Source organism: Rutidosis leptorrhynchoides, chromosome 11, assembly GCF_046630445.1.
Source record: "Rutidosis leptorrhynchoides isolate AG116_Rl617_1_P2 chromosome 11, CSIRO_AGI_Rlap_v1, whole genome shotgun sequence".
In the NCBI taxonomy this organism is placed as follows: Eukaryota; Viridiplantae; Streptophyta; class Magnoliopsida; order Asterales; family Asteraceae; genus Rutidosis; species Rutidosis leptorrhynchoides.
The window spans coordinates 367116273-367260451 of NC_092343.1; positions in this window are offsets into that span (position 1 = coordinate 367116273).

Sequence of the window (144179 nt, forward strand, 5' to 3'; positions counted from 1 at the left end):
TCTGCTTACGTTTTATTTGATTCGGGTGCGGATAGAAGCTATATGAGTAGAGATTTTTGTGCTAAATTAAGTTGTCCATTGACGCCTTTGGATAGTAAATTTTTACTCGAATTAGCAAATGGTAAATTAATTTCAGCAGATAATATATGTTGGAATCGAGAAATTAAACTGGTTAGCGAAACATTTAAGATAGACTTGATACCAGTAGAGTTAGGGAGTTTTGATGTGATAATCGGTATGGACTGGTTGAAAGAATTGAAAGCAGAGATCGTTTGTTACAAAAATGCAATTCGCATTATACGAGAAAAAGGAAAACCCTTAATGGTGTACGGAGAAAAGGGCAACACGAAGCTACATCTTATTAGTAATTTGAAGGCACAAAAACTAATTAGAAAAGGTTGCTATGCTGTTCTAGCACACGTCGAGAAAGTACAAACTGAAGAAAAGAGCATCAATGATGTTCCCATTGCAAAAGAATTTCCCGATGTATTTCCGAAAGAATTACCGGGATTACCCCCACATCGATCCGTTGAATTTCAAATAGATCTTGTACCAGGAGCTGCACCAATAGCTCGTGTTCCTTACAGACTCGCACCCAGCGAGATGAAAGAACTGCAAAGCCAATTACAAGAACTTTTAGAGCGTGGTTTCATTCGACCATGCACATCACCGTAGGGAGCTCCTGTTTTGTTTGTCAAGAAGAAAGATGGTACATTCAGGTTGTGTATCGACTACCGAGAGTTGAACAAACTTACCATCAAGAACCGCTACCCACTACCGAGAATCGACGACTTATTTGATCAACTACAAGGCTCGTCTGTTTATTCAAAGATTGACTTACGTTCCGGGTATCATCAAATGCGGGTGAAAGAAGATGATATTCCAAAGACTGCTTTCAGAACACGTTACGGTCATTACGAGTTTATGGTCATGCCGTTTGGTTTAACTAATGCACCAGCTGTGTTCATGGACCTTATGAACCGAGTGTGTGGACCATACCTTGACAAGTTTGTCATTGTTTTCATTGATGACATACTTATTTACTCAAAGAATGACCAAGAACACGGTGAACATTTGAGAAAGGTGTTAGAAGTATTGAGGAAGGAAGAATTGTACGCTAAGTTTTCAAAGTGTGCATTTTGGTTGGAAGAAGTTCAATTCCTCGGTCACATAGTGAACAAAGAAGGTATTAAGGTGGATCCGGCAAAGATAGAAACTGTTGAAAAGTGGGAAACCCCGAAAACTCCGAAACACATACGTCAGTTTTTAGGACTAGCTGGTTACTACAGAAGGTTCATCCAAGACTTTTCCAGAATAGCAAAAGCCTTGACTGCATTAACGCATAAAGGGAAGAAATTTGAATGGAATGATGAACAAGAGAAAGCGTTTCAGTTATTGAAGAAAAAGCTAACTACGGCACCTATATTGTCATTGCCTGAAGGGAATGATGATTTTGTGATTTATTGTGATGCATCAAAGCAAGGTCTCGGTTGTGTATTAATGCAACGAATGAAGGTGATTGCTTATACGTCTAGACAATTGAAGATTCACGAACAAAATTATACGACGCATGATTTGGAATTAGGCGCGGTTGTTTTTGCATTAAAGACTTGGAGGCACTACTTATATGGGGTCAAAAGTATTATATATACCGACCACAAAAGTCTTCAACACATATTTAATCAGAAACAACTGAATATGAGGCAGCGTAGGTGGATTGAAATATTGAATGATTACGACTTTGAGATTCGTTACCACCCGGGGAAGGCAAATGTGGTAGCCGATGCCTTGAGCAGGAAGGACAGAGAACCCATTCGAGTAAAATCTATGAATATAATGATTCATAATAACCTTACTACTCAAATAAAGGAGGCGCAACAAGGAGTTTTAAAAAAGGGAAATTTAAAGGATGAAATTCCCAAAGGATCGGAGAAACATCTTAATATTCGGGAAGACGGAACCCGGTATAGGGCTGAAAGGATTTGGGTACCAAAATTTGGAGATATGAGAGAAATGGTACTTAGAGAAGTTCATAAAACCAGATACTCAATACATCTTGGAACGGGGAAGATGTACAAGGATCTCAAGAAACATTTTTGGTGGCCGGGTATAAAAGCCGATGTTGCTAAATACGTAGGAGAATGTTTGACGTGTTCTAAGGTCAAAGCTGAGCATCAGAAACCTTCAGGTCTACTTCAACAACCCGAAATCCCGGAATGGAAATGGAAAAACATTACCATGGCTTTCATCACTAAATTGCCAAGGACTGCAAGTGGTTTTGATACTATTTGGGTAATAGTTGATCGTCTCACCAAATCAGCACACTTCCTGCCAATAAGAGAAGATGACAAGATGGAGAAGTTAGCACGACTGTATTTGAAGGAAGTCATCTCCAGACATGGAATACCAATCTCTATTATCTCTGATAGGGATGGTAGATTTATTTCAAGATTCTGGCAGACATTACAGCAAGCATTAGGAACTCGTCTAGACATGAGTACTGCCTATCATCCACAAACTGATGGGCAGAGCGAAAGGACGATACAAACGCTTGAAGACATGCTACGAGCATGTGTTATTGATTTCGGAAACAGTTGGGATCGACATCTACCATTAGCAGAATTTTCCTACAACAACAGCTACCATTCAAGCATTGAGATGGCGCCGTTTGAAGCACTTTATGGTAGAAAGTGCAGGTCTCCGATTTGTTGGAGTGAAGTGGGGGATAGACAAATTACGGGTCCGGAGATTATACAAGAAACTACCGAGAAGATCATCCAAATTCAACAACGGTTGAAAACCGCCCGAAGTCGACAAAAGAGCTACGCTGACATTAAAAGAAAAGATATAGAATTTGAAATTGGAGAGATGGTCATGCTTAAAGTTGCACCTTGGAAAGGCGTTGTTCGATTTGGTAAACGAGGGAAATTAAATCCAAGGTATATTGGACCATTCAAGATTATTGATCGTGTCGGACCAGTAGCTTACCGACTTGAGTTACCTCAACAACTCGCGGCTGTACATAACACTTTCCACATCTATAATTTGAAGAAATGTTTTGCTAAAGAAGATCTCACTATTCTGTTAGATGAAATCCAAATCAACGAAAAACTTCAATTCATCGAAGAACCCGTCGAAATAATGGATCGTGAGGTTAAAAGACTTAAGCAAAACAAGATACCAATTGTTAAGGTTTGATGGAATGCTCGTAGAGGACCCGAGTTCACCTGGGAGCGTGAAGATCAGATGAAGAAGAAATACCCGCATCTATTTCCAGAAGATTCGTCAACACCTTCAACAGCTTAAAATTTCGGGACGAAATTTATTTAACGGGTAGGTACTGTAGTGACCCGAACTTTTCCATGTTTATATATATTAATTGAGATTGATATTTACATGAGTAAATGTTTCCAACATGTTAAGCAATCAAACTTGTTAAGACTTGATTAATTGAAATATGTTTCATATAGACAATTGACCACCCAAGTTGACCGGCGATTCACGAACGTTAAAACTTGTAAAAACGACATGACGATATATATATGGATACACATATGGTTAACATGAGATTATGATAAGTAAGTATCTCCATAAGTATATTAACAATGAGTTATATACATATAAACAATACTACCAACTTAAGGATTTCGAAACGAGACATATATGTAACGATTATCGTTGTAACGACATTTAAATGTATATATATCATATTAAGATATATTAATATATCATAATATCATGATAATATAATAATTTAACATCTCATTAGATATAATAAACAATGGGTTAACAACATTAATTGAGATCGTTAACCTAAAGGTTTCAAAACAACACTTACATGTAACGACTAAAGATGACTTAACGACTCAGTTAAAATGTATATACATGTAGTGTTTTAATATGTATTTATACACTTTTGAAAGACTTCAATACACTTATCAAAATACTTCTACTTAACAAAAATGCTTACAATTACATCCTCGTTCAGTTTCATCAACAATTCTACTCGTATGCACCCGTATTCGTACTCGTACAATACACAGCTTTTAGATGTATGTATTATTGGTATATACACTCCAATGATCAGCTCTTAGCAGCCCATTTGAGTCACCTAACACATGTGGGAACCATCATTTGGCAACTAGCATGAAATATCTCATAAAATTACAAAAATATGAGTAATCATTCATGACTTATTTACATGAAAACAAAATTACATATCCTTTATATCTAATCCATACACCAACGACCAAAAACACCTACAAACACTTTCATTCTTCAATTTTCTTCATCTAATTGATCTCTCTCAAGTTCTATCTTCAAGTTCTAAGTGTTCTTCATATATTCTACAAGTTCTAGTTACATAAAATCAAGAATACTTTCAAGTTTGCTAGCTCACTTCCAATCTTGTAAGGTGATCATCCAACCTCAAGAAATCTTTGTTTCTTACAGTAGGTTATCATTCTAATACAAGGTAATAATCATATTCAAACTTTGGTTCAATTTCTATAACTATAACAATCTTATTTCAAGTGATGATCTTACTTGAACTTGTTTTCGTGTCATGATTCTGCTTCAAGAACTTCGAGCCATCCAAGGATTCGTTGAAGCTAGATCCATTTTTCTCTTTTCTAGTAGGTTTATCCAAGGAACTTAAGGTAGTAATGATGTTCATAACATCATTCGATTCATACATATAAAGCTATCTTATTCGAAGGTTTAAACTTGTAATCACTAGAACATAGTTTAGTTAATTCTAAACTTGTTCGCAAACAAAAGTTAATCCTTCTAACTTGACTTTTAAAATCAACTAAAAACATGTTCTATATCTATATGATATGCTAACTTAATGATTTAAAACCTGGAAACACGAAAAACACCGTAAAACCATATTTACGCCGTCGTAGTAACACCGCGGGCTGTTTTGGGTTAGTTAATTAAAAACTATGATAAACTTTGATTTAAAAGTTGTTATTCTGAGAAAATGATTTTTATTATGAACATGAAACTATATCCAAAAATTATGGTTAAACTCAAAGTGGAAGTATGTTTTCTAAAATGGTCATCTAGACGTCGTTCTTTCGACTGAAATGACTACCTTTACAAAAATGACTTGTAACTTATTTTTCTGACTATAAACCTATACTTTTTCTATTTAGATTCATAAAATAGAGTTCAATATGAAACCATAGCAATTTGATTCACTCAAAACGGATTTAAAATGAAGAAGTTATGGGTAAAACAAGATTGGATAATTTTTCTCATTTTAGCTACGTGAAAATTGGTAACAAATCTATTCCAACCATAACTTAATCAACTTGTATTGTATATTATGTAATCTTGAGATACCATAGACACGTATACAATGTTTCGACCTATCATGTCGACACATCTATATATATTTCGGAACAACCATAGACACTCTATATGTGAATGTTGGAGTTAGCTATACAGGGTTGAGGTTGATTCCAAAATATATATAGTTTGAGTTGTGATCAATACTGAGATACGTATACACTGGGTCGTGGATTGATTCAAGATAATATTTATTGATTTATTTCTGTACATCTAACTGTGGACAACTAGTTGTAGGTTACTAACGAGGACAGCTGACTTAATAAACTTAAAACATCAAAATATATTAAAAGTGTTGTAAATATATTTTAAACATACTTTGATATATATGTATATATTGTTATAGGTTCGTGAATCAACCAGTGGCCAAGTCTTACTTCCCGACGAAGTAAAAATCAGTGAAAGTGAGTTATAGTCTCACTTTTAAAATCTAATATTTTGGGATGAGAATACATGAAGGTTTTATAAATGATTTACAAAATAGACACAAGTACGTGAAACTACATTCTATGGTTGAATTATCGAAATCGAATATGCCCCTTTTTATTAAGTCTGGTAATCTAAGAATTAGGGAATAGACACCCTAATTGATGCGAATCCTAAAGATAGATCTATCGGGCCCAACAAGCCCCATCCAAAGTACCGGATGCTTTAGTACTTCGAAATTTATATCATATCCGAAGGGTGTCCCGGAATGATGGGGATATTCTTATATATGCATCTTGTTAATGTCGGTTACCAGGTGTTCACCATATGAATGATTTTTATCTCTATGTATGGGATGTGTATTGAAATATGAAATCTTGTGGTCTATTGTTACGATTTGATATATATAGGTTAAACCTATAACTCACCAACATTTTTGTTGACGTTTTAAGCATGTTTATTCTCAGGTGATTATTAAGAGCTTCCGCTGTCACATACTTAAATAAGGACGAGATTTGGAGTCCATGCTTGTATGATATTGTGTAAAAACTGCATTCAAGAAACTTATTTTGTTGTAACATATTTGTATTGTAAACCATTATGTAATGGTCGTGTGTAAACAGGATATTTTAGATTATCATTATTTGATAATCTACGTAAAGCTTTTTAAACCTTTATTGATGAAATAAAGGTTATGGTTTGTTTTAAAATGAATGCAGTCTTTGAAAAACGTCTCATATAGAGATCAAAACCTCGCAACAAAATCAATTAATATGGAATGTTTTTAATCAATAAGAACGGGACATTTCAGTAGGTACTACCCGAATTTAAACTTATAAAACGCTAATATGAAGAAAAAGCTTTTATAAATGAGTTCATATTATGCTACGAAATACTATTAACTACTCTTAATATTCTGTATGATTAACTTGTTCCATTTGACTATTTTGAAGGAAATGGCACCGACTACTCGACACACCGTGAATATGAATGAAGAGGAATTCCGTACTTTTCTAGCTTCAAACATAGCAGCAGTACAGGCTGCGCTACATACCAATAATAACCTTGGATCTAGCAGTACTGGAAATCGTGTAGGATGCACCTACAAAGAATTCACTGCCTGCAAACCTTTGGAATTTGATGGAACTGAAGGACCGATCGGATTGAAACGGTGGACTGAGAAGGTCGAATCGGTGTTTGCCATAAGTAAGTGTACTGAAGAGGACAAAGTAAAGTACGCTACGCATACCTTCACAGGTTCTGCGTTAACATGGTGGAATACCTATCTAGAGCAAGTGGGACAAGACGATGCGTACGCACTACCGTGGTCAGCATTCAAGCACTTGATGAACGAGAAGTACCGTCCCAGAACCGAGGTCAATAAGCTCAAGACAGAACTTAGAGGGTTACGAACCCAAGGATTTGATATTACCACGTACGAAAGACGATTCACAGAATTGTGCCTATTGTGTCCGGGCGCATTCGAAGATGAGGAAGAGAAGATCGACGCGTTTGTGAAAGGATTACCGGAAAGAATCCAAGAAGATATAAGTTCACACGAGCTCGCCTCCATACAACAGGCATGTAGAATGGCTCACAAACTAGTGAACTAGATTGAAGAAAGAATTAAAGAACAGACTGCTGAAGAGGCCAATGTGAAGCAAGTCAAAAGAAAGTGGGAGGAAAACGGTGATAAGAATCACCAATACAACAACAACAGCAATTACAACAATAATCGCAACAATTATCCCAACAATCGCAACATCAATCGCAACTATAACAAATGGCCCAACAACAACAACAACAACAACATCAACTACAACAATCATCCCAACAACAATAATAACCGCAACAACAACAACAATCAGAAGCAGCTATGCCAAAGGTGTGAAAAGTATCACTCGGGGTTCTGCACCAAATTTTGCAACAAGTGTAAAAGAAATGGTCATAGCGCGGTGAAGTGTGAGGTCTACGGACCAGGGGTTAATAGAACGAAAGGAACAAATGGTGTCGGAACGAGTAATGGCGGAGCAAGTAGTGTCGGAACAAGTTATGCCAATGTAGTTTGTTATAAATGTGGAAAACCGTCCACATTATTAGAAATTGCCCGAACCAGGAGAACACGAATGGACAAGGCCGCGGAAGAGTTTTCAATATTAATGCGGCAGAGGCACAGGAAGACCCGGAGCTTGTTACGGGTACGTTTCTTATTGACAATAAATCTGCTTACGTTTTATTTGATTCGGGTGCGGATAGAAGCTATATGAGTAGAGATTTTTGTGCTAAATTAAGTTGTCCATTGACGCCTTTGGATAGTAAATTTTTACTCGAATTAGCAAATGGTAAATTAATTTCAGCAGATAATATATGTCGGAATCGAGAAATTAAACTGGTTAGCGAAACATTTAAGATTGACTTGATACCAGTAGAGTTAGGGAGTTTTGATGTGATAATCGGTATGGAATGGTTGAAAGAAGTGAAAGCATAGATCGTTTGTTACAAAAATGCAATTCGCATTATACGATAAAAAGGAAAACCCTTAATGGTGTACGGAGAAAATGGCAACACGAAGCTACATCTTATTAGTAACTTGAAGGCACAAAAACTAATAAGAAAAGGTTGCTATGCTGTTCTAGCACACGTCAAGAAAGTACAAACTGAAGAAAAGAGCATCAATGATGTTCCCGTCGCAAAAGAATTTCCCGATGTATTTTCGAAAGAATTACCGGGATTACCCCCACATCGATCCGTTGAATTTCAAATAGATCTTGTACCAGGAGCTGCACCAATAGCTCGTGCTCCTTACAGACTCTCACCCAGTGAGATAAAAGAACTGCAAAGCCAATTACAAGAACTTTTAGAGCGTGGTTTCATTCGACCAAGCACATCACCGTGGGGAGCTCCTGTTTTGTTTGTCAAGAAGAAAGATGGTACATTCAGGTTGTATATCGACTACCGAGTGTTGAACAAACTTACCATCAAGAACCGCTACCCACTACCCAGAATCGACGACTTATTTGATCAACTACAAGGCTCGTCTATTTATTCAAAGATTGACTTACGTTCCGGGTATCATCAAATGCGGGTGAAAGAAGATGATATTCCAAAGACTGCTTTCAGAACACGTTACGGTCATTACGAGTTTATGGTCATGCCATTTGGTTTAACTAATGCACCAGCTGTGTTCATGGACCTTATGAACCGAGTGTGTGGACCATACCTTGACAAGTTTGTCATTGTTTTCATTGATGACATACTTATTTACTCAAAGAATGACCAAGAACACGGTGAACATTTGAGAAAGGTGTTAGAAGTATTGAGGAAGGAAGAATTGTACGCTAAGTTTTCAAAGTGTGCGTTTCGGTTGGAAGAAGTTCCATTCCTCGGTCACATAGTGAACAAAAAAGGTATTAAGGTGGATCCGGCAAAGATATAAACTGTTGAAAAGTGGGAAACCCCGAAAACTCCGAAACACATACACCAGTTTTTAGGACTAGCTGGTTACTACAGAAGGTTCATCCAAGACTTTTCCAGAATAGCAAAACCCTTGACTGCATTAATGCATAAAGGGAAGAAATTTGAATGGAAGGATGAACAAGAGAAAGCATTTCAGTTATTGAAGAAAAAGCTAACTACGGCACCTATATTGTCATTGCCTGAAGGGAATGATGATTTTGTGATTTATTGTGACGCATCAAAGCAAGGTCTCGGTTGTGTATTAATGCAACGAACGAAGGTGATTGCTTATGCGTCTAGACAATTGAAGATCCACGAACAAAATTATATGACGCATGATTTGGAATTAGGCGCGGTTGTTTTTGCATTAAAGACTTGGAGGCACTACTTATATGGGGTCAAAAGTATTATATATACCGACCACAAAAGTCTTCAACACATATTTAATCAGAAACAACTGAATATGAGGCAGCGTAGGTGGATTGAATTATTGAATGATTACGACTTTGAGATTCGTTACCACCCGAGGAAGGCAAATGTGGTAGCCGATGCCTTGAGCAGGAAGGACAGAGAACCCATTCGAGTAAAATCTATGAATATAATGATTCATAATAACCTTACTACTCAAATAAAGGAGGTGCAACAAGGAGTTTTAAAAGAGGGAAATTTAAAGGATGAAATACCCAAAGGATCGGAGAAGCATCTTAATATTCGGGAAGACGGAACCCGGTATAGGGCTGAAAGGATTTGGGTACCAAAATTTGGAGATATGAGAGAAATGGTACTTAGAGAAGCTCATAAAACCAGATACTCAATACATCCTGGAACGGGGAAGATGTACAAGGATCTCAAGAAACATTTTTGGTGGCCGGGTATGAAAACCGATGTTGCTAAATACGTAGGAGAATGTTTGATGTATTCTAAGGTCAAAGCTGAGCATCAGAAACCATCAGGTCTACTTCAACAACCCGAAATCCCAGAATGGAAATGAGAAAACATTACCATGGATTTCATCACTAAATTGCCAAGGACTGCAAGTGGTTTTGATACTATTTGGGTAATAGTTGATCTTCTCACCAAATCAGCACACTTCCTGTCAATAAGAGAAGATGACAAGATGGAGAAGTTGGCACGACTGTATTTGAAGGAAGTCGTCTCCATACATGGAATACCAATCTCTATTATCTCTGATAGGGATGGCAGATTTATTTCATGATTCTGGCAGACATTACAGCAAGCATTAGGAACTCGTCTAGACATGAGTACTGCCTATCATCCACAAACTGATGGGCAGAGCGAAAGGACGATACAAACGATTGAAGACATGCTACGAGCATGTGTTATTGATTTCGGAAACAGTTGGGATCGACATCTACCGTTAGCAGAATTTTCCTACAACAACAACTACCATTCAAGCATTGAGATGGCGCCGTTTGAAGCACTTTATGGTAGAAAGTGTAGGTCTCCGATTTGTTGGAGTGAAGTGGGGGATAGACAGATTACGGGTCCGGAGATTATACAAGAAACTACCGAGAAGATCATCCAAATTCAACAACGGTTGAAAACCGCCCAAAGTCGACAAAAGAGCTACGCTGACATTAAAAGAAAAGATATAGAATTTGAAATTGGAGAGATGGTCATGCTTAAAGTTACACCTTGGAAAGGCGTTGTTCGATTTGGTAAACGAGGGAAATTAAATCCAAGGTATATTGGACCATTCAAGATTATTGATCGTGTCGGACCAGTAGCTTACCGACTTGAGTTACCTCAACAACTCGCGGCTGTACATAACACTTTCCACGTATCGAATTTGAAGAAATATTTTGCTAAAGAAGATCTCACTATTCCGTTAGATGAAATCCAAATCAACGAAAAACTCCAATTCATCGAAGAACCCGTCGAAATAATGGATCGTGAGGTTAAAAGACTTAAGCAAAACAAGATACTAATTGTTAAAGTTCGATGGAATGCTTGTAGAGGACCCGAGTTCACCTGGGAGCGTGAAGATCAGATGAAGAAGAAATACCCGCATCTATTTCTAGAAGATTCGTCAACACCTTCAACAACTTAAAATTTCGGGACGAAATTTATTTAACGGGTAGGTACTGTAGTGACCAGAACTTTTCCATGTTTATATATATTAATTGAGATTGATATTTACATGATTAAATGTTTCCAACATGTTAAGCAATCAAACTTGTTAAGACTTGATTAATTGAAATATGTTTCATATAGACAATTGACCACCCAAGTTGACCGGCGATTCACGAACGTTAAAACTTGTAAAAACGACATGACGATATATATATGGATATACATATGGTTAACATGAGATTATGATAAGTAAGTATCTCCATAAGTATATTAACAATGAGTTATATACATATAAACAAGACTACTAACTTAAGGATTTCGAAACGAGACATATATGTAACGATTATCGTTGTAACGACATTTAAATGTATATATATCATATTAAGATATATTAATATATCATAATATCATGATAATATAATAATTTAACATCTCATTAGATATAATAAACAATGGGTTAACAACATTAATTGAGATCGTTAACTTAAAGGTTTCAAAACAACACTTACATGTAACGACTAACGATGACTTAACGACTCAGTTAAAATGTATATACATGTAGTGTATTTAGATGTATTAAAATACTTTTGGAAGACTTCAAGACATATATCAAAACACTCATACTTAACAAAAATGGTTACAGTTACTTTCCCATTCTTTTCTTTCATCAAGAATTCTAGTCGTATTCTTACCCGTATTATACACAGCTTCAAAACGTACTTACTATGGGTATATACCAATAGGAACTAGCATGGGACTCCACTCATGATTATGTCATGTATGACTAATCAATTTTAACTTCTACCATGAGCTAGTCAACTAACTAGAACTCCTTTTAACCCCACTCACCACTCACCAATTACCACTCATCATTCACTCCATTTCACTTCCAATTCTCTTTCTAATTCTCTCTCAACACACACACACACACACTATTATGAACGTATTTTTCCAGTAGTTAATCATCATCTTCATCAAAAATCACTTCAAGAATCAAGTTATAATCATCATAGGAAGAACACTTCAAGAACACTTCAAAAATCCCTTCAAGTTTACTAATTTACTTCTAAGCTTTCTAATCCATTCCAAGTAATCATCTAAGATCAAGAAACCTTTGTTATATATAGTAGGTTATCTTTCTTATTCAAGGTAATATTCATATTTAAACTTTGATTCAATTTCTATAACTATAAACTATCTTAATTCGAGTAAAAATCTTACTTGAACTTGTTTTTGTGTCATGATCCTACTTCAAGAACTTTCAAGCCATCCAAGATCCTTTGAAGCTAGATCATTTCTTGTCACTTCCAGTAGGTTTACCTACTAAACTTGAGGTAGTAATGATGTTCATAACATCATTCGATTCATATATATAAAACTATCTTTTTCGAAGGTTTAAACTCGTAATCACTAGAACATAGTTTAGTTAATTCTAAACTTGTTCGCAAACAAAAGTTAATCCTTATAACTTGACTTTTAAAATTAACTAAACACATGTTCTATATCTATATGATATGCTAACTTAATGATTTAAAACCTGGAAACACGAAAAACACCGTAAAACCGGATTTACGCCGTCGTAGTAACACCGCGGGCTGTTTTGGGTTAGTTAATTAAAAACTATGATAAACTTTGATTTAAAAGTTGTTATTCTGAGAAAATGATTTTTATTATGAACATGAAACTATATCCAAAAATTATGGTTAAACTCAAAGTGGAAGTATGTTTTCTAAAATGGTCATCTAGACGTCGTTCTTTCGACTGAAATGACTACCTTTACAAAAACGACTTGTAACTTATTTTTCTGACTATAAACCTATACTTTTTCTGTTTAGATTCATAAAATAGAGTTCAATATGAAACCATAGCAATTTTATTCACTCAAAACGGATTTAAAATGAAGAAGTTATGGGTAAAACAAGATTGGATAATTTTTCTCATTTTAGCTACGTGAAAATTGGTAACAAATCTATTCCAACCATAACTTAATCAACTTGTATTGTATATTATGTAATCTTGAGATACCATAGACACGTATAAAATGTTTCGACCTATCATGTCGACACATCTATATATATTTCGGAACAACCATAGACACTCTATATGTGAATGTTGGAGTTAGCTATACAGGGTTGAGGTTGATTCCAAAATATATATAGTTTGAGTTGTGATCAATACTGAGATACGTATACACTGGGTCTTGGATTGATTCAAAATAATATTTATCGATTTATTTCTGTACATCTAACTGTGGACAACTAGTTGTAGGTTACTAACGAGGACAACTGACTTAATAAACTTAAAACATCAAAATATATTAAAAGTGTTGTAAATATATTTTGAACATACTTTAATATATATGTATATATTGTTATAGGTTCGTGAATCAACAGTGGCCAAGTCTTACTTCTCGACGAAGTAAAAATATGTGAAAGTGAGTTATAGTCCCACTTTTAAAATCTAATATTTTTGGGATGAGAATACATGCAGGTTTTATAAATGATTTACAAAATAGACACAAGTACGTGAAACTACATTCTATGGTTGAATTATCAAAATCGAATATGCCCCTTTTTATTAAGTCTGGTAATCTAAGAATTAGGGAACAGACACCCTAATTGACGCGAATCCTAAAGATAGATCTATTGGGCCTAACAAACCCCATCCAAAGTACCGGATGTTTTAGTACTTCGAAATTTATATCATATCCGAAGAGTGTCCCGGAATGATGGGGATATTCTTATATATGCATCTTGTTAATGTCGGTTACCTGGTGTTCACCATATGAATGATTTTTATCTCTATGTATGGGATGTGTATTGAAATATGAAATCTTGTGGTCTATTATTATGATTTGATATATATAGGTTAAACCTATAACTCACCAACATTTTTGTTGACGTTTTAAGCATGTTTATTCTCAGGTGATTATTAAGAGCTTCCGCTGTCGCATACTTAAATAAGGACGAGATTTGGAGTCCATGCTTGTATGATATTGTGTAAAAACTGCATTCAAGAAACTTATTTTGTTGTAACATATTTGTATTGTAAACCATTATGTAATGGTCGTGTGTAAACAGGATATTTTAGATTATCATTTTTTGATAATCTACGTAAAGCTTTTTAAACCTTTATTGATGAAATAAAGGTTATGGTTTGTTTTAAAATGAATGCAGTCTTTGAAAAACGTCTCATATAGAGGTCAAAACCTCGCAACGAAATCAATTAATATGGAACGTTTTTAATCAATAAGAACGGGACATTTCAGCATTCACCAATTGTCTTATCAAAAAGACCTTTTTCAAAGCGGATGGCTTTTCATACATGTTAGATAAAGCCGCAAGCAATCTCTCCGTTGTGGTTTCACCCACGATGTTGTAAGCAATGTTCTTAACCAAAGAAAGTCGAACAACTCCTAGGGCTTGCCTATCCAACTCGCCTTGATCCATCTTTTCTGGTTTAACACCGGTTAACGGTTGGTAAAGCTTCTTTTGATAAGGTAGATCTTCAATTTGCATCTTCCAAAAGCTAAAATCTGTCCCATCAAACCGATCTATCTTCACATCACTTTTATCTGCCATTGTTCTCGAAAATACTCGTAACCCGAGCTCTTGATACCATTTGTTTGGAATTTTAGTGAGCCTCAACAAGAACTTGATAACCCTAAGTTATCAAACCCATGAACAATAAACAAATAATTCAAGTGAACAAAGAAAATAAATTGCAAGAACGTAAAAGAACACAAGAATATAATGTGGTTATATCTAATATTGCTATTGGTTAATCCACGGCCAACCAAAGCGTGTTCTTATTATTGAAATTTGTATGTTACATATGGGGATATTTATAGGAGAAAACAATAGCTTAGGAAGCAAGCTAGGATATTCTAGAACCATGAATCAAATCTTCTACGGAGTTCTAATTACAATATCCTTCCTAAAACAAATAATGTACTTGAAACTTGTAAAACAATTCGTTGCATGTGAAAGACCTCACATTTGGTGACATGTATGTCACCATACGTGACATGCATGTTTACGCTCCCAAATTGCCTCGATCCTAATTTTCACGTCTTGGAACATGCAATCACGTTTGAGCCAACTTTGATGTCACTAATGGTGGCATTATATGTCACCAAATGTGACTCCTCTTTGGTTCCACATTCCAAGCTTTTTAATTTCCTTCACACTCAACATAAAGAATGTAACGACCCAGAAATTTCTAACCAAATTTAAACTTGATCTTCATATGGTTTCGACACGATAAGCAAAGTCTATTAAACCGAGTTCCAAAAATGTTTGAACTATTATTCATGAATGCATTTGACCTTTGACCATTCCCGACAATTCATGAACAACTATTTGTAAATATATATATATAAATGATTTCGAGTTTAATCAGTTAACGGTGGTAATACCCGGTTGACGTTTTGTTAGTATTCCTATAGAGTTAATAACATTTATATATATATATATATATATATATATATATATATATATATATATATATATATATATATATATATATATATATATATAATTGTAGGTTAATATAAGTAATATATATAATTTAATTCACATAATTATATATATGAATATTTCAATATAAGTAATTTATGAATATTATGTATTTAGAAATTGTAATATTTCATTTTTGTGTACATAATTATGTACTAATATTAATAGGTTATATTAATATTATTTTTAATGTTAATAACATTATCATTATCAATAACTATTATTTATATTAATATTATTATTATTTGTAAAATTATGATTATCAAAATAAAGACTTATATATATATATATATATATATATATATATATATATATATATATATATATATATATATATATATATATATATATATATATATATATATATATATATATATATATATATATATATATTATTATAAGAACAATTAAATGTATAACTTAGTTATAATGTTATTAATTATTATTATTTTTACATTGTTGTTAATAATTATCATATTCCTTGTTATTAATATTATTTATTCATTATCATTATTTTCATAAGTATTATTATAAACACTATCATTTATATTGTTATTATTACAATCTTGATTATTAATATGATTAACATTATTATTGGTATTATTTTGATATTATTAATTTATATCCTTATTATTAGTTATCTTATTATTACTAATAAATTAACGGTATTATAATTATTAGGAATTAATTACTAAAATTAAATTAATTTATATAAAACCAGATATGGAACGAATCCAATAACCATCTCCATCGAACTGTAGGGGATATTTGTTTGGTCCCTAATCTGTTACCTGCACTCACTTTTCCTGCTGCACTAGTTCCTGTTTCCTCTCCAAATCCGCCACTACAAAACACCGCTATCATCATCGTAATATCACTCTCTCTCCCTCTTTTTTTATGAGACCACTAGACATCACAACCTTGTAAAACACCGCTATAACCGCTGCTACTAATTTCTATTTTAAACCCATTTAAAAATTATCATATCGAACCACCATCATAGACCACACCTGCTACGTTACTGTTCTTGTTTCTTTATCACTATCACCAGATCGTGATCATAAATTACTACTGCACGCTTCCTGTTTCTGTGATGATCTAAAGACAATAATGATGATGATTGAGTCGATGTTAAAAACAGAAAAGAGATTAGAATGATGATAAAAGTGATAGCAAGATCGATGATGATTTTGTGATTTTGATATTGATGATTGTTGTTACGAATTTGAAGATGATGATGATGTGTTTTATGTTGCGAGAATGATGATGATACTGTATGATGATATGATCTTCGATGGCTGCCCCAATTCTCAAACCCTATCTCGCTTTAATTTTTTTTAACCGAATCCTTTATATTTTATAAACCGACACCCCCATGATTTTATATTGGGTCGATTGCTGTTGGGCCAAGATTTGGGTGAGGGATTAAATTGGGCGGAATGAGTTCCTCATGGACTAGGCAACTTAGGCTGAAACCCAATTGTATATATTAAGGAAGCTGTTACAAAGGTTATATATGATTAAATCGTGAATTAAAACAAAAAGGGTATGGCATAGGAATAGTAATGAGTGTTATTGGGGTAGCGTGAGGTCATGGGTTCGAGTCCCTTTGCGGGCATTTATTTTTACAAGCTAGCTTTTATGGTAGATTTTATTTTCAAAGTTATTATTATTATTTTTATTATTATTATTACTATTATTATTAGGTATTAGTAATATCATGATCATTATTAGTATTACTATTATTATGATTATTAGTAGTATTATTATTAGTATTATTACTATTATTATTATTACTCTTATTGTTATTTTTATCATTATTATTTTTGTTATCATTATTATTATTTTAACATTAATATCAGTATTTATAACACTATTATTATTATTATTATTATTATTATCATTTTTGCTACTAGTATCATTATTATTTTATTAAAACTATATTATTATTATTGAAAGAATCATTTTTAGTAAAGTTATTATTTTATTTAAAGTTGTTTTAAAAATTATTATTAAAAATAATCATTAATATTATTATTAGAATTATCATAAATTTTATCATAATTAGTATTATTTTTATCATTATTATTATTAGTATTATTAATATATCAAATGAAGATTTTCTATATAAAAATATATTTAGGACATAAAACCTAACCATATTAGTACTTTTGTATTAAATGTTAATTATCTATATAAAAATAAATATATTAAATTATTAATAAAATCACTAATAATATATATATATATATATATATATATATATATATATATATATATATATATATATATATATATATATATATATATATATATATATATATTTGTTCGATTACCATTACATGTATTAATATACATAATGGAATATAGGTTCGTGAATCCAAGGTCAACTCTGCATTGTTCAGTTTTGTCATATGTATTTTTACTATAAAATACATTAGGTGAGTTTCATTTGCTCCCTTTTTAAATGCTTTTGCAATATATATTTTTGGGACTGAGAATACATGCGCTACTTTTATAAATGTTTTACGAAATAGACATAAGTAATCGAAACTACATTATATGGTTGAATGGATCGAAGTCGAATATGCCCCTTTTACTTGGTAACCTAAGAATTAGTAAACCAGTCTACTAATTGACGCGAATCCTAAAGATAGATCTGTCGGGCCCAACAAGCCCCATTCTGAAATTTGGAATGCTTTAGTACTTCGAGTTTATCATGTCCAATGAGTGTCCCGGAATGATGGGGATATTCTATATGCATCTTGTTAAGGTCGGTTACCAGGTGTTCAATCCATATGAATGATTTTTGTCTCTATACATGGGACGTATATTTATGAGAAATGAAAATGAAAATCTTGTGGTCTATTAAAATGATGGAAATGATTATTTATGTTAAACTAATGAACTTACCAACATTTTGGTTGACACTTGAAAGCATGTTTATTCTCAGGTATGAAAGAAATCTTCCGCTGTGCATTTGCTCATTTTAAAGACATTATTTGGAGTCGATCATCGCAATGGGACCAGATGTTGGTGACTTCGTCCAGATGGATTAGGACGGGGTATGACATGTGGTATCAGAGCGGTGGTCTTAGCGAACCAGGTCTTGCATTAGTGTGTCTAACTGATAGTTGTATAGATGCATTAGTGAGTCTGGACTTCGACCGTGTCTGCATGTCAAAAGTTTTGCTTATCATTTCATGTCGAAAATCATCTACTTATCATCCTTAGGAAATTACCTGCTTATCACTCCTAAGTCTAGACATGTCATACTACCTTCATTGCATAGATAGTGTATAGACAAACTCATATCTTAGCGTATCTGTTACTGTAGACTTTGCCTGACAGCTTCCGTAGATTCCTCCGTAACTTATGGGATTTTAGTATTATATATGCATATATAAATTATGTATTGCAGGGTACTAATCTATATCCTATAATCTAATTCTTATCTAAAATCATTCATCTGATCGTACGAGATGAATCCCTCAACTAGTTCCAGTCCCTCGAATTCCGACATGGAGTCCCACTCAAGCTCCGAAAGCAGTGTAACCGGAATGGATCAACCGATTAGCCATCATCTATTCTAGATAAATTTGGAGCTGGGTTCGTAGTCTACTTAATCATTGGAGATGCGAAGAAGGCGATCCCTTCCACCAACCGAATTCACCTCTTGGCGGAGAACATGAAGCACTTACCGGCAAACCAGTTCGAAACACCATCTTCACTTTCATTTCCAGAGTATCTCACCACGATTATATCATAACTCAGATTCTAAACCTTATTTATTCGCTCGTTCCTACCGACAATCATCCCGGAGTAATAGCAGAAGTCAACGAGCTTCGCGCCCGAGTTGTAGCCTTGGAAAATATGGTGCAAAAGTACCAGCTTCAGCAACATCACCAACAGTACCATCAGTAACAGCACCAGTACCATCAACAATCCATGCCTCAACATCTCATTCTGTATCTCGAGTATAATCATCGTTCTACGTATCGTTCTACATTAATTACCTTCGTTCTTCATGGCGATTATGTAATCTCTAATGTTTTAGAGATTATGTATTCTAGATCTAACGATAAATCAAATGAGATTAATATTATATTAACTCATTAAATCTATGATTACATCTGAAGAAAATATATATGTATATATGTTTTCATAAACATTGTAATTAAAAATTCTTTTGTACAAACTGTTAATGATGAAAATATTTTAACGGGTAGGTAATACCCGAGAAATATTTAGATTTCACCTTAATAAGTTACAATGTACATTCGTTGAAGCTGATTCAACAGCCATTTACTATCCTACTTACATCCACAAATATACGTATCCGTTCAAAGCAGAATAACCCTTTTCATTCAATTTCATATTTGGATTTTGACCTATCAGAATCCGACAAGTGGCATAATGAAGAAAACATTTGACAAAATAAAATTTGTTAGAAACAAACAAATTAACTATGAGAAATTCTGTTAAGAATCCACGCTAACAAAATTCTAGCTAACTGTTCCTAGCTAACTGATTAATTTCGTATTACATTTTATTTATCCCAATTTATTTATCGTAATTTATTTATCGCAATTTAAATTCTCGCAATTTTATTTATCTTCATTTAATTTTGTTATTTATTCTACGCACTTTAAATATCGGGACACGTATACAAGGTTTTGACATATCATATCGACGCATCTATATATATTATTTGAAATAACCATAGACACTCTATATGCACTAATGTTGGAGTTAGCTATACAGGGTTGAGGTTGATTCTACAATAATATATATAATTTGAGTTGTGATCGAGTCTGAGACATGTACACGGGTCACGATACGTATTAATTAATTCAAATATTATATATTAAACTATATATGAATTATTGGACTGTTAACTGTGGACTATCGACTGTGGACTAATAACATTGGACAATTAAAATGAATTAAAATATTGATTATAACATATGAAACTAAATATTTCTTCAAGTTTGCCACTTGAATTCATCTTAAACCTCATTTGTATCTTGACGATTACAATCTGTTTTTAAACCTTTCATGATTCTTGAAAACACCTAAATCGAGAGGATGCACCAACCGCACTTCATTTACGGAAAAAAAATTGATGCATATAGTGTTGCACCTGAAAAACACTCGAAACCTGAGTAAACGTTTAACACATAGCTGTGCTAATTCCTTTAGTGTTATTATTACCGAAAATAACTTTGCAACTCCTAATCGAGATAGCCAATTTTGTCACAGCTCCAGCAAGCCAACTTCGACTTTTCGTTCGGAACAACCTTATTATAACCTTGATATATATGCGTGCTCTTTTATTGTTACCTGAAATGTGCCGTTCATATTGATTATAAACGTTCCATATTAATTGATTTCGTTGCGAGGTTTTGACCTCTATATGAGACGTTTTTCAAAGACTGCATTCATTTTTTAAAACAACCATAACCTTTATTTTATCAATAAAGGTTTTAAAAGCATTACGCAGATTATCAAATAATGATAATCTAAAATATACTGTTTACATATGACCATTACATAATGGTTTACAATAGAAATATATTACATCGATATATGTTTCTTGAATGCAGTTTTTACACAATATCATACAAACATGGACTCCAAATCTTGTCCTTATTTTAGTATACAACAGCGGAAGCTCTTAGTATTCACCTGAGAATAAACATGCTTTAAACGTCAACAAAAATGTTGGTGAGTTATAGGTTTAACCTATATATATCAAATCGTAACAATAGACCACAAGATTTCATATTTCAATACACATCCCATACATAGAGATAAAAATCATTCATATGGTGAACACCTGGTAACCGACATTAACAAGATGCATATATAAGAATATCCCCATCATTCCGGGACACCCTTCGGATATGATATAAATTTCGAAGTACTAAAGCATCCGGTACTTTGGATGGGGTTTGTTAGGCTCAATAGATCTATCTTTAGGATTCGCGTCAATTAGGGTGTTTGTTCCCTAATTCTTAGATTACCAGACTTAATAAATGTGACGACCCAGAAAATTTCAACCAATTTTAAACCAAACTCTCGATACGATTTAATATTTGTGACATCATAAGCAAAGTCTATTAAATTGAATCTCAAAAATATTAAACTATTTTTTATATTCAATTGACCTTTGACCATTCCCGACGATTCACGAACAACTATTTGTAAATAGATATGTGTGTATATATATACATGGTATTTGGAATTATAATTTGAAATATTATATGATTGTTGTTATTAAAAATTAATTATGTAAAAATAAAATAAAAATAAGATATTATAATAATTATTATTTAAAACATATCTATGTATAAATAAATTATATTAAAAATAAATATTATATGATTGTAATACTTGTTTGATGTTCCGATTGATATTAAGTAAAATTCAAACTTATGTAATAAACGGTGATAAGAAAATGAGTTCTATAAATTTTAGGCTTATTAAAAATGTATTTAGGAACTATTTATTAAGTTTTAACACTTTTTATATTTTACCCAGAATGGAAAGGGACAGTTGCTGTAATTTTTATTTAACAAGTTAATGATCGAATTTTATACCATAATGACTGAAATAATTAAAGAAACTTAATATAAAAATTTGAAATTTTTCAGAGAACTTTTTAACCGCCATTAATTAACATTGAAGCACGATATAGCGCTCCGTGAAAAAGGGTAGATAATTAAAATCCATTTTTACCCGGCTGCTCCACTATTCTTTTAATAGAATTAGTGGAATCATTATCTTTGATTAGTTTTAAGTCACCATCCACTTTACTTACATATACGAACATATTACATGTGCATTTTACGTAAAATAAAAACACACCACTTTATCTTCATAATTAACAAACACCACTTGGATGGTCATCTTTTTCTCCTATCACTTCATAACCATAGTCACCATCCGATCATCTATCACCTTTCTAACCACTACTTATATTTTTCTTTTTGATGAACTAATACAAAGCGCATCACCTTTTCATTAACTAATATTACTCGTTGCTAATAGAATATTATTGTTACCCATGAATTCGTTCAACTTGCAACTCAAAAACCCAAACACCACCTTCATAAAATAACCCACTGCTATTCACTTTTCCTTTCTTGTTTTTAATCAATAAACAATCATCATCAAGACCTTTATGAACCATGATTTTTGATACTGTTTTTCGATTCAGTTCAATGCCACAACCAAATTAATACCATCAAACACCAAATCCAAAATTAACCATCAATACTACTACAACACTTATGTTCCTGTTTGTTTCACCATAAATGAAGACCACCTTACAAACTATCACATTTTTTTGTAATCATTAATATTGGGTTCGATCACCTTCATCATTATCGATCACCAAGCATCATCACCATAACGATAACCATCACCTTAAGATCACCAACATCATCGTAGAACACCACCTATATCTCTCTCACTCTACTTTCGTTCTTAATTTTTTTTGTTAGAGTCGTGATCACCATTAAACCCAACATTCGACACCCTACAAACCACCATGTAACCACCACAATCTCGCCACCCTCATCACCGGTCACCCATACCATAACCCGTCTCTTCCTCATCTCTCTCTCTCTCTCTCTCTCTCTCTCTCTCTCTCTCTCTCTCCCTCTCTCCTTTTCTTAATCATGAAAACCACCACCTTCATTTGATTATCACCACCGTTTTCTGTTTCCATTACCCATCGACAACCACCATGGCCAACCGTTTCGAGACTACTACATGTTTCTTTCTCATTTACTTCTGTTGTGAATCACCTCAAAACCCAACACCACAACACACTATCCATTGTTATCTACTGTTCCTGCAGGACGTCAACACATCACCATCACCCACGGTATAATTCTTATTATTTGATTGTTTTAAATGCAAGACCAAACCTACCCAAAACAACCATCACAGGCGGCTGTTATTGCTGCTCTAAATTTCTGATTTCGTTCACTAGTTCATAAACTGAATCACCACTCGCCATTACTTCTTGCTGCTACTATCTTATTATTTAATCGACCAACAAGAACCACACAAAACACCACTAGCAATTAAATATTAAAAGTCCCAATCATTAAAATACCAACTACATACAGCTGTACCTAGTGGGAGTTGTTGTAAAAAAAAAAAAAAAGAAGGATAGGGACGGTTTTGTTTGAGTTCTTAATATTTTGTGCTACTACGTTTGGGACTGAATATATACAAAATCTCGCATCAAACTTCTCCTATTTTCACTGCTACTAATTACTACTCATTTATCACTGCTACCGCTGCTTCTTCATTTCTGTTTCTGTTATCACCGTCGCAATTAAACACCACAAATGACTACAACTTGCTCCTTGCTGCTACCGTTTATATATGATGATGTACGATAGTGATAATGATGTGTGATGATGGGAAGATGATGAACCGAAGACATTTATATTGAATAAGATAAAATGAAAAGAAAAAGATAATAAGCGATAAATGGCTACTAGGTTAGATTAAGGTTCAGTTAAATTGTTTTGTTATTTGGGCCGTTTAAACGAATTTGACGAAATGGGACTGTTGGGCCGTAATTACTCTTGGGCCAAGATCCAAATTCTGTTTTTCCGGTGGGCTAAAACAAGCACAATGCATTATAAATACGGGATATAAGAAATTAAAAGCTGTACTTAATACAGAAAGCATAGACAGGGGAATGGTTAGGGATATTGTCAGTTGAGTGAGGGGTTGCGGGTTTGAGTTACGGCGATGGCATTTTTTAAGCCTTTTCTTGTGGAGGTAGCTACTATTATTAATTTTTTTATTATTATTATTATTATTATTATTATTATTATTATTATTATTATTATTATTATTATTATTATTATTATTATTATTATTATTATTACTACTACTACTACTAATGTTATTATGATTATTTCTATTATAATAACTGTTACTAGTATTATTATTATCAAAAGTATTATTAGTAATACTAGTATTATCATTATAATTATTAGTATTATCATTATAATTATTATTATTAGTATTATCCTTAAAATTATCATTTTTGGAAATTATTATTATTAGCAAAAGTATTTTTATTAAAATTTTCATTTTCATTATCATTATAAGTATTATTATTTTTATTATCATTACTAACATTATTATTATTATTATTATTATTATTATTATTATTATTATTATTATTATTATTATTATTATTATTATTATTATTATTATTATTATTATCATTACTATTATTATTTTTAGTGTTATTATAATTATTATTATTATTTTTAACAAACAAATGTTATCTATATAAACATATATTACAAGTCAACTAATATTACATACGAATATGTTATTAACTAATATATTACCATTTATATTGATAAAACTTTAATTAAATTATATATTTATTATAAGAATAATTATATTTAAAAATACTAATTTTAATAAATTATAAAATATAAGTAAACTTAGTAGATTAAATGGGATATATGTTAATATATATGCAACTGATATAGGTTCATGAATCCAAGGTCAACCCTATACTTGTTCAATGTCGTCATATGTATTTTTACTACAAAATACAGTATGGTGAGTTCATTTGATTCCCTTTTACTCTTTACATTTTTGGGACTGAGAATACATGCACTGTTTTTAAAACTGCTTCATTAAATGCTTTTGAAATATATTTTTGAACTTCGAATACATGAAATGCTTTTATAAATTTTTGACGAGATAGACACAAGCAAAACATTCCTCGAATGAATTATATGGACGTGATAATTGCCACCATTGAATTATGTGGACGTGATAATTGCCACAATTGATATGAATATTTTTCCCCGATTATTATTGCTTGGTAACCTAAGAATTAGGGAACATCACTAATTTTGAGAATTAGTGCACGCCTAATTGACGCGAATCCTAAAGGTAGCTACCGGGTTTAACACTCCCACCCAGAATGTTCACTAGACGGAAGAGCTAGTGGGCGTGGTGTTTAGTACTTCGAAGTTTATATATTATACAGACGAGATGTTCGGTTTTGGGGATATTATTATGCGCATTATATGTTAAGGTCGGTTACCAAGCCAAGCTATGAAAGAAATGAAAAGTGAATGTTATGTATCGAGAGAATGATTTTATACACAGGTTATGTGTATGTTATTTTTGTGCACAAGATATGTGTACAGTTACTAAGATTTATGAAAAATGGACTTCGTACACGAGAAAGGTGTACTGTATTTAAAAGATATTGCATGTACATTACAGGTGGGTATAGGATTCGGGCCCATTTGTACCATGCAGGATTTAAATCTTGTGGTCTATCAAAATGATGAATTTTATTGTTTTATGATAAACTTATGAACTCACCAACCTTTTAGTTGACACTTTAAAGCATGTTTATTCTCAGGTATGAAAGAAATCTTTCGTTGTGCATTTTCTCATATTACATGGAGTCGTTCATGGCATATAGAGGTCAGAACCTCGCAATGGGACCAACTGTTGAAGACTTCGTCCAGATGGATTAGGACGGGTCCTTTCAATAAAAAGAGGCATATTCGATTTCGATAATTCAACCATAGAATGTAGTTTCACTTACTTGTGTCTATTTTGTAAACCATTTATAAAACCTGCATGTATTCTCATCCCAAGAATATTAGATTTTAAAAGTGGACTATAACTCACTTTCACAGATATTTCCTTCCTCAGAAATAAGACTTGGCCACGGATCGATTCACGAACCTATACAAATATGTACATATATATCAAAGTATGATCAAAATATAATTACAACCATTTTTATTATATTTTAAAGATTTGAGTGTATTAAGTCAGCTGTCCTCGTTAATAACCTACAACTAGTTGTCCACAGTTAGATGTACAGAAATAAATCGATATATATTATCTTGAATCAATCCATGACACAGTGTATACACGTCTCAGGCTAGATCACAACTCAAAGTATATATATTTTTGGAATCAACCTCAACCCTGTATAGCTAACTCCAACATTACTGCATATAGAGTGTCTATGGTTGTTCCAAATAATATATATACATGGGTCGATATGATATGTCAAAACATTTGCATACGTGTCTATGGTATCTCAAGATTACATAATATATTAGAATACATGTATAATACAATATAAGTTAGCTAGGATATGATTTGTATAGATTTGTTAAACATTTCCCGTAGCTAAAAAGATCAAAAATATCCAATCTTGTTTTACCCATAACTTCTTCATTTTAAATCCGTTTTGAGTGAATCAAATTGCTATGGTTTCATATTGAACTTTAATTTAAGAATCCAAACATAAAAAGTATAGGTTATAGTCGGAAATTTAAGTTACATGTCAATTACTAAAGAGGTAGTCATTTCCGTCGAAAGAACGACATCTTGATGACCATTTTGAAAAAGTTACTTTCACTTTGAGTTTAACCAATATTTTTGGATATAGTTTCATGTTCATATTAAAAATCATTTTCCCTGAAGAACAACTTTTAAATCAAAGTTTATCATAGTTTTTAATTATCCAAACCAAAACAGCCCCCGGTTTCACTACGACGGCGTATATCCGATTTTATGGTGTTCATCGTGTTTCCAGGTTTTAAATCATTAAGTTAGCATATCATATAGATATAGAACATGTGTTTATTTGATTTTAAAAGTCAATTTAGAAGGATTAACTTTTGTTTGCGAACAAGTTTAGAATTAACTAAACTATGTTCTAGTGATTACAAGTTTAAACCTTCAAATAAGATAGTTTTTTATGTATGAATCGAATGATGTTATGAACATCATTACTACCTCAAGTTTTCTAGATAAAACTACTAAAAATGAGAAAAATGGATCTAGCTTCAAAGGATCCTTGGATGGCTTGAAAGTTGTTGAAGCAGAATCATGACACGAAAACAGTTCAAGTAAGATTTTCACTCGAAATAAGATTGTTATAGTTGTAGAAATTGAATCAAAGTTTGAATATGAATATTACTTTGAATTAGAAAGATAACCTACTGTAAATAACAAAGGTTCCTTGATCTTAGATGATTACTTGGAATGGATTAGAAAGCTTGGAAGTAGACTTGCTAACTTGGAAGTATTCTTGATTTTTATGAAACTATACTTATGGAATTTATGAAGAACACTTAGAACTTGAAGATGGAACTTGAGAGAGATCAATTAGATGAAGAAAATTGAAGAATGAAAGTGTTTTTAGGTGTTTTTGGTCATTGGTATATGGATTAGATATAAAGGATATGTAATTTTGTTTTCATGTAAATAAGTCATGAATGATTACTAATATTTTTGTAATTTTATGAGATATTTCATGCTAGTTGCCAAATGATGGTTCCTACATGTGTTAGTTGACTCACATGGGCTGCTAATAGCTGATCATTGGAGTGTATATACCAATAGTACATACATCTAAAAGCTATGTATTGTACGAGTACGAATACAGGTGCATACGAGTAGAATTGTTGATGAAACTGAACGAGGATGTAATTGTAAGCATTTTTGTTAAGTAGAAGTACTTTGATATGTGTCTTGAAGTCTTTCAAAAGTGTAAGAATACATATCAAAACACAACATGTATATACATTCTAATGGAGTCGTTAAGTCTTCGTTAGTCGTTACATGTAAGTGTTGTTTTGAAACCTTTAAGTTAACGATCTCAATTAATGTTGTTAACCCAATGTTTATTATATCAAATGAGATGTTAAATAATTATGTTATCATGATATTATGATGTATGAATATCTCTTAATATTATATATACATTAAAATATCGTTACAACGATAATCGTTACATATAAGTCTCGTTTCGTAAATCTTGAGTTAGTAGTCTTGTTTTTACATATGTAGTTCATTGTTAACACACTTAATGATATATTTAAATATCATTTTATCATGTTGAATATAGTGTATCAATATCTTAATATGATACATATGTATTTAGTAGACGTTATCATAACGATAATCGTTATATATATCATTTCGAGTTTCTTAACTTAGTAATCTCATTTCTTATGTATATCACACATTATTAATATACTTAGTGAGATAATTACTCATCATAATCTCATATCAACCATATATATATGTCTATATATACCACAACATGTAGTTTTTACAAATTTGTAACGTTCGTGAATCGCCGGTCAACTTGGGTGATCAATTGTCTATATGAAACTTATTTCATTTAATCAAGTCTTAACAAGTTTGATTGCTTAATACATTGGAAACATTTAGTCATGTAAATATCAACCTCAATTAATATATATAAACATGAAAAAGTTTGGGTCACTACAGTACCTACCCGTTAAATAAATTTCGTCCCGAAATTTTAAGCTGTTGAAGGTGTTGACGAATCTTCTGGAAATAGATATGGCTATTTCTTCTTCATCTGATCTTCACGCTCCTAGGTGAACTCGGGTCCTCTACGAGCATTCCATCGAACCTTAACAATCGGTATCTTATTTTTCTTAAGTCTCTTAACCTCACGATCCATTATTTCGACGGGTTCTTCAATGAATTGAAGTTTTTCATTGATTTGAATTTCGTTCAATGGAATAGTGGGATCTTCTTTAGCAAAACATTTCTTCAAATTCGAGAAGTGGAAAGTGTTATGTACAGCCGCGAGTTGTTGAGGTAGCTCCAGTTGGTAAGCTACTGGTCCGACACGATCTATAATCTTGAATGGTCCAATGTACCTTGGATTTAGTTTCCCCCATTTACCAAATCGAACAACGCCTTTCCAAGGTGAAACTTTAAGCATGACCAATTCTCCAATTTCAAACTCTATATCTTTTCTTTTACTGTCCGCGTAGCTCTTTTGTCGACTCTGGGCGGTTTTCAATGGTTGTTGAATTTGGATGATTTTCTCGGTAGTTTCTTGTATTATCTTCGGACCCGTAATCTGTCTATCCCCCACTTCATTCCAACAAATCGGAGACCTACACTTTCTACCATAAAGTGCCTCAAATGGCACCATCTCAATACTAGAATGATAACTGTTGTTGTAGGAAAATTCTGCTAACGGTAGGTGTCGATCCCAACTGTTTCCGAAATCAATAACACATGCTCGTAGCATGTCTTCAAGCATTTGTATCATCCTTTCGCTCTGCCCATCAGTTTGTGGATGATAGGCAGTACTCATGTCTAGACAAGTCCCCAATGCTTGTTGCAACGTCTGCCAGAACCTTGAAACAAATCTACCATCCCTATCAGAGATAATAGAAATGGGTATTCCATGTCTGGAGACAACCTCCTTCAAATACAATCGCGCCAACTTCTTCATTTTGTCATCTTCTCTCATTGACAGGAAGTGTGCTGACTTGGTGAGACGATCAACTATTACCCAAATAGTATCATAACCACTTGCAGTCCTTGGCAATTTAGTAATGAAATCCATGGTAATGTTTTCCCATTTCCATTCCGGGATTTCAGGTTGTTGTAGTAGACTTGATGGTTTCTGATGTTCAGCTTTGACCTTAGAACACGTTAAACATTCTCCTACATATTTAGCAATATCGGCTTTCATACCCGGCAACCAAAATTGTTTCTTGAGATCTTTATACATCTTCCCCGCTCCGGGATATATTGAATATCTGGTTTTATGTGCTTCCTTAAGTACCATTTCTTTCACATCTCCAAACCTTGGTACCCAAATTCTATCAGCCCTATATCGGGTTCCGTTTTCCTGAATATTAAGATGTTTCTCTGATCCTTTGGGTATCTCATTCTTCAACTTTTCTTCTTTTACAACCCCCTGTTGCGCCTCCTTTATTTGAGTAGTAAGGTTAGTACGAATAATTATATTCATAGCTTTTACCTGTATAGGTTCCCTGTCCTTTCTACTCAAAGCATTAGCTACCACATTTGCCTTCCCCGGGTGGTATTGAATCTCAAAATCATAATCATTCAACAGTTCAATCCACCTGCGTTGTCTCATATTCAGTTGCTTCTGATTAAATATATGTTGGAGACTTTTGTGGTCGGTATATATAATACTTTTGACCCCATATAAATAATACCTCCAAGTCTTTAATGCAAAAACAACAGCACCCAATTCCAAATCGTGAGTCGTATAATTTTGCTCGTGAATCTTCAATTGTCTAGACGCATAAGCAATCACCTTCGTTCGTTGCATTAATAAACAACCGAGACCTTGCTTTGATGCGTCACAATAAATCACAAAATCATCATTCCCTTCAGGCAATGACAATATAGGTGCCGTAGTTAGCTTTTTCTTCAATAACTGAAACGCCTTCTCTTGTTCATCCTTCCATTCAAATTTCTTCCCTTTATGCGTTAATGCAGTCAAGGGTTTTGCTATTTTGGAGAAATCTTGGATGAATCTTCTGTAGTAACCAACCAATCCTAAAAATTGACGTATATGCTTCGGAGTTTTTGTGGTTTTCCACTTTTTTAACGGTTTCGATCTTTGCCGGGTCCACCTGGATACCTTCTTTGTTCACTATGTGACCGAGGAATTGAACTTCTTCCAACCAAAATGCACACTTTGAAAACTTAGCGTACAGTTTTTCTTTCCTCAATACTTCTAGCACTTTTCTCAAATGTTCTTCGTGCTCTTGATCATTCTTTGAGTAAATAAGTATGTCATTGATGAAAACAATGACAAACTTGTCAAGATCTGGCCCACACACTAAGTTCATAAGGTCCATGAATACAGCTGGTGCGTTAGTCAATCCAAACGGCATAACCATAAACTCCTAATGACCATAACGCGTCCTAAAAGCAGTTTTTGGAATATCATCTTCCTTTACTCGCATTTGATGATATCCAGAACGTAAATCGATTTTCGAATAAACCGACGAGCCTTGTAGTTGATCAAATAAGTCGTCAATTCTCGGCAGTGGATAACGGTTTTTGATGGTAAGTTTATTCAACTCTCTGTAGTCAATACACAACCTAAATGTACCATCCTTCTTCTTGACAAACAAAACAGGCGCTCCTCATGGTGATGTGCTTGGTCGAATGAAACCACGTTCTAATAGTTCTTGTAGTTGGTTTGCAGTTCTTTCATCTCGCTGGGTGCGAGTCTGTAAGGAGCACGATTTATTGGTGCAACTCCTGATATAAGATCTATTTGAAATTCAACAGATCGATGTAGAGGTAGTCCCAGTAATTCTTTCGAAAATACATCGGGAAATTCTTTTGCGATGAGAACATCATTGATGCTCTTTTCTTGAGTTTGTACTTTCTCGACGTGTGCTAGAACAGCATAGCAACATTTTCTTATTAGTTTTTGTTCCTTCAAATTACTAATAAGATGTAGCTTCCTGTTGCCTTTTTCTCCGTACACCATTAAGGGTTCTTCTTCTTCTCGTACAATGCGAATTGCATTTTTGTAACATACGATCTCTGCTTTCATCTCCTTCAGCCAGTCCATGCCAACTATTACATCAAAACTCCCTAACTCTACTGTTATCAAATCAATCTTAAATATTTCGCTACCCAGTTTAATTTCTCGATTCCGGCATATATAATCTGCTGAAATTAATTTACCGTTTGCTAATTCGAGTAAAAATTTACTATCCAACGGCGTCAATGGATAACTTAATTTAGCACAAAAATCTCTACTCATATAGCTTCTATCCGCACCCGAATCAAATAAAACGTAAGCAGATTTATTGTCAATAAGAAACGTACCCGTAACAAGTTCCGGGTCTTCCCGTGCCTCTGCCGCATTAATATTGAAAACTCTTCCGCGGCCTTGTCCATTCGTGTTCTCCTGGTTCGGGCAATTTCTAATAATGTGGCCCGGTTTTCCACATTTATTACAAACAACATTGGCATAACTTGCTCCGACACTACTTGTTCCACCATTACTCGTTCCGACACCATTTGTTCCTTTCGTTCTGTTAACCCCTGGTCCGTAGACCTCACACTTCGCCGTGCTATGACCATTTCTTTTACACTTGTTGCAAAATTTGGTGCAGAACCCCGAGTGATACTTTTCACACCTTTTGTGACGACCCGGGAATTTTCGACCAAATTTAAACTTGAATCTTATTTAATTTCGATACGATAAGTAAAGTCTATAATGTTGATGTTTCAAAAACTTTGAAATGTGTTCATGTAATCAATTACCCTTCGACTATTCCCGACGATTCACGAACAATTAAATTGTAAATAGATTTGTGTGTATATATATAAATAATAATTCGAAATATAATTTGAAATATTATATGTTATTGTTATAAAATTAATAAAATAGAAATAGGATATTATAATAATTATTATTTAAAACATATCTTTATATAAATAAAGTATATTAAAAAATAAATATTAAAGGATTGTACTACTCGTTTGATGTTCCGATTGACATTAGAGAAGTTTAATTTGAACTTATATGTAATTTCAAAATAAAAGATGATCCGAAAATAAGTATATGAATTATAGCTTCGTCAAAGGGATAAGTAGAACCTATTTGATTAAGTTTAACATTTAGTATTTTTACTCGAGGTCGGGAGCTAATAATTAATTTAGTTTATTTTATTTTTATTTTTAAACTGTAAATAATTAATGACCGGTTTTTATACATAATGACTGAAATAAATAAAGAAAATTAATTTAAAAATTTGAAAAAATTTCTGTGTACTTTTATCCGTAACTGAATTCACAACGGAGTATAAATCACTATCTCTAATAAAACGGTCGATACTAAAGGACACTTAGGAGATGGCTAAACTGTTTTACACAATGTTTTATTGAATGAAATGAACATATTATACATTACTATAATATTTATGTATTAAATATAAAACCCACTACTTCATGTTTATATGCTTTTGTTTTAATTTCAAGAATACCACAAACTAAATTACTTTCTGCTTGTTCTCTTGTTTCGTTTAGCATAACAATATATAATATATGAATATATATACTGAGGATACATATATAAATGATCAGACATATATAATTACATATATAGGTTTGAATACAGTTACATGCTCAACCAACTATATCACACTAGCTATTTTTCATTCGATTAGGAATCCAAACACCCACTACAAAACAAATCACCAAAACTTTCACTGTGGCTAATTGAATAATTGTGGGGTTTCTATTTCAAATCTCCACTTTCAGTTGCATATCACTATCATATATGGCTATCTATAAGCTATAATATATACAAGGTATAAGATACATACATATAGCTTAGGTTACAGAATGGGAAATCAACCATCTTCATCATGATTAACACAAACCACCAATTAGTCCCTAACTATTAAATCATCACGTCTTAATCACAACCATCAAGAAACACGGTGATTGAACTACTAGTATGCTACACTTGTTGCTAATACATACCTGTCCTTGTTTCTTTTCTGCTTCCATTCGAAATCACCACCACACGCTCACCACCATACGCCACCCATGAATTGAACACTCCATTATAATTACCCTGCAGCTGCTCAACCACAGTCAACTAACTGCTACCATTTTTACTTTCTGTTTACAAACTACACCCAACTAAACAACCCAAACCACCAGTTTGATACCCATTTAAACCCTCTATCAAACCGTCACTTGAAACCTTCAAAATCAAATGACCACGACTGCAAGATGACTGCTACTGCTGCTGCATACCAGGTTTCACATGACTATTCAATTGAAAAAGCTGTTCATACAATTATACTAACTGGTACCTTTTTATTTCGAGATCAAACAGAAACCAAACACCATCTTTATGCTATTAACATGCTACTGCCACACCTGTAAATTAATTTTTATTGTTAAGACATGGATCAAACCATAAAACCATCGAGTATTATTACCTGAATCGAACCTGTTGGCAATTTAATACTCAAATCCTTCATACCCTTATCAAACTTGTAACCCTTCAAATATTGTTACTCAAATTCGTGTCACTACTGCCGTTTCAATTCAACACAACCCTATCATCATCAATACATATCCTGCGTCTAATATGCTACTGCTGCTATTCAATTTTGTTTATAAAATAAATAAATGATTAATTATATAAATAAAAGAAGGAAATCGAACCAGGCTGCAAATCGCATATGTTCCTGTGAATTGTTGCTATTATTGTGTCTCTGTTTTCAATTCGAATCATTAACTATCACCAGACTTGCAACTACTTATTGTTTCCTTCGTATACCACAAAGAACTTCAATTACTGATCATGTGCTCTATTGTTAATTGGGGATTGATAATAAATGATGATGGATTGATGATACAACAGATTATTTTGTTGTTAAAACTCCACTGGAACATCACCACAAACCATAACAGTTTGATTGCTACAATAAATTCTGTTTTCTGTTTTGGCCCGAAAAAAAAACCATCGGAGGTCGTTGCTGCTGCTGTGCTTCATTGTTTCCTTTTACAACTGATAATAAGGATTGAAGATGATGTTGGTGATGGCGATGATAATGATAAAAGATGATATGAGATGAGAAGAGGATGGAGAAAGATGGAGATGATCCAGATCTAAAATCGTGATCTCTCTTTCTATCAACCGGATCCCATTTAATTTTACTTTATGGTATAATTTATTTTTATTATTATTATTATTATTAATTATTAATTATTATTATTATTATTATTATTATTATTATTATTATTATTATTATTATTATTATTATTATTATTATTATTATTATTATTATTATTATTATTTTTATTATTATTATCATTTCTATTAAAAATTAGTATCCTTAGTATTAAAATGAGTAAATAAAATTATTGTTATTATTATTACTAACATTGGTATTAGAATTAACATTATTATTATCATTTAGGTTATTATTATTAATATCACTATTGAAATTATTATTAATACCATTTATAGTAGAGATTATCATTATCATTTTTATTATTAGTATTATTATTAGTAATAAAGTTATTATTATTTTTATTAGTAAAATCATTATTTTTGTAGTTATTATTATTAGTATTCACTATTATTAAAAATATTAAAAAAAATATTATTCTTATTAAAGTTATCATTTTATCATTTATACTAAAAGTATTATTTTTAACTCTATTATCATTATTATTATTTTTAACATTACTAATATTATTTTAGTATTATTATAATTTTAACAAAACAAATGATATGTGTATATATACAAAATATATATTTAATACATATAACATAACAAAAATTATATTTTATTTATTTTAAATAAATAAAATGAATATATGAAACATATAAGTTATTAATATAAAAATGATATAACTAATAGGTTTATATATATATATATATATATATATATATATATATATATATATATATATATATATATATATATATATATATATATATATATATATATATATATATATATATATATATATATATATATATATATATATATATATAATTTGTTCGATTACAATTATGTGTGTTAATATATATACAAATGATATAGGTTCGTGAATCTGAGGTCAACCCTACACTTGTTTAACGTAGCCATATGTATTTTTACTACAAAATACATTAGGTGAGTTTCATTTAACTTTTTACCCTTTTTATTTTTGGGCTGAGAATACATGCGAAATTTTTATAAATGTTTTACGAAATAGACACAAGTAATCGAAACTACATTATATGATTGAATGATCGAAGCCGAATATGCCCCTTTTGCTTGGTAACCTAAGAATTAGTAAACCGATCTACTAATTGACGCGAATCCTAAAGATAGATCTATCGGGCCCAACAAGCCTCATCCAAAGTACCGGATGCTTTAGTACTTCGAAATTTATATCATGTCTGAAGCAGGATCCCGGAATGATGGGGATATTCTTATATGTATATTGTGAATGTCGGTTACCAGGTGTTCAATCCATATGAATGATATTTTTGTCTCTATGCATGGGACGTATGTTTATGAGAAATAGAAATATGAAATTTTGTGGTCTATTAAAATGATGGAAATGATTATTTATGTTAAACTAATGAACTCACCAACCTTTTGGTTGACACTTGAAAGCATGTTTATTCTCAGGTATGAAAGAAATCTTCCGCTGTGCATTTGCTCATCTTAGAGATATTACTTGGAGTCATTCATGACATATTCAAAAGACGTTTCATTCGAGTCGTTGAGTTCATCAAGATTATTATTAAGTCAATTATAGTAAGATATATTATGAAATGGTATGCATGTCGTCAACTTTCGATGTAATGAAAGATTGTCTTTTCAAAAACAAATGCAATGTTTGTAAAATGTATCATATAGAGGTCAAGTACCTCGCGATGTAATCAACTGTTGTGAATCGTTTATAATCGATATGGACTTCGTCTGGATGGATTAGGACGGGTCTCTTCAGTTGGTATCAGAGCGGTGGTCTTAGCGAACCAGGTCTGCATTAGTGTGTATAACTGATAAGTCATTACGATGCATTAGTGAGTCTGGACTTCGACCGTGTCTGCATGTCAAAAGTTTTGCTTATCATTTCGTGTCAAAAATTACTTGCTTATCATCCTTAAAGTCTAGACACATCTTACTGCCGCTATTGCATAGACAGTGTATAGATAAATTCATATCTTAGCATATCTGTTGTTGTTACCTTTGCCTGACAGCTTCCGTAGATTCCTCCGTAACTTATGGGATTTTAGTATTATATATGCATATGTAAATTATGTATTGCAGGGTACTAATCTACATCCTATAATCTAATTCTTATCGAAAATCTTTCATCTGATCGTACGAGATGAATCCCTCAACTAGTTCAAGTTCCTCAAATTCCGACAACTATTCCGACATGGAAACACACTTGAGCTTCGAAAGTAGTATAACTGGAATGGATCAACAAAATCAGTCATCACTAATTTGAGATGAATTGGCGATGGGTTCGTAGTCGACTAAACCAACAGAGATAGGAAGAAAGCGATCCTTTTCCTTTCTACCAACCGAAATTACCTCTTGGCGATGAACCTGAAACAATTACCGGCGAACCTGTTTGTAATACTATTTTCTCTCTCATTTCCCGAATATCTCGCCAAGATTATATTCTATCTAAAATTCTAAACCTTATTCATTCGCTCGTTCCAACCGACAATCATCCTGGAATAATAGAAGAAGTCAACAAACTTCGCGCTCGAAAAAAATAAAATTTGGAGAATATGGTGCAAAATGTACCAGCTTCAGCAACATCACCGACACTAACAGTACCATCAGTAACAACACCAGTACCATCAACAATCCATGCCTCAACATCTCATTCTGTACCTCGAGTATAATCATCGTTCTACGTATCGTTCGACATCGATTATCTTCGTTCTTCATGACGATTAAGTAATCTCTAAATGTTTTAGAGATTATGTATTCTAGTTCTAACGGTAAACTAAATGAGTTTAATATCATATTAACTCAATGAATCCATGATTACATCTGAAGAAAATATATATCTATTTATGTTTTCATAAAGATTGTAATTAAAAATTCTTTCGTACAAAGTGTTAATTGTGAAAATATTTTAACGGGTAGGTAATACCCGAAGAATATTCAGATTTCACATTAATAAGTTACAATGTACATTATTCGAAGCTGATTCAACAGTCGTTTACTATCCTACTTATATCCACCGATATACAAATCCGTTCACCACAGAATAACCATACTCATCCAATTCCATATTTGGATTTTGATTTATCAGAATCCAACAAGTGGCATAATGAAGAAAACGTTGAACAAAATAAAATTTGTTAGAAACAAACAAATTAACTATGAGAAAATTTTGTTAAAAATCCACGTTAACCAAATTCTAGCTAACTGTTCCTAGCTAACTGTTAATTCCTTATTGCATTTTATTAGCGCAATTTATTTATCGCAGTTTATTTATCGCAATTTATATTCTCGCAATTTTATTTATCGTCATTTAATTTCTGTTATTTATTTTACGCACTTTAAATATCGGGACACGTATACAAGGTTTTGACATATCATATCGACGCATCTATATATATTATTTGGAATCACCATAGACACTCTATATGCAGTAATGATCGAGTTCTCTATACAATGTTGAGGTTGATTCTCAAATAATATATATACTTTGAGTTGTGATCGAGTCTGAGACGTGTACGGGTCACAATACGTATTAATTCAAATATTATATATATAATTATATATGAATTATTGAATTGCTAACTGTGGACTATCGACTGTGGACTAATAACATTGGACACTTAAAATGAATTAAAATATTGATTATAACATATGAAACTAAACAATTCTTTAAGTTGCCACTTGATTTCATCTTAAACCTTAATTGTACCTTGACGATTCCAATCTGCATTCAAACTTTCATAATTCTTGAAAACACCTCAATTGAGAGGATGAACCAACCGCACTTCATCTACAGAAGAAAAGATCGATGCATATAGTTATGCATCTGAAAACACTCGGAACCTGAGTAAACGTTTAACACGTAGCTGTGCTAATTTCTTTAGCGTTATTATTACCAAAAATAACTTTGCATCTGCTATTCAAAGTAGCCAATTTTGTCACAGCTCCAGCAAGTCAACTTTGACTTGTCATTTGAAGTAGCCTTACTATAATCCTGATATATACGATTACCCTTTTAATATCGGAGAATTCTTTTATATTCCACCATATTATCAGCAGCCGTACCAGCAACCTCGTCGCTCCTTGGCTTAAATCTCTTTGACAAATCATTATATTTATTCATTGAAACCCTATCATATACTCATCCACATCTTGTAACGAGAACTGCCATAACAATTACCAGGAATCAGCAATCAGTACTTTGAAAACTCACAGCATATCTACATCAACAGTTATATGTATAACATTTATCTTTTAGAATTATGGTCTTTCATTCTGAAATTCTGAACAACACTCAGTCTACAAATCAATATTCTGAATGTTGAAAAAGCTGAATGAAGCAGCATAAACTGTAGACAACCGTAAACTGTCTTAATCGTCAGAAGTTTAATGATAAAGAATAGTATGTTGGAAAAGCCCAGAAAAATTGGAACTGAAAAACGGATTGAGCTAACCACGAAGGAGACCAAGGACAAATACAAGGATCATACCCTATATTCAAAGAATCCAGATAATTCTGGATCCGTTGAAATCTTTAGAGAATATCTTGCTCCGAAGTCATGTTAAAATCTTGCTGAAGAATCTTTCTCCATCAACCATCGAACTTATAAATTCCAAAATATCATCATCAATATCTTCGATATTTTTGAGGATATTTTCATAAATATTCTCGTCCAAAATTATATACCTCTTCGTGCTTCATGTGTATCATTATATTGGAAACATTCAATAGAAAATTTAGTACCGAAAAGCGGATTATGCGAAACTATGAAGGAAACAGTGGACAAATCACAAAGAATAAGATTGACTTCAAAGAATCCAAATGATTCAATGTCTACTGAAGTCTTTAACAAATATCTTGCTCCTTACTCTAAACCCTTGCGGACAATAATCTCCATCATCCTCTGATCTTAGATATTCAAAGATATTATCGTATCTTTCATTATAAATATCTTTGATATTTTTGAATATATTTTCATAACTAATCTTATCTGAAATCATATACTCTTTGAGCTATCAGTGTTACATCATATGAGAAACTATTAGTTTCTAGATTCTGTAAACTTTCGAGCTTAAAATATGAATGTTATTGAAGTAATGTTGGGAATTGATGCATGAGATAGTATAATATAATGACACATGATCAACGTGATTATATTACAGTAAGTCATGCTGAGTTTCTAAATAGAACATGATGATTCACAGATTATAACGTCATCATGTGTCATGTTACATAACTCTTTCATTTTAATTAACTTCTGAACATATCAAGAAAATATATTCTTGATAGTTCTATTCTCAGTGATTCTGGTAATTTGACAAATCAAATAGTGCTATAACGTTCTTTCTTGTTTAGAACATTAAATTCATTCAAAACTTTATATCTACGAATTCTGGACCATTACCAGAGAGGTCCAATCATAAAAAGAAGAAACGAAGGGACAAAGCTCCAAAAAAAAAAAAAAAATTGGAGTATAAATCGCAGCAAAATAGGAGAGAACATTAACTGTGGATGACAATGATTATCGAAAACGGAAGCAAGGATTTCGAAATATAAGAAAAAAATATAAAGCCCGATAACAACACGGAGGTTGCAAACTGTGGATATTAATACGAATAGCAATATAAAGACACAGTATAATTAAGCATAGCATCATCCCAAGGTAATAATAGAAGTAAACAGATTCTTCTGGTGGAAGATTGAAAAGAAGGATGACAGGAATGATAATTAGGAAAATATCAAGGATTAGAATTGGATTAAGCATTTTCACAATCTTTTGGATATATGAAACAAGAAGGAAAGTATAGGAATGGTGAGAATAATGGGACGGAAGAGTTTAATTTATAATGGAAATATCAGACAGAGTAATCGAAGCAGATCACCGTATTTAATTAGAGAGATCTTAATTTCCTTATTCGCCGAAGGATCAGATCTTATAGATTTTCAAGATTTTCTTTTAAATCACTTGAATTCTGGAATTCAACCAATACAATGTTAGAAGTTAAAACGAAACTTCATTGATTCATTTCACTCTTTTGTGATAGCTTCATTCGTGCTCTTTGAATAATCGAATTATCTTATCTGTATTATTCAATAATGATAAAACTCTATTTATCAGCTCATATTCGTCAGGAAAACATATTTATTGTTAGCCATGACTACCTCACGCAAATTTCGGGACGAAATTTCTTTAACGGGTAGGTACTGTGATGACCCGGGAATTTCCGACCAAATTTAAACTTGAATCTTATTTAATTTCGATACGATAAGTAAAGTCTGTAATGTTGATGTTTCAAAAACTTTGAACTGTGTTCATGTAATCAATTACCCTTTGACTATTCCCGACGATTTATGAACAATTAAATTGTAAATAGATTTGTGTGTATATATATATAAATAATAATTCTAAATATAATTTGAAATATTATATGTTATTATTATAAAATTAATAAAATAGAAATAGGATATTATAATAATTATTATTTAAAACATATCTTTATATAAATAAAGTATATTAAAAAATAAATATTAAAGGATTGTACTACTCGTTTGATGTTCCGATTGACATTAGAGAAGTTTAATTTGAACTTATATGTAATTTCAAAATAAAAGATGATCCGAAAATAAGTATATGAATTATAGCTTCGTCAAAGGGATAAGTAGAACCTATTTGATTAAGTTTAACATTTAGTATTTTTACTCGAGGTCGGGAGCTAATAATTAATTTAGTTTATTTTTATTTTATTTTTAAACCGTAAATAATTAATGACCGGTTTTTATACATAATGGCTGAAATAAATAAAGAAAATTAATTTAAAAATTTGAAAAATTTTCTGTGTATTTTTATCCGTAACTGAATTCACAACGGAGTATAAATCACTATCTCTAATAAAACGGTCGATACTAAAGGACACTTAGGAGACGGCTAAACTGTTTTACATAATGTTTTATTGAATGAAATGAACATATTAGACATTACAATAATATTTATGTATTAAATATAAAACCCACTACTTCATGTTTATATGCTTTTGTTTTAATTTCAAGAATACCACAAACTAAATTACTTTCTGCTTGTTCTCTTGTTTCATTTAGCATAACAATATATAATATATGAATATATATACTGAGGATAGATATATAAATGATCAGACATATATAATTACATATATAGGTTTGAATACAGTTACATGCTCAACCAACTATATCACACTAGCTATTTTTCATTCGATTAGGAATCCAAACACCCACTACAAAACAAATCACCAAAACTTTCACTGTGGCTAATTGAATAATTGTGGGGTTTATATTTCAAATCTCCACTTTCAGTTGCATATCACTATCATATATGGCTATCTATAATCTATAATATATACAAGGTATAAGATACATACATATAGCTTAGGTTACAGAATGGGAAATCAACCATCTTCATCATGATTAACACAAACCACCAATTAGTCCCTAACTATTAAATCGTCACGTCTTAATCACAACCATCAAGAAACACGGTGATTGAACTGCTAGTATTCTACACTTGTTGCTAATACATACCTGTCCTTGTTTCTTTTCTGCTTCCATTCGAAATCACCACCACACGCTCACCACCATACGCCACCCATGAATTGAACACTCCATTATAATTACCCTGCAGCTGCTCAACCACAGTCAGCTGACTGCTACCATTTTTACTTTCTGTTTACAAACTACACCCAACTAAACAACCCAAACCACCAGTTTGATACCCATTTAAACCCTCTATCAAACCGTCACTTGAAACCTTCAAAATCAAATGACCACGACTGCAAGATGACTGCTACTGCTGCTGCATACCAGGTTTCACATGACTATTCAATTGAAAAAGCTGTTCATACAATTATACTAACTGGTACCTTTTTATTTCGAGATCAAACAGAAACCAAACACCATCTTTATGCTATTAACATGCTACTGCCACACCTGTAAATTAATTGTTATTGTTAAGACATGGATCAAACCATAAAACCATCGAGTATTATTACATGAATCGAACCTGTTGGCAATTTAATACTCAAATCCTTCATACCCTTATCAAACCTGTAACCCTTCAAATATTGTCATTTCTATTAAAAATTAGTATCCTTAGTATTAAAATGAGTAAATAAAATTATTGTTATTATTATTACTAACATTGGTATTAGAATTAACATTATTATTATTATTATCATTTAGGTTATTATTATTAATATCACTATTGAAATTATTATTAATACCATTTATAGTAGAGATTATCATTATCATTTTTATTATTAGTATTATTATTAGTAATAAAGTTATTATTATTTTTATTAGTAAAATCATTATTTTTGTAGTTTTATTATTAGTATTCACTATTATTAAAATTATTTTTAAAAAAAAAATATTATTCTTATTAAAGTTATCATTTTATCATTTATACTAAAAGTATTATTTTTAACTCTATTATCATTATTATTATTTTTAACATTACTAATATTATTTTAGTATTATTATAATTTTAACAAAACAAACGATATGTGTATATATACAAAATATATATTTAATACATATAACATAACAAAAATTATATTTTATTTATTTTAAATAAATAAAATGAATATATGAAACATATAGGTTATTAATATAAAAATGATATAACTAATAGGTTTATATATATATATATATATATATATATATATATATATATATATATATATATATAATTTGTTCCATTACAATTATGTGTGTTAATATATATATAAATGATATAGGTTAGTGAATCTGGGGTCAACCCTACACTTGTTTAACGTAGCCATATGTATTTTTACTATAAAATACATTAGGTGAGTTTCATTTACCTTTTTACCCTTTATATTTTTGGGCTGAGAATACATGCAAAATTTTTATAAATATTTTACGAAATAGACACAAGTAATCGAAACTACATTATATGGTTGAATGATCGAAGCCAAATATGCCCCTTTTGCTTGGTAACCTAAGAATTAGTAAACCGATCTACTAATTGACGCGGATCCTAAAGATAGATCTATTGGGCCCAACAAGCCCCATCCAAAGTACCGGATGCTTTAGTACTTCGAAATTTATATCATGTCCGAAGGAGGATCCCAGAATGATGGGGATATTCTTATATGTATATTGTGAATGTCGGTTACCAGGTGTTCAATCCATATGAATGATATTTTTGTCTCTATGCATGGGACGTATGTTTATGAGAAATAGAAATATGAAATCTTGTGGTCTATTAAAATGATGGAAATGATTATTTATGTTAAACTAATGAACTCACCAACCTTTTGGTTGACACTTGAAAGCATGTTTATTCTCAGGTATGAAAGAAATCTTCCGCTGTGCATTTGCTCATCTTAGAGATATTACTTGGAGTCATTCATGACATATTCAAAAGATGTTGCATTCGAGTCGTTGAGTTCATCAAGATTATTATTAAGTCAATTATAGTAAGATATATTATGAAATGGTATACATGTCGTCAACTTTTGATGTAATGAAAGATTGTCTTTTCAAAAACGAATGCAATGTTTGTAAAATGTATCATATAGAGGTCAAGTACCTCGCGATGTAATCAACTGTTGTGAATCATTTATAATCGATATGGACTTCGTCCGGATGGATTAGGATGGGTCTCTTCACCTTTGGCATAGCTGCTTCTGATTGTTGTTGTTGTTGCGGTTGTTATTGTTGTTGGGATGATTGTTGTAGTTGTTGTTGTTGTTGTTGTTGTGCCATTTGTTGTAGTTGCGATTGATGTTGAGATTGGTGGGATAGTTGTTGTTGTATTGGTGACTCTTATCACCATTTTCCTCCCACTTTCTTTTGAGTAGCTTCACGTTGGCCTCTTCGGCCGCCTGTTCTTTAATTCTTCCCTCAATCTGGTTCACTAGTTTGTGAGCCATTCTACATGCCATTTGTATGGAGGCAGGATCGTGTGAACTTATATCTTCTTGGATTCTCTCCGGTAACCCTTTCACAAACGCGTCGATCTTCTCTTCCTCATCTTCGAACTCTCTCGGATACAATAGGCACAATTCTGTGAATCGTCTTTCGTACGAAGTAATATCGAATCCCTGTGTTCATAACCCTCTAAGTTTTGACTTGAGCTTATTGACCTCGGTTCTGAGACGGTACTTCTCGTTCATCAAGTGCTTGAATGCTGACCACGGTAGCGCGTAAGCAGCATCTTGTCCCACTTGCTCTAGATAGGTATTCCACCATGTTAACGCAATACCTGTGAAGGTATGCGTAGCGTACTTCACTTTGTCTCCTTCAGTACACTTACTTATGGAAAACACCGATTCAACTTTCTCGGTCCACCGTTTCAATCCGATTGGTCCTTCAGTCCCATCAAATTCTGAAGGTTTGCAGGCAGTGAATTCCTTGTAGGAGCATCCTACACGATTTCTTGTGCCGTTAGTTGTATTGCTAGATTCAGAGTTATTGTTGGTATGTAGCGCGGCCTGTACTGCGGCTATGTTTGAAGCAAGAAAGGCACGAAATTCCTCTTAGCTCATATTCAAGGTGTATCGAGTAGTCGGTGCCATTTCCTTCAAAATAGTCAAATAAAACAAGTTAATCATACAGAATATTAAGAGTAGTCAATAGTATCTCGTATCATAATATGAACTCATTTATAAAAGCTTTTTCTTCATATTAGCGTTTTATAAGTTTAAATTCGGGTACTACCTGCCCGTTAAGTTCATACTTAGTAGCTAATATACAATTCAACTACTACAATTCCATATGAAAAACTGATTATAATAATATATCACATACAAATATTCTTCAAACTTACAACTTCGCTATATTACATATAACATGAAATATAGTACACTATGATACAGGACAGTTTTGAAGATAAATCTAGTTAATACGCAAGTTGGTCAGCAAAGGAAATAAAGACACGTAATTCATAAGTCCAGAAACAAGTCATGCATTCTGGTTTTACTAAGACGACTTCCCATCCTTGGTCTTGTGGAAAATATGAAAGGACTCGTTCATATACATTATAAACGATTCACAATAGTTGATTACATCGCGAGGTATTTGACCTCTATATGATACATATTACAAACATTGCATTCGTTTTTAAAACACAAACTTTCTTTACATCGAAAATTGACAGGCATGCATACCATTTCATAATATCCACTATCCAATTATAAATTAAATTAATAGTAATCTTTGATGAACTCAATGACTCGAATGCAACGTTCTTCGAAATATGCCATGAAATACTCCAAGTAATATCTTTAAAACAAGCAAATGCACAGCGGAAGATTTCTTTTATACCTGAGAATAAACATGCTTTAAAGTGTCAACCAAAAGGTTGGTGAGTTCATTAGTTTATCATAATCATTCATTTCCATCATTTTAATAGACCACAAGAATTTCATTTCCAGTTCTCATAAATATACGTCCCATGCATAGAGACAAAAATAATCATTCATATGGATTGAACACCTGGTAACCGACATTAACAATATGCATATAAGAATATCCCCATCATTCCGGGATCCACCTTCGGACATGATATAAATTTCGAAGTACTAAAGCATCTGGTACTTTGGATGGGGTTTGTTAGGCCCAATAGATCTATCTTTAGGATTCGCGTCAATTAGGGTGTCTGTTCCCTAATTCTTAGATTACCAGACTTAATAAAAAGGGGCATATTCAATTTCGATAATTTAACAATAGAATGTAGTTTCACGTACTTGTGTCTATTTTGTAAATCATTTATAAAAATTGCGCATGTATTCTCAGCCCAAAAATATAAAGGGTAAAAAGGCAAATGAAACTCACCATACTGTATTTCGTAGTAAAAATACATATAACGTCATTGAACAAGTGCAAGGTTGGCCTCGGATTCACGAACCTAAATTAATTATGTATATATATGTGCTGGTCAATATTTGTCTAACAAATTAGGTCAAGTCATAGTGTACCACAATCCTAATGCTCGAGACTAATATGCAAAGATCAACAAAAGTTAATTTGACTCAAAATGATTTCCAAAATTTATACATGATTATTATATAGTTTAGATATCGTCGTTTTATATTTTTAAATATTTTTAAAAGATTTAATAGAGTAAATAATATAATTCATTTATTACTAAATAAAATTTTATATAAAAATATACTTTTATATATCTTAAGTAATAAAATTTATAAAGTTAATTTAAAAAAAATATTATGATAAGTTTTATTAAGGTAATTATATTATTTGTATTACATATTTATTTGATAAAATAACATTGATAATAATAATAAGTAAAAGTTGTATTATTTTGCAATAATAATTATTATTATTCTTTTAAAAATATCAATATTTATATTTACTAATAATGATATTATAATAAAACGATAATTCTAAATATGATAACTTTAATATTTATGATACTTTTTAATATTAACTTTAAAATAATAATTCTATTTAAAATGATAATAATAATGATATTTTATAATAACAATGACATTTCTATTAAAATGATATTTTTTGTTAAAATGATAGTTTTAATACTAACGATACTTTTAATAATAATAATAATGATAAAAATAATAAGAATGATAATTTTATCTAGATCAATATCTTATAATATTTTAATTTCATCATGATACTCATACTCATTATTTCCTAATCGTTTCGTTTAATAGCTTTTAATCGTCTTTTATATTGTGTTTATAATACTAATAATAATAATACTAAAAAGAATTAGATGTTACTAATATTAGTTTTAATTTACAATAATACTAATAATGATAATTACTATGATATTATTAATAATACTAATAACTATTTTAATGATAATAATAATAATAATAACAATAACAATAATAATTTTTAAATAGTGATATATATATTAATAATGATAATAATAATAATAATAATAATAATAATAATAATAATAATAATAATAATAATAATAATAATAAGATAATAATAATAATAATAATAATAATAATAATAATAATAATAATAATAATAATAATAATAATAATAATAATAATAATAATAATAATAATAATAATAATAATAATAATAATAATACTAATTATAACTTTAACGATGATAACAATAGTAATAATAATAAAAATAACAATTTTTAATGATAATTCCTTTTATTAATAATGATAATAATAAGATAAAACTAGAACGACGATAATAACGACGATAATAATAATCATTTTTATAAAAATTTAATTGACTATAACTTCTAATCCGTTCATCGAACCCATTCGATATCTAAATGAAAAGTTCTCAATTTTTCGCTAGCCTTCCAAGGACATGCATATCTTATACCTTATCTCAACCGCAAGTGTAACTAATTCAGGATTCAACATAACCTATCTAAGGGCAATATCAAAAGTACAAGCATGCATAATCCTATATTCTCGAGCACTAGTCAGGGATACACTATTAATATGTAAAAATAATTTACGAGTACTCACGTATCAATATTGAGATTCAATATTGCAGGAAAGGTACGTAGACGCAACGGAGACGATAAACACTAGATTGACCTCACAAGCATACCCATAAACCATACCCATCACCTCCATAGCTATAACCCATGTTTTCCTTAGCTCTATCCCGCTCGAAAAATCCATTTTGAAATAATACGCTCATGACCTTGTCGTAGTATTTTATGTATACTAATAATATCTTGAAATAATACTGAGTAAATATATATATGTAAGTCGATTGAGAGAGTTTAGAGAAATATATTTCAAGTTTCTATGAAATAATGAAACCTATTGAATTCTATTTATAATAGATTTTTGAATTATTAAAGTGAATTATTAAAGTATGAATTATTAAAGTGAATTATTAAAGTATGAATTATTAAAGTGAATTATTAAAGTATGAATTATTAAAGTGAATTATTAAAGTATGAATTATTAAAGTAAATTATTAAAGTTAAAGTAAAGTAAAAGTAAAAGTAAAGTAAAGGTAAAGTTAAAGTATAGTAAAAGTATAAAACTATGTACGTATAATACGCGTATAAATATATATAAAATTAATTTAAATCATTATTTATATTTAATAAAATAAAATATAAATATCGTTATCTTTATCATACTGGTTAAGTAATGAGTTGTCAAAAGTGGTTCTAGATATTTATAAAAGTTATATACGTTTTAATAGTAAAGTTCTTTTTAAACTAAAAACGTTTTTGTACGTTTGAAAATAAATCAAATAAATATGATAATTTTGTTTTCCAAAACTAAATATATTTAAGAATCATTTTGTTAAAAGGTTAAAATAATGGAAATCGTTATATCATAAAACGTTTTAGAAAAGTAGAATCATATATATTCATAATAGGTTTCAAGTTTTTAAATTACGGTCTGTTGGTGAAGCATGGGATAAAGTCCAAAGGTTAAATAAATGTATGAAAAATGTCGAGTTACTTAACTTGTCGATATCCAACATCTAAGTTATTTACACTCCACGTTCTTACTTATAAATCACTTTACCATTTTCCGAATGTTGTCAAAAAGAATAGATTTCTTAAATCACAGTGGACCTCATAACATAGACCCGTAATCATATCACAATGTATATGATAAATCAATCATTTGATATTATCTTCTAATTCCATCGATAAACATATTGAAACAAATTCGTTCGTGTAAAGTAATATACGTTTAATACTTTATTAATATTCTCAAGTTATAATATATATATATATATATATATATATATATATATATATATATATATATATATATATATATACATACATATATATACATATCTATTTATATATAACGGTTCATGAATCGTCGGAATTTGGTCGAGGTTATAATGAATGTATGAACACAGTTTAAAATTCTTGAGATTTAACTTAACAAACTTTGCTTATCGTGTCGGAATAATATAAAGATAAAGTTTAAATTTGATTGGAAATTTCCGGGTTGTCACAGTACCTACCCGTTAAAGAAATTTCGTCCCAAAATTTGAATGGAATGGTCATGGCTGACAATAAGTATGTTTTCATGACGTATACGAGTTGAAAATTAGAGTTTTATTATCATCAAGTAATATAGATAAAGCAATTTGATTTTTGTGAAGGGTACGAGTGAAGTTATCACAAAAGAATGAAATGAGTAAATGCACGTTCTTTTTAACCAATGACATAGTCACGGTTGATTTTCGAAATTCAAGGAATTTAGAGAAAATCTTCGTAATAAGATTTGGTTCTTCGAAAATTAAGGAAGTTAAGATCAGCTTTGATTAAATGCGATAATATGTTTTGATTGCTCTATCGGATATTTTACTATATATCCACCCCCTTCGTTTCCTTATTTCCACAACTCACACCTTTTATTCACTAATATGCTCCATCCAGTTCTGATTCTTGATATACTCCTAACTTTCATATCTGTCATTCTTTTCTTTCATCTGCCATCGGAAGAATCTATTTACTTTTACTATACTCTTAGTTTTATAGTGTTTTTAGTTCTCCCATGTCTTTATATTGCTATATGCATCGATATATATGGTTTATAATTTCTGGGTCGTCGTTGGGCTTTATATCCTCCTTTATATTTCGAAGTCCCTGCTTCTGTCTTCTATAATTATTGTCATCCACAGTTAATGCTCCCTTCTATTTGCTGCGATTTATACTCCTATTTCTATTTCGGAGCTTCATTCTTTCGTTTCCTCTTCTTGAGATTAAGCACCGTATGTAATGGTCCAGAATTCGTAGATATGAATTTCTGAATGAACATAGTTAATGTTCTAAGAAGGAAATTGTAATGGCACGATCTTGATTTGTTAAATTACCAGAATACCCTAGAAAAGACCGAATCATCAAGAAATATTTTCTTGATATTTTAGAGATTAAATAGAATATAGGAGTCGTGTAACATGGCACATGATGACGTTATGATCTGTGAATCATCACGTTCCATTTAGAAACTCAGCATGAATTACTGTAATATAATCACGTTGATCAAGTGTCATTATATTATACTAACTCATGCTTCAGCTCCCAGCACTACTTCAAAAAAAAAATATTCCTATTTTAAACTCGAATGTTTCAGAATTTAGAAACTAAAATAGTTTCTTTTATGATGTAATACAGATAGCGCGAAGAGGTAAATGATTTCGGATAAGAATAATTAAGAAAATATCTTCAGAAATATGGAGGATATTTATAATGAAAGATATGATGATATCTTAGAATTTCTAATATCAGAGGATGATGAAGAATATTGTCCGCAGGGGTTTAGAGTCAAGAGCAAGGTATTCCTTTAATGACTTCAGCAGGTACTGAATCATTTAGATTCTTTGAAGGCACGTTTCGCCCTTTCGATTTGTCCACAGCCTCTTTCATACTTTGCTCAATCCTTTTTCCAGTTCCAAAACTTCTCTTTTTCTGAGCTTTGCCAATACACTATTCTTTATCATCAAACTTTTTACTGTTAAGATCGTTTACAGTTGTTGCTGCTTCGTCAGCATTTCAAGAACTAGTTCACAGTTCAAGGTGTTTTTCAGAAACTTCACATTCAAAGTATGTAAGTCCAGGAGATAGACGTTGTACGTACACATATAACTGTTGGCGTAGACACGCTGTGAGATTTCAAATTAATGATTGCTAATTCCCGATGATTCGTATGGCAATTCTTGTTACAAGATGCGAATGAGTAAATGGTGGGGTTTCAATGAATAACTATAATGACTTTTTGGAGAGGTTAAAGTCAAAGGGTAATGAAGTTGTTGGTACATCTGCTAATAATGTGGTGGGATGTAAAAGGTTCCCTGGTAACGATGGTGTATATCTCAAGGTTATAGTAAGGTTAGTCTGACTGAAAAATCGAAGTTGACTTGCTGGAGCTGTGACAAAATTGGCTACTTTGAAAAGGAATTGCAAAGTTATTTTTGCTAATAAATGCGAAAGAATCTGACACAGATATGTGTGGAATTATGACTTTGGTTTCGAGTGCTTTTTAAGTACCTAACTGTGGGTAATATGTGGTTGGATCATCATCTCGATTGCTCATTATTTGAAGTGTCTTCAGATATTTTCGAAGGGTTTGAACACAGATTGTAATCGTTAATATACATTTGATGTTCTAACACAGTTTTGAAGTCAAAATATAGCTTTGAAAGATGTAGGAATCTAAAAGTGATGATACCGGTTATATCTCGAATTGAATTCTGAGGTTTCAAAATCAAAATTTGTAATTGGGTTTGAATGAGTATGGTTGTTTTGATCTCTATGAAAGAATGTATATTATTGTGAAAGTAGGAAGTATAGTTGATAATTTGCTTGATCAGATTCGAAGAATGTAACATATTAATTGTGAATATATATATCTCTCGGGTATTACCTACCCGTTAAAAAATTTCACAATTAATATTTTGTACATAAGAATTTTATTACAGTCTTTGTGAAAATATATATGTATATATTCTCCTCAGACATAACATAAATTTTAATGAGTTAATACTAAATTAAACTCATTCGATTTATGGTTGAAACTAGAATTGAATAATCCCTTGAAGGCTTTAGAGATTACATAAGTATTTCTTCAATAATATTGAAATTACGAATCAATACTTCGTTATTTGTTGAGGCGTGATGTTGATTTTTGTTAAATTCTTGTGAACTTCGCAAAGTACGAGTGATGGTATCTGAGAAGTTTCGGTTACATCGATGATGAAAGTGTAAAATCAAATATATACTTGATTTATTATGAATTGGAATTTGTTGAATTGAGACAGAGATTGTAGTTAACGATGGTTAAGTTGCGGGTGAAGGACGTATATTATTGCATATTTGTAAGATGAATTAACCGAGTAGTTAAGATTCACAACAATAGCTTAGCACGGAAAGATTTATTTTTATTTCAAAATATGTATATATAAAATATACATATAATTTCTTCAGAGGGAATGAGTTAACTCTTCATAACTCCTTGATACAATATACGCGTTATTGATTCGTAATGATGTCCACAGTGATTCTTGAACTGACGAAGTTTGTGATGTTATAGGTGTTGTTGATTCTGATGTTGACTGTACTGACGATGCTGGTGACGCTGACGGTACTGTTGATGCTGTTGGTAAAACAAGTTTAGCTTGTTAATCACACACCATTTTTGTCAGGGTTTCTACTCTTCCTTCTATCATTTTGGTTCGCTTAACTGATTTATGGTTAGGGCTAGATTAGATAATCTCTAAGACTTTAGAGATTACATAATCTCAGTGGAATGTTTCTCCAATGAAGTTATGAATTAATACATCGTCAGTTATTGTTGATGGTATTCCTTGATATCTATGGTGCGTATGACGTTGATGCTCGTGGGACAGATTGTGAAGTTGAGGTTTACGACGCGGTTGTGGTTGGAGGTGGTAATGGTACTGTTGGCGTTGATGATGGTGGTACTGGTTATGCTGCTGGTGTTGCTGCTGGTGCTGCTACTGGTGTTTGCAATTTTTGCACCATATTCTCCAAAGCCACTACCCGAGCGCGAAGCTCGTTGACTTCTTCTATTACACCGGGGTGATTGTCGGTTCGGATGAGCGGATAAATAAAATCTAGAATTTGATGGAGTATATAATCGTGACGAGATACTCTGGAAATGAGAGAGAAAATGGTGTTTTGGGCAGGTTCGCCGGTAAGTGCTTCAGGTTCTTCGTCAAGAGGGCAATGTGGTGGATGGAAAGGATCGCCTTCTTCTGGTCTCCAATGATTGAGGAGACTACGAACCCATCCCCAATTCATCCAGAATAGATGATGACTGATTGGTTGATCCATTCCAGTCACACTGCTTTCGGAGCTTGTGTGAGATTCCATTTCAGAATCCGAGTGACTTGAACTGATGACAACTTCCATTTCGTACGATTGGATAAAGGATTTTTCAATATAAAATGATTTTCCGGCTATCGGGTGGTATTCTATTTACATAGGATATCCATATATGTATATAGATCAAAAGATTTCGTAGATTACGGAGGAATTTACGGAATATGTCAGGCAAAGTTTACAGTAATAGATACGATAAGATATGATTTAGCAGATACGCTAAGATATGAATTTTGTCTATACACTACTCATGCAATTAATGTAGCAAGACGTGTCTAGACTAATAATGATAAGTAGGTAATTTCCTAAGGATGATAAGCAGATGATTTCCGACTAGAAATGATAAGCAAAACTTTTGACATGCAGACACGGTCGAAGTCCAGACTCACTAATGCATCCTAACGACTTATCAGTTAGACACACTAATGCAGACCTGGTTCGCTAAGACCACCGCTCTGATACCAACTGAAAGGACCCGTTCATATACATTATAAACGATTCACAATAGTTGATTACATCGCGAGGTATTTGACCTCTATATGATACATATTACAAACATTGCATTCGTTTTTAAAACACGAACTTTCTTTACATTGAAAATTGACAGGCATGCATACCATTTCATAATATCCACTATCCAATTATAAATTAAATTAATAGTAATCTTTGATGAACTCAATGACTCGAATGCAACGTTCTTCGAAATATGCCATGAAATACTCCAAGTAATATCTTTAAAACAAGCAAATGCACAGCGGAAGATTTCTTTTATACCTGAGAATAAACATGCTTTAAAGTGTCAACCAAAAGGTTGGTGAGTTCATTAGTTTATCATAATCATTCATTTCCATCATTTTAATAGACCACAAGAATTTCATTTCCAGTTCTCATAAATATACGTCCCATGCATAGAGACAAAAATAATCATTCATATGGATTGAACACCTGGTAACCGACATTAACAATATGCATATAAGAATATCCCCATTATTCCGGGATCCTCCTTCAGACATGATATAAATTTCAAAGTACTAAAGCATCCGGTACTTTGGATGGGGTTTGTTAGGCCCAATAGATCTATCTTTAGGATTCGCGTCAATTAGGGTGTCTGTTCCCTAATTCTTAGATTACCAGACTTAATAAAAAGGGGCATATTCGATTTCGATAATTCAACCATAGAATGTAGTTTCACGTACTTGTGTCTATTTTGTAAATCATTTATAAAAATTGCGCATGTATTCTCAGCCCAAAAATATAAAGGGTAAAAAGGCAAATGAAACTCACCATACTGTATTTCGTAGTAAAAATACATATAACGTCATTGAACAAGTGCAAGGTTGGCCTCGGATTCACGAACCTAAATTAATTATGTATATATATGTGCTGGTCAATATTTGTCTAACAAATTAGGTCAAGTCATAGTGTACCACAATCCTAATGCTCGAGACTAATATGCAAAGATCAACAAAAGTTAATTTGACTCAAAATGATTTCCAAAATTTATACATGATTATTATATAGTTTAGATATCGTCGTTTTATATTTTTAAATATTTTTAAAAGATTTAATAGAGTAAATAATATAATTCATTTATTACTAAATAAAATTTTATATAAAAATATACTTTTATATATCTTAAGTAATAAAATTTATAAAGCTAATTTAAAAAAAATATTATGATAAGTTTTATTAAGGTAATTATATTATTTGTATTACATATTTATTTGATAAAATAACATTGATAATAATAATAAGTAAAAGTTGTATTATTTTGCAATAATAATTATTATTATTCTTTTAAAAATATCAATATTTATATTTACCAATAAGGATATTATAATAAAACGATAATTCTAAATATGATAACTTTAATATTTATGATACTTTTTAATATTAACTTTAAAATAATAATTCTATTTAAAATGATAATAATAATGATATTTTATAATAACAATGACATTTCTATTAAAATGATATTTTTTGTTAAAATGATAGTTTTAATACTAACGATACTTTTAATAATAATAATAATGATAAAAATAATAAGAATGATAATTTTATCTAGATCAATATCTTATAATATTTTAATTTCATCATGATACTCATACTCATTATTTCCTAATCGTTTCGTTTAATAGCTTTTAATCGTCTTTTATATTGTGTTTATAATACTAATAATAATAATACTAAAAAGAATTAGATGTTACTAATATTAGTTTTAATTTACAATAATACTAATAATGATAATTACTATGATATTATTAATAATACTAATAACTATTTTAATGATAATAATAATAATAATAACAATAACAATAATAATTTTTAAATAGTGATATATATATTAATAATGATAATAATAATAATAATAATAATAATAATAATAATAAGATAATAATAAGATAATAATAATAATAATAATAATAATAATAATAATAATAATAATAATAATAATAATAATAATAATAATAATAATACTAATTATAACTTTAACGATGATAACAATAGTAATAATAATAAAAATAACAATTTTTAATGATAATTCCTTTTATTAATAATGATAATAATAAGATAAAACTAGAACGACGATAATAACGACGATAATAATAATCATTTTTATAAAAATTTAATTGACTATAACTTCTAATCCGTTCATCGAACCCATTCGATATCTAAATGAAAAGTTCTCAATTTTTCGCTAGCCTTCCAAGGACATGCATATCTTATACCTTATCTCAACCGCAAGTGTAACTAATTCAGGATTCAACATAACCTATCTAAGGGCAATATCAAAAGTACAAGCATGCATAATCCTATATTCTCGAGCACTAGTCAGGGATACACTATTAATATGTAAAAATAATTTACGAGTACTCACGTATCAATATTGAGATTCAATATTGCAGGAAAGGTACGTAGACGCAACGGAGACGATAAACACTAGATTGACCTCACAAGCATACCCATGAACCATACCCATCACCTCCATAGCTATAACCCATGTTTTCCTTAGCTCTATCCCGCTCGAAAAATCCATTTTGAAATAATACGCTCATGACCTCGTTGTAGTATTTTATGTATACTAATAATATCTTGAAATATATATGTAAGTCGATTGAGAGAGTTTAGAGAAGTATATTTCAAGTTTCTATGAAATAATGAAACCTATTGAATTCTATTTATAATAGATTTTTGAATTATTAAAGTAAATTATTAAAGTATGAATTATTAAAGTGAATTATTAAAGTATGAATTATTAAAGTGAATTATTAAAGTATGAATTATTAAAGTGAATTATTAAAGTATGAATTATTAAAGTGAATTATTAAAGTATGAATTATTAAAGTAAATTATTAAAGTTAAAGTAAAGTAAAAGTAAAAGTAAAGTAAAGGTAAAGTTAAAGTATAGTAAAAGTATAAAACTATGTACGTATAATACGCGTATAAATATATATAAAATTAATTTAAATCATTATTTATATTTAATAAAATAAAATATAAATATCGTTATCTTTATCATACTGGTTAAGTAATGAGTTGTCAAAAGTGGTTCTAGATATTTATAAAAGTTATATACGTTTTAATAGTAAAGTTCTTTTTAAACTAAAAACGTTTTTGTACGTTTGAAAATAAATCAAATAAATATGATAATTTTGTTTTCCAAAACTAAATATATTTAAGAATCATTTTGTTAAAAGGTTAAAATAATGGAAATCGTTATATCATAAAACGTTTTAGAAAAGTAGAATCATATATATTCATAATAGGTTTCAAGTTTTTAAATTACGGTCTGTTGGTGAAGCATGGGATAAAGTCCAAAGGTTAAATAAATGTATGAAAAATGTCGAGTTACTTAACTTGTCGATATCCAACATCTAAGTTATTTACACTCCACGTTCTTACTTATAAATCACTTTACCATTTTCCGAATGTTGTCAAAAAGAATAGATTTCTTAAATCACAGTGGACCTCATAACATAGACCCGTAATCATATCACAATGTATCTGATAAATCAATCATTTGATATTATCTTCTAATTCCATCGATAAACATATTGAAACAAATGCGTTCGTGTAAAGTAATATACGTTTAATACTTTATTAATATTCTCAAGTTATAATATATATATATATATATATATATATATATATATATATATATATATATATATATATATATATATATATATATATATATATATATATATACATATCTATTTATATATAACGGTTCATGAATCGTCGGAATTTGGTCGAGGTTATAATGAATGTATGAACACAGTTTAAAATTCTTGAGATTTAACTTAACAAACTTTGCTTATCGTGTCGGAATAATATAAAGATAAAGTTTAAATTTGATTGGAAATTTCCGGGTTGTCACAAAATAACCGTTATGACCATTGGCTAGGCAGCATGTTGTAATGTCGTCAAAAGGACGAGGGTTTCGTAATGGCCAACTTCGCTACTGAATCCGTCACTTGTGGAAAAGTTTTATTTAAAAGCTTCAATCCGATGTTCTTTTTCTCACTTTGGTAAGAAGCGAACATCACTAACCCGTAAGCATAACATGCTTCTTTATGTTGCATGTTTGAAGCTCTTTCTAATTTACGAAATCCTATGTTGGGATATGTTGAGTCAAAATAGGTTCTTAACCCGTAGCGTAAAATTGCATTTGGGTTCCCCGCATTTAACGCTTTAAAGAAAACACGGCGTAACTTAAAGTCTCCCCAATGTGATATACCCCACCTATCAAAGGAAAACCTTTTATAAACTAAGGCATTCCTGAAAATTCTTTCAAATGTTTGACAAGTTAATTTCGCCATAACTAAATGTGCTGATGAATTCTGACCGACTCTAGACAAGATTTCCTCAATCATATCCTCTGGTAGGTCTTCTAAAATATTCGGTTGTCTACCCTTAACGTCCATTTTGTTTTTATACTGTAAAATAGACAAGGATTAGATTCGTAATAACAAACAATACAAGCAATTTTTACATAGAATATAAAAGTACAAGCACACTACAATACATTTATTACACAACATGCTCACACCCCTCTAATCTGAATCACTGGTTTCTTCTTTTTCGGAGTTGGTTCTTTTTCCTAATTTTCTAGGGATATATAATGTTCCTCTAATACGAGCCGTCGTTTTCCACATTGGTTTAGAAAAACCTGGTGGTTTAGAGGTTCCCGGGTTATTGTCACGATATTGAAAATACGGGTGTTGACGGTACATATAAAGTTCATCGGGGTCGGAATCAGATTTCTCTATTTTGATGCCTTTTCCCTTATTATTTTCTTTTGCCTCATTAAATTGGGTCGGGGTAATTTCGATAACATCATCGGAATCCTCATCAGGATCCGATTCATCGGAAAATTGGTAATTTTCCCAATATTTTGCTTCCTTAGCGGAAACACCATTGACCATTATTAACTTTGGTCCATTGGTTGAGGATTTTATTTTATTTGAATGGTTTTATGTGGTTCTGTCATAACCCGTCCTTAACCATAAGAACGTGTTAGATAACGTATGATTTCATTGCGAGGTATTGACCTCTATATGCGACATTTTTAAAAAGGAAAACTGCATATATTATACTTTACAAACCAAACCATTATTTTTGTTACAAGCTTTAGACAATAAAAAGATGATTATCGTTTAACGATAATCTTCGACTTACAAACTTTACAAATGATAATAACAACACGATTTCTAGCATATTTTACAACACACGTCCTCGGATATGCAGTTTTATTTTTGACACAAATATGAGTACGCATGATCCTGCTTAGATTCAACATAATGCAGCGGAAGCTTTAATTATCACCTGAGAATAAACATGTTTAAAAACGTCAACATAAAGTTGGTGAGATATAGGTTTAGTGCGCAGCAATATATATATATAGACCACAAGATTTCGTATATAAACATTTCAATAAAAATATTCTAAGTGGTTGAGCACTTGGTAACCATACTTAACATTTTCACGTCGCATATTCCCTTTAATATGAAATCTTACTACACCGTACCAAATGTAGTCACAAAACGAAGTACTGTACAACCGTTGAATACTGGTCGTCCAGTCCGATTGGGGTTGTCAGGCCCGATAGATCTATCAACAGGATTCGCGTTTACAATACCGCTGTAAATATTAGTTACCAAGCTACAGGGAAGTATGCCAGTGGTACAACTCAACGTAGAATATATTTTTCAGTTACTTGTGTCCATAACGTAAAACATAAAATACATGTATTCTCATCCCGAAATATTTAGAGTTTAAAAGTGGGACTATATACTCACTCTTGTCTTGATGATATAAATAATTTGACTCGGTCTTCCGGTTGATATCACGAACCTATCCATATATAATATATCAATATGTTTTCATTTTTAAACAAACGTTATAAATATATACTTGTTATACTTTTAATACTTTGAATAATTCCTTAGTCCGTAGTTAGCAGTCCGATGTTAGTAATTCAATTTTAATGGTTCATTTTTAGATGTTTAATATACCCGCAATGAAATAAATAAAACCCCCAATGAAATAAATAAAACCCCATCGTATATGTATTGGTCGAGATTAATCTTGACCCATGGTACCGGTGTTGTCAAATGACGTGTTGCGTACATAAAGTACCGGTGTTGTCAAATGACGTGTTGCGTACAAACATGGGATCTTATGATTAATCTTCTCGTATTGTTTACGGGTGATCCTGAACCATATAAAATTGAATTATAAGTACATATATATAAAATATCATGTTATCTTAGAAATATGTGATTTATATCATTTTTTTCCAATTGATCCCGTAGTTGAAATGATCTAGGATAACCAATTTTGTTTCGGTCATAGTTTCTTCGTTACAAATCCGTTTTCGTTGATTCAAATTGCCATCTTCTTGGATCGAGTTCTTCTTTAAGACTATGAACTGTAAATACCTTGGTTTGTATTCAAAATCATACGGCATAAGTGAAACATTAGTGAAACATATGAAGTTAAACATTTTTGTTACAACAAAATCATTTAATGACCATTTTTCTAAAAATACTTATACTTTGAAAAACCAAGTTTTACCTTGTTAAATTAGCATATACATAAGTTATATTACAGGTCTTGAAGTATTTTAAAAGTTAAGTTAGAAGGATCTATTTAGTTTGCAAACAAGTTTGAAAACATTCAAACTATGTTCTTGTTGTTAAACTTGTATACCACAAAATATGATAGCTATATATATATGAATCGAATAAGGTTATGAACATAGATTCTACCTCAAGTTCCTTGGATAAAGTTGCTGTAAAAGAGGAGTAAGAAGCTAGAATCAAAAGGGTGATGGAAGTGGATGAAAGATTGGAAGTAAGTTGGTGTTCTTGGAAGGTTTTCTTGAAGTGTTTTTGTATGGTTTTCTTATGGTGTTTTAAGTAAGGTTTTTGAAGCTAGATCTTTATGGAATTTTGCTGGGTTGTTATGGAGTTTAGAGAGTAAGAAAGAGTGTGTGTTTTTAGTTAAGAGATTGAAGTAAAAATGAATCAAAAATGATGATACATATATACTCCTAAAAATGTGATCTTTAAGGATAACATGACAAAATTCTAGTTTGTATTTTTGTAATTAGTCTTGCAATGATTCAAAAGTAATTACCTAGCTCTAAGGGCATGAATAATGGCTGGTTAGGTGGTGATTTTGATGTGTATTTACTATTAGTAAATACGTATAGGAGCTAGGTATGATACGAGTACAAATACTCTAAATATACGTATAGAAATTTTGTGAAAAATGGAATGAGGATTCAAATATAGCTATCTTTTGTGAATACACTTATATGGTTTTATGTATTTAAGTCTTTAAAAGTGATTAAATACATTACTTATACAATATATGTATAACATTATAAGTCTTAAGTATTTATGTCAAATAACGTTACGTATAGTTATCGTTTTGAAAACTTAAGTTAATAGTTTCAAAATATACTTGTAACTTATTGTTATTAATACAAAATGAGATATTAAAACATTCTTTAATCATGTTAAATATGTATATATACATATATATACACAAACGTATAATTATCATATATTGTATAGTTCGTGATATCATCGGTCAAACTAGACGGTCAAACGTTGTGTAAAACTCTTTTCGGAAATATAAGTCTCGACAATTTGGATTGCTTATCATGTTGGCAAGGTTTAATTTATGTAAATATTAATCTTATAAGTATAGTATGATCGAAAAAGTGCGGGTCGTTACATTACCTCCCCGTTAAATAAATTTCGTCCCGAAATTTTAAAATTGTACCTATTTTGCGTCATCGAGAAACAAGTGTGGATACTTTTGCTTCATCTGATCCTCTCGTTCCCAAGTAAACTCGGGACCTCTTCTAGCATTCCAACGAACCTTAACAATCGGTATATTGCTCTGTTTGAGTTGTTTAACTTCACGGTCCATGATTTCGATTGGTTCTTCGACGAATTGTAGTTTCTCGTCGACATGAATTTCTTCAAGAGGAATGGTGAGGTCTTCCTTTGCAAGACACTTCTTAAGGTTTGAGACGTGAAAGGTATTATGTACTCCGGCGAGTTGTTGTGGTAACTCGAGTCGATAAGCTACCGGTCCAATGCGTTCGATGATCTTAAACGGGCCTACGTATCTTGGGTTCAGTTTACCCCTTTTGCCGAAACGTATTACACCTTTCCAAGGTGACACCTTTAGCATAACCATGTCCCCGACCTGAAACTCTAATGGTTTCCTTCGAACATCGGCGTAGCTCTTTTGGCGACTACGGGCTGTTTTCAATCTCTCCTTGATTTGCACTATCTTCTCAGTCGTTTCATGTATGATCTCGGGACCAGTTAAATGTCGATCTCCTACTTCATTCCAACAGATAGGAGATCTACACTTCCTTCCGTACAATGCTTCGAATGGCGCAGCTCCAATGCTCGCATGATAACTATTATTATACGAGAATTCTGCTAACGGTAGATATTTATCCCATCCGTTTCCAAAATCGATCACACATGCCCTGAGCATGTCTTCGAGAGTCTGAATCGTTCTTTCACTCTGTCCATCGGTTTGTGGATGATATGCGGTACTCATATCCAACCGAGTTCCTAGTGCCTCCTGTAGTGATTGCCAGAATTTTGAGGTAAATCTACTATCACGATCGGATATAATGGAAATAGGTATTCCATGCCTTGAAACAACTTCCTTTATATACAATCGTAATAGTTTCTCCATTCTATCCGTTTCCTTTATAGGCAAGAAATGTGCAGACTTGGTGAGACGATCAACAATCACCCAAATGGTGTCGTATCCCCAGGCAGTCTTTGGTAACTTCGTGATGAAATCCATGGTAATACCGTCCCATTTCCATTCTGGAATTTCTGGTTGTTGAAGTAACCCTGACGGCTTCTGGTGTTCTGCTTTAACCTTGGAACAAGTTAAACACTCCCCAACATATGTTGCAACGTCTGTTTTTAAATTAGGCCACCAATAATGCGTCTTAAGATCTTGGTACATCTTTCCAACTCCAGGATGTATCGAATATCTTGTCTTATGTGCCTCGTTCAATATCAACTTCCTTAATCCACCCAACTTCGGTACCCAAATACGATTTGCAAAATATCGAATTCCATCTTCCCGCATAACGAGTTGCTTCTCATACTTCTTCATTATTTCATTTCCTATATTTTCTTTAGTAAGTGCTTCTCGTTGAACTTCTTTGATTTGTAAGTTGAGATTTAGGCGAATTTTTATATTTATTGCTCGAACTCGAATTGGTTCTCGTTCCTTTCTGCTTAGAGCATCGGCCACCACGTTCGCCTTCCCGGGATGATAACGAATTTCACAATCATAGTCGTTTATCAGCTCGACCCACCTACGTTGCCTCATGTTCAGCTGTTTTTGATCGAAAATATGTTGAAGGCTTTTATGATCAGTAAACACAGTGAATTTAACCCCATACAAGTAATGTCTCCACATCTTCAATGCAAACACGACTGCTCCCAGTTCTAGATCATGCGTCGTATAATTCCGCTCGTGAATCTTCAATTGTCGGGATGCAAATGTAATTACTTTCTTTCGTTGCATAAGAACACAACCAAAACCTTGTCGCGAAGCGTCACAATATATTTCAAAATCATCGTTCCCTTCAGGTAACGATAAAATAGGCGCCGTAGTTAACTTCTTCTTCAGTAATTGAAATGCATTCTCCTGCTCCGAGGTCCATTCGTATTTCTTCCCTTTTTGCGTTAACGCTGTCAACGGCTTAGCTATTCGGGAAAAATCTTGAATAAACCTTCTATAATAACCAGCTAAACCCAAAAATTGGCGTATCTGCATTGGTGTCTTAGGAGTCTCCCATTTTTCAATAGCTTCAGTTTTTGCTGGATCAACCTGAATTCCTTTGCTATTAACAACGTGACCAAGAAATTGCACTTCTTTCAACCAGAAAGCACACTTAGAAAATTTAGCATAAAGTTGTTCTTTTCTCAACAACTCCAGTATCAACCTTAAATGCTCTTCATGCTCTTGCTCACTTTTGGAATAGATAAGAATATCATCAATGAAAACGATAACAAACTTATCCAAATACGGACTACAAACTCGATTCATGAGGTCCATGAATACAGCTGGCGCATTTGTCAACCCAAACGGCATGACCAAAAATTCGTAATGACCATAACGTGTTCGAAAAGCAGTTTTCGGAATGTCCTCTTCTTTGACGCGTAGTTGATGATAGCCCGATCTTAAGTCGATTTTCGAATAAACACATGATCCTTGCAATTGATCAAATAAGTCGTCAATTCTCGGTAGTGGATACCGATTTTTGATAGTTAACTTATTTAATTCACGATAATCTATGCACATCCTAAAAGATCCATCTTTCTTTTTAACAAATAGAATCGGAGCTCCCCACGGTGAAGTACTTGGTCGTATGAATCCACGGTCCAGTAATTCTTTTAACTGACTTTGAAGTTCTTTTAACTCGGACGGTGCAAGTCTATATGGAGCACGAGCCACTGGTGCAGCTCCTGGTACTAAATCTATTTGAAATTCTACCGATCTAAATGGAGGTAATCCCGGCAATTCTTCCGGAAAAACTTCAGGAAAATCTCTAGCCACAGGCACATCGTTGATGCACTTTTCTTTCTTTTCGACTTTATTAACATGTGCTAAAATAGCGTAACATCCCTTTTCTAAACACTTCTTGGCTTTCAAACAGCTAATGAGTTTTAGCTTTGAATTACCCTTCTCTCCATAAATCATCACCGGTATTTTATCCTTACCAGGAATACGAATTGCCTTCTTAGCACAAACAACTTCCGCTCCTATTTTGGACATCCAGTCCATGCCGACTATTACATCAAAACTTCCTAATTCTACGGGTATCAAATCAATCTTAAATGTTTCTCCGGCTAAATTTATCTTACAATCACGACAAATTTTATCGGCTTTAATTAGTTTACCATTAGCTAACTCAATCATGTACTTAGCATCTAGAGGTAATGATGAACAATTCAATTTAGTGTAAAAATTTATACACACGTAACTTCTATCGGCGCCAGTATCAAATAAAATAGATGCTGATAAGTTATTAATGGTAAACGTACCCGTAACAAGCTCCGGGTCTTTTCGTGCCTCTCTAGCATTAATAACAAACGCTCTTCCACGTGCAGGTCCGCCATTCTGATTCAGACACTGACTCTTATAGTGACCTTGTTTTCCACAACCAAAACAAGTAATGGTAGCCAAAGCAGTTCTATTTGCGTTGGTGGCAGGAGTCTTGTTGCCATTTGTAACGAGAGCCTTACAATCTTCCGCAAGATGACCTTGTCGATTACACTTGGTGCATAACACACTACAGTAACCAAAGTGATGTTTGTGGCAACGGTTGCATAAAGGATTTTGTCCTTTATAACCAAAGCTTAAACCACTACCCGCACCTTGCGTGTTTTCTTGTTTCTTAAAAGATTGTTGTTGGTTACCTCGATCATAATTTCCATTCCACTTTCTTTTGTTACCTGATACCTTCACATCAGTATTGGATACTTTCTTATCCATGATGACCTGATCCATTAGCTCGTTTGCCATGGTTATAGCTTCATGAATTGTCTTAGGTTTCGATGCTGTAACGTTTGCCTTGACCTTTTTGGGCAAACCACCTTTGTACATTTCAATCTTCCGTGCTTCGGTTGGAACCAATTCAGGACATAGCAAAACTAATTCCATGAATCGCTGGTTGTAGTTGGTGATTTCAGTACCAACCACCTTCAAACTTCGTAACTCATCTTCTAACTTAATAACCTCATTCCTTGGACAATACTCGGTGATTATCATTGCTTTGAATTCTTCCCATGGAGTATCATAAGCTACATCTCCTCCTACCGCCTTCACATAATTCTTCCACCATGTGAGTGCACTATCTTGTAAAGTGCACGATGCAAACTTGGTCATGTCTTTTTCATCACAACCGCTGATTTTGAACACCGTCTCCATCTTTTCTATCCATCGGGTTAAACCGATAGGTCCTTCCGTTCCACTGAATGATGATGGCTTGCAAGCTTGGAACGTCTTGTAGGAGCATCCTACACGAGGATTTGGATTAACTGCAGCAGCTCTTGCAGCCTCAACCCATAACATTCTGTCGTTCACTCGCTGGTTGATGAGTTCCTCGAGTTCTTGTTCCGTCATTCGATTCAATCGCGCCATTTCCTAATGAAAGAAAATAATTATTCACATGGATTATTATAGATGTAGTGTGTATTTATAGTACATTATAGCTTATTAATAATATGAACTAGGTATTATTATAAAAGCCTTTTCTTCTTATTAGCATTTTATAATTATATCTTGGGTAGTACCTACCCGTTAATGTTCATACTTAATAGCTTAGTACAGAATCAATTACTACAATCTAAATAATACTTAACCATGGAAAATTATTGCATTTCATACTTCAATATTTTACATATGCTTATCTTACATCGAACATTAAGCAAACCACACTATTAATATTATACAAAACATTATTCGGTTCCATGGTTTGACACAGCAGCGCATCGTTTGATCTATTTTCTAGGACGTTTAGACACAAAGATTTGCTTAACGCTTATCCTAACTGTCTGCCTATATTTTGGCTGTGGGACTGAAGAACTGGATGCCGGGACAGAACGAATAGGAATAGCGGGGATAGGGGTGGTAGTGTTGAGTGGAATTGGTGCCACATCATTCTCATTAAACTCGGGATTTGGATTTTCTAATTCATTAGCCTTTCGTTTCTTTCCTAGTTCGAACTCGTCTTTTGTAATTTCCTGTATTTCTTCCTCGGGTTCACTTTCCTCCTCGGGTTCACTTTCCTCCTCGGGTTCACTTTCCTCCTCGGGTTCACTTTCCGATATTTCTATAGTTGGTTCATCCGGAAATTGTGAGTCTTCCCCAAGGATATCATTTTCGTCATCGGACAGGTTAATGACTGGAACGCCATCTGAAGATTCTGATTCGGAGTCGTTGATTGTGATAACAATTTTTGAGCTCGACATCTATCACACAACAACTAACCCATTAGTACTTATATAATATTTACATATAAATTTTAACCAACAGTGATAAGCAATGGTTTTTTTTTTTTTTAAATCAGACCCGGTCAAAGTCCAGACTTACTAATGTATCCTAACGGCTTCTCGGTTAGACACACTAATGCAGACCTGGTTCGCTAAGACCAACGCTCTGATACCACATGTCATAACCCGTCCTTAACCATAAGAACGTGTTAGATAACGTATGATTTCATTGCGAGGTATTGACCTCTATATGCGACATTTTTAAAAAGGAAAACTGCATATATTATACTTTACAAACCAAACCATTATTTTTGTTACAAGCTTTAGACAATAAAAAGATGATTATCGTTTAACGATAATCTTCGACTTACAAACTTTACAAATGATAATAACAACACGATTTCTAGCATATTTTACAACACACGTCCTCGGATATGCAGTTTTATTTTTGACACAAATATGAGTACGCATGATCCTGCTTAGATTCAACATAATGCAGCGGAAGCTTTAATTATCACCTGAGAATAAACATGTTTAAAAACGTCAACATAAAGTTGGTGAGATATAGGTTTAGTGCGCAGCAATATATATATATAGACCACAAGATTTCGTATATAAACATTTCAATAAAAATATTCTAAGTGGTTGAGCACTTGGTAACCATACTTAACATTTTCACGTCGCATATTCCCTTTAATATGAAATCTTACTACACCGTACCAAATGTAGTCACAAAACGAAGTACTGTACAACCGTTGAATACTGGTCGTCCAGTCCGATTGGGGTTGTCAGGCCCGATAGATCTATCAACAGGATTCGCGTTTACAATACCGCTGTAAATATTAGTTACCAAGCTACAGGGAAGTATGCCAGTGGTACAACTCAACGTAGAATATATTTTTCAGTTACTTGTGTCCATAACGTAAAACATAAAATACATGTATTCTCATCCCGAAATATTTAGAGTTTAAAAGTGGGACTATATACTCACTCTTGTCTTGATGATATAAATAATTTGACTCGGTCTTCCGGTTGATATCACGAACCTATCCATATATAATATATCAATATGTTTTCATTTTTAAACAAACGTTATAAATATATACTTGTTATACTTTTAATACTTTGAATAATTCCTTAGTCCGTAGTTAGCAGTCCGATGTTAGTAATTCAATTTTAATGGTTCATTTTTAGATGTTTAATATACCCGCAATGAAATAAATAAAACCCCCAATGAAATAAATAAAACCCCATCGTATATGTATTGGTCGAGATTAATCTTGACCCATGGTACCGGTGTTGTCAAATGACGTGTTGCGTACATAAAGTACCGGTGTTGTCAAATGACGTGTTGCGTACAAACATGGGATCTTATGATTAATCTTCTCGTATTGTTTACGGGTGATCCTGAACCATATAAAATTGAATTATAAGTACATATATATAAAATATCATGTTATCTTAGAAATATGTGATTTATATCATTTTTTTCCAATTGATCCCGTAGTTGAAATGATCTAGGATAACCAATTTTGTTTCGGTCATAGTTTCTTCGTTACAAATCCGTTTTCGTTGATTCAAATTGCCATCTTCTTGGATCGAGTTCTTCTTTAAGACTATGAACTGTAAATACCTTGGTTTGTATTCAAAATCATACGGCATAAGTGAAACATTAGTGAAACATATGAAGTTAAACATTTTTGTTACAACAAAATCATTTAATGACCATTTTTCTAAAAATACTTATACTTTGAAAAACCAAGTTTTACCTTGTTAAATTAGCATATACATAAGTTATATTACAGGTCTTGAAGTATTTTAAAAGTTAAGTTAGAAGGATCTATTTAGTTTGCAAACAAGTTTGAAAACATTCAAACTATGTTCTTGTTGTTAAACTTGTATACCACAAAATATGATAGCTATATATATATGAATCGAATAAGGTTATGAACATAGATTCTACCTCAAGTTCCTTGGATAAAGTTGCTGTAAAAGAGGAGTAAGAAGCTAGAATCAAAAGGGTGATGGAAGTGGATGAAAGATTGGAAGTAAGTTGGTGTTCTTGGAAGGTTTTCTTGAAGTGTTTTTGTATGGTTTTCTTATGGTGTTTTAAGTAAGGTTTTTGAAGCTAGATCTTTATGGAATTTTGCTGGGTTGTTATGGAGTTTAGAGAGTAAGAAAGAGTGTGTGTTTTTAGTTAAGAGATTGAAGTAAAAATGAATCAAAAATGATGATACATATATACTCCTAAAAATGTGATCTTTAAGGATAACATGACAAAATTCTAGTTTGTATTTTTGTAATTAGTCTTGCAATGATTCAAAAGTAATTACCTAGCTCTAAGGGCATGAATAATGGCTGGTTAGGTGGTGATTTTGATGTGTATTTACTATTAGTAAATACGTATAGGAGCTAGGTATGATACGAGTACAAATACTCTAAATATACGTATAGAAATTTTGTGAAAAATGGAATGAGGATTCAAATATAGCTATCTTTTGTGAATACACTTATATGGTTTTATGTATTTAAGTCTTTAAAAGTGATTAAATACATTACTTATACAATATATGTATAACATTATAAGTCTTAAGTATTTATGTCAAATAACGTTACGTATAGTTATCGTTTTGAAAACTTAAGTTAATAGTTTCAAAATATACTTGTAACTTATTGTTATTAATACAAAATGAGATATTAAAACATTCTTTAATCATGTTAAATATGTATATATACATATATATACACAAACGTATAATTATCATATATTGTATAGTTCGTGATATCATCGGTCAAACTAGACGGTCAAACGTTGTGTAAAACTCTTTTCGGAAATATAAGTCTCGACAATTTGGATTGCTTATCATGTTGGCAAGGTTTAATTTATGTAAATATTAATCTTATAAGTATAGTATGATCGAAAAAGTGCGGGTCGTTACAGGTTCCTACTATTCCCCCCTCCGAAACCTCTTCTTCTTCCGGTTCCTCTTCTTCTGGTTCCTGTTCTTCCGGTTCCTCTTCTTCCGGTTCCGTTTCCTCTTCTTCCGGTTCTTCGGGAACTTGTGAATCTTGCCAATATATATTCGACTCTTCGTTATTATTAGGTGAGTCAATGGGATTTGTGCTAGAGGTAGACATCTATCACACAATATCAAACATGTTAAGAGATTAATATATCACATAATATTTACATGTTAATAATATATAGTTTCCAACAAAAATGTTAAGCAATCATTTTTAAAGAAAACACGGTCGAAGTCCAAACTCACTAATGCATCCTAACAAACTCGATAAGACACACTAATGCAAATTTTATGGTTCTCTAAGACCAACGCTCGGATACCAACTGAAATGTCACGTTCATATTGATTATAAACGTTCCATATTAATTGATTTCGTTGCGAGGTTTTGACCTCTATATGAGACTTTTTTCAAAGACTGCATTCATTTTTTAAAACAACCATAACCTTTATTTTATCAATAAAGGTTTTAAAAGCATTACGTAGATTATCAAATAATGATAATCTAAAATATACTGTTTACACATGACCATTACATAATGGTTTACAATAGAAATATATTACATCGACATATGTTTCTTGAATGTAGTTTTTACACAATATCATACAAACATGGACTCCAAATCTTGTCCTTATTTTAGTATGCAACAGCGGAAGCTCTTAGTATTCACCTGAGAATAAACATGCTTTAAACGTCAACAAAAATGTTGGTGAGTTATAGGTTTAACCTATATATATCAAATCGTAACAATAGACCACAAGATTTCATATTTCAATACACATCCCATACATAGAGATAAAAATCATTCATATGGTGAACACCTGGTAACCGACATTAACAAGATGCATATATAAGAATATCCCCATCATTCCGGGATACCCTTCGGATATGATATAAATTTCGAAGTACTAAAGCATTCGGTACTTTGGATGGGGTTTGTTAGGCCCAATAGATCTATCTTTAGGATTCTCGTCAATTAGGATGTCTGTTCCCTAATTCTTAGATTACCAGACTTAATAAAAAGGGGCATATTCGATTTCGATAATTCAACCATAGAATGTAGTTTCACGTACTTGTGTCTATTTTGTAAATCATTTATAAAACCTGCATGTATTCTCATCCCAAAAATATTGGATTTTAAAAGTGGGACTATAACTCACTTTCACAGATATTTCCTTCCTCGAAAATAAGACTTGGCCACGGATCGATTCACGAACCAATACAAATATGTACATATATATATCAAAGTATGATTAAAATATAATTACAACTATTTTTATTATGTTTTAAAGATTTGAGTGTATTAAGTCAGCTGTCCTCGTTAATAACCTACAACTAGTTGTCCACAGTTAGATGTACAGAAATAAATCGATATATATTATCTTGAATCAATCCACGACCCAGTGTATACACGTCTCAGGCTAGATCATAACTTAAAGTATATATATATTTTTGGAATCAACCTCAACCCTGTATAGCTAACTCCAACATTACTGCATATAGAGTGTCTATGGTTGTTCCAAATAATATATATACATGGGTCGATATGATATGTCAAAACATTTGCATACGTGTATACGGTATCCCAAGATTACATAATATATTAGAATACATGTATAATACAATATAAGTTAGCTAGGATATGATTTGTATAGATTTGTTAAACATTTCCCGTAGCTAAAAAGATCAAAAATATCCAATCTTGTTTTACCCATAACTTCTTCATTTTAAATCCGTTTTGAGTGAATCAAATTGCGATGGTTTCATATTGAACTCTAATTTAAGAATCCAAACAGAAAAGTTATAGGTTTATAGTCTGAAATTTAAGTTACATGTCAATTACTAAAGAGGTAGTCATTTCCGTCGAAAGAACGACATCTTGATGACCATTTTGAAAAACATACTTTCACTTTGAGTTTAACCAAGATTTTTGGAAAGTTTCATGTTCATATAAAAAATCATTTTCCCAGAAGAACAACTTTTTAATCAAAGTTTATCATAGTTTTTAATTATCCAAACCAAAACAGCCCTAGGTTTCACTACGACGGTGTATATCCGATTTTATAGTGTTCATCGTGTTTCCAGGTTTTAAATTATTAAGTTAGCATATCATATAGATATAGAACATGTGTTTAGTTGATTTTAAAAGTCAAGTTAGAAGGATTAACTTTTGTTTGCGAACAAGTTTAGAATTAACTAAACTATGTTCTAGTGATTACAAGTTTAAACCTTCGAATAAGATAGCTTTATATGTATGAATCGAATGATGTTATGAACATCATTACTACCTCAAGTTTTCTGGATAAAACTACTGGAAATGAAAAAAATGAATCTAGCTTCAAAGGATCTTTGGATGGCTTGAAAGTTCTTGAAGCAGAATCATGACACGAAAACAGTTCAAGTAAGATTTTCACTCGAAATAAGATTGTTATAGTTGTAGAAATTGAATCAAAGATTGAATATGAATATTACCTTGAATTAGAAAGATAACCTACTGTAAATAACAAAGGTTCCTTGATCTTATATGATTACTTGGAATGGATTAGAAAGCTTGGAAGTAGACTTGCAAACTTGGCAGTATTCTTGATTTTTATGAAACTATACTTATGGAATTTATGAAGAACACTTAGAACTTGAAGATGGAACTTGAGAGAGATTAATTAGATGAAGAAAATTGAAGAATGAAAGTGTTTGTAGGTGTTTTTGGTCGTTGGTATATGGATTAGATATAAAGGATATGTAATTTTGTTTTCATGTAAATAAGTCATGAATGATTACTAATATTTTTGTAATTTTATGAGATATTTCATGCTAGTTGCCAAATTATAGTTCCCAAATGTGTTAGGTGACTCACATGGGCTGCTAGGAGCTGATCATTAGAGTGTATATACTAATAGTACATACATCTAAAAGCTGTGTATTGTACGAGTACGAATACGGGTGCATACGAGTAGAATTGTTGATGAAACTGAACGAGGATGTAATTGTAAGTATTTTTGTTAAGTAGAAGTACTTTGATATGTGTCTTGAAGTCTTTCAAAAGTGTAAGAATACATATCAAAATACAACATGTATATACATTCTAATGGAGTCGTTAAGTCTTTGTTAGTCGTTACATGTAAGTGTTGTTTTGAAACCTTTAAGTTAACGATCTCAATTAATGTTGTTAACCCAATGTTTATTATATCAAATGAGATGTTAGATTATTATGTTATCATGATATTATGATGTATGAATATCTCTTAATATGATATATACATTAAAATATCGTTACAACGATAATTATTACATATAAGTCTCGTTTCGTAAATCTTGAGTTAGTAGTCTTGTTTTTACATATGTAGTTCATTGTTAACACACTTAATGATATATTTAAATATCATTTTATCATGTTGAATATAGTGTATCAATATCTTAATATGATACATATGTATTTAGTAGACGTTATCATAACGATAATCGTTATATATATCATTTCGAGTTTCTTAACTTAGTAATCTCATTTCTTATGTATATCACACATTGTTAATATACTTAGTGAGATACTTACTCATCATAATCTCATGTCAACCATATATATATGTCTATATATACCACAACATGTAGTTTTTACAAATTTGTAACGTTCGTGAATCGCCGGTCAACTTGGGTGATCAATTGTCTATATGAAACTTATTTCATTTAATCATGTCTTAACAAGTTTGATTTCTTAACATGTTGGAAACATTTAGTCATGTAAATATCAATCTCAATTAATATATATAAACTTAGAAAAGTTTGGGTCACTACATTACAGGGGAATCTTTTATATTCCACTATATTACCAGCAGACGTACCAGCAACCTCGTCGCTCCTTGGCTTAAATCTCTTCGACAAAACACTATATTTATCTATTGAAGTCTTATCATGAACTCATCGGAATTTTGTAACAAGAATTGCCATACCAAGTATCGGGAAATCAGCAATCAGTATTTTGAATGTCGCAGCGTTTCTACATCAAAAGTTATATATACATATAACATTTATCTCTTAGAATTATGATCTCTCATTCTGAAACTCTGAACAAATCACAAGAACTAAACTTGTACATAAAGAATCCTGATGATTCTGTTTCTGATGAAATCTTTAGCGAATACCTTGCTCCTTAATCGCTCTAAATCATCGTGAATGAATTTCTTCATCACAATTTGATTCTAAAATTCTAAGATATTATCGTATCTTTCAATATTAATATTCTCAATATTTCTGAAGATATCTTCATAAATATTCTTATCCGAAATCATCTATTTTCTCGCGTTATCAGTATTACATCATAAAGGAAACTGTATAGTTTCTATATTCTGTAAACCTTCGAGTTTAAATTAAGAATGTTTTTGAAGTAGTGTTGGAAATTGATGCATGGGTTAGTATAATATAATGACACTTGATCAACGTGATTATATTATAGTAAGTCATGATGAGTTTCTAATGAAACGTGATGATTCACAGACCATAACGTCATCATGTACCATGTTACATGACTCTTACATTCTTTCTAATCTCTAAACATATCAAGAACATAATATCCTGATAGTTCTATCTTTTCTCTTAAATTCTGGTAATTTAACCTATCCAGATCGTGCTATTACAATTTCTCTCTTAGAACGTTAATCATGTTCATTCAAAACTTCATACCTATGAATTCTGTACCATTTTTTGCTTGACTAAAATTCGGGAAGAGAAAACAAAAGAGATGGAACTCCAAAATATAAAAGAAATGAAGAAGGTAAATTTGTAGTGAAATATCAGACAGAACAATCGTGACAGATTATCGCATTTAGTCAAAGAGGATCATAATTTCCTTAATTACCGAAGAATCAAATCTTATATAGATTTTAATGATTTTCTTGAATTCCGAAAATTCACCGTGACTACGTCACCGGTTAAAACAAACTTACATTTACTTATTTCACTCTTTCGTGATAGCTTCATTCTTACGCTTCGAGTAATTGAATTATCTTATCAATTTTACTCAATGTTGATAAAACTCTATTTATCAACTCAAAATCGTCATGAAAACATTTTTATTGTTAACCATGATGACCTCGATCAAATTTCGGGACGAAATTTCTTTAACGGGTAGGTACTGTGACTACCCGGAAATTTCCAACCAAATTTAAACTTGATCTTCATATGGTTTCGACACGATAAGAAAAGTCTATTAAACCAAGTTCCAAAAATGTTTGAACTATTATTCATGAATGCAGTTGACCTTTGACCATTCCCGACGATTCACGAACAACTATTTGTAAATATATATATAAATGATTTCGAGTTTAATCAGTTAACGGTGGTAATACACGGTTGACGTTTTGTTAGTATTCCTATAGAGTTAATAACATTAATATATATATATATATATATATATATATATATATATATATATATATATATATATATATATATATATACATATACATATATATATACATATATATATATATATATATATATATATATATATATATATATATATATATATATATATATATATATATATAATTGTAGGTTAATATAAGTAATATATATAATTTAATTCACATAATTATATATATATGAATATTGCAATATAAGTAATTTATGAATATTATGTATTTAGAAATTATAATATTTCATTTTTGTGTACATAATTATGTACTAATATTAATAGGTTATATTAATATTATTTTTAATGTTAATAAGATTATCATTATCAATAACTATTATTAATATTAATATTATTATTATTATTATTTGTAAAGTTATGATTATCAAAATAAAGACTTTATATATATATATATATATATATATATATATATATATATATATATATATATATATATATATATATATATATATATATATATATATATATATATATATATATATATAGAACAATTAAATGTATAACTTAGTTATAATGTTATTAATTATTATTATTTTTACATTGTTGTTAATAATTATCATATTCCTTGTTATTAATATTATTTATTCATTATCATTATTTTTATAAGTATTATTATAAACACTATCATTTATATTGTTATTATTACAATCTTGATTATTAATATGATTAATATTATTATTGGTATTATTTTGATATTATTAATTTATATCCTTATTATTAGTTATCTTATTATTACTAATAAATTAACGGTATTATAATTATTAGGAATTAATTACTAAAATTAAATTAATTTATATAAAACCAGATATGGAACGAATCCAATAACCATCTCCATCGAACTGTAGGGGATTTTTGTTTGGTCCCTAATCTATTACCTGCCCATATCCAATTCTCAGCATAATCCAAAAATCCAGTACAAATTGATAGAAATCATATTTGTTTTTTTTATTATAATTTTTATATATTTTTGTACTAACCGAATATTCACCTGTTGACCTTATTTCATTATACAAATCGATTACAACAAGCTGTAAGGGTTCATTAACCCTTCTATCATCCATTATCAAATATACACTATTATTAGCTACTGCATTTGTCAATTAATTAAGGATTTCTGATAAAACCAGACCACTGTCCGACACAACCCATTCACCACCTGAACCGAAGACCACATGGAACCATCACCATAAAGACTGCTACTCGATCACTACTAGACTAATAAACCAACGTGACTTGATGCTTGAACCATTCTTGTTTTACTACTGCTACTATATATGATCGAAACAGACCCAAAACACCTACTTTTCGAACACGGTGTGCAACTGTTCGGCCAGTAACAACAAACCAAAACCATCGATCACTATTTAACCTATTTGATTTATGTGACAACCCGGAAATTTCCAACCAAATTTAAACTTTAATCTTTATATGTTTCTGACACGATAAGCAATATTTGTTAAGTTAAATTTCAAGAATTTTAAACTATGTTCATACATTCATTCAACCTCGACCAAGTTCCAACGATTCACGAACCATTAAACGAATATGATTATATATGTATATGTGTATATATATTATAACTTGAAACGTAAACAAAATATTAGATTAAATACTTTATATGATTGTATCTGTTTCAAAATGTTTATCAATGGAATTAGAAGATAAGATCAAATGATTGAATTATCAGATATATTGAATTATGATTACAAGTCTCTGTTGAAAGGCCCACGTTGATTTGAGAAATCTTTCCATTTTAACAATATTCGGAAAATGGTAAAGTGATTTATAAATAAGAACAAATTGTCAATCATTGAGAACTAGACAAAGGATAGTGGAAGATTGAATCTCATAAAGACTCGATTGATCTATTTAGTTTCAAACGTACAAAAACGTTTTGAGTTTAAAAAGAACTTTATTATTAAAACATATATAACTTTTGTAAATATTTAGAACCACTTTTGACAACTCATTACTTAACTAGTATGATAAAGATAACGATATTTATATTTTATTTTATATATATAACGATTTAAATTAATATTATATATATTTATACGCGTATTATACGTACATAGTTTTATACTTTTACTATACTTAAACTTTACCTTTATTTTTACTTTACTTTAACTTTAATAATTCACTTTAATAATTCATACTTTAATAATTCACTTTAATAATTCATACTTTAATAATTCACTTTAATAATTCATACTTTAATAATTCACTTTAATAATTCAAAAATCTATTATAAATAGAATTCAATAGGTTTCATTATTTCATAGAAACTTGAAAATATTTTTCTCTAAACTCTCTCAATCGATTTACATATATATATTTACTCCGTATTATTTCAAGATATTATTAGTATACATAAAATATTACGACGGAGTGTTGTCCGAGTGATTTCAAAATTGTTTTTCGAGTGGGATAGGATTAAGGAAATTATGCGTTATAGCTATGGAGGTGATTGAGTATGGTTCATGGGTATGCTCGTGAGGTCAATATAGTGTTTATCATTTCCGTTGCGCCTAAGTACCTTTCCTGTAATATTGAATCTGAATATTGATATGTGAGTACTCATAATTTAACTTTTACATACTAATAGTGTATCCCTGACTAGTGCTTGAGTATTTAGGATTATGCATGCTTGTACTTTTGATATTGCCCTTAGACAGGTTAGGTTGAATGTTGAATTAGTTACACTTGCGGTTGAGATAAGGTATAAGATATGCATGTCCTTGGAAAGCTAGCGAAAAATTAAGAACTTTTCCTTTAGATATCGAATGGTTTCGATGAACGGATTAGAAGTTATAATCAATTGAATTCTCGATATTTTTATTAAAAATGATTATTATTATCGTCGTTTTTATCGTCGTTCTAGTTTTATCTTATTATTATCATTATTATTATCTTTATCAATAAAAGGGATTTATCATTAAAAATTGTTATTTTTTTTATTATTACTATCGTTATTATCGTTAAAGTTATAATTAGTATTATTATTATTATCCAATTATTATTATTATTATTATTATTATTATTATTATTATTATTATTATTATTATTATTATTATTATTATTATCATTATTAGTATATATATCATTATTTAAAAATGGTTATTGTTATTGTTATTATTATTATTACTATATTATCATTAAGATAATTATTAGTATTATCGTTAATAATGTTATAGTAACTATCATTATTAATATTAGTGTAATTAAAACAAATATTTGTAACACCTAATTATTTTGATTACTATTATTATCATTATTATGAACACGATATAAAAGACGATTAAAAGCTATTAAACAAAACGATTAGGAAATAATGGGTAAGAGTATCATGATGAAATTAAAATATTATAAGATATTGATTTAGATAAAATTATCGTTCTTATTAGTTTTATCATTACTATTATTATTAAAAGTATCGTTAGTATTGAAACTATCATTTTAACAAAAATTATCATTTTAATAGAAATGTCATTGTTACTATAAAATATCATTATTATTATTATTTTAAATAGAATTATTATTTTAAAGATAATATTAAAAATTATCGTAAATATTAAAGTTATCATAATTAGAATTATCATTTTATCTAATGTCATCTTAGTAATTATAAATATTGATATTTTTATAATAATAATTATTATTACAAAATAATACAACTTTTACTTACTATCATTATAGATATTATTTTATCAAATAAATATGTGATACAAACATATTTTACTACGTGTAATAACTTACTTTAATAATACCTATCATATTATCTTTATGATATTAAATGAACCTTATAAATTTTATTACTTAATATATATAAAAGTATATTTTATTATATAAATGTAATATAAAATTTTATTTATTAATAAATAAATTATATTATTTACTCTAATAAATCTTTTAAAAATATTTAAAAATATAAAACATTGATATTTAAACTATATATTAATCATGTATAGATTTTTGGAAATTATTTTGAGTCAAATTTACTTTTGTTGACTTTTGCATATTAGTCTCGAGCATTAGGATTGTGGTACACTATGACTTGACCTAATTTGTTAGACAAATATTGACCAACACATAAATATATATAATTAATTTAGGTTCGTGAATCCGAGGCCAACCTTGCACTTGTTCAATGACGTTATATGTATTTTTACTACGAAATACAGTATGGTGAGTTTCATTTGCCTTTTTACCCTTTATATTTTTGGGACTGAGAATACATGCGCTTTTATAAATGTTTGACGAAATAGACACAAGTAATTGAAACTACATTCTATGGTTGAATTATCGAAATCGAATATGCCCCTTTTTATTAAAGTCTGGTAATCTAAGAATTAGGGAACAGACACCCTAATTGACGCGAATCCTAAAGATAGATCTATTGGGCCTAACAAACCCCATCCAAAGTACCGGATGCTTTAGTACTTCGAAATTTATATAATGTCCGAAGGAGGATCCCGGAATGATAGGGGATATTCTTATATGTATCTAGTTAATGTCGGTTACCAGGTGTTCACCATATGAATGATTATTTTTGTCTCTATGCATGGGACGTATATTTATGAGAACTGGAAATGAAATTCTTGTGGTCTATTAAAATGATGGAAATAAATGATTATGATAAACTAATGAACTCACCAACCTTTTGGTTGACACTTTAAAGCATGTTTATTCTCAGGTGTTAAAGAAATCTTCCGCTGTGCATTTGTTCATTTTAAAGATATTACTTGGAGTCTTTCATAGCATATTTCGAAGAACGTTGCATTCGAGTCATTGAGTTCATCAAAGATTATTATTAAATCAATTTATAGTTGGATAGTGGATATTATGAAATGGTATGCATGCCTGTCAATTTTTGATGTAAAGAAAGATTGTCTTTTAAAAACGAATGCAATGTTTGTAAAATGTATCATATAGAGGTCAAATACCTCGCAATGTAATCAACTATTGTGAATCGTTTATAATGTATATGAACGGGTCCTTTCAGTTAGTATCAGAGCGGTGGTCTTAGCGAACCAGGTCTGCATTAGTGTGTCTAACTGATAAGTCGATAGGATGCATTAGTGAGTCTGGACTTCGACCGTGTCTGAATGTCAAAAGTTTTGCTTATCATTTTGTGTCAAAAATTAACTACTTATCATCCTCAGGAAATTACCTGCTTATCATTTTTAGTCTAAGACACGTCTTGCTGCATTAATTGCATGAATAGTGTATAGGCAAAAATTCATATCTTAGCATATCTGCTAAATCATATCTTATCGTATCTGTTACTTTAAACTTTGCCTGACATATCCCGCAAAGTCCTCCGTAATCTACGAAATCTTTTAATCTATATATATATATATATATATATATATATATATATATATATATATATATATATATATATATTCTATGTAATTAGAATACCATCCGTTAGCCAAAATCATTTCATATAAAAAAAAATCCTTTATCCAATCGTACGAAATGGAATTCGTCATCAGTTCAAGTCACTCAGATTCCAAAATGGAATCCCATTCAAGCTCCGAAAGCAGTGTGACCGGAATAGATCAACCAATTAGTCATCACCTATTCTGGATGAATTGACGATGGGTTCGTAGCCTCCTCAATCATTGGAGACAAGAAGAAGGTGATCCCTTCCATCCACCACATTGCCCTCTTGACGAAGAACCTGAAGCACTTACCGGCGAACCTGTCCGAAACACCATGTTCTCGCTCTTTCCAGAGTATCTCGTCACGATTATATATTACATCAAATTTTAGATTTTATTTATCCGCTCGTCCGAACCGACAATCACCCCGGTGTAATAGAAGAAGTCAACGAGCTTCGCGCTCGGGTAGTGGCTTTGGAGAATATGGTGCAGAGATTACAAACACCAGCAGAAGCATCAGCAGCATAACCAGTACCACCATCATCAACGCCAACAGTACCATTACCACCTCCAACCACAACCGCGTCGTAAACCTCAACTTCACAATCTGTCCCACGAGCATCAACGTCATACGCACCATAGATACCAAGGAGTACCAACAACAATAACTGACGAAGTATTAATTCATAACTTCATTGGAGAAACATTCTGCGGCGATTATGTAATCTCTAAAGTCTTAGAGATTATCTAATCTAGCCCTAACCATAAATCAGTTAAGCGAACCAAAAATGATAGAAGGAAGAGTAGAAACCCTGACAAAAATGGTGTGTGATTAACAAGCTAAACTTGCTTTACCAACAGTATCAGCAGTACCGTCAGAGTTACCAGCATCGTCAGTACAGTCAACATCCGAATCAACAACACCGATAACATCACAAACTCCGTCAGTTCAAGAATCACTGTGGACATCATTACGAATCAATAACGTATATATTGTATCAACGAGTTATGAAGAATTAACTCATTCCCTCTCAAGAAATTATATGTATAATATATATATATATATATATATATATATATATATATATATATATATATATATATATATATATATATTGAAATAAATCTTTTCGTGCTAAACTATTGTATGTGAATCTTAACTACTCGGTTAATTCATATTACAAATATGCAATAATGTACGTCCTTCGGCCGCAACTTAACCAGCGTTAACTACAATCTCTGTCGCAATTCAACAAATTCCAATTCATAATAAATCAAGTATATATTTGATTTTACACTTTCATCATCGATGTACCCGAAACTTTTCAGATAACATCATTCGTACTTTGCAAAATTCACAAGAATTCCACGAACCGAACATCGTACATCAACAAATAACGAAGTATTGATTCATAATTTCAATGTCATTAAAGAAATACTGCGTAAAAGTTATGTACTTTTTAAAGCCTTTAGGGATTATTAAATTCTAGTTTCAACCGTAAATCAAATGAGTTTAATTTAACATTAACTCATTAAATCTATGTTACATCTGAAGAAAATATACATATATATATTTTCATAAAGACTGTAATAAAATTCTTTTGTACAAAATATTAATTGTGAAATTTTTTTTTTAACGGGTAGGTAATACCCGAGAGATATATAAATTCACAAATAATATATTACATTCTTCGAATCTGATTCAGCAAATTATCCATTATAATCCCTACTTTCACAACAATATACATTCTTTTATAGAAATTAAAACAACCATACTCATTCAAAATTTAATTACATATTCTGATTTTGAAATCTCAAAATTCAACTCGAGATATGACCAAAATCATCACTCTTAGATCCTTACATCTTTCACAAGCTATATTTTGACTTCAAAACTGTGTTAGAACATCAAATGTATGTTAACGATTACAATCTGTGTTCAAACCCTTTGAAAATTTCTGAAGACACTTCGAATGATGAGCAATTGAGATGATGATCCAACCACATGTTACCCACAGTTATGTACCCGAAAAACTCTTGAAACCAAAGTAAAAGTTTAAACAACGTATCTGCGTCAGATTCTTTGGCATTTATTAGCAAAAATAACTTTGCGACTCCTATTCAAAGTAGCCAGTTTTGTCACAGCTCCAGCAAGTCAACTTCGACTTTTCAGTCATACTAACCTTATTATAACCTTGAGATATACACCATCGTTACCAGGGAACCTTTTACATTCCACCACATTATTAGCAGATGTACCAACAACTTCATTACCCTTTGACTTTAGCCTCTCCAAAAAGTCATTATAATTATTTATTGAAACCCCATCATTTACTCATTCGCATCTTGTAATGAGAATTGCCATACGAATCATTGAAAATTAGCAATCAGTATTTTGAAATCTCGCAACATGTCTACGCCAACAGTTATATGTGTATATATAACGTCTATCTTCTGGACTTAATTTGAATGTGAAGTTTTTGAAAAACACTCCGAACTAAGAATTGGTTCTCTGAAAATGGGAAAAATGCTGATGAAGCAGCAAAAACTAAAAACGACTTTAAACGATAAAAGCTGAATGATAATGATGAAGTGTGCTGGCAAAGCGCAGAAAAAGAGAAGTTTTGGAACTGGAAAACGGATTGAGCAAAGTAGGAAGGAGGCTTTGGACAAATTACAAAGATTGAACCTGACTTCAAAGGATCCAAATGATTCAGTACCTTCTGAAGTCATTAACGAATACCTTGCTCCTGACTCTAAACCCCTGCGGACAATATTCTTCATCATCCTCTGATATTAGAAATTCTAAAATATCATCATATCTTTCATTATAAATATCCTCCATATTTCTGAAGATATTTTCTTAATTTTTCTTATTTGAAATCATTTACTTCTTCGCACTATCTGTATTACATCATAAAAGAAACTATTTTAGTTTCTAAATTCTGAAACATTCAAGTTTAAAATAGGAATATTTTGAAGTAGTGTTGGGAACTGAAGCATGAATTAGTATAATATAATGACACTTGATCAACGTGATTATATTACAGTAAGTCATGCTGAGTTTCTAAATGGAACGTGATGATTCACAGATCATAATATCATCATGTGCCCTGCTATACGACTCTTGTATTCTATTTAACCTCTAAAATATCAAGAAAATATTTCTTGATGATTCGGCCTTTTCCAAGGTATTATAGTAATTTGACAAGTTAAGATCGTGCCATCACAATTTCCTTCCTAGAACATTAACAATGTTAATTCTGAAATTCATATCTGTGAATTCTGGACCATTACAAGCGGTGCTTAATCGCAAGAAGAAGAAATAAAAGGACAAAACTCTGAAATAAAAATTGGGGTATAAACTGCAGCAAATAAAAGAGAGCATTAACTGTGAATGATAATGATTATAAAAGACAGAAGCAGAGACTTTGAAATATAAGGGAACATATAAAGCCCAACGATAAACTAGAAATTATAAACCATATATATCGATGCATATAGCAATATAAAGACACGGGAGAACTAGAAACACTATAAACCCAAGAGTATAGTAGAAGTAAATAGATTCTTCCGGCGGTGGATGAAAAAGAAGAATGACCGATATAAAAGTTAGAAGTATATCGCGAATCAGAACTGGATGGATCATATTGATGAATACTTTAAAATATGAGTTGAGGGGGAAAGAATAGACGGTGATGAAACATGACTAGGAACTTAGAAATCAACAGATTTAACTCACACAATAGCGGAATAAATGAATCAAACCCTCTAGTGAATAGTTTAATTTTTTTTTGATTAATTTAGTCAAACCACAACTAAATCAAGTGTGATTAGATCAACACCTAGAGCTATTATTCACCACCTGGGTGATTTGGACTGAGAGAAAATTGGAGGAGCTCACTAGATCTGAGTGTGTGTAACAAATGAGAGGCTTAACCTAAAATGAAGAACATAAGACTTTATATACCCCTGATGTTGACTCACCCATACGATTCATTCATCACACGTACGAGTTAGCTTCATCAGCCGTACGGGTGATCACTCACTCGTGTCTTCTCATTTAGGTTGTAATTGTGACTTAGCTCAGCATCAACCGTGCGTATGAGCCTGTCAGCCGTACTAGTGAGGCTTCACTCGTACGTCTAACTAAGTCTAACATAGTCAAACATCTAAATCTCGTTCCTGCAGTTCCTGTAACCACATACAAACACGGATAGGATAATAACGAGCAATCATGGTGGCCTGTAAACTGTTGTACCTGCAATGGACGTGGGTAGATGTCTAGGGACTTGCATAAAATGCATCAACAGAAGGTGTGAGTTGTAAGGAAACGAAGGAGGTGAATTTATAAGAAAATCTCCGACAGAACAATTAAAATGGACGATCGCATTTAAAGCGGATCCTAATTCCCTTGATTACCGGAGAGTCAAATCTTATTAAGAAGATTTTCTTCAAATCCCTTGAAATCCGGGAATCAATCATATCTACGTCAAATGATAAGATGAATCTACACTTACTCATTTCACTCTTCTATGTTAGATTCATTCGTACTTTTCATATAAATGGATTGTTTATCCAAATTATTCGCTGATGATAAAACTCTAATTTTTAGCCCGTATGCATCATGAAAACATACTTATTATCATTCACGACCTTTCCACTTAAATTTCGGGACAAAATTTCTTTAACGGGTAGGTACTGTGACAACCCGGAAATTTCCAACCAAATTTAAACTTTAATCTTTATATGTTTCCGACACGATAAGCAATATTTGTTAAGTTAAATTTCAAGAATTTTAAACTATGTTCATACATTCATTCAACCTCGACCAAGTTCCAACGATTCACGAACCATTAAATGAATATGATTATATATGTATATGTGTATATATATTATAACTTGAAACATAAACAAAATATTAGATTAAATACTTTATATGATTGTATCTGTTTCAAAATGTTTATCAATGGAATTAGAAGATAAGATCAAATGATTGAATTATCAGATATATTTAATTATGATTACAAGTCTCTGTTGAAAGGCCCACGTTGATTTGAGAAATCTTTCCATTTTAACAATATTCGGAAAATGGTAAAGTGATTTATAAATAAGAACAAATTGTCAATCATTGAGAACTAGACAAAGGATAGTGGAAGATTGAATCTCATAAAGACTCGATTGATCTATTTAGTTTCAAACGTACAAAAACGTTTTCAGTTTAAAAAGAACTTTATTATTAAAACGTATATAACTTTTATAAATATCTAGAACCACTTTTGACAACTCATTACTTAACTAGTATGATAAAGATAACGATATTTATATTTTATTTTATATATATAACGATTTAAATTAATATTATATATATTTATACGCGTATTATACGTACATAGTTTTATACTTTTACTATACTTAAACTTTACCTTTATTTTTACTTTACTTTAACTTTAATAATTCACTTTAATAATTCACTTTAATAATTCATACTTTAATAATTCACTTTAATAATTCATACTTTAATAATTCATACTTTAATAATTCACTTTAATAATTCAAAAATCTATTATAAATAGAATTCAATAGGTTTCATTATTTCATAGAAACTTGAAAATATTTTTCTCTAAACTCTCTCAATCGATTTACATATATATATTTACTCCGTATTATTTCAAGATATTATTAGTATACATAAAATATTACGACGGATTGCTGTCCGAGTGATTTCGAAATTGTTTTTCGAGTGGGATAGGATTAAGGAAATTATGGGTTATAGCTATGGAGGTGATTGAGTATGGTTCATGGGTATGCTCGTGAGGTCAATATAGTGTTTATCATTTTCGTTGTGTCTACGTACCTTTCCTGCAATATTGAATCTCAATATTGATACGTGAGTACTCATAATTTAACTTTTACATACTAATAGTGTATCCCTGACTAGTGCTCGAGTATTTAGGATTATGCATGCTTGTACTTTTGATATTGCCCTTAGACAGGTTAGGTAGAATGTTGAATTAGTTACACTTGCGGTTGAGATAAGGTATAAGATATGCATGTCCTTGGAAAGCTAGCGAAAAATTAAGAACTTTTCCTTTAGATATCGAATGGTTTCGATGAACGGATTAGAAGTTATAATCAATTGAATTTTTGATATTTTTATTAAAAATGATTATTATTATCGTCGTTTTTATCGTCGTTCTAGTTTTATCTTATTATTATCATTATTATTATCTTTATCAATAAAAGGGATTTATCATTAAAAATTGTTATTTTTTTTATTATTACTATCGTTATTATCGTTAAAGTTATAATTAGTATTATTATTATTATCCAATTATTATTATTATTATTATTATTATTGGTATTATTATTATTATTATTATTATTATTATTATTATTATCATTATTAGTATATATATCATTATTTAAAAATGGTTATTGTTATTGTTATTATTATTATTACTATATTATCATTAAGATAATTATTAGTATTATCGTTAATAATGTTATAGTAACTATCATTATTAATATTAGTGTAATTAAAACAAATATTTGTAACACCTAATTATTTTGATTACTATTATTATCATTATTATGAACACGGTATAAAAGACGATTAAAAGCTATTAAACGAAACGATTAGGAAATAATGGGTAAGAGTATCATGATGAAATTAAAATATTATAAGATATTGATTTAGATAAAATTATCGTTCTTATTATTTTTATCATTACTATTATTATTAAAAGTATCGTTAGTATTGAAACTATCATTTTAACAAAAATTATCATTTTAATAGAAATGTCATTGTTACTATAAAATATCATTATTATTATTATTTTAAATAGAATTATTATTTTAAAGATAATATTAAAAATTATCGTAAATATTAAAGTTATCATAATTAGAATTATCATTTTATCTAATGTCATCTTAGTAATTATAAATATTGATATTTTTATAATAATAATTATTATTACAAAATAATACAACTTTTACTTACTATCATTATAGATATTATTTTATCAAATAAATATGTGATACAAACATATTTTACTACGTGTAATAACTTACTTTAATAATACCTATCATATTATCTTTATGATATTAAATGAACCCTATAAATTTTATTACTTAATATATATAAATGTATATTTTATTATATAAATGTAATATAAGATTTTATTTATTAATAAATAAATTATATTATTTACTCTAATAAATCTTTTAAAAATATTTAAAAATATAAAACAACGATATTTAAACTATATATTAATCATGTATAGATTTTTGGAAATTATTTTGAGTCAAATTTACTTTTGTTGACTTTTGCATATTAGTCTCGAGCATTAGGATTGTGGTACACTATGACTTGACCTAATTTGTTAGACAAATATTGACCAACACATAAATATATATAATTAATTTAGGTTCATGAATCCGAGGCCAACCTTGCACTTGTTCAATGACGTTATATGTATTTTTACTACGAAATACAGTATGGTGAGTTTCATTTGCCTTTTTACCCTTTATATTTTTGGGACTGAGGATACATGCGCTTTTATAAATGTTTGACGAAATAGACACAAGTAATTGAAACTACATTCTATGGTTGAATTATCGAAATCGAATATGCACCTTTTTATTAAAGTCTGGTAATCTAAGAATTAGGGAACAGACACCCTAATTGACGCGAATCCTAAAGATAGATCTATTGGGCCTAACAAACCCCATCCAAAGTACCGGATGCTTTAGTACTTCGAAATTTATATCATGTCTGAAGGAGGATCCCGGAATGATAGGGGATATTCTTATATGTATCTAGTTAATGTCGATTACCAGGTGTTCACCATATGAATGATTATTTTTGTCTCTATGCATGGGACGTATATTTATGAGAACTGGAAATGAAATTCTTGTGGTCTATTAAAATGATGGAAATAAATGATTATGATAAACTAATGAACTCACCAACCTTTTGGTTGACACTTTAAAGCATGTTTATTCTCATGTGTTAAAGAAATCTTCCGATGTGCATTTGCTCATTTTAAAGATATTACTTGGAGTCTTTCATAGCATATTTCGAAGAACGTTGCATTCGAGTCATTGAGTTCATCAAAGATTATTATTAAATCAATTTATAGTTGGATAGTGGATATTATGAAATGGTATGCATGCCTGTCAATTTTCGATGTAAAGAAAGATTGTCTTTTAAAAACAAATGCAATGTTTGTAAAATGTATCATATAGAGGTCAAATACCTCGCAATGTAATCAACTATTGTGAATCGTTTATAATGTATATGAACGGATCCTTTCAATTTACATCTTCAACTACAACTCGTCATTATTCTCTTTTGTATCCCTTCGAACACAATCACAAAAATGAACCACCTGCACTCACTTTTCCTTCTGCACTTGTTCCTGTTTCCTCTCCAAATCCGCCACTACAAAACACCGCCATCATCATCGCAATATCACTCTCTCTCCCTCTTTTTTTTATGAGACCACTAGACATCACAACCTTGTAAAACACCACTGTAACTGCTGCTACTAATTTCTATTTTAAACCCATTTAAAAATTATCATATCGAACCACCATCATAGACCACACCTGCTACGTTACTGTTCTTGTTTCTTTATCACTATCACCAGATCGTGATCATAAATTACTACTACACGCTTCCTGTTTCTGTAATGATCTAAAGACGATAATGATGATGATTGAGTCGATGTTAAAAACAAAAAAGAGATTAGAATGACGATAAAAGTGATAGTAAGATCGATGATGATTTTGTGATTTTGATATTGATGATTGCTGTTACGAATTTGAAGATGATGATGATGGGTTTTATGTTGCGAGAATGATGATGATACTGTATGATGATATGATCTTCGATGGCTACCCCAATTCTCAAACCCTATCTCGTTTTAATTTTTTTAACCGAATCCTTTATATTTTATAAACTGACACCCTCATGATTTTATATTGGGTCGATTGCTGTTGGGCCAAGATTTGGGTGAGGGATTAAATTGGGCGGAATGAGTTCCTCATGGACTAGGCAACTTGGGCTGAAACCCAATTGTATATATTAAGGAAGCTGTTACAAAGGTTATATATGATTAAATCATGAATTAAAACAAAAAGGGTATGGCAGAGGAACAGTAATGAGTGTTATTGGGGTAGCGTGAGGTCGTGGGTTCGAGTCTTGTTGCGGGCATTAATTTTTACAAGCTAGCTTTTAAGGTAGATTTTATTTTCAAAGTTATTATTATTATTTTTATTATTATTATTACTATTATTATTAGGTATTAGTAATATCATGATCATTATTAGTATTACTATTATTATGATTATTAGTATTATTATTAGTATTATTACTATTATTATTATTACTCTTATTGTTATTTTTATCATTATTATTTTTGTTATCATTATTATTATTTTAACATTAATATCAGTATTTATAACATTATTATTATTATTATTATTATTATTATTATTATTATTATTATTATTATTATTATTATTCTTATTATTATTATTATTATTATTATTATTATTATTATTATTATTATTATTATTATTATTATTATTATTATTATTATTATTTTTGCTACTAGTATCATTATTATTTTATTAAAACTATATTATTATTATTAAAAGAATCATTTTTTGTAAATTATTATTTTATTTAAAGTTGTTTTAAAAATTATTATTAAAAACAATCATTAATATTATTATTAGAATTATCATAAATTTTATCATAATTAGTATTATTTTTTTCATTATTATTATTAGTATTATTAATATATCAAATGAAGATTTTCTATATAAAAATATATTTAGGACATAAAACCTAACCATATTAGTACTTTTGTATTAAATGTTAATTATCTATATAAAAATAAATATATTAAATTATTAATAAAATCACTATTAATATATATATATATATATATATATATATATATATATATATATATATATATTTGTTCGATTACCATTACATGTATTAATATACATTATGGAATATAGGTTCGTGAATCCGAGGTCAACCCTGCATTGTTCAGTTTTGTCATATGTATTTTTACTACAAAATACATTAGGTGAGTTTCATTTGCTCCCTTTTTAAATGCTTTTGGAATATATATTTTTGGGACTGAGAATACATGCGCTACTTTTATAAATGTTTTACGAAATAGACACAAGTAATCGAAACTACATTATATGGCTGAATGGATCGAAGCCGAATATGCCCCTTTTACTTGGTAACCTAAGAATTAGTAAACCAATCTACTAATTGACGCGAATCCTAAAGATAGATCTATCGGGCCCAACAAGCCCCATTCTGGAATTTGGAATGCTTTAGTACTTCGAGTTTATCATGTCCGATGGGTGTCCCGGAATGATGGGGATATTCTATATGCATCTTGTTAAGGTCGGTTACCAGGTGTTCAATCCATATGAATGATTTTTGTCTCTATGCATGGGACGTATATTTATGAGAAATGAAAATGAAAATCTTGTGGTCTATTAAAATGATGGAAATGATTATTTATGTTAAACTAATGAACTCACCAACCTTTTGGTTGACACTTGAAATCATGTTTATTCTCAGGTATGAAAGAAATCTTCCGCTGTGCATTTGCTCATTTTAAAGACATTATTTGGAGTCGATCATTGCAATGGGACCAGATGTTGGTGACTTCGTCCAGATGGATTAGGACGGGGTATGACAAAGAACATGCATCTTACAAATATATGGGGTCAAATAGTTTAAATTAGTGATATCATATATGATTTTGAGGGTATTTAGTAAAAAGTATTAAAGATAGTATGACCCCGTCAAGTACCCTTAACGACTCCGTCACTTGGTCCCACAGCTTGATCGAACTTTAAATGAATTTATTAAACAACATTGCATTCTTTAACCAAAAAGTTTCCCAAAAAGGAAATTTACCAATAATAAGTAGTTCTAAACAACTCAACTTATTAAAATATCCAAAGTTGACCAAAACATGTCAACAAACACCCACAAGTTTAAATAACCAACAAGAATGCAAAGTTTTAATGTTAATCAAAATCTGCCAAAATGTATGCAGACATTCTAACACAGCGGAAGCTCAAATAATCATGTACCTGTGAAAACATGCGAGTAAACTGTCAAAAAAAATGTTAAGTGAATTATAGGTTTAAATAAATGAATAAACTTTAGACCACAAGATTTAAAAATGTTAGAAAACATTAAACTATTATTCCATTAATCCATGAGTCACCTGGTAACCACTTAACCATTTCCATACCCTTACCAAACATAATATACACTGAACAGGTGTATCTTCAAATAATTACGAATTACTAATACATTCTGATTATAAATTGCTAGCGCGACTAGCTCGAAATGGGGCTGTCAAGCCCGATAGATCTATCTATAGGATTCGCGTCCACCAGTAGAAACCACTGATTACAATTACCATATTAGGGAATATTTTTGTTCGACTCACAATGAATAATTTAAACCAACTTCCACTTGTGTCCAATACGTAAAAATAAAATGCATGTATTCTCATCCCAAAATATTAAAATAGAAAAATGGGACTATAACTCACCTTAACGAAAATGAAGTAACCACACCAAAATGTGAACCGTAAAAGATAAAGTGATCAAGAATGATCACAACGCCGACCTATAAACAAAGCATATCGATATAAATAACTAACTTAGGTCAAATCTTAGTATGATAGCTATAGTACTTGTTGCAAGTAAACATAGAACAACACTCAGTATGTTTCAGTATGATCAGGATAGCGTATAACACGTACTTTCTATTTTTAGAAAGTTTCTATTTTTAGCAGGTTTCCATTTTTGGAAAGTTTCCATTTTTGGAAAGTTTCCATTTTAGGAAAGTTTCTATAGTTAGAAGGTTTCTATTTTTAGAAAGTTTTTAACTTAGGAAAGTTTCTGAAAGGACCCGTTCATATACATTATAAACAATTCACAATCGTTGATTACATCGTGAGGTGTTTGACCTCTATATGATACATTTTACAAACATTGCATTCGTTTTTAAAAGATAAACTTCCTTTACATCGAAAATTGACAGGCATGCATACCATTTCATAATATTCACTATCCAACTATAAATTGACTTAATAATAATCTTTACTGAAATCAACGACTCGAATGCAATGTCCTTCAAAATATGCTATGAAAGACTCCAAGTAATATCTTTATAATGATCCAACGCACAGCGAAAGATTTCTTTCAGTTCTGAGAATAAACATGCTTTAAAGTGTCAACCAAAAGGTTGGTGAGTTCATTAGTTTATCATAATAATTCATTTTTATCATTTTAATAGACCACAAGAATTTCATTTTCAGTTCTCATAAATAAACGTCCTATGCATAGAGACAAAAATCATTCATATGGTGAACACCTGGTAATCGACATTAACAAGATGCATATAAGAATATCCCCTTTCATTCCGGGAAATCCTTCGGACATGATAAAAACGAATTCGAAGTACTAAAGCATCCGGTACTTTGGATGGGGTTCGTTAGGCCCAATAGATCTATCTTTAGGATTCGCGTCAATTAGTAGATCGGTTTACTAATTCTTAGGTTACCAAGTAAAAGGGGCATATTCGGCTTCGATCATTCACTCATATAATGTAGTTTCAATTACTTGTGTCTATTTCATAAAACATTTACAAAAATTGCGCATGTATTCTCAGCCCAAAAATATAAAGGGTAAAAAAAGGAAAATGAAACTCACTATACTGTATTTTGTAGTAAAAATACATATGACGACATTGAACAAGTGTAGGGTTGGCCTCGAATTCACGAACCTATATCATTTGTATATTTATTAATATACATAGTTGTAGTCGAACAAATATATATATAAATTAATTAGTTATATCCCTTTTTATATTAAAAATATATATATGTTTCTTATATTCATTTTGTTATATAAAAATATTAATCTTGTTATGTTATGTATTAAATAAAATTTTAATATATATATATATATATATATATATATATATATATATATATATATATATATATATATATATTAGTTGTATATTAATAATAATAGTAGTCAAAATAATATTAATAGTGGTAAAAATGATAATAATTATAATAATTACTATTACTAATAAGATAATAATGTTAATAATTCTATTAATGATAATAATAATGATATAAATAATTATAATTGTAAAAATATTACTTTTTCTGTTATTGATAGTTATGATACTGGTTTTAGTAATTACATAATAATGATACCCGTGATAATACAAATGATAATAATTATGTTAATATTAACAATTCTATTATTTATAAAAAGATACTAATACTAATATTTACGAAAATAATAATAATTTGTATTATTTTCATAATGATAATAATCATAATCATAATTTTGGTGATAATACTAAAATGGTAAAAATTATGTTTTTAGTAATACTTATAATTATACTAATGGTAATATTAACAACATTACTACTTAATAATAATATTAGGTATGATTATAATATTAGTAATAATAATAATAATAATAATCCTATTTGTAGTTATAATTATGATAATAATAATAATAATAATAATAATAATAATAATAATAATAATAATAATAATAATAATAATAATAATAATAATAATAATAATAATAATAATAATAATAATAATAATAATAATAGATTAACTACCTCAAAGGCGAAAAAGAAAATATTTGCCTCAGCTCGGGCTCGAACCCACGACGTCCCGCTAACCCGATAACATCCTTAACCACTCCTCTGATCTCTCTTTTTTTCCTTCTAATTATTAATAGAATTTAGATTTATTAAACCCGTTTTTCTGTTTCTATATTTCTTGTCATTCATCACCGAATATCATCATCATCATCATACATATCATAATTCTTTTCATTCGACATCATCCTCATTCATTCGTGTATCAACATAATCATCATTGTATACATCCCATCGTGCCATCATCGTATCAAACCATCATCATATTCATTACCAACAACTTAACATCATTTTCTTATTACATCATTATCATCTAAACCATTGATCATAATACTATATTATCATAACAACTAAATCATCTAAATATTATCATCACCATACGATAATCATCATCTATATCATCATCAAAATCATTATCAAAATCATCTTAACTAACGTATCATTCTCCTATATTGCTACCTCTATCTTTATATATTACATATACGTCATCATTTTTATTATCCTAATTTATGGCATCATAATCACCATCATTATCGCAAACATTATCAAGCATGCATATCAATCTAACGTTTGCCTGTATCCATCTTCTATCTTAATCACTTCGGCCCAACTAGAAAATCATAAAATAGATTATGGCCCAACTACACAAGGGGTATACGGCCCAGCAGAAAAATTTAGTCCCAGTCCACCAATAGAACAAACATAGCCCAACTGAAGTTAGTGGCCTGCGGCCCAAATAGAAGGTCCACTAAAAAAAATATACAGCCTGTATTGAACTAACTTTGTGTACTTTTACTGCCATAATACCAATTGATTGTAACAATCCAGGATATGCTTTATAGGATTCGGAAAAAAAAGATAACAGACAAAAATAAGTTGCACTTGTCATGGGATCACCCTTTATTCATTGTATCCTCTCGACATAATCATCATCAATTACCTCGCCTACTATTTATCTCCTCTTTCATTTCATTAAATCTCACAACAATTATTCTCATCATCATTCTCACGTCTCTGATTGAGTAGGAAAAAGTATTGCAGCAATAACGGCTGCCGTTGCAGCTTCCTTCTTTGCACAAGAAAAATAACAGTGGTATTTACGGTGGTGGTTCAAGATGATTGTGGGATCTTCGATGGTGTTTGTTGTTGTAGCTTAAATAGAAAACAGAAGGAATAAGCTGCGTTTTGCAGCTGTCTAGCAGCAAACAGAAGTAGTAGGTTTAAAGGAGGTTTGGTGATTGCCGGTTGATGACTTGGAGGTTCAAGGTGGCGGTGGAAGGTTGTTAAGAAGAAAGAGATTAAGGGGTATCGATCGACAGGATGAACATAAGGGTTCGGTGATGGAGTGGTTTGAACAAGAAATATTAATAGTTTAAAGGTGGTAATCAGAGGTGTTTTGATTGAGTGTTTTGTGCTTGAAACAAGGAATGAGCAAGTTAGTATCGTTGGTAGGTTTGATGATGGTGTGATCGATGGTACTGCAATGATACAGAAAAAGAATCAAAAGCTCGATGTGGGTTTATCATGGAGAAGAGGTGACAAAGGTTTGGGTCGTGGTTGGTGACTGAGGTGTCGATTCAAATAATAGTGGAGATTTGGTTAAGAGGCCGATGGTGGTGATAGTTTGTGGGGTTTGATTCCGAACGGTATCACAAAAGCAGAAACAACGATCTAAGTTGATATGTGTGTGTTGTTTTGCATAAAAGAAAAGAAAAGAAACAAAATAGATGATGGTGGTGGACATGGTGGTTCCCGGTTACGTGGTGGTCGATGTAAAATAGAGATAGAGATAAGCTAGCATAATACAAGTGGGTCGATAGTTTACATGATGAACTTAAACAGAATCGATTATGATGGTGGTTGATTGTTTGAAAGTTAAAGTTATGGAGGTGGAAGTTTTTAATCGATATGTATGAAATTAATATGTATATACATCTGTGAATGGATAGATGCAAAGAAAGATAGAAAGAATCAATAAGTGTAGTTCAATCATATAAGTGTAGTTCAATCATATACAGTAATCTTATTAATCAATCAATATATTGATTCACGGATTTTCAACAGAATTCTATATAATATAGATATAAGTACTCACATTCATTTAATCATAATATAATATACATAAAGTAGCAGCCATATGTTTGGAGTTTTCTATCTATGTACATATGTAGTATGTATATTTATATTAAAATTGAATTAGATAGGTGGAAAGCAACGGACAATAAATTTAATCCAATTCAATCAATTTTCAATTGTGGGGTTTGTGGTGATTAAAGGTTGTAGTGATGGTTTGAGGTGTTCGAATTAGAACGCAGAAAACAAATTAAATGGTTCACCATAATATGCATTATACTTATATGGAGATATATATGAGATTTGAGATGGAGACAGATAACAAATATATCTCTGTAACTAAGATCTTAATTTAATAATTAATAATAATAATATAATTTTATTATGAAATAAACATATAAGAACCTGTGAAAAGCATTTACCAGTTGTCATCTTTTTAATATCTACACAGTTTAATAGGGCTAGTATTTCGTACTCCGTTGAAAATCAGTGGCGGATATGGGTCTTCAGAAAAATTCCATATTTTTAAATTAACTATATTTATTTATTTTGATCATTATGGTATAAAATTCTATCCTTAATTTGTTAAATAAAAATTACATCAACTGTCCCTCTCATTTTTTTTTAAAATATAAAAAGTGTTAAAATTTAACAAATAGATCCTAAATACATTTTTAATAAGCCTAAAATTTATAGAACTCATTTTCGTATCACCGTTTATTTTAAAATTACATAAGTTTGAATTTAACTTGCTTAATATCAATCGAAACATCAAACGAGTATTATAATTATTTGATATTTATTTTTAATATACTTTTATTTATATATAGATATGTTTATAAATAATAATTATTATATATTTCATAACAACAACATTTAATATTTCAAATTATACTTCTAATTATTATTTATATATATACACACATATCTATTTACAAATAGTTGTTCGTGAATCGTCGAGAACAGCCGAAGGTCAATTGAATATATGAAACAGTTCAAAATTTTTGAGATTCAACATTACAGACTTTCCTTATCGTATCGAAATCATATAAAAATTTAGTTCAAATTTGGTCGGAAATTTCCGGGTCGTCACAGTACCTACCCGTTAAAGAAATTTCGTCCCGAAATTTGAGTGTGGTCGTCATGGTTAACAATAAGAATGTTTTCCTGACGAATATGAGCTGATAAATAAAGTTTTATCATTATTGATTAATATAGATAAAACGATTCGATTATGTGAAACGTACGAGTGAAGCTATCACAAAAGAGTGAAATGAGGAATTTAAGATTCGTCTTACTTTTGACATAGTCATGTTTGAATTCTAGAATTCAAGGGATTAAAGAAAATCTTCGAAATCTAAAAGATATGATTCTTCGGTAAATCAGGAAATTAGGATCTCTTTAATTAAATGTGATGACCTGTCTCGATCGCTCTGTCAGGTAATTTCATTATAAATTGACCTCTTTCGTTCTATTAATTTCACCATTCCAATACTTTCTTCCTCATTTCATACTTTCAAGAATTTTGAAAATGCTAAATCCAGTTCTGATCCTTGTTCTTATTCTGACTATCACCATGATCGTTCTTCGTTTCCAACTCCTACCGGAAGAATCTATTAGCTTCTACTATTACCTTGGAGTTATAATGTTTTTAATTTTCCTTTGTCTTTACGTTGCAATCCGTATTGATACACACGGTTTGTAATTTATATGTTTGTGATCGGCTTTATATCTTCCTTTATTTTTCGAAGCTCCATGCTACAGTTTTATCTTCCCGACTTCAAATCAAGCGAATAATGGTCCAGAATTCATAGATATAGCGTTTCGAATGATTATAACATTCTAAGCACGAAGGAACGTATTCTCACGATTCAATTTGTCAAATTACCAGAATCACTGAGAATAGAACTATCAAGAATATATTTTCTTGATATGTTCAGAAGTTAAGCAGAATGAAAGAGTTGTGTAACATGACACATGATGATGGTATGATCTACTGTGAACCATCATTACGTTTCATTAGAAACTCAGCATGACTTACTGCAATATAATCACATTGGCCGGACGTCATTACATTATACTAACCCATGCTTCAATTCCCAACACTTCTCCACAATTCATTCATAATTATACTTAGATTTTACAGAAATTTCCAATATAATGGAATACAGAAAACATGAAGAGGTAGATAATTTCGAACAAAAATATTTATGAAAATATCCTCAGAAATATCGAAGATATTTATAATGATATTTTGGAATTTCTAAGTTCGAAGGTTGATGAAGAAAAATTTTTCCGCAATATGTTAACTTAACTTCGGAGCAGGATATTCTCTAAAGATTTCATCGGATCCAGAATTACCTGGATTCTTTGGATATAGGGTTTGGTCCTTGTATTTGTCCTTGATCTCCTTCATGGTTAGCTTAATCCATTTTTCAGTACCAAATTTTCTATAGAGCGTTCCCAACATTCCATTTTTTATTATCAAACTCTTGACCATTTAGACCATCTACAATTTTGCTGTTTCTTCTGCATTTATTGCTACCATATCTGAATCATCGGTTATCAATCCGAGGTGGTTTCAAGAGAATTATATTTTTAGATGATTAAACGCTGATTGTAATCGCCAAGATACAAAGGATGTTTAAGATGAAATCAAGTGGCAACTTGAGGAAATATTTAACTGTAGTATATGTAATTTATTTACGATCTTTTAAGTCAAAATGTGTTGTAATTACTATTTCCTACTCTTTTAATACTTTTTAATTGTCCATGATAGTAGTCCAATAGTCTAATAGTTCAACCAAAAATAGTATATTATAAGGACATAGTCATATAGGAACAGTTAGCTAGGAACAGTCAGTTAGGATTTGGTTAATATAGGTTTAAAATTTTACGTAGTTAATTAATTGGTTACTAATAAATTTTATTTTTGTTCATTATTTTCTTCGTTATGCCACTTGTCAAATCTTGACTTAAATTTTGATCAGCAGAAACTCGTATATGAAATTGAATTGGAATGAAAATGGTTATTCTTTGGTGAACGGATACGTATATGTGTGGATTTGAGCAGTATTGTTAATGACTGCTGATTCTAAATTGAAGAATGTACAGTGTAACTTATTAATGTAGAATCTAAATATTCCTCGGGTATTACCTACCCGTTAAAATATTTTCACCATTAACAGTTTGTACAAGAGAATCTTTTAATTACAATCTTTATGAAAATATATATACATATATATTTTCTTCAGATGAAATCATGAATTTAATGAGTTAATATGATATTAAGCTCATTTAATTTTCAGTTAGAACTAGAATACATAATCTCTAAAACTTTTAGAAACCACATATTCTTCGCAGAATATTTCTTCGATGAAGTTATGGATCAATACTTCATCGTTCATTGTTGTTGGTACTCCTTGGTATCTATGGTGCGTATGATGTTGATGTTCGTGGGATAGATTGTGAAATTGAGTCTTGGGATGTGGATGTTGAGGCTTGTGTTGTTGGTGGTATTGGTGTAGTGACCCGAACTTTTCCATGTTTATATATATTAATTGAGATTGATATTTACATGATTAAATGTTTCGAACATGTTAAGCAATCAAAGTTGTTAAGACTTGATTAATTGAAATATGTTTCATATAGACAATTGACCACCCAAGTTGACCGGTGATTCACGAACGTTAAAACTTGTAAAAACTATATGATGACATATATATGGATATATATATATATATATATATATATATATATATATATATATATATATATATATATATATATATATATATATATATATATATATATATATATATAGTTAACATGATACTATGATAAGTAAACATATCATTAACAATGAACTACATATGTAAAAACAAGACTACTAACTTAATGATTTTTAAACGAGACATATGTGTAACGATTATCGCGGTAAAGACATTTAATGTATATATATCATATTAAGAGATATTCATACATGATAATATCATTATAATATAATAATTTAAAATCTCATTTGATATTATAAACATTGGGTTAACAACACTTAACAAGATTGTTAACCTAAAGGTTTCAAAACAACACTTACATGTAACGACTAACGATGACTTAACGACTCAGTTAAAATGTATATACATGTAGTGTTTTAATATGTATTCATACACTTTTGAAAGACTTCAAGACACTTATCAAAATACTTCTACTTAACAAAAATGCTTACAATTACATCCTCGTTCAGTTTCATCAACAATTCTACTCGTACGCACCCGTATTCGTACTCGTACAATACACAGCTTTTAGATGTATGTACTATTGGTATATACACTCCAATGATAAGCTCTTAGCAGCCCATGTGAGTCACCTAACACATGTGGGAACCATCATTTGGCAACTAGCATGAAATATCTCATAAAATTACAAAAATATGAGTAATCATTCATGACTTATTTACATGAAAACAAAATTACATATCCTTTATATCTAATCCATACACCAACGACCAAAAACACCTACAAACACTTTCATTCTTCAATTTTCTTCATCTAATTGATCTCTCTCAAGTTCTATCTTCAAGTTCTAAGTGTTCTTCACATATTCTACAAGTTCTAGTTACATAAAATCAAGAATACTTTCAAGTTTGCTAGCTCACTTCCAATCTTGTAAGGTGATCATCCAACCTCAAGAAATCTTTGTTTCTTACAGTAGGTTATCATTCTAATACAAGGTAATAATTATATTCAAACTTTGGTTCAATTTCTATAACTATAACAATCTTATTTCAAGTGATGATCTTACTTGAACTTGTTTTCGTGTCATGATTCTGCTTCAAGAACTTCGAGCCATCCAAGGATCCGTTGAAGCTAGATCCATTTTTCTCTTTTCCAATAGGTTTATCCAAGGAACTTAAGGTAGTAATGATGTTCATAACATCATTCGATTCATACATATAAAGCTATCTTATTCAAAGGTTTAAACTTGTAATCACTAGAACATAGTTTAGTTAATTCTAAACTTGTTCGCAAACAAAAGTTAATCCTTCTAACTTGACTTTTAAAATCAACTAAACACATGTTCTATATCTATATGATATGCTAACTTAATGATTTAAAACCTGGAAACACGAAAAACACTATAAAACCGGATTTACGCCGTCGTAGTAACACCGCGGGCTGTTTTGGGTTAGTTAATTAAAAACTATGATAAACTTTGATTTAAAAGTTTTTATTCTGAGAAAATAATTTTTATTATGAACATGAAACTATATCTAAAAAATATGGTTAAACTCAAAGTGGAAGTATGTTTTCTAAAATGGTCATCTAGACGTCGTTCTTTCGACTGAAATGACTATCTTTACAAAAATGACTTGTAACTTATTTTTCCGACTATAAACCTATACTTTTTCTGTTTAGATTCATAAAATAGAGTTCAATATGAAACCATAGCAATTTGATTCACTCAAAACGGATTTAAAATGAAGAAGTTATGGGTAAAACAAGATTGGATAATTTTTCTTATTTTAGCTACGTGAAAATTGGTAACAAATATATTCCAACCATAACTTAATCAACTTGTATTGTATATTATGTAATCTTGAGATACCATAGACACGTATACAATGTTTCGACCTATCATGTCGACACATCTATATATATTTCGGAACAACCATAGACACTCTATATGTGAATGTTGGAGTTAGCTATACAGGGTTGAGGTTGATTCCAAAATATATATAGTTTGAGTTGTGATCAATACTGAGATACGTATACACTGGGTCGTGGATTGATTCAAGATAATATTTATCGATTTATTTCTGTACATCTAACTGTGGACAACTAGTTGTAGGTTACTAACGAGGACAGCTGACTTAATAAACTTAAAACATCAAAATATATTAAAAGTGTTGTAAATATATTTTGAACATACTTTGATATATATGTATATATTGTTATAGGTTCGGGAATTAACCAGTGGCCAAGTCTTACTTCCCGACGAAGTAAAAATCTGTGAAAGTGAGTTATAGTCCTACTTTTAAAATCTAATATTTTTGGGATGAGAATACATGCAGGTTTTATAAATGATTTACAAAATAGACACAAGTACGTGAAACTACATTCTATGGTTGAATTATCAAAATTTAATATGCACCTTTTTATTAAGTCTGGTAATCTAAGAATTAGGGAACAGACACCCTAATTGACGCGAATCCTAAAGATAGATCTATTGGGCCTAACAAACCCCATCCAAAGTACCGGATGCTTTAGTACTTCGAAATTTATATCATATCCGAAGGGTGTCCCGGAATGATGGGGATATTCTTATATATGCATCTTGTTAATGTCGGTTACCAGGTGTTCACCATATGAATGATTTTTATCTCTATGTATGGGATGTGTATTGAAATATGAAATCTTGTGGTCTATTATTATGATTTGATATATATAGGTTAAACCTATAACTCACCAACATTTTTGTTGACGTTTTAAGCATGTTTATTCTCAGGTGATTATTAAGAGCTTTCGCTGTCGCATACTTAAATAAGGATGAGATTTGGAGTCCATGCTTGTATGATATTGTGTAAAACTGCATTCAAGAAACTTATTTTGTTGTAACATATTTGTATTGTAAACCATTATGTAATGGTCGTGTGTAAACAGGATATTTTAGATTATCATTATTTGATAATCTACGTAAAGCTTTTTAAAACCTTTATCTATGAAATAAAGGTTATGGTTTGTTTTAAAAATGAATGCAGTCATTGAAAAATGTCTCATATAGAGGTCAAAACCTCGCAACGAAATCAATTAATATGGAACGTTTTTAATCAATAAGAACGGGACATTTCAATTGGTGCTATTGGTGCTGATGCTGGTGGTGCTGTTGATGTTGGTGATGTTGCTGAAGCTGGTAATTTTTGCACCATAATTTCCAAAGCCACTACTCGAGCGCGAAGCTCGTTGACTTCTTTTATTACATCGGGGTGATTTTCGGTTCGGACGAGTGGATAAATAAAATCTAGAATTTGATGTAGTATATAATCGTGACGAGATATTCTAGAAATGAGAGAGAAAATGGTGTTTCGGACAGGTTCGTCGGCAAGTGCTGCAGGTTCTTCGCCAAGAGGGAAATGTGGTGGATGGAAAGGATCGCCTTCTTCTTGTCTCCAATGATTGAGGAGGCTACGAACCCATCCCCAATTCATCCAGAATAGATGATGGCTAATTGGTTGATCCATTCCGGTCACACTGCTTTCGGAGCTTGAGTGGGATTCCATTTGGGAATCCGAGGAACTTGAACTAACGACAAATTCCATTTCGTAAGATCGAGTAAAGGATTTTTCGATATGAAGTGATTTCTGGCTATCGGATGGTATTCTAATTATATAGAATATCTATATATATATAGAACAAAAGATTTCGTAGATTACGGAGGAATTTACGAAATATATCAGGCAAAGTTTAAAGTAACAGATACTATAAGATATGATTTAGCAGATACGTTAAGATATGAATTTTGTCTATACACTACTCATGCAATTAATGTAGGAAGACGTGTCTAGACTAATAATGATAAGCAGGTAATTTCCTAAGGATGATAAGTAGATGATTTCCGACTAGAAATGATAAGCAAAACTTTTGACATGCAGACACGGTCGAAGTCCAGACTCACTAATGTATCCTAACGACTTATCAGTTAGACACACTAATGCAGACCTGGTTCGCTAAGACCACCGCTCTGATACCAACTGAAAGGACCCGTTCATATACATTATAAACGATTCACAATAGTTGATTACATCGCGAGGTATTTGACCTCTATATGATACATTTTACAAACATTGCATTCGTTTTTAAAAGACAAACTTTCTTTACATCGAAAATTGACAGGCATGCATACCATTTCATAATATTCACTATCCAACTATAAATTGACTTAATAATAATCTTTACTGAACTCGACGAATCGAATGCAACGTCCTTCGAAATATGCTATGAAAGACTCCAAGTAATATCTTTAAAATGATCCAACGCACAGCGGAAGATTTCTTTCAATCCTGAGAATAAACATGCTTTAAAGTGTCAACCAAAAGGTTGGTGAATTCATTAGTTTATCATAATCATTCATTTTTATCATTTTAATAGACCACAAGAATTTCATTTTCAGTTCTCATAAATAAACGTCCCATGCATAGAGACAAAAATCATTCATATGGTGAACACCTGGTAACCGACATTAACAAGATGCATATAAGAATATCCCTTATCATTCCGGGAAATCCTTCGGACATGATAAAAACGAATTCGAAGTACTAAAGCATCCGGTACTTTGGATGGGGTTCGTTAGGCCCAATAGATCTATCTTTAGGATTCGCGTCAATTAGTATATCGGTTTACTAATTCTTAGGTTACCAAGCAAAAGGGGCATATTCGGCTTCCATCATTCACTCATATAATGTAGTTTCAATTAATTATGTCTATTTCGTAAAACATTTATAAAAATTGCGCATGTATTCTCAGCCCAAAAATATAAAGGGTAAAAAAAGGCAAATGAAACTCACCATACTGTATTTTGTAGTAAAGATACATATGATGACATTGAACAAGTGTAGGGTTGGCCTCGAATTCACGAACCTATATCATTTGTATATTTATTAATATACATAGTTGTAATCGAACAAATATATATATAAATTTATTAGTTATATTCCTTTTTATATTAAAAATATATATATGTTTCTTATATTCATTTTGTTATATAAAAATATTAATCTTGTTATGTTATGTATTAAATAAATTTTTAATATATATATATATATATATATATATATATATATATATATATATATATATATATATATATATATATATATATATCAGTTGTATATTAATAATAATAGTAGTCAAAATAATATTAATAGTGTTAAAATTAATAATAATTATAATACTTACCATTACTAATAAGATAATGATGTTAATAATTCTATTAATGATAATAATAATGATATAAATAATTATAATTGCAAAAATATTACTATTTCTGTTATTGATAGTTATGATACTGGTTTTAGTAATTACATAATAATGATACCAGTGATAATACAAATAATAATAATTATGTTAATATTAACAATTCTATTATTTATAAAAAGATACTAATACTAATATTTACGAAAATAATAATAATTTGTATTATTTTCATAATGATAATAATCATAATCACAATTTTGGTGATAATACTAAAATGGTAAAAATTATGGTTTTAGTAATACTTATAATAATACTAATGGTAATATTAACAACATTACTACTTAATAATAATATTGGGTATGATTATAATATTAGTAATAACAATAATAATAATAATCCTATTTGTAGTTATAATTATGATAATAATAATAATAATAATAATAATAATAATAATAATAATAATAATAATAATAATAATAATAATAATAATAATAATAATAATAATAATAATAATAATAATAATAATAATAATAATAATAATAATAATAATAATAATAGATTAACTACCTCAAAGGTGAAAAAGAAAATATTTGCCCCAGCTCGGGCTCGAACCCGCAACGTCCCGCTAACCCGATAACATCCTTAACCACTCCTCTGATCTTGCTTTTTTTCCTTCTAATTATTACTAGAATTTAGATTTATTAAACCCGTTTTCTTGTTTCTATATTTCTTGTCATTCATCATCGAATGTCATCATCATCATCATCATACATATCATAATTCTTTTCATTCGACATCATCCTCATTCATTCGTGTATCAACATAATCATCATTGTACACATCCCATCGTGCCATCATCGTATCAAACCATCATCATATTCATTACCAACAACATAACATCCTTTTCTTATTGCATCATTATCATCTAAACCATTGATCATAATACTATATTATCATAACAACTAAATCATCTAAACATTATCATCACCATACGATAATCATCATCTATATCATCATCAAAATCATTATCAAAATCATGTTAACTAACGTCATCATTCTGCTATATTGCTACCTCTATCTTTATATATTACATATACGTCATCATTTTTATTATCCTAATTTATGGCATCATAATTACCATCATTATCGCAAACATTATCAAGCATGCATATCAATCTAACGTTTGCCTGTATCCATCTTCTATCTTAATCACTTCGGCCCAACTAGAAAATCATAAAATAGATTACGGCCCAACTACACAAGGGGTATACGGCCCAATTACACAAGGGGTATACGGCCCAGCTGAAAAATTTAGTCCCGGTCCACCAATAGAACAAACATAGCCCAACTGAAGTTAGTGGCCTGCGGCCCAAATAGAAGGTCCACTAAAAAAAATATACCCCCTGTATTGAACTAATTTGTGTACTTTTACTGCCATAATACCAATTGATTGTAACAATCCAAGATATGCTTTATAGGATTCGAAAAAAAAGATAACAGACAACAATAAGTTGCACTTGTCATGGGATCACCCTTTAATCATTGTATTCGCTCGACATAATCATCATCAGTTACCTCGCCTACTATTTATCTCCTCTTTCATTTCATTAAATCTCACAACAATTATTCTCATCATCATTCTCACGTCTCTGATTGAGTAGGAAAAAGTATTGCAGCAATAACGGCTGCCGTTGCAGCTTCCTTCGTTACACAAGAAAAATAACAGTGGTATTTACGGTGGTGGTTCAAGATGATTGTGGGATCTTTGATGGTGTTTGTTGTTGTAGCTTAAATAGAAAACAGAAGGAATAAGCTGCGTTTTGCAGCTGTCTAGCAGCGAACAGAAGTAGTAGGTTTAAAGGAGGTTTGGTGATTGCCGGTTGACGATTTGGAGGTTCAAGGTGGCGGTGGAAGGTTGTCACGAAGAAAGAGATTAAGGGGTATCGATCGATAGGATGAACATAAGGGTTCGGTGATGGAGTGGTTTGAACAAGAAATATTAATAGTTTAAAGGTGGTAATCGGAGGTGTTTTGATTGAGTGTTTTGTGCTTGAAACAAGGAATGAGAAAGTTAGTATCGTTGGTAGGTTTGATGATGGTGTGATCGATGGTACTGCAATGATACAGAAAAAGAATCAAAAGCTCGATGTGGGTTTATCATGGAGAAGAGGTGACAAAGGTTTGGGTCGTGGTTGGTGACTGAGGTGTCGATTCAAATAACATTGGAGATTTGGTTAAGAGGCCGATGGTGGTGATAGTTTGTGGGGTTTGATTCCGAACGGTATCACAAAAGTAGAAACAACGATCTAAGTTGAAATTTGTGTGTTGTTTTGCATAAAAGAAAAGAAAAGAAACAAAATAGATGATGGTGGTGGACATGGTGGTTCCCGATTACGTGGTGGTCGATCTAAAATAGAGATAGAGATAAGCTAGCATAATACAAGTGGGTCGATAGTTTACATGATGAACTTAAACAGAATCGATTATGATGGTGGTTGATTGTTTGAAAGTGAAAGTTATGGAGGTTGAAGTTTTTAATCGATATGTATGAAATTAATATGTATATACATCTGTGAATGGATAGATGCAAAGAAAGATAGAAAGAATCAATAAGTGTAGTTCAATCATATAAGTGTAGTTCAATCATATACAGTAATCTTATTAATCAATCAATATATTGATTCACGGGTTTTCAACAAAATTCTATATAATATAGATATAAGTACTCACATTCATTTAATCATAACATAATATACATAAAGTAGCAGCCATATGTTTGGAGTTTTCTATCTATGTACATATGTAGTATGTATATTTATATTAAAATTGAATTAGATATGTGGAAAGCAACGGACAATAAATTTAATCCAATTCAATCAATTTTCAATTGTGGGGTTTGTGGTGATTAAAGGTTGTAGTGATGGTTTGAGGTGTTCGAATTAGAACGCAGTAAACAAATTAAATGGTTCACCATAATATGCATTATACTTATATGGAGATATATATGAGATTTGAGATGGACACAGATAACAAATATATCTCTGTAACTAAGATCTTAATTTAATAATTAATAATAATAATATAATTTTATTATGAAATAAACATATAAGAACCTGTGAAAAGCATTTACCAGTTGTCATCTTTTTAATATCTACACAGTTTAATAGGGCTAGTATTTCGTACTCCGTTGTAAATTAGTGGCGGATATGGGTCTTCAGAAAAATTCCATATTTTTAAATTAACTATATTTATTTATTTTGATCATTATGGTATAAAATTCTATCCTTAATTTGTTAAATAAAAATTACATCAACTGTCCCTCTCATTTTTTTTAAAATATAAAAAGTGTTAAAATTTAACAAATAGATCCTAAATACATTTTTAATAAGCCTAAAATTTATAGAACTCATTTTTGTATCACCGTTTATTTTAAAATTACATAAGTTTAAATTTAACTTGCTTAATATCAATCGAAACATCAAACGAGTATTATAATTATTTGATATTTATTTTTAATATACTTTTATTTATATATAGATATGTTTATAAATAATAATTATTATATATTTCATAACAACAACATTTAATATTTCAAATTATGCTTCTAATTATTATTTATATATATACACACATATCTATTTACAAATATTTGTTCGTGAATCGTCGAGAACAGCCGAAGGTCAATTGAATATATGAAACAGTTCAAAATTTTTGAGATTCAACATTACAGACTTTGCTTATCGTATCGAAATCATATAAAGATTAAGTTCAAATTTGGTCAGAAATTTCCGGGTCGTCACAGTTTCCTTAATTAGAAAGTCAACAAAAGTCAACTGAAAGTCAAAGTCAATCGAAAGTCAACTCAAAAGTCAACCTTGGTCAAACATAGTCAACGTTGAATTTTAAAGTATAAATTATATTAATAATATAAGTTATAATGTTATTTAAAGTCATAAATGTATAATTATGTCATAACATAAGTTTAATTAAATTAAATTGAATTAATAAGTTAACATAAGTTTAAATGATATATAATTAATATAACATAAGCGTTTTATTAATTAATTAAATATTAATCATAATATAAGTATTATTAATTAATAATAAATTTTTAGTCATATCATAATTATTATTAATTAATAATGAATTATTAATCATATCATAAGTTTTAATTATAATTATTAAATCATAAGTATTTAATAATTAAATTACAATTAAATAATAACTAAGCCTTATAATAATTAAATAATTAATTAATCCTTATTATAAGTCTTATTAAAATGATCTCATAAAGTTTAATACTTATCATAAGTATTTTTCATTAATAATAAAAGTACTATTAATCATAAGTTTAATTAAATGTTTAATTAAATTATAATGTAATTAATAAATGATAAAATAAATGTATATATCATAAGTCTTAAATTAAAATAATTACTTTTATATCATAAGTAATTTAATAATAATTAAAATCATTATTTGTATCATAAGTTTTATTTCATAACCATAAGTTTTAATTAAAAGTTCATCGGGTCATAACTTGATCCCCGGGTGTCGGTTTTCGAAGAGTCTTATATATATATCCTCGCCTAACCAAACCACCCGACACATTAGTGCACTCAAGAACACCCCAAAATCAGTCCCCAAGTCATGACCAATAGCCATAATTCAACTTGGAACTTTAATCCGTTCAAAATCTTGTTTTAGTCATACCGGGTGATCCGTGGCTCGGATTTCGATGACCGGAACATGAATGTTCATCCAATCATCAATCCTAACACACTAGTACATCCTATAGACTCCAAAAGTGGTTAAAAAGTCGAACCAAAACTGAAAACATTTGTTTTTATATTTTAATTCCATGAAAACACCATTTTAAGCATAACTTAAGTTCCGGGAATCGAAATAACATGAATCAGGAGTCTAAAATCAATGTCTTGATGAGAGGAACTCAAATATATACTCTATTTTATCAAAAACATTAGTTAAGTGTACTGAAATTATCAATTAGTCCGCTGTCCAAAATCAAACAAACCGAAAACATGTAATAACGAGTAATTCTATGCATACAATCATTAATCCAACAACACACAAGCACTATACTATCATAATAATCATCAAAAACAGAAAAATTAAATAAAAATTAAAATCTAGGGTTAGGGGTTATACCCTAATCAAGAAACGAATGGTATAGACGTGTAGAGAACGATGCGGTGAATCTGGAAATGATGAAAGCCCTTTGAATTGAGTGCTTGATTGAAGAAGATGATGATGATGATGGTGATGGTAGGCGATGGCCAAGGAAGGAGAAAAGAGGGAGAGGATTTTACAAAATGAAAGTTAGGTTTGAAAAGAGGAAGTGATAAAATGATTTTGTAAAATCACAAAAAAAAAGGCTCACCCTGAATGGTTCGGCCGAATGGGGAATGGTGGGCCCCATTTTGAAATGTCCCATTCATAATGATTATAAATGTTTCATATTAATTGATTTCTTTGCGAGATTTTGACCTCTATATGAGACGTTTTTCAAAGACTGCATTCGATTTTTAAAACAACCATAACCTTTATTTTATCGTTAAAGGTTTTAAAAACATTACGACGATTATCAAATAATGATAATCTAAAATATAGCGTTATCACACGACCATTACATAATGGTTTACAATAATATTACACAACAATATATGTCTTCGAATGCAGTTTTTAAACAATATTATACAAGCATGCTGACTCCAACTCTTGTCCATAAATTAGAATGCAACAGCGGAAGCTCTTAATAATCACCTGAGAATAAACATGCTTAAAACGTCAACAAAAATGTTGGTGAGTTATAGGTTTAACCTATATATTTATCAATTCGTAATAATAGACCACAAGATTTCATATTTCCATTTCTCATAAACAACATGCAATCTGCATAAAAATTATTCATATGATGAACACCTGGTAACCGACATTAAAAAAATACATCTAGAATATCCCCAATATACAGGTACACTCATCTGTATATAAAATCAAAGTACTAAAGCATCCATAACATGGATGGGGTTCGTTAGGCCCATAGATCTATCTTCAAGATTCGCGTCAATTTGGGGGTCTGTTCCCAAATTCTTAGGCTACCAAGCTGAAAGGGTGATATCAGTATAATGATTCAATCATAGAATATAGTTTCAAGTACTTGTGTTTATTTTGTAAAACATTTATAAAACTGCATGTATTCTCATCCCAGGAATATTAGATTTTAAAAGTGGGACTATAACTCACTTTCACAGATTTTCCTTCGTCGGAAATAAGACTTGGCCACGGGTCGATTCACGAACCTATAACAAATATCTACATATATATTAAAGTATGATCGAAATATATTTACAATATGTTTTATTAAGTTTTAACGATTTAAGTTTGTTAAGTTAGCATTCCAACATTAGTAATCTACAACTAGTTGTCCACAGTCAGATGTACATAAATAAATCAATATATATTATCTCGAATCAATCCACGACCCAGTGTATACAAGTCTCAGGCTAGATCACAACTCAAAGTATATATATTATTTTGGAATCAACCTCAACCGTGTATAGCTAACTTAAACATTACTGCATATAGAGTGTCTATGGTTGTTCCCAAATAATATATATAGATGGGTCGATATGATATGTCAAAACATTGTATACGTGTCTACGGTATCCCAAGATTACATAATATATGTTAGAATACGTGTATAATACAATATAAGTTAGTTAAGTTATGATTTGTATAGATTTGTTACAAATTTCACATAGCTACAACAAGCAAAATTATCAAATCTTGTTTTACCCATAACTTCTTCGTTTTAAATCCGTTTTGAGTGATTCAAGTTGCTATTGTTTCATAATGAACTGAAATTTATGAAACTAAACAGAAAAAGTACAAGTTTATAGTCAGAAATATAGGTTACAAGTCTATATTGTAAGAGGTAGTCATTTCAGTCGAAAGAACGACGTCTTGATGACTGTTTTGGAAAACATACTTCCACTTTGAGTTTAACCATGATTTTTGGATATAGTTACATGTTCATAAGAAAAATTATTTTCCCAGAAGAACAACTTTTAAATTAAAGTTTATCATAGTTTTTAATTATCTATCCCAAATCAGCCCCCGATTTTACTACGACGGCGTATATCCGATTTTTACGGTGTTCTTCGTGTTTCCAGGTTTTAAATCATTAAGTTAGCATATCATATAGATATAGAACATGTATTTAGTTAATTTTAAAAGTCAAGTTAGAAGGATTAACTTTGTTTGCGAACAAGTTTAGAATTAACTAAACTATGTTCTAGTGATTACAAGTTTAAATCTTCGAATATGATAGTTATATATATATATATATATATATATATATATATATATATATATATATATATATATATATATATATATATATATATGAATCGAATGATGTTACGAACATCATGACTACCTCAAATATAGTAGGTAAGCCTACTGAAAGTGACAAGAAATGATTTAGCTTCAAAGGATTCTTGGATGGCTTGAAAGTTCTTGAAGTAGAATCATGACACGAAAACAATTTCAAGTAAGATTTCTACTCGAATTAAGATTGTTATAGTTATAGAAATTGAATCAAAGTTAAATATGAGTATTACCTTAAATTAGAATGATAACCTACTGTAAATAACAAAGGTTTCTTGATCTTAGATGATTACTTGGAATGGATTAGAAAGCTTGGAAGTAGACTTGCAAACTTGAAAGGGTTCTTGAAGTTTTCTTGAGTAGTTGTTTTGTAAGTTGTTTTAAGTATGAATTTATGAGCTAGATTGAGCTAGGTTTTGATGAAGAACACTTAGAACAATGAGAGAAAACTTGAGAGAGATGAGTTTGATTCAAGAAAATTGAAAAATGAAAGTATTAGAGTGTAAGCTAGTTCACGTGAATGTTGGTGTCAAATATAGGCTCCGTTAGTTTGTAATTTAGCTAGATATTTCATGCTAGTTGCCAAATAATGGTTCCTACATGTGTTGGTAACTCACAAGGGCTGCTAAGAGCTGATAATTGGAGTGTATATACCAATAGTAAATACATTTAGAAGTTGTGTATTGTACGAGTACAAATACGGGTGCATACTAGTAGAATTGTTGATGAAAATAAATGAGAATGCAATTGTAAGCATTTTTGTTAAGTAGAAGTACTTTGATATATGTCTTGAAGTCTTTTAAAAGTGTACTAATACATCTTAATATACTACATGTATATACATTTTAACGGAGTCGTTAAGTCATCGTTAGTCGTTACATGTAAGTGTTGTTTTGAAACCTTTAAGTTAACGATCTCATTTAATGTTGTTAACCCGATGTTTATTATATCTAATGAGATGTTAAATTATTACATTATCATGATATTATGATGTATGAATATATCTTAATGTGATATATATACATTAAAATGTTGTTACAACGATAATCGTAACATATATGTCTCGTTTCGAAATTCTTAAGTTAGTGTAACAATATCTTAATATGATACATATGTATTTAGTAAGACGTTGTTATAACGATAATCGTTATATATATCATTTCGAGTTTCTTAACTTATTAGTCTCATTATTATGTATATAACTCATTGTTAATATACCTAATGAGATACTTACTTATCATAATATCATGTTAACTATATATATATATATATCCATATGTATATATCATCATATGGTTTTTACAAGTTTTTTAACGTTCGTGAATCGCCGGTCAATTTAGGTGGTCAATTGTCTACATGAAACCTATTTCAAATAATCAAGTCTTACCAAGTTTGATTGCTTAACATGTTGGAAACATTTAATCATGTAAATATAGTTTTTATTTAATATATAATCATGGGATAATCATGGAAAAGTTCGGATCACTACAGTACCTAACCATTAAATAAATTTCGTCCCGAAATTTTATGCTGTTGAAGGTGTTGACGCATCTTCTGGAAATAGGTGCGGGTATTTATTCTTCATCTGATCTTCATGTTCCCAGGTGAACTTGGGTCCTCTACGAGCATTCCATCGAACCTTAACAATTGGTATTTTATTTTGCTTAAGTATTTTAACCTCACGATCCATTATTTCGACGGTTTCTTCGATAAATTGAAGTTTTTCATTGATTTAGATTTCGTCTAACGGAATAGTGAGATCTTCTTTAGCAAAACATTTCTTCAGATTCGAGACATGAAAAGTATTATGTACCCCGGCGAGTTGTTGAGGTAAGTCAAGTCGGTAAGCTACTGGTCCGACACGATCTATTATCTTGAGTGGTCCAATGTACCTTGGATTTAGTTTCCCCCGTTTACTAAATTGAACAACACCTTTCCAAGGTGAAACCTTAAGCATGATCATCTCTCCAATTTCAAATTCTATATCTTTTCTTTTAATGTCCGCGTAACTCTTTTGTCGACTTTGGACGGTTTTCAACCGTTGTTGAAATTGGATGATTTTCTCTGTGGTTTCTTGGATTATCTCTGGACCCGTAATTTGTCTATCCCCAACTTCACTCCAACAAATCGGAGACCTGCACTTTCTACCATAAAGTGCCTCAAACGGCGCCATCTCAATACTCGAATGGTAACTGTTATTGTAAAAAAAGTCTGCTAACGGTAGATGTCGATCCCAACTGTTTTCGAAATCAATAACACATGCTCGTAGCATGTATTCAAGGGTCTGTATTGTCCTTTCATTTTGCCCATCAGTTTGTGGGTGATAGGCAGTACTCATGTCTAGACGAGTCCCCAATGCTTGTTGCAACGCCTGCCAGAATCTTGAAACAAATCTGCCATCCCTATCAGAGATAATAGAGACTGGTATTCCATGTCTGGAGATGACTTCCTTTAAGTATAAACGTGCCAACTTTTTTATTTTATCATCTTCTCTCATTGGCAAAAAGTGTGCTGATTTGGTGAGACGATCGACTATTACCCAAATAGTATCATAACCGCTTGCCGTCCTTGGAAATTTAGTAATGAAATCCATGGTAATGTTTTCCCATTTCCATTCCGGGATTTCAGGTTGTTGGAGTAGACATGAGGTTTCTAATGTTCAGCTTTTACCTTAGAACACGTCAAACATTCTCCTACATATTTAGTAATATCGGCTTTCATACCCGGCCACCAAAAGTGTTTCTTGAGATCTTTGTACATCTTCCCCGCTCCGGGATGTATTGAATATCTGGTTTTATGTGCTTCCTTAAGTAGCATTTCTCTCATATCTCCAAACTTTGATACCCAAATTCTTTCAGCCCTATATCGGGTTCCGTCTTTCCTAATGTTAAGATGTTTTTTCGATCCTTTAGGTATTTCATTCTTCAAATTTCCCTCTTTTATAACTCCCCGTTGCGCCTCCTTTATTTGAGTAGTAAGGTTAGTATGAATAATTATATTCATAGCTTTTACTCGAATAGGTTCCCTGTCCTTTCTGCTCAGGGCGTCTCCTACTACATTCGCCTTTCTCGGGTGGTAACAAATCTCAAAGTCATAATCATTCAACAACTCAATCCACCTACACTGCCTCATGTTCAGTTGTTTCTGATCAAATATATGTTGGAGACTCTTGTGGTCGGTGTATATAATACTTTTGACCCCATATAAGTAGTGCCTCCAAGTCTTTAATGCAAAAACAACAGCACCCAATTCTAAATCATGAGTCGTATAATTTTGCTCGTGAATCTTCAATTGTCTGGACGCAGAGGAAATCACCCTCATTCATTGCATTAATACACAACCGAGGCCTTGCTTTGAGGCATCACAATATATCACAAAGTCATCATTCCCTTTAGGCAACGACAATATAGGTGCCGTAGTTAGCTTTTCCTTCAATAACTGAAACGCTTTCTCTTGTTCATCCTTCCATTCAAATTTCTTCCCTTTATGCGTTAATGCAGTCAAGGGTTTTGCTATTTTGGAAAAATCTTGGATGAATCTTCTGTAGTAACCAGCCAATCCTAAAAATTGGCGTATCTGCGTAGGAGTTTTCGGTGTTTCCCACTTCTCAACGGTTTCAATCTTTGCCGGATCAACTTGAATACCTTCTTTGCTCACTATATGACCGAGGAATTGAACTTCTTTCAACCAAAATGCATACTTTGAAAATTTAGCGTACAATTTTTCCTTCCTCAACAATTCTAGCACTTTTCTCAAATGTTCTTCGTGCTCTTGATCATTCTTTGAGTAAATAAGTATGTCATCAATGAAAATAATGACAAACTTGCAAAGATATGGTTCACACACTCGGTTCATGAGGTCCATGAACACAGCTGGTGCGTTAGTCAATCCAAATGGCATAACCATAAACTCATAATAATCGTAACGAGTTCTAAAAGCAGTCTTCGGAATATCATCCTCCTTCACCCGCATTTGATGATACCCGGAATGTAAATCAATCTTCGAATAAATCGACGAACCCTGTAGTTGATCAAATAAGTCGTTGATTCTTGGTAGTGGATAACGGTTCTTGATGGTAAGTTTTTTAATCTCTCGGTAGTTGATACATAACCTGAATGTACCATCCTTCTTTTTGACAAACAAAACAGGAGCTCCCCATGGTGATGTGCTTGGTCGAATGAAACCACGCTCTAAAAGTTCTTGTAATTGACTTTGGAGTTCCTTCATTTCAGTGGGTGCGAGTCTGTATAGAGCACAAGCTATTGGTGCAGCTCCTGGTACAAGATCTATTTGAAATTCAACAGATCGGTGTGGAGGTAGTCCCGGTAATTCTTTCGAAAATACATCGGGAAATTCTTTTGCGATGGGAACATCATTGATGTTCTTTTCTTCAGTTTGTACTTTCTCGACGTGTGCTAGAACAGTATAGCAACCTTTTCTTATTAGTTTTTACGCCTTCAAATTACTAATAAGATTTAGCTTCACGTTGCTCTTTTCTCCGTACACCATTAAGGTTTTCCCTTTTTATCGTACAATGCAAATTGCATTTTTGTAATAGACGATCTCTGCTTTCACCTCTTTCAACCAGTCCATGCCGATTATCACATCAAAACTCCCTAACTCTACTGGTATCAAATCAATTTTAAACGTTTCGCTAACCAATTTAATTTCTCGATTCTGACATATTTTATCTGCTGTAATTAATTTACCGTTTGCTAATTCGAGTAAAAACTTATTCTCCAATGGCGTTAATGGGCAACTTAATTTAGCACAAAAATCTCTACTCATATAGCTTCTTTCTGTACCCGAATCAAATAAAACATAAGCAAGTTTATCGTCAATAAGAAACGTACCCGTAACAAGCTCCGGGTCTTCCTGTGCTTCAACCGTATTAATGTTGAAGACTCTTCCACGGTTTTGGCCATTATTATTTACTTTGTATGGGCATGCAGTTTTGTAATGGCCCGTCTTTCCGCACCCAAAACAAGTAATGGCGGCATTAAATGTTCCGACATTATTTGTTCCTTTACTCCTGTTAATCTTCGGTCCATAGATTCCACACTTTGCAGCACTGTGGCCCGTTCTTTTGTATTTTGTGCATAAATCCCTACAGTAATTATCCTAATGGTATTTCTCACACCTTAAGCACCTAGTTTTCTGCCTCATGTTGTCATTATTGTTGTTGTTAGGACGATTGTTGTTGTTGTTGTTGTTGTTGGGACGGTTGTTGTTGTTGTTGGGACGGTTGTTGTTGCGATTGATGTTGCGGTTGTTGGGATAGTTGTTGCGATTGTGGTTGTAATTGTTGTTGTTGTTGTTGTATTGGTGACCCTTGTCATTGTTTTCCTCCCACTTTCTCTTGACTTGTTTCGTGTTGGTTTCTTCGGCCGCCTGTTCTTTAATCCTTCCCTCAATCTGATTTATGAGTTTGTGAGCCATTCGACTTGCCTTTTGTATAGAGGCGGGCTCGTGTGAACTCACATCTTCTTGAATCCTTTCCAGTAACCCTTTTACAAATGCATCAATTTTCTCTTCTTCATCTTTGAACGTTCCTGGGCACAATAGGCACAACTCTGTGAATCGTCGTCCGTATGTACGTGGTAATGTCAAAACCTTGTGTTCGTAATCCTCTAAGCTCTGCCTTGAGCTTATTGATCTCGTTTCTGGGACGGTACTACTCGTTCATCAAGTGCTTGAATGATGACCACGGTAATGCGTAAGCAGCATCTTGTCCCACTGGCTCGAGATAGGTGTTCCACCATGTTAACGCAGTACCTGTGAAGGTATGCGTAGCGTACTTTACTTTGTCTTCTTTAGTACATTTATTTATGGCAAACACCAATTCAACCTTTTCAGTCTACCATTTTAATCCGATTGGACCCTCGGTTCAATCGAATTCCAAAGGTTTACAGGCAGCCAATTCTTTGTAGGAGCATCCTACACGATTTCTTGTGGAATTAGTTCCACTGCTAGAACCAGAGTTATTGTTGTTATTTTGTATTGCGGCCTGCACTGCGGCTATGTTCACAGCAAGGAAAACACGGAAGTCTTCCTCACTCATGTTCAAGTTCTGACGAGTCGTCGGTGCCATTTCCTTCAAAAATAGCCAAAAGAATTGAGTTAATCATATAGAATTCAAGAGTAGTCAATAATAATTCGTAGCATAATATGAACTTATTTATAAAAGCTTTTTCTTCATATTAGCGTTTTATAGTTTTAATTCGGGTAGTACCTACCCGTTAAGTTCATACTTAATAGCTACTATACAATTCAACTACTAAGATTCTATATGAAAAACTAAATACAATAATATTTCGCGTTCAAGCTTATATACAATATTTTACAAACTTACAATACGGCTATTTTACATATAACATAAAATATAGCACACAATAATTTGATACAAGGCAATTGTGAAGACAATTATATTTAATACGTAAGTCGTTCAGCAAAAGCAATAAAGGCACATAATTCATAAGTCCAGAAACAAGTCATGCATTCGGGTTTTACTAGTATTATTTCCCATCCTTGGTCTTGGGGAAAATAACCGTTGTGGTCATTGGCAAGACAGCATGTTGTAACGTCATCAAAAGGACGAGGGTTACGTAATGCCCAACAGCCCCGTAACAATCTAAAAACTTTATTTCTCACCCCAACTACTGAATCCGTCACTTGTGGGAATGTTTTATTTAACAGTTGCAATCCGATGTTCTTTTTCTCAATTTGGTGAGAAGCGAACATCACTAACCCGTAAACATAACATGCTTCTTTATGTTGCATGTTTGAAGCTCTTTCTAAAGAACGTAGTCCTATGTTGGGATATGTGGAGTCAAAATAGGTTCTCAACCCGTAGCGTAAAATTGCATCTGGGTTTCCTGCATTTAATGCCTTAAAGAAAACACGGCGTAACTTAAAGTCTCCCCAATGTGATATACCCCATCTTTCAAAAGAAAGCCTTTTATAAACTAAGGCATGCTTGGAACATCTTTCAAATGTTCGACAAACTAATTTTGCCGTAAATAATTGTGCCGATGAATTCTGACCGACTCTAGACAAGATTTCATCAATCATATCCCCTGGTAGGTCTTCTAAAATTTTTGGTTGTCTATCCTTAACGTCCATTGTGTGTTTTATACTGTAAAATAGGCAAGATTAGATTCATAAAAGATAATTAACAAACAATACAAGCAATTTTTACATATATCATCAAAGTACAAGCACACTACAATACATATATTACACAACATGATTACTCCTCTTCATTCCGACTCACTTGTTTCTTCCTCTTCGAACTTGGTTCATTTCGCTAATTTCCTAGGGATATATGATGTTCCTCTAATACGAGCCGTTGTTTTCACAAATGGTTTAGAAAAACCTGGTGGCTTAGATGTCCCCGGGTTATAGTTAAAACTTAAGAAATACGGGTGTTGACAGTATTTCCCATCGGGATATTTCATGTTAACATAAAGTTCATCGGTGTTGGAATTAGATTTCTCTATTTTGATACCTTTTCCCTTATTGTTTTATTTTTTTTTTTCAAATTGGGTCGGGGTAATTTCTATAACATCATCGGAATCCTCATCGGAATCCGATTCATCAGAAAATTGGTAATATTCCCAATATTTTGCTTCCTCGGCGGAAACGCCATTGACCATTTTTAACTTTGGTCCATTGGTTGAGGATTTTCTTTTATTTATCAGTTTTTCTGTGGTTTCTAATATTTCCTCCTCTGGAACCTCTTCTTCAAGTTCCTCTTCTTCCGGTTCCTCTTCGGGAATTTGTGAATCTTCCCAAAATATATTCGACTCTTCATTATTATTAGGTGAGTCGATGGGATTTGTACTAGAAGTAGACATCTATCACATAATATCACATAATATTTACATGTTAACAATATATAGTTTCCAACAAAAAAATGTTAAGCAATCGTTTTTCAAGTAAACACGGTCGAAGTCCAGACTTACTAATGCATCCTAACAAACTCGGTTAGACACACTAATGCAATTTTCTAGTTCTCTAAAACCAACGCTCGGATACCAACTGAAATGTCCCGTTCATAATGATTATAAACGTTTCATATTAATTGATTTCATTGCGAGGTTTTGACCTCTATATGAGACGTTTTTCAAAGACTGCATTCGATTTTTTAAACAACCATAACCTTTATTTTATCGTTAATGGTTTTAAAAACATTACGACGATTATCAAATAATGATAATCTAAAATATAGCGTTATCACACGACCATTACATAATGGTTTACAATAATATTACACAACAATATATGTCTTCGAATGCAGTTTTTAAACAATATTATACAAGCATGCTGACTCCAACTCTTGTCCATAAATTAGCATGCAACAGCGGAAGCTCTTAATAATCACCTGAGAATAAACATGCTTAAAACGTCAACAAAAATGTTGGTGAGTTATAGGTTTAACCTATATATTTATCAATTCGTAATAATAGACCACGAGATTTCATATTTTCATTTCTCATAAACAACATGCAATCTGCATAAAAATTATTCATATGATGAACACCTGGTAACCGACATTAACAAATGCATCTAGAATATCCCCAATATACAGGTACACTCATCTGTATATAAAATCAAATTACTAAAGCATCCATAACATGGATGGGGTTCATTAGGCCCATAGATCTATCTTAGGGATTCGCGTCAATTTGGGGGTCTGTTCCTAAATTCTTAGGCTACCAAGCTGAAAGGGTGATATCCGGTATAATGATTCAATCATAGAATATAGTTTTAAGTACTTGTGTCTATTTTGTAAAACATTTATAAAACTGCATGTATTCTCATCCCAGAAATATTAGATTTTAAAAGTGGGACTATAACTCACTTTCACAGATTTTTCCTTCATCGAAAATAAGACTTGGCCACGGGTCGATTCACGAACCTATAACAAATATATAAATATATATTAAAGTATGAACAAAATATATTTACAATATGTTTTATTAAGTTTTAACGATTTAAGTTTGTTAAGTTAGCAGTCTAACGTTAGTAATCTACAACTAGTTGTCCACAGTTAGATGTAAATAAATAAATCAATATATATTATCTCGAATCAATCCACGACCCAGTGTATACAAGTCTCAAGCTAGATCACAAATCAAAGTATATATCTTAAAGTATATATATTATTTTGGAATCAAACTCAACCCTGTATAGCTAACTCAAGCATTATTGAATATAGAGTGTCTATGGTTGTTCCCAAATAATATATATAGATGGGTTGATATGATATGTCAAAACATTGTATACGTGTCTATGGTATCTCAAGATTACATAATATATGTTAGAATACATGTGTAATACAATATAAGTTAGTTAAGTTATGATTTGTATAGATTTGTTACAAATTTCACGTAGCTACAACAAGCAAAATTATCCAATCTTGTTTTACCCATAACTTCTTCGTTTTAAATCTGTTTTGAGTGATTCAAGTTGCTATGGTTTAATAATGAACTAAAATTTATGAAACTAAACAGAAAAAGTATAAGTTTATAGTCAGAAATACAGGTTACAAGTCAATATTGTAAGAGGTAGTCATTTCAGTCGAAAGAACGACGTCTTGATGACTGTTTTGGAAGAAATACTTCCACTTTGAGTTTAACCATGATTTTTGAATACAGTTACATGTTCATAAGAAAAATAATTTTCCCAGAACAACAACTTTTAAATCAAAGTTTATCATAGTTTTTAATTATCTATCCCAAATCAGCCCCCGGTTTTACTACGACGGCGTATGTTCGGTTTTTACGGTGTTCTTCGTGTTTCTGGGTTTTAAATCATTAAGTTAGCATATCATATAGATATAGAACATTTGTTTAGTTGATTTTAAAAGTCAAGTTAGAAGAATTAACTTTGTTTGCGAACAAGTTTAGAATTAACTAAACTATGTTCTAGTGATTACAAGTTTAAATCTTCGAATATGATAGTTATATATATATATATATATATGAATCGAATGATGTTACGAATATCATTACTACCTAAAATATAGTAGGTAAACCTACTAGAAGTGACAAGAAATGATCTAGCTTTAAAGGATTCTTAGATGGCTTGAAAGTTCTTGAAGTAGAATCATGACACGAAAACAATTTCAAGTAAGATTTCTACTCGAATTAAGATTGTTATAGTTATAGAAATTGAATCAAAGTTTGAATATGAGTATTACCTTGAATTAGAATGATAACCTACTATAAATAACAGAGGTTTCTTGATATTAGATGATTACTTGAAATGGATTAGAAAGCTTGGAAGTAGACTTGCAAACTTGAAAGTGTTCTTGAAGTTTTCTTGAGTAGTTGTTTTGTAAGTTGTTTTAAGTATGGATTTATGAGCTAGATTGAGCTAGGAAGAACACTTTGAACAATGAGAGAAAACTTGAGAGAGATGAGTTTGATTCAAGAAAATTGAAAAATGAAAGTGTTAGAGTGTCAAATATAGGCTCCATTAGTTTGTAATTTTGCTAGATATTTCATGCTAGTTGCCAATTGATGGTTCCTACATGTTTTGGTGACTCACAAGGGCTGCTAAGAGCTAATAATTGGAGTGTATATACCATTAGTAAATACATTTAGAAGTTGTGTATTGTACGAGTACGAATACGGATGCATACGAGTAGAATTGTTGATGAAAATGAATGAGAATGCAATTGTAAGCATTTTTGTTAAGTAGAAGTACTTTGATATATGTCTTGAAGTCTTTTAAAAGTGTACTAATACATCTTAATATACTACATGTATATACATTTTAACGGAGTCGTTAAGTCATCATTAGTCGTTACATGTAAGTGTTGTTTTGAAACCTTTAAGTTAACGATCTCATTTAATGTTGTTAACCCAATGTTTATTATATCTAATGAGATGTTAAATTATTACATTATCATGATATTATGATGTATGAATATATCTTAATGTGATATATATACATTAAAATGTTGTTACAACAATAATCGTAACATATATGTCTCGTTTCGAAATTCTTAAGTTAGTAATCTTGTTTTACATATGTAGTTCATTGTTAACACACTTAATAATATATTTAATTATCATTTTATCATGTTAAATATAGTGTAATAATATCTTAATATGATACATATGTATTTAGTAAGACGTTGTTATAACGATAATCGTTATATATATCGTTTCGAGTTTCTTAACTTAGTAGTCTCATTATTACGTATATAACTCATTGTTAATATACCTAATGAGATACTTACTTATTATAATATCATGTTAACTATATATTTATATATATATATCCATATATATATATCACCATATGGTTTTTACAAGTTTTTAACGTTCGTGAATCGCCGGTCAATTTGGGTGGTCAATTGTCTACATGAAACCTATTTCAAATAATCAAGTCTTAACAAGTTTGATTGCTTAACATGTTGAAAACATTTAATCATGTAAATATAGTTTTCATTTAATATATAATCATGGGATAATCATGGAAAAGTTCGGGTCACACACATTTGTGGGGCACCTTCATATTTTGAATATTTACTTTTAGCCCGAACGCCCGATCGAAGCCCGAAACGCGAAAACGCTATTACACGATTAATTCTTCGAAGAGATAACATATACGCGATAAATAAAATATATAAACACTATATATAATCACATGACATCAAAATATCATAATTAAAATAATTTGAATTTAAAAATCCCAAAATTTTGACCGTTGTTTTGAAAATCGAAAAGATTCGCCGGATAGAAATCCACGACACGTAGAAACGTACAACTTTAAATATGAATACAAATATTCACTTAACACATAATAATTAATATATTATTACAAAAATAATAATATAGGTCATAGAAATGACGTGGCACGAGTAACAATTAATGGACGTTAAATAATAAACGGTAAAAGATAACGGAAAAAGTAGGGCTGTGACAGTACCTTCCCGTTACGGAAATTTCATCCCAAAATTTAAGTAGGTGCATGGGTTGACTCGTCATCTGGGGAAAAATGCAGGTACTTCTGCCTCATCTGATCTTCACGCTCCCAAGTGAACTCGGGACCGCATCTGGCATTCCATCTCACTCGGACGATAGGAATTCTACTTTGCTTGAGAGTCTTAACCTATCGATCCATAACCTCAACAAGTTCCTCAATAAAATGGAGTTGTTTATCAACATGAAGTTCATCAAGAGGAATGGTTTCATCGGCCTCGGCCAAACACTTCTTCAAATTCGATACATGAAAAACGTCATGAACAGCACTGAGTTCTTGTGGCAATTTCAAACGATAAGTCACGGGTCCAACTCTCTCTGTAATCTCAAACGGTCCAACAAAACGAGGATTTAACTTTCCTCTTTTACCAAAACGTACCACACCCTTCCAAGGTTAAACCTTCAACATAACATGGTCACCGACCTGAAATTCTAAATCCTTTCTTCTAACATCGGCATAACTCTTTTGTCAACTCCTGGCGTTTCTCAACCTTTCTTTAATCTGTACAATTTTCTCGGTAGTCTCATGAATAATCTCTGGGCCAGTGAGTTGAGCATCCCCAACCTCATTCCAATAGATAGGAGACCTACACTTCCTACCATACAGAGCTTCAAACGGTGAGGCTTTGATACTTGCATGATAGCTGTTATTATAAGAAAACTCAGCCAGCGGCAAATATCTATCCCAACCATTACCAAAATCAATCACGCATGCTCATAACATGTCCTCTAACGTTTGAATGGTCCTTTCACTCTGACCATTCGACTGTGGATGATAAGCGGTGCTCATATCCAATTTAGTTCCTAAAGCTTCCTGTAAGGATTGCCAAAACCTCGATGTAAATCGACTGTCTCGGTCTGAAATAATAGATACGGGAACACCATGTCTAGAAATAATCTCCTTCAGATACAAACGAGTGAGTTTCTCCATCGAATCTGTTTCCTTAATAGGCAAAAAATTAGCTGATTTTGTGAGTCGGTCAACAATCACCCAAATGGTATCATAACCACCCACTACTCTCGATAACTTTGTAATAAAGTCCATCGTAATACTTTCCCACTTCCACTCAGGAATCTCAGGTTGCACCAAAAGTCCGGACGGTTTTTGATGTTCAGCTTTAACCTTAGCACAGGTCAAACACTTAGCCACATACATAGCCACATCAGTTTTCAAATTAGGCCACCAGTATAGCTCCTTAAGATCATGGTACATCTTCCCTGAACCAGGATGAATATAGTACCTAGACTTATGAGCCTCATCTAAAACAAGTTGTCGCAGATCACCAAATTTCGGAACCCAAAGGCATCCCGCAAAATACGAAGTTCTTAGCCATGCCTCTGACCTTCTCGTTCACGAAGTTCTCCTCCTTCAAGGCTTCTTGTTGTGCCTCAAGAATCTGCCTAGAGAGGTTAGTTCGAATTGTCATGTTCAAGGCTCTAAATCTGCGAGGTTCAACCCTCTATTTTCGACTAAATGCATCGGCCACAACATTGACCTTCCCCGGATGATATAAAAGTTCACAATCATAATCATTCAACGTCTCAACCCATATTCGCTGCCTCATATTTAGCTGTTTTTGATCAAGAATATGTTGAAGACTTTTGTGATCAGTGTACACTGCACTTTTGACCCCATACAGATAATGTCTCCAAATCTTAAGTGCAAACACAACAGCTCCCAATTCTAAATCATGGGTTGTGTAATTCTGTTCATGGATCTTCAACTGATGTAACGCGTATGCGATGACTGATAATGCTAAAAACGAACATATATTTCATAGCATTATCCTTCGAGAAAGACAAGCTTTTAGTTGGAATTGTTCTATTTACAAGTGATATTCATTTAAATAATAAAAGGTGAAGATAAAAGACAGATTCGACGATTTAAAGACACAAACGACCAAAAAGCTAAAAAGTACAAAGTACAATCCAAGTGGTTCAAATTATTGGTGAGAAACGTCAAAAAATTACAAGAGTACAAGCTGCAAAACGCAAAGTACAAGATATTAAATCGTACGAAAGGATGTTCAAAAATCTGGAACCGGGACATAAGCCGAGTATCAACGCGCGACGCAACAGACCTAAAATTACAAGTCAACTATCCACATGAATATAATATAATATATATATAATTATATAAAATTATATATATTATATATTTATATTTAAATGTGTCAGCAAAACAAGAAGACAAATCATTGTGAGCTGTCCCAGGAGGACATGCGATCGCATGACCATGAAGAAGAAACTCCATGCCATCGCATGGAGTGAAATATCTAGCCAAGTGCTATAAATAGCAATCGAATTCGGACGAGAGGAGTACACCTTCTTCAACTGATACTCTCTATCTCTCAATATATATTTTTATTTTAATTATAATTTTAATTTTAATATTAAGTTAATAATAATAAGGTTATAGTGACGAATGTTTTAAGTTTGTAAGACAAAATTCTGTCAGTGTAACACTACGCGATTAATACTCATTGTAAGTTATGTTCAACCTTTTTAAATTAATGTCTCGTAGCTAAGTTATTATTATGTTTATTTAAGCCAAAGTAATCGTGATGTTGGACTAACTATAAAGACTGGGTTATTGGGCTTTGAACCATAATTGGGGTTTGGACAAAAGACCGACACTTGTGGAAATTAGACTATGGGCTATTAATGGGCTTTATATTATTTAAATGATATCTCATTGATTTAATATAGAGATTTATAATTTGACGTGTTTATATATAACCACATACGCTTGACTGGGTACGGTGGGCGGGATATCTATAAATACTAATAATTATTCATTTGACCGGACACGGGGATGGATTAATAGTCACTTGACTCATTAAAACAGGGGTGGATTACATTCAAGGGTAATTGGTGTAATTGTTAACAAAGTATTAAAACCTTGGATTACACGCAGTGGATAACCTGGTGTACTCATTAAATAAAGTATTAAGACCTTATTACAGTTTGAATCCCCAATTAATTGGAATATTTGACTTCGGGTATAAGGTTAAATTAGCGAAGACTCTCGCACTTTATAATTATGACCGATGGACTATTATGGACAAAACCAGATGGACATATCAAATAATCCAGGACAAAGGACAATTAACCCATGGTAATAAATTAAAATCAACACGTCAAACATCATGATTACGGAAGTTTAAATAAGCATAATTCCTTTAATTTATATCTCTTCGCACTTTTATTTACCGTCATTTTATTTATCGCCATTTTATTTATCGTACTTTAAATTATCGCACTTTTAATTATTGTAATTTTATTTATCGTCATTTACTTTACGCTTTAAATTAAGTCATTTGTATATTTAATATTTTACATTAGGTTTTAATTGCGACTTAAGTTTTAAAATCGACAAACCGGTCATTAAACGGTAAAACCCCCTTTTATAATAATAATAATAATACTTATATATATATATATATATATATATATATATATATATATATATATATATATATATATATATATATATATATATATATATATATATATATATATATATTTATATAAATATAGTTTAAAACATATATAGCGTTAAACTTAGTGAGCTCCCTGTGGAACGAACCGGACTTACTAAAAATAACACTACTCTACGATTAGGTACATTGTCTATAAGTGTTGTAGCAAGGTTTAGGTATATCCATTCTATAAATAAATAAATAACTTGTGTAAAATTGTTTCGCACACATCAAGTATTTTTGGCGCCGCTGTCGGGGAACTCAACAACGCCGAAAGTGAAACGCTATAAAAAAATATTTTAGTTTTTAAGATATTTTTGTAAAAATATAATATTTCTTATTTTGTAAAAATATTTTGTTAAAAATACAAAAATATAAAAACATAAAAAATATATATATATATATATATCTATTTAAGTGTTTAAATAAAAAGAAAATATATTTTTTTATATAAAGTATAAAAGTATTTTTTTAGTTCTTAAAAATATAAGTTTATAAATATTACTTATATTAATTTGGTAAAGATTATAAAGTAAAAAGTAAAAAAAATATATTAAATTACACGTTGAACCTGTCGATCTGAACCTGCATGTGAACTGAGCCTGAACCTCATGCGACCTCATGAGATTGGCCCTTTAACCTCATGCGACCGCATGGACTAGACTGACAGGTCTGATCATTAGCTGGTACGGATTAGGGTTTATGTTATTAATTATTATTATTAATTAATAACCTAAATAGGGTTTATGTATTTAATTAGTTATTAATATTTTTTTATAATTAGTAATATTAAGTTTTAATATTATTATTAATTTTATAAATTAATACTTTTATAAAATAATAATATAAAAATAATATTTTTATAAAAATAACTAATTTTATCATTTTTTTTGTCTCTTTTTATAAATTGTATATTTTGATCTTTTAATTTGTAATTTGTATATTTTTCGTTCGTAATTAGTTTTAAACTTAGTTTTTGCCATAGTTATTTTTATTTCTAGATTTTTAGGTTTTTCCGTAGAAACCCTTAAGTGCTTTTTCTTTAGATTAAGATTTAGACGCTTTAGAATTTTACGACGTCACTTATCGCTTTAATATTTAATAGATTTTAGTACTTATTTAAGTTATTGCCGTTTTGGATATAGAATTCCTTTAAGCTTAAATACCTTTAGACACAACTTTTAATATTTAGTTTTTAGACTTTTAAGTTTCGACGCTTTACTTTCTTATTATTATTTTTCGACCTTTTATTTTTCGACGTTTTTTGACACACTCTTTTTCTTCCTCTTATTTCTCGACGCTCTAGTTTTTAGAACATAGAATTTTCTTTATTTTCTTTAAATTTAGACGAAAAATTATTTTAAGCGGTTAAATTGATAGACATCCAAAATTTTCTGCTTCGTAGTAATAGTTGGATTTGTTAGTGGCTGAGTTGTGGATTTTCCGACTTAAAGGATCCTGGCTCCCTGCTGCATCTTTTGGCTATTCGAAACGTGGGCAAAAACAGAAAAGTCTATTAATTTGATAACTTATATAATTTTTTTTAGTTTTATAACTAATAGGATATTCTGTGAATGCACCGAGCAAAACGTTCACCACCTTCCATACGTTCACCACCTGTAACTCGATCAAGACATCTAGCCAATATCGTCGCCGTTGATTTTTCTTTAGAATCACCATCTAGTCGACCAAGTACTCCAATTCAAATTTCTGATAATCCATTTTTTGAACCCGACCTCACAATTGAGAACCCGGAGGATATTCAAGGACAATTCAGAGATCCTGAACCACTAATCGTTCCTCCTGCAGAGATTGTCGAGGAAGAAACCATTAAATCAGAATCCTCTAGTGATTCAGATTCAACAAATTCAATCATGGAAAATCCAGAACCTCTAAGTATGGAAGATCGAATGAGAGCTACACGAACTGGCCAAGGTCATGCAATTACTCAACCAGATATTAATGCGCCAGATTACGAAATCAAAGGACAAATCCTACACATGGTAACTAATCAATGCCAATTTAGTGGTACGCCGAAGGAAGATCCAAACGAACATCTTCGTAACTTTAATAGAATTTGTACTCCATTTAAGATCAGAGAAGTTGAGGATGAACAAATCTATCTCATGTTATTTCCCTGGACTTTAAAGGGAGAAGCTAAAGATTGGTTAGAATCGTTACCTGAAGGGGCGATTGATACATGGGATGTTTTAGTCGAGAAATTTCTTAAAAGATCCTTTCCAGCATCTAAAGTCTTGAGACTTCAAGGAGAAATTGTTACGTTCACGCAGAAGCTAAATGAAACTTAATATGAAGAATGGACAAGATTTGGAAAGTTGTTGAGAGGATGTCCTCAACATGGTTTAGACACTTATCAAATAGTACAAATATTCTACCAAGGATGTGACATTACTACACGCAAAGACATCGACATAGCAGCTGGTGGTTCCATTATGAAGAAAACCGCAACTGAAGCTTACAAAATTATTGATAACACTGCTTCCCACTCACATGAGTGGCATCAAGAAAACGACATCGTTAGATCATCTAAAGCGGCTAGAGCCGATTCTAGCCATGATTTTGATTCCATTTTCGCAAAGTTAGATGCTTTCGAGAGACGAATGGAAAAGATGACTAAAGATATTCATGCACTTCGAATTAGTTGTGAGCAGTGTGGAGGACCACATTTGACAAAAGATTGTCTCAGTATTGAACAAATAATGGAACAAAGAGAGAATGTTTCATACATGAACCAAAGGCCTGGAAATAATTATCAAAATAATTATCAACCGCCAAGACCAAACTACAATCAAAATCAGAATTATAACCAAAATGTTCCATACAACAACCAACAAGGTCCCAGCAATCAACAAGTATCTAATAATACTTACAATCAGCAAAGACCTATTTTTCCAAATAAACCACCACAAACTGATGATAAAAAGCCAAATTTAGAATATATGATGTCGAAGCTAGTTGAATCTCAAACGCAGTTTTTCACATCTCAGAAACAAACTAATGAACAAAATGCTCAAGCATTTAGAAATCAACAAGCTTCTATTCAAAATCTGGAACAAGAAGTGAGCAACCTAGCAAGGTTGATAGGTGAAAGAAAATCGGGGAGTCTACCCAACGATACAAATGCTAACCCCCGAAATGAAACAGCTAAAGCCATTACCACAAGAAGTGGTATTACACTTAAACCACCTGAAATACCTGTAATTTTTGATGACGCTATTCCTACTACACAGACACCATAACTTGAGCAATAGAAGGAAACAGAACCGGTAGTTGAAAATGTTAATGAAAATAACACAGTTAAGGCAAAACCTTATGTTAAACCATACCAACCACCGCTTCCTTACCCGAGTAAAATGAGAAAAAAAAGACTTGAAGTCGAGCAATCCAAATTCTTGGATATGTTTAAACAAATAAATGTCAATCTTCCTTTCATTGATGTGATTTCAGGAATGCCAAGATATGCTAAATTCATGAAAGATCTAATCATAAATAGAAAGAAAATGGAAGAACTCTCAGCTGTTATAATGAATGCTAATTGTTCTGCAGTGCTGTTGAATAAAATACCAGAAAACTCTCTGATCTAGGAAGTTTCATAATTCCATGATTTCTGGGTAGTCTTAGTTCAATAGAAGCACTGGCAGATTTAGGTGCTAGTATAAATTTAATGCCGTATTCACTATACGCTAAACTAGACCTTGGATAATTGAAACCAACACGAATAAGCATATAACTAGCCGATCGATCAGTAAAATATCCTAGAGGGATAATGGAAAACATGCTAGTTAAAGTTGGTACTTTAGTATTTTCAGTAGATTTTGTTATTCTGGACATGGAAGAAGATTCTCGAGTTCCTCTCATATTAGGAAGACCATTCTTAAACACGGCTAAAGCAATAATAGACGTGTTTGGTAAGAAACTGACCCTAAGTATAGAGGATGAAAGTGTTACCTTTTCTGTTGATAGAGCCATGCAACAACCGCAATCTACAGATGATACATGTTATTATATTCAAACTATAGATTCACATGCAGAATTGTTAGAAAAATTTCCAGAATTACAAGGAACAGGAGAATGTTCTTTAGGATAAGGAACTGAACCAATTGATGAAGCTGAAATGTTAGCTACACTTATGGCTAATGAATACGAACCAACAACAGAAGAACATCAAATTTTGAAAGAGGAAGACAGATATCGATATAAATCATCGATAGAAGAACCACGATATTAGAGTTAAAGCCACTTCCAAACCATTTGGAATACGCTTATTTACATGGTGAATCTGAATTACCTGTAATAATGTCGTCTTCTCTTACTGAAAATGAAAAATCTTGACTCATTTCTGTGCTAAAAGCTCATAAACCAGCTATTGCATGGAAGATACATGACATTAAATGCATAAGTTCTTCGTATTGCACACATAAAATCCTTATGGAAGAAGGTCATAAAACATATGTGCAACGCCAACAAAGACTAAATCCTAATATGCAAGATGTTGCTAAGAAGAAATTATTAAACTGCTAGATGCAGGTTTAATTTATCCAATCTCTGATAGTCCATGGGTAAGTCCAGTTCAATGTGTACCTAAGAAGGGTGGCATGACTGTCATCACAAATGAAAAAGATGAGCTTATTCCTACTAGGACTATAACAGGATGGCGTGTCTGTATTGATTATAGAAAATTAAATGACGCCACTAGAAAAAATCACTTTCCCTTACCTTTCATTGATCAAATGTTGGAAAGATTAGCTAGAAACAGTTACTATTGTTTTCTTGACAGTTTCTCCGGATATTTTCAAATTACAATCGCACCCGAGGACCAAGAGAAAACCACTTTCACATGCCCTTATGATACTTTTTCTTACAAACGTATGCCATTTGGACTTTGTAACGCCCCTGCAACCTTTCAAAGGTGCATAATGGTGATTTTTCATGACATGATAGAAGAATGCATGGAAGTTTTCATGGATGACTTTTCATCTTCGGTGATACTTTTGAAACATGTCTAGTTAATCTTGAACGAATGTTTATTGGATGCGAGCAATCAAATCTAGTTCTTATTTGGGAGAAATGCCATTTCATGGTTAAAGAAGGCATCGTTCTTGGTCATAAAATTTCAAAAGAAGGAATTAAAGTGGATAGAGCTAAAGTAGATGTAATTGCTAAACTTCCACATCCCACCAATTTTAGAGGAGTTAGGAGTTTTCTAGGGCATGCCGGTTTTTACCTACGTTTCATAAAAGATTTTTCTAAAATTGCCACTCCTATGAATAAACTCCTAGAAAAGGATGCTCCATTCATCTTTTCGGATGAATGCATCAAATCTTTTAATATTCTTAAAGAAAAACTCACTAATGCACCGATCATGATAACTCCAAATTGGAATCTACCATTTGAACTCATGTGCTATGCAAGTGATTTTGCAATGGGATCCGTTTTAGGACAAATGATTGAAAAACGATTTCAACCTATCTATTACGCTAGTAAGACGTTACAAGGAGCACAAACGAATTACATAACTACTGAAAAAGAACTCCTCGCTATTGTCTTTGCTTTTGACAAATTTCGTTCATATCTCGTTCTAGCTAAAACGGTGGTCTATACTGATCATTCTGCTCTTAGATACCTATTTTTGAAACAAGATGCCAAACCACGATTAATCCATCGTATCTTACTGTTACAAGAATTCGATATTGAAATTCGAGACAAAAAGGGAGCAGAAAATCTCGCCGCTGATCATCTTTCTCGTCTTGAAAATCCCGAATTGGAAGTTCTAAATGAATCAGCCATACAAGACAACTTTCCTGATGAATATCTATTGAAAATCGATTATAATGAAATTTCATGGTTTGCAGACTATGCAAACTACTTAGTATGTGGATTCCTTGAAAAAGGGTTGTCGTTCCAAAAACGAAAGAAATTCTTTAGTGATATAAAACACTATTTTTGGGAAGATCCACATTTATTCAAAAGTTGTCCCGATGGAATAATACGCCGATGCGTATTCGGAGATGAAGCTAGTCAAATCTTAAACCATTGTCACACAGGACCAACAGGAGGGCATTATGGGCCTCAACTCACAGCAAGAAAAGTCTTCGACGCTGGATTCTATTGGCCTACAATTTTCAAAGATGCACACCTTCATTGTAAATCCTGTGATGCTTGTAAAAGGGACGGAAAAATAAGTCAACGTGATGAAATGCCACAAAATGTTATTCAAGTATGTGAAGTATTTGACGTTTGGGGTATTGACTTTATGGGTCCATTTCCAAAATCTCATAATAATCTCTACATTCTCGTAGCCATTGATTATGTATCTAAATGGTCGGAAGCACAAGCTCTCCCAACTAACGATGCACGAGTTGTAGTCAATTTCTTAAAACGTCTTTTTGCAAGGTTTGGAACACCGAAAGCTTTAATAAGTGATCGTGGTATTCATTTCTGTAATAAGCAACTTGAAAAAGTTCTCAAAAGATATGGATTAACTCATAAAATCTCAACCGCTTATCATCCACAAACAAGTGGACAAGTTGAAAACACCAACCGAGCTTTAAAACGTATTCTAGAGAAAACTGTAGGGTCGAATCTGAAAGAATGGTCCATGAAATTGGAGGATGCACTCTGGGCTTTTAGAACAGCCTACAAAACTCCAATTGGAACCACACCTTTTAAACTCGTTTACGGAAAAGCATGTCATCTTCCAGTAGAAATTGAGCACAAAGAATTCTGGGCTTTGAAGACGTGTAATCTTGATTTGCATGAAGCCGGTCGTCTACGATTAAGTCAACTAAACGAATTAGAAGAATTAAGACATGATGCATATGAAAATTCATTAATCTATAAGGAAAGAATGAAGAAATGGCATGATAAAAGAATCAGAAGTTTAAAAGAATTCAAGGAAGGAGACCGAGTTCTTCTTTTCAATTCACGATTCAAGCTATTTCCTGGAAAATTGAATTCAAGATGGTCTGGACCATTCATAGTCAAAAGAGTTTTCCCATACGGAACAGCAGAGTTAATAAATTCAAATGAGATTGAATTTAAGGTTAATGGTCACAGAGTTAAACATTACATAGATAATCCAATGGAAGTTGAAGATGAAGTTAATCACAATTTCGAAACCACAGCTAACTAAGTGTGGGAAGATTCGAATGTTTTAAGATACTGTATTTCTGTTAGAGTTAGATGTTCCGTTTTCGTGTATTTTTCGAAAATGGAATCCGAATGGTCTTTCCCTAGCAGACCCTAAAGAACTAGTATTCTCCCTCCATTCTGAATTTTTATTTCTTTTAGGTTTTACGAGATGAAGAATTCCTTTGATCTGACCCATGGTCTACTACTACACGCTATGATTACTAAACGTAATAATAACACTTTCCCGAGTGAACTGGTATCATTCATAAGAGAAAAAATGGACGACGTAAGGAAAGAACTCAGGAAAGATCATCATAAGACACATTTTGGTAAAGGAAAATCAAAATCCGCAACAAAAAGAAGAGCACGACACCTTGAAAGATGTCATAAATGCGGAAAATGGTCACACGAAGGTAAATGTTCGAACAATCAAACACATTCCAATACCGAGTTCGTTACTCTATGCAGAGAAGGACCGTTCATATGTTTAGAAGAAAAGTTATTGAAAAATCGAGGTTACGGTTATGTAGCAATGGAAAACCAAATCGAACGACTCTCCTATGAGTCGGCTAAAGCAGGTCTCTGAGAATTTTATCTCACAAGTAAGTATGTACAGTTTTTATTTGTTTTTATTTATTGCTTTTTTTTTTTTATAATAAACGCTGAATCTTTCGCTATAAAGTATTAAATTGATATTCAATAAAATTAGGTATGCGAAACCGAAATTATTGATATCATACAAAAATTTAATTCATCACTGTGAAATTTACCGTTTATTCATAAGGTATAAATATCTTTAATCAATCAATCCAAAATATTTCAGAAATTCGTCAGGAGTAAAACTAGGTAATATAGCCGAAATTACTTTACCCAAAAGAGGGACGCATATTTTTGTTAATATTTGATTGATTAAAGTGGGATAAAAGACCAAAAAGATTTTAATTTTATTTTACCTTGTTTTTAAAATTAATATATAAATATTAATTTATTATTATTGTAAATTTATAAAATATATAACTATATTATTTTAAATATAAAGTTGTAAAACCAATGTATAAATATTATTAATATTAATATAAAATTTTAATATGCATTTTAAAATTTAAGTTTGGTGTGAATTTAAAAACAAAAATGTACTTTATTTCATTAAGTTAAAAATATGATTTTTAAAATTCGTCGTGAGTTGAAGACTAGGTCGTTGAACCGAAATTACTTTAACCGAGGGCGGGACGAGAAATTTTATTATCATTATTTTTAATTTTATTGATCTAAAGTATGCCAAAAACATTTAAAAAAAAAACCAAAAATCTTTGCTTTTAAAATAACGCTTCAAAATGACAAAGTTTAAAATTTAGTCGAGGGACGAACTAGGTAAACGTACCGAAACGCCCTCAATCTAAAAAGAAATAAAATTTTAAATTTATTCAATTTTTGTTTTTATAAGTAAAAGGTTTTTATATAAAAAAATAAAAAAAATTATCATACCCCATGCGATCACATGGGGATTACCCAGAAAAGCCATGCGATCACATGGAGCTGAAAAACTGGACAGGATCAAAAGCAGTCGAGCTGTGCTCTCTGTCTCATAACACCCACATACACAAACTCGAAAACACACACAAAAACACCCTAAAATCTTCAATTTTTCACCAAAATCATCCAAATTTCGTGCTATAATCCGTTCCAATCATGCCTTTCTTCAGATGGGGAAGCAAAAAGGTAGAAATTTCACCCCTAAACTCTTTAATTTCTCAGTTTTAGTGATAATTACAACTATTTTACCTAATTTAATTTTGATGATTTCTAGCTTAATTAGAGTTAAATTGTTAGTATATTATGCTTGTATATCCTAGATTGATGCTATTTGTCATGATTTGAAGCCTTAAACTTCAAAAATTTTAGAAATCTAGGGTTTGTGTTCTTGAGCAATTTGGGACTTTTTGATATAAATAGGTTATGGTCAATTTTTGTTATGAATTATTGCTAAATTAAGTAGTGTAACATGTTTAGGTTGCTAAATGATTCAAACTTTGATCCTAAACATGATTTTTGAACATCAAAGTGGACTTTTTAAGTCTAAAATTCATGAACTTGATTATTTTGATATAAATGCCATTTGAAACTTGTTTAATTGCTAGTAATGGTTATTTTAACATGTCATTTGAGTTGAATACTTATAAATTTTGTATACCTTTTCATATATGCTTATTTAAAAAATTATAGAATTGATAAAAATATGAAAATGAGTATAAGTTTAATATGGATTAAACATGTTATTGTAATTGTTTTAATTTGTTATTTTGCTAACACTAATGCATATTTGGATGCACAAATTTTGTGTTTAATGTGTTTTGCAGAGAAATACAGATACGGAAGGTGCTTCATCGTCTAGACAACATGAACAAGAACATGAACAAGAACCTGACCAAGAACCACAACCGGAACCACAACCTGAACAACAACAACATTATGATCAACACATGCTATATTATGAGCCGGAACCAATGTTTCACTCATTATCGTCAATTTTAGCCTCACCCGAGGATTATGCACCCACTTATCGATGACCAACAGTTACATCCCAACCTAAGATTCGATCGTTATTGGACTGAATACCCGAAATTTCAAAAGAACATGCACATTCTTTACCACAAAAATATTGAAATGCCTCGGGTAATCGATTGGGAGCCTTTGGAAGCGGTTCACCTAGCCGAACCGGTTAGGGATTTACTAGTCCAGAGGTATGGTAGCTATACATTTAACGATTGGATCCGGTTATTTACTACACGTAGAACTATATATAGAGAATGGTGTGTTGAATTGCTTAGCACTATAGAGTTAAATAATTAAGTTACTATGATAGGAGATAAAAGTTTTATTAGATTTCTTTTAGGAGGTACAATGTACAGAATGTCCATGTTGGACATGGCTAGAGCTTTATTAATCTACACCCCCGCTGAGATTATTACACCTGATTGTAATAGTTTAATTCCTGAAGGTGAAAGAGTAGATAGGAATTTTGACGCTAGCGCCATATGGAGGTGTATGTCAGAATTTAGAGAATTTACACGGGATGGAAGACACTCCTACTTAGATATTGATAAAGCAGATCTTCGGATAATACATAGATTCTTAGCGAACTCGATTACACAAAGGGGTAGAAATAAGGAAAAAATGACCTTAAACGATTTATTTTATCTTAAGTATATTCGAGACCCGAGGAGCTTTGTTAACATTCCTTATTGCGTAGGCCACTATTTATCTAAAGTGGTTGAAGGTATGCAAGTAGGAAGTATTATAGGGGGAGGTATTTTTGTTACTCTCATTGGAGAGTACTTAGGTGTAGATAAAGAGCATGGGGGTCCGATGGTAGAGATTGAGGAACAAGCCGAGAGCATAGGCTTGCAGGTTTATCAGGGTGCAAAAGTACTAAAACGGAGGCATAATATGCCAATACCATATCAGGGCACCCATCCACAGGTAGAGAGGGGTTCGGATGAGGAGATGGAGGAAGCAGATGACATTAGGGATGCCATTAGGGATAGTTATACTGATGTCTTCCAGCATGTAGATGAGGTGGAAATGAATAACCAGGCTAGGCATCATCAGTATGAGCAGTGGAGAGCCGCAAATGAGTATGAGAACTCCAGGCGACGCCAACACGATAGCTGGCAAGTTCATCAGCACCAAATCATGAGCCAGCTATCATATCAGGTACCAAATAACTATATACCGACTTGGCCTGCTTACTATCCACCACATCAGCCCGACATGCGACCACCCTTTGACCTGTATGACCCCAATCAAGCCTACCAGGACACCTATCACCAACCATGGAACCCGAGCGATGATATGAACTGGAATCCCTATCCAAATCAATAGTGTTCCATTGGTGATTTCTTATCTTTTATTATTTTTATCTATTTATGTTAAACATTTAACATTTTGATACTTCTATGTATGTTTAACATTTTTATTATTTTGTACTAATATTTCATTTTTGTAATTTGAAAGTGGGATATTAAGTCCCATTTCAAAATATCATGCATGTTTATATTTATATTGTATGTATTTTATTTCATGTACACAACAGGGTAAAACATCGCATTTTCAAAGACTGGCATTAAGTTCAGCAAAAGCAACTAATTTTGACGACAAGATGCAAAATAAACGTGATATAACAACTGCAGGAATGAACAAATGATGTGCACCATTTATCATTCAAACAAACAACAATATGTTTGGAAACTTTGATAAAATTTAATCATTTTTCTATGCTAATCACCCTCAATAATTTAAATTGTTACTGATTTCTTGCAAATGAGGGCATTGCAAGATCTTAAGTGTGGGAAGGGATTAAATTCTTTCGGTTTTTTTTAAAAACAAATTGACTTATATACTTGGTTTAATAGCCACCGTTAAACTTTACTCGCAGTAGTTGTATTAGAATCTAGTGCTCTCTGATAATAAAGAACAGCCCTAGTCTTATATACTGACTACCCACTTCTAGTAAAATTTTTAAATTTTTTTCAAATAAATGAATTCAAAATCTCGTTTATACATATTTATGAACGGTAAAACTAGGTATTAACACCGAAATTATTGTTACCTCGGGAAGGACATAAATTGAGAAACAACCCAAAATGCTTGAATTCATTTAAAATGGAATAGAAGAGAATAAAAAAGCAAAGAAAGAAAAATAAAAGCCAAGTATGGGAAAAATTTACCAAGTTATTTAGAACATATATCACATATTTTTGTACAAATGATTGAAGATACTTTTGTTTTGGACGATATTAATCAGTTTTACCCAGTTTATTGTAATATAAATGGAATTTAAAAGGAAGTAAAGTCTTTCGAGAAAAAGACACGCGCTTCTTGATTTAGGTCAGGAAGTTGTCATCCAGACCAGTTGTAGAGTTTACGAAAAACCTTGAAAAGTTTTCTCGAAAATCAGCTGGAAATCCACGGACCTCAGCATCAAACAGGGTTGCCAAGTTGTCAGACTTATCCTAACCATGAGAGGATCTGTCTCGTACAATGGGGGCACCATGCAAATTAGCTTATAAGACTAATGAATCAGATCCTCAGAAAGGATAATCTCCTTAAAGATCAAAAATCAGCTTTTAAGCCTGATATTACTCAATCCTTGAGATTGACCTTAAAGATTGAGAATTCAAACTCATGGAATTCGATGATATCTAAACTCGAGCTTGAACGAGAAAATATTTTGATCAAATTACAAACCGATTTGTTTTCTGAAAACCCATTTTCAATGCGTTCATTACCATTGAACGTAAAATCCTAGAAATTTACCTGGAATTCAATAGGTCACCTGAACCAAATTGGGTGTCAACCGTAAGAACGGTGGTTGCATAGCATGGTCGAAGACAAGACCTTGTGCCAGACCAAAAAACTATAGGGTGATCTTTACTATTGCTCCTACAAAGGATAGTAATTACATCCGACACGATATAGACCATAATCAAAAACATGTCATTAGACATTGCCTTAACAGTTGCTTGTTCAACGCTTTCCTTTACAACCGGATGGTAGTTTACCGAAAGGTAATATACGGAGCAAGTATACTGGACGTGTTGTTTTTCTAATACAAGGTTAGCAAGTGGGTGACACAAAACCATAAGTTTTGAGCTAAAATTTTCAAATCTGAAACCCACAAAAACATTTTGCAAACACCGGTGAAGGGTTATTCCGGAAAACTTATCTAGGGTAAAAGCTAGATTGAATTTTCAAAAGATCAAATGTTTTTATAAAGATCCAATTTTCTAAAGGATCTAAATTTTTATAGTCATGTGGGACTGTAAACCACATCGTTACCATCATTGTTCATACCGCCGTATTAAAATCACTGATGTACAAAGTGTGAAGAATAAAGAAGTGATTCTAGTAAAGTTTTTATTCAAGTTCTATATTGCTTGAGGACAAGCAACGCTCAAGTGTGGGAATATTTGATAATGCTAAAAACGAACATATATTTCAAAGCATTATCCTTCGAGAAAGACAAGCTTTTAGTTGCAATTGTTCTATTTACAAATGATATTCGTTTAAATAAAAAAAGGTGAAGACAAAAGACAGATTCGACAATTTAAAGACGCAAACGACCAAAAAGCTAAAAAGTACAAAGTACAATCCAAGTGGTTCAAATTATTGGTGAGAAACGTCTAAAAATTACAAGAGTACAAGCCGCAAAACGCAAAGTACAAGATATTAAATCGTACGAAAGGACGTTCGAAAATCTGGAACCGGGACATAATCCGAGTATCAACGCATGACGCAACGGACCTAAAATTACAAGTCAACTATCCACATGAATATAATATAATATATATATAATTATATAAAATTATATATATTATATATTTATATTTAAATGTGTCGGCAAAACAAGAAGACAAATCATTGTGAGCTGTCCCAGGAGGCCATACGATCGCATGGCCATGAAGAAGAAACTCTATGCGATCGCATGGAGTGAAATATCTGGCCAAGTGCTATAAATAGCAATAGAATTCGGATGAGAGGAGTACACCTTCTTCAACTGATACTCTCAATCTCCCAATATATATTTATATTTTAATTATAATTATAATTTTAATATTAGGTTAATAATAAAAAGGTTATAGTGGCGAATGTTTTAAGTTTGTAAGTCGAAATTCTGTCTGTGTAACACTACGCAATTAATACTCATTGTAAGTTATGTTCAACCTTTTTAAATTAATGTCTCGTAGCTAAGTTATTATTATGTTTATTTAAGCTGAAGTAATCATGATGTTGGACTAACTATAAAGACTGGGTTATTGGGCTTTGGACCATAATTGGGGTTTGGACAAAAGACCGATACTTGTGGAAATTAGACTATGGGCTATTAACGGGCTTTATATTAATTAAATGATATCTCGTTGATTTAATATAGAGATTTATAATTTGACGTGTTTATATATAACCACATACGCTTGACTGGGTACGGTGGGCGGGATATCTATAAATACTAATAATTATTCATTTGACCGGACACGGGGATGGATTAATAGTCACTGGACTCATTAAAACAGGGGTGGATTACATTCAAGGGTAATCGGTGTAATTCTTAACAAAGTATTAAACCCTTGGATTACACGCAGTCGATAACCTGGTGTACTCATTAAACAAAGTATTAAGACCTTGTTACAGTTTGAATCCCCAATTAGTTGGAATATTTGACTTCGGGTATAAGGTTAAATTAGCGAAGACTCTCGCACTTTATAATTATGACCGATGGACTATTATGGACAAAACCAGATGGATATATCAAATAATCCAGGACAAAGGACAATTAACCCATGGTAATAAATTTAAATCAACACGTCAAACATCATGATTACGGAAGTTTAAATAAGCATAATTCCTTTAATTTATATCTCTTCGCACTTTTATTTACCGTCATTTTATTTATCGTCATTTTATTTATCGTACTTTAAATTATCACACTTTTAATTATTGTACTTTTATTTATCGTCATTTACTTTACGCTTTAAATTAAGTCATTTGTATATTTAATATTTTACATTAGGTTTTAATTGCGACTTAAGTTTTAAAATCGACAAACCGATCATTAAACGGTAAAAACCACCTTTTATATAATAATAATAATACTACTA